The following is a 144,179-nucleotide window of genomic DNA, read 5'->3' as shown; positions in this document are numbered from 1 at the left end:
TTAGGGGGAAAAAATGCATCCGGGAGTTTCGTAGCATCTGACAAGAGCAGGGATGGTGCTTTGATGGGAAATGAGACAATAAAATTTAACAAAAAAGTTTATTTTTAATTTTTATGTATAGTACATTTCGTTTATTTTAAGCAGAATTTTTTTTTTCTCTCTTGCCCTGATATTCTGCAGGTCTGAGTGAATTGTTTGTACCTAAGTACCTCTTGTTTGATTAATTGGGCCATAATGTTTGTTTTACTTAAGTACTCGCCATTACCACATGTCAGTGATATTGTAAGTGGTTTTGTTAACGACACTTTCTTTCCTACTACGGTGTATTTTTATAATTTGTTACTGAATATTTAAGCTGAAAATTTTATAATTTTGATCTTGACCTTCAAAAGAAATAAACAAAAGTTTTTTTTAATTGTATTCAGATAACACTTCATTTATATTTATTGTTAAAAAATAATTTGTGAAATAAGTAGCAACTGTTAATACTACTATCAGTAACTATGGTTAGTTAGTATTGTATTTTTTACGGTGGTTTTTACCACTAAAGTAATACTAATAATATATTCATTTATTTAGCTTTTACCAAACTCGCTTCATATTCTCTAAATATTGTTTCTTGTGTTTTTGAAATAAGATATCTAATAGAAATGCCACAGGAAAAAAAATTACTACATTGTTGGTTTTTTGTTTCTATACTAAAGATAAAAATGATTACTGGCTGCTACTCGTAGAGGGTTAACAGTTCTGACACTTCGGAGCTTGTCATTCGTGTGGACATTTTGGAAATGAGTATAGGGCAAAACATGATTTGGAGATAGTTTTCTTTTGTTTTTCTTTTGTTTTTATTTTTGTCATTTTATATTTTTCTGCTCAAAAGAAAAGGACTGTTCTCGATATTCCGATTCCTTTCATTTCTTCTCAGCCTAAGTTCAGCACGAAACAAAAACAGTACAAATAAATAGTAATGAAAAACTTCAGATGCCACTTGTGGATCATTGAGGCAACTACAAAGATGTACGTTCCTTCTGATGATTAATTTAATTTGATGGTGCAGTAGTGTTTATGTTTATTTATGTTGTATATTTTATGATTTCAAAAAAAAAGTGGGTTTTTACACCAAAGTAATAAATGATTTATGTCTAAAACAGAAGATAATATATGCTTTTATTTTGTAGTGATTAAAATAAATATTATGGTGCTACGCATTATCTTGCAGTGATGATGTATTCAGGACTATGGTCATTAATTCCACAGTTCTTCAATTGTGATTCCAGTAGACTTTTATTCCTGTTTTCATTCTACTTCTATTTCCATTTTTTATTTCTTTGTAATTTTGAAATATCTCTTAAGTGTGGTGGGAGTTCATTATTTTTTAATTTTACAATTTTTTTTATATAACTTCTGAGTCATGCTAAAAAATATATGTACAGATGACTTAAGTTGTATTTAATTAGTTCCATTGTAAATTCAATGAATGTTGTTAGGCAAAATTTGGTCAGTTATTTTTAATAAAATGTTAGGCCAATACAGTTCAGAATCAAAAACCCGAAAGATTTGTTGTTCCGAAACACAACTTGTGAATCTTCAAAATTCCTTGTCAGGTTTGCAGATTCAACATTACTCTTTTAAAAATGCTGTGAACTTTGTCTCTTATCTTTCCATTTGTATTAACTCTTTTATATGTAACATAGATCTCAAAGAAATTACAATGTATTTTGTCAGTTCCCTTGCAGATTAATTTGGTTTTTTTAATCATAAAAATAAAAACTTTTTATAACTCCTACACATTTTGATTTTATTGCTTTTTTAAATTTTCTTGTGAACTTTGTCACAGTTATGAAGAAAATAATATGAGATAGGGGCAGGTTTGTGTATATGACGTTGCAGAAACATTTCTTTCATTGTCTAACTTGGCTGGACAAAAAAAATTATTTTTTTGTTTTAAAACAGCTTAAATTGAGTACTCCAAACATTACTCAAAAACAAAACAAAAAAACTTTTCAGTGTCTGTTCACCCCTATAATTTTCAATGTCGGTTTAAGATATTTCGATTCACTTATCTCAAGACTGCTTGGAAACATTTCTCAATTTGTGGTTGTAACTATCCAAGGGTACAATCTTTGATAATGGGGCATTGTTTTTGAATGATTGATGCAGAAAAAAACATTCAACTAAATTTATCAGTAAATACTCTATGGGATTGCATCATATATTATTATTTGTCCTTGATAGAATTGTTTTCGTACTGCAGCTCAGTTTGTTGATGTGTGAGCGAAAGGGCCATGTTGCTGCACTGACCACCTCTGTCTGCTATCCGCCATGCTTTATTACTCTGTTGGGGTGGGGGGTTGGGGGCATTGGTCACACACCCCACTGCTCTCCACACACTTATGCCCCTGCTATTCCCATCATCTATTCCTGCTCTCCGCTATTCCCATTCTCTTCTGTTCCAACCCACCCCCTCCTATTCCCACAATATGACAAAAAGTCAAAGGATGTTGGTTGAACAATTGCCAACACAGTACACTATGTATACAAAGTTTTACACTTTTCCCCCCCTTCCGTATTCTGTTATTTGATTTATCCAACCCTGTGTCCCCTTCCCCAAGATTTCACAAGTGCGAGCTACAGGATAATTGTCATTTATAACATTGGATTATTCTCTCTTGATGTGGTTTCTAGATTGCGCATGTTTTTTAAGGATCTTTCTCACAAACCACGTGTTTTTTTTTCCTTCGCTATTATATTGTCTGTGTTTTTTTTTTGTTTTTTTTTTTTTTTTAATTATTATTTGAACCTCTTGCATGTGATGGTCTGTCTCAGATATTTTTAACAGTTATAAACTAAGTGTAATATAATTAGTGTACAAAGTTATGCAGGTGATAATTATGAATACATTTTCACCTTTTTACAGCCATTTTACTACCCTTGGTTATCTCTTGAAAAAAAAATTTTGTGAGAGAAAGCAACAAATATAATAGAAAAATGCCTGTTTTTTCTGATGTTTTCTGCCTCAAATACGTAATTAAAAATTTTAATTAGCCTGTCATCATTACAAGTTTTAATTAACAACAAATTTTAGTTTACGAAAATTTCAAAATTTGAAATTATTTAGCAGAAATAATTGTGCATATTATGGTATTTATTTTAGTATCAAATTCATCTGTGGTATGCAGCCTACCATAGTTTTTTTTTAATGATTTACATAACTATGTTTATGTAGGATTGTGCAGATTGAAATTGAACTAAACCAGGGTTTATTATATTTGTGTATGTAAAGGAAGAACTAAATTTCATTTTACAGTTTATGTTTTAGTTACTAAAAACTGTTTTTGGAGGTAAAACGTGTCTTTTTCCTTAGGATTAAAAAAACACTCATTTTATTTAACGTTATAAAAAGACTGCAGAAAAACCCTATAAAGAAAAAATTTTCTCTTAACAAAATTTCCTGGTTGCCAAGTTAAAGAAATTAAGCACTTAACCTATTACTACATAGAATTTAATCCTTTAATAAATTTTCCCTGCTAATAAGGCTTAAGATTCTTGGTACCTACCTCTAGAAATTTCCTGACAGGGATTTTCTATATTCTACTCAGCTAATGAACCACATGTAGAAAACATTTAAATAGATTTCCAAAAACAGCACTAATATTTCTTTTGAAATTATTATTATTATTATTATTTTTTTTTTTTTTTTTTTTTCAGTTTTGAAATTGAATATTATGAATTTTAATGACACTTTATTTTAAAGAAGGTACTATTTCACTGAAGTGTTTCTTACATTCAAGAACACTAGTTGCATCGTACAGTTGGAATTCTCTTGTTTGACACATTTTATAATTGGGCATGGCATGGGTCAAGTCAAGTGTATCGTGTTAGGGTAGATACAGTTTTCTGGTTTTACATATCATTTTTCCGCAGTATTTCAACTGTGTGGTACAGAATTAAGGCATCTTAATCACAACTTTTTTTTCCATGCAATTATATTGTGTATAAATTTTTCTCTGGTGTTACCATTAAATCTATATTGGTGTCAGGTAATCCTGCTAAATCACAAGTCCCGTATCTGATACGGCCTTGTTCCCAGAAGTGCCCAATTTAAAAACTTTTTATCTATTAAATGTCCCCTTTTTATTTCAAATTTCCTGATAGTCAGTGTTGCTTTACAATCAAGTTTGCCCTAAATTTGAGGTGGTGTTACATTTCATACCTTGAGAGCAGCTTGCGAGAGAATCCCTCACTGTTCGATGGATGCCTAATACATTATAATTCTGCTTATCCGGACTGTACAGGACTGAACTGTGTCCGAATCGCCAATAGTCCTGATTGAAAAGAATTTGCCGTAACATTCATGTGTGTAGTACAAGTTTTGGATGGTTAAAACTATAAAAATAATGTTTATTTAATAATAAAAACAATCTACAGCTTATGTATACTTAAGTATTTAACTTACGAACTAATGTGGGTTTAATAAAACAAAATTTCTTTTTTATTAAATAAAAAATTATTCGTTGTACAGCAGAGTAGTAAATTCTTCCCCCCTCCCCCCCATTTTTTCTTCTTTTTCTTCCTCTCTTCCTAGTTTAACGGGATGACCGGATTAGCACCACTACTATTCTTTTGCTTTTTTGTGGGAATTTACCTAGATGTCCTCCAACTAAACTACATTTAGTTCTTTCACAAAATCTTTTATTGACTTTCCTTAAGATAATTTTGTTGTCGAAATTCAAAACATAATGTATTATTATTGTTATAAAATATTTTTACAGCCCAATTAGGTTGTAACATTCCCAGACTTTGAGCTCAGTTTGTCAAATTGCTTGCTTGCCAGTTAATGGGTGGCAGTATGTAGTGATAGGTCGATGGTCTTGTTAAGTGTACTCTTATGGTTTTCACTCTATTTTCATTCTTTTTTATGTTACACTATATTGCACACCAGTTTTGTACATTCACATTTAATGCTTACACAGTAAAAATAAATCTTTTCCGAAATCCCCTCTTCAATTATAAATATTACCATATTCCTCGGGTGCGAGACAAATTTTGTGTGTTCTTTAAAATTTCAAGGGAAAATGTCATAACTGAAATTTCTCAATATTTAGGGAGTTTTAAAAAGGTTCAGTAAAATAAAAATTAAATTCTAAACATATGAAATAGTAACATTTCCTTCAAAGCTAAAAGGTTTCAGTTTGTGTTATACATTTAATTGTCCATTAAAGTACTGCATATAAACGTTACAAAATTAACTTACGCATTTTATGTTTAGCTAGGCTTCCAAATAGTCAACAACATTATTAGTGTTTATGTAAATACAAAAAACAAATGGGCTAGAACATATTCCGCTACAGAGAAATCTTTTAGTAGCTCAAGGTAATATTCAGTTTCGCGGTTATGAGAGTTGATTTAAAATTTTAGCAAGTTGTGTCTATGGGAACAATTGGCTCTTTTAAATTGTTTCATTTTCTCCCGAGTAGAGTTATATGAAGAACTGTTAATAAAGTGAATAGCAGGAGTGAGACTTACAGTCTGCTGATATATTTACGCAAATACACAAGACACCTACCCAAACACCTGTTGTCTTCAGATAATGCCTGTCATGAATGACTGATAAATACAGTTTGCAAGAGTTGGTACTACAGGGGTGAGATCAGTGTTGTGTGGTTACCTCCCCCCCCCCTCCCCTCCTTTTAACACCTTTTCCAATTTACTTTCCTATTGGTTTGAAGCCTTTTTTTCTTAGCGCTGTATGTGTTGTAAATATATTTTTTTAAATGTTTTTATGTATGATTTAACTTGATGTGTTTCTATTCTTTGAAAAATTTAATATTTTTTATTGTTTTTGGTAGTCAATTTTTGGTGAAAACGCCGAATATTGAACTAGGAAAAGACGCTTTCAGGTTCCACGTCATGAATCTTGGCTATTTTTGGTGAAATTTTGTTCGAAAACATTTCTTCGAGTAAAGACGTTCTCACTTTTAAACTTTGTATATGACAGTGATCTAGTAAATTCATCCTCACCTTAAATAATGCTGTGATCGCTATTTTGTGGTATTCGTGAGGCAAGGATTGCAAGTTTAAACCCAACACCCCGGCATAACACACGTTTAGGTTCACTGGGTCGTACTCAGGCTGGTTGAAATCCCATTCGTGGAAGTCTGAAAGCCTCAGTGCATAACTATGCACCAGTTAAAAATTTGAAAATCAATAAAAGTTAAGTGTTAGTTTATTTTGTGAATGTTGTTTTATAGTCTTTAACAATGAAACAAAACTAAGTAGGAATTTTTTGAGGTTTATTATTTGCCTTTTCCAAACTAAGCATTTGTAGTGATCTTGTGTTTTCAAGTACAAATTTGTTTTTTTATCATAATTAGGTTTAAAATAATAGGTTTTCTCCTGCAGCAATGCTCTTTCATAGTTAACTATTTGTAATCTTGGGATACACATTTCCTTTAAGGGCTTCCTTTAGTTAGAGTGGTGTTTTTTTTTTCTTTCAATAAAAAATGGGCTATTCTAATTTTGGCATTTTGAGTCTAGGTTCAGTGGCCACTTTCAACTTGGTTATTCTTTATGTCTTAACTCTTTTCAGTTCTTTATCCTTGCTTTTAGACTCAAGCCAGTTGATGCAATCGTAGTGATACACGCAAAGGCAGTCTGGATTAGCATGATAATTTAGGAAAACATAATACAAGCCAATGTACGTACTTTCAGATAAAGCCCTTTATAGTGAACAACACATGTTAAAAATAGTAAAAGTTGAATCCAATTTTTCTTAAATTTGAACCTGGAATTGAAATCTTTAAAGTGTGCTATTAAGCTGAGATATCAAGAGTAAAGGATATAATAAAATGTTAGCAAAGACATAGAAATTTAAGTTTTATAAAATTATTCATCCCATTAAATAATTATATTTGAAATAAATAACAGCATGGTTCTTATATTTTTTTAGAGATGAAAAATTACTTATTGTGCCAATTTACTTTTTGTGCCAAAAATATTCCTTAATTTGCGAAACCATTGGTTTACAAAAATTTTAAATTCGAGGCACATTTAAAATCCAAAAATAATTGTAGGTTAAACTGTGTACAAATTACTGAGAAATGTGTTGGAATAATAAAGTTGAAAATTAGAGGGGAAAAATAATGCGCCTAAAGAGATTCAGTAAAGTTGATCATATAGCACATAATAATGATGTGTCAACAAAAATAGCTGTATATCTTTAATGAAATGGTATATTAGAGTGACTATATACCGTATGTCATCTGGATAAAATGTGATGATTTTTACCAAACCTGTTAAACCTAAAAATAAGAATTGCATTATAATCGCAAACTTGTCTTGCAGCTCGAAGATGTGAATTTACAGGGTTGGAAAAGCTTGGTTGAAATACCACACACTCTGCCTTGTAACTGCGTCAATTAAACCCCCTCTCGCCCTTCCTGGCGACCCATCATATATCACAGCATTCTTTGCTTTCTGACAAATGGCTTATGAACTACTGCCATAAAACTCTCTGCCTTATAATTGCTTCCTTCTAATTGCTGCTTGCTTTTTCAGTAAAGGCCTTGCAAATCATTATTCTGACAGACAGGCACCAGAAATGCTGCTAGACAATATGGCATAAATGTGCTGATTTAAATTATTTTTAATTTTGTATGTTTGAAATGTGATTTTTTTTTACACCGTAAAGTATTTTTCATAAACTCATAATAAACAGTTTCGGGTAGCATTATATTCAGAGTCGCAGTATTTTCAGGTAAACGGAGTATTAATATCTGGACGTGCATTTCGTGGGAGTACCACATGTTGCACCAGTGTTGCCTGACGCACACTCAAGAGATCCAGTGTGCTAAACAAATATGCCCGGAGTTTGTAGATGGTGGCAGATACACAGGTATTGTAACTAATGCATTCCCTGTAAACTACACAGGCACGATGTTGAAATCTTTCCGAAACGAACGATTCAAGAATTCAATTGAAGCATCAATAGTTTAGTTGTATCGACTCTTAACACGTGGTGAGTCATTCATCGTGCACCATCCCAGAAATTGTGAGCATCTGCTCAGTTTACAGTTCTGGTGCAATTGTGCCCACCGAGTTAAGCAATAATTTCACCCGAAATTATTGCATACAATTTTTTTTATATGTCCGAAATTAGCTCCATCTTTCTACGGTGCAAGGCGTCTTTAAATTTTCTATATAAGTATGTTTATTTTTCCGTGTATGTTTCAATGAATCTGTTCAGGTTATTATTCAAAGATCAGAGTCGGGCCAGCTTAGGTGGCCTACTGTGTTTTTAACATCTGTAAAAAGTTATGTGGTGTGTGCTCAAGGTTTAAACGGCTAAAAATAACACTATAATATAGAAATAAATTGTGCACGTGGAGTTCAGGTATCATAGAGGTGAAACTTCTTGCTTCTTAGGTATAGATAGACCTAAATTATTTTCATTTTCGATCAAACTATCCGCATAAAAATGAATGATAATTATCAACTCAATTGCACAAATCAATAACTCTTTCCGAAAAGAATAAATAAATTGTGGATTCTTTAAAAATACAATAAAGATACGGCAGTGCTAATCGTCAGCCGTAGTGAAAATTAAGTATTAAAACAAACAGCGTTACGAGAATTTCGTAGCATCACTGCTGCGTAATTTCTACCTCTCCCCTGCCGTCTCCCCATCCGGCCGTTACAACTAGCATATAGCATGCTACACTGCGTAACTATCCCTCCTCCTTGCCGTCTTCCCATTCGACCGCTAATGCATGCGTAGGAGTGGCGTCGCCGCTGACGCACTCTCCTCTACCAGTTCCCCCATTACGTACCGAACTATTCCCCTCATGTGATCTGAATTTTTGTAACGCTCAAGAATTGTTGCCCCCTCAGCAAAGAAGTTTTACTTTAAAAAAAAATTTGACAATAGTGTCCTTTCATTTGCACTTGCAATTTTTATCTCTATGTTGTGCATAGCAAAATAGAATACGTAGTTAAGACTAGAAAAAGTTGCACAAGCAAATTTCTGTTATTTTTAATTTTGAAAATGTGCTGAAAAGGACGAGGAATTATAAATTGGGTTTGCATCAATTGCTTATAAAAATTAGTTCTTCACATTTTTAAGTAATGGAACATTGCAGTTTTTTGTTGTTACTACACCGTGATATTACATGTTTTTAAAGGTTAAAGCATAGTTACAAAACCAAATGTTAATGTTAATCTAGTTGCATTGAATCTTGTATCTATGATACCTTTTTGGAACTTGTCGAAATTGTTTTATTTATTCTTATATTCGAAATATTTACTTAAGCCAAAATAAATTAAATGATTTACACTTGGTAACAGTCATAATAATTGCTTTAAAATATAAGAAAGGACTGACTTTATTTGGTATTAGTATACTTTTTTTTTTTCAATGTTTGTTTCATAAATTATGGTTCTCTACTAGTGAGGAAAGTGTCGTTTTTTCCCCCCCTTCAGATGTAAATATATACGAATGAATGGTTATGTGTCTTGTGTATACTATTTTTTGTACAGTGTTTTTTGTGCTGAAGAACTAATGTTTTGTTCTATTCTTATTTAATTCAGCAAAATAGTTAACTGTGTTCTTTGTTAATATCTCTTTTTTAACCGTAACTTGTGTGTTCAGTTTAGTAGTTGGTAGTTAGTGAGTGGCCGTTTCAAGAAGGCCGTTATATCGCCGTCCGCGGATTGTAGACTCTAACCGAATTAAGTAGCTCGCCGCGGTCATGTGGTTTGTTTTGTTTTCGGAGCCAACTGCCCTTGTGCCATGAAGATTCGGGACCATGCGTCACTTAAGACACGAACAACAGAGCAATTATATTTTACGTGCTGGCAATGAAGTGGGAATGCAGAATGTGTTATTTTTGTAGAAATCTTAGATTGATGGCAGCATGTGTTGACTGTCTCCAAAACAGTTGAGAAATAATGATGCAAATTTTGTTTGTGGAAAATTTTTTTTTTAATTCTGAACATTGTGACTTTGTGTGTTGGTGCAATGTGTTTCTTTTTTTTTTTTTGTCGAAAAAAAAATGTTTTCGTGTCTGGGAAAGTTAGTACTGGTATTTGATTCAGTGTTGCCATTTTTAACATTTCACAGTTTGCACATATGTAAATCAATTCTGTGCACCTAACGTGAGTGTTGTCTAAGGAATTTATATACTAATACAGTGTGTTTGCGTGTGCTTATTTAGTGTCTGGAAACTGGAGACTGTGTGAGTTAGGCTGACTGTTTTTGCATGTGGACCACTGCTAGTTTGTAAATAATAATTAAGTTGCCTTCAAAATGTGTAAGGGGATTATGCTCGGTCACAGACCGGCATTGAGGTGAAGAGACTTACTGATTGCAATGCAGCACAAATCCATTGTCTTTCTTAATTAATATAACAAGTTAATGTAGCAAACTATTTCCAAGAAGCATTCCCCTCCGCAGAAACAAAAAAAAAATTAAGTGCATTGACTTCATGTTGAAGTTGCCAACATAATAGAAGCTAGGAGGCAATCAGTTTAATAAAAAAAAATGTTAACCTTTTATTTTGTAAAAAAAAATTGAATTTTTCTACAAAAAAATATACCTTTTGTTTAGGTAGGAGTGAATACTATTGTTTTGTCACACTTCTGTAGCCATGCACACCAGTATCATGTACAAATTTTTAAGTGCATTCTTGTAATTACATGTTATGTAGCTTTCATTTTGGATTCACAGTGTCCTAGTTTGTTTATAGTTTCATCATTAATAAGAAAAAGAAAATTAAATAAGACTACAAAAACAAAAACATTACGGTTGGTATTTTTACAGGTAACTTTTCTCTTAAAAAAATTTATTGTTGCTGGTTGAATAAATAAACAATGTTAATTTTTGTGTGTGCAAGAGATGTAGTTATTGCATATTTTGTTACCTTCTCAAAACATTTATTATTGGCACTGGAAGCAATGTACGTAAGAGCCACCTGGGATTGTGCAAACAGATAAAGATGTTAGTTAGTAGCTATGGTTGTGTGGAAAATTAGTCCGAAATATTGTTTCACATGCTAGATATATTGTAAGTCCTTTATTTCGCCAGGGCAGAAATCTGTGGCAACCTTTGCCAGAAAAAGGTTCAAGAAGTTTTCATCAATATATATAAAATAGTAATGTTAGTTCGTTCAAAAATCCTAAATTTCCGAAATTTCGTAACTGATTGCTTTGAAATAACGTTGCATTTGAATACGCGTGTGTTCATCTACATATGTCACACCTGTGACAGGTAAAAAGATAAATAAAAAAAATATTTATAATTTAAAGTGTGTTCATCTTCTGTTTTGTAAAGATATAGATAAGATAGACATAGAGAGAGAGATGTTGAGAGAGTAAAAGAGAGATGTTGAGAGTTAGAGAGAGAGAGATGTTGAGAGTTAGAGAGAGAGATGTTGAGAGTTAGAGAGAGAGATGTTGAGAGTTAGAGAGAGATGTTGAGAGTTAGAGAGAGAGATGTTGAGAGTTAGAGAGAGAGATGTTGAGAGTTAGAGAGAGAGATGTTGAGAGTTAGAGAGAGAGATGTTTAAGAGTTAGAGAGAGATGTTTAGAGTTAGAGAGGGGGATATATAGAGGGCTAGAGTAAGGGATATACCGTATTTTATCGCACAATGGTCGCACGCGCGTAATCGTCGCAACCATATTTTAGGCTGTCAAAATTGGGATAAAAAAACTTCTCGCATAAACTTCGCATGATGTTTTTGGTCCCGCTAGTAGATGCCGAGCACTTTGTGTAGGTATCTTTTCCATATAAAACAATGTATTTTAAAGTAGAAATCTAATATTTATTCGGTCATTACCACTTACTTAATAAATTAACGGAAAAATACGAAGTTGTTTGACGTTTAAATTTTCTTATAAAGACATTTTTAAACGTTATTTCCTTTATCTGATTGTCTGCGTTGCCGCGGCGTACCGCTTATAAAAATGTAGCCAGTGCATCATTCATGTTTGGTTATGTTGCTTCCCGTATAGAGCGCGCGCACGTAGTCTAATATTGATATCTCGCCAAGTGCATACAACGCGCGTTCTCTGTCAGGTGTCGAGTTAACTACATTTGATAGCCCGCATTCTTTCGTGGTAAGTGTGTACTACGACACGTTAGTTCACGTCAGATTCAAGTGGCTTGTGTTCGCGTTAGAGTTTTGGTTTTTCTATTTAAAGGTGAAGAAAGGTTTTTGTTTAAGGAATTATTAATTAGAGGTGGGACGATACCGCATTTTCGATACTCTATTCTATATTGTTTTTTCAGTTCGATACTTTCGATACTCCAGGGAAAAATATTTTCCCATTAAGTAACAATTATTACAAATAACATAAGTTAGTGTTAAACTATATAAATTCCCTCTTTATTACAAAAATACAAACTGCAAACAACTTTAAAGACTTGAGTATAAAAATCAATATAAAAAATAGATGTGAAATACAAAATGAGAAACAGTGGCCTTACAAAATGTAATGAATTCCTTTCTTGGAGGGGGGGGGGGGGGGAAGCCACCAAGCCTAAATTAGAAATAAAAAAAAATTGGCTATTGTAAAAAGAAAATCAGAAATTTTTGCTTGTTTGTTTCATTTTACAAACAACTTTATGCAACAGAACGATTTTAAATAAAATTTTAACTTGAGAAACGTAAATTACAAAACAATCCGATCATAAGCAAACAATAACAAACGGGTATATTCAGTTCAAAGTTTAATGAATGCACAAAATATGAGATCCGTGCCTTGGTAAAGCGCGTGCACAATTTTCATAATCATTGCTAGTTTGCGCCACTAGTCTCGCTTGGTGCTGGCCATAGATGCTACTAGCGAAGTGCACAGTCTTCCTGATACTATCCATATCTATGGTGTGATAGTTATTTTCTTACGTTTGCTAAAGGCCCTGTCACACTGTCAAATTTTAGCTTCCAACACCTTCCAATATGTTGATTCCAATATCTTTGAGGGTTTGGACGTCACGTTAAACGTCACTATCGCAGCCATGTTTATTTGAGAGATTGAATGTCTAGAGTTTCCTTCAAATATTTTACGTATAGGACTGGTTCTAAAATATGTTGGATGTTGGATGGGATCAGCCAATCAGAGTTATCTCAAATAAAGTGGCCGCTTTTGTTTCCGTTTCCGAAGTGTTATAGTTTAATTTATCAGCAATGGTGAACACTACATGGGAAAGAAATGCAGTAATTGAACTAATACTATTTTATTTCCTGCTGGAATAATTGTTATTGTATATTTTCCTCCAATTGAACTGTATGTATGGAAGTGCAGGTTAATATATTTGACTAAAAAAAGTCACTGTAGTTTTGGAATATTATGGTCCTTAAAACAGAAAACATCTTGTATTCAACTTATGATCATTATTTGATTGCTATACCAGTTTTGCTTATGTTCAGGGTTTTTTGATACACTAAATTAAAACAGCAAGCATTGCGTACAACATGTGCCATCAGGAATGAGGTATCAACTAGGATATGCATTTCGGAACTTTTACCTACAAATCCAAATTAATAACATCTAAAATAAATTTTCAAATATATCAACTCAGAGACTTAATGTAACTAAAATTATTTTGGCTTACCCAATCAATCTTTCTTATAAGTTTTTGTTCATTTTATTTCACAATAGCTGCTACTCTGTAAGTATTGTCTGGAATTTTCTGGAATATAGCAACATAATTTCCTAACAATACATGGTACTGACCTATGTTAAAGCAGCATCTCTGAGTAAGCAAGTAGCTCTGGTGATTTGCAAGAAAGGTCTAGAAATATTAAAATTCTGCCTACTTATTCAATTATTCTTATTTAAGTTTTGAAAGTAATACCTACCATTTATCGTGAATGTAAATATTGGTGTAGCAGATCCTTGTCATTATACTTCCCAGGCTGTACGAAACAAGCATACCTGGTCTAATATCTCATTTAAAAAATTATTTTAAAGAGATAATGTGACTGAGGTGAAAGTTAGCTTAAAAGCTTAAGTTGAGGTTTGTAACAGTAAATACAAATAATTCAAAATAAAACAAAATTGCCAATTTCTAAACACAGGAAAAATTAACACTTTCACTTTAAAGTATAGGAACAATTTTGATGAAATACAAGCGAAGGTGTCCATACAACAGCAGCTATTTGGGTGAGAAAATAAGTGGGAATGAGAAGGGATATCCTACTTGCAGATTTACATTTAATTATATGTTTTATTCTTACTAAACATACCTTTAAATATTGTTTTTGAAGAGCACTATAAATTGCACCACAAATTTCAAGTACAAATTTTGAGATGGAGTTGTGTGGAATCCTTGTAGAGAACATAAGGGACTTAAATGATTCCCCTGTCGCCAAAAATCTTAATGTAACTGCCAGCCTCTGCTTTGCTGGTATAGACTGGCGCAAATGAGTATCCTTCTTTGCAGTGCGAGACTCCACAATTGAAATAAGAAGATCAAAACTTTTAGAATCCATTCTTAAATAGTTCTGAAATGAATCGGCATCTTCGTATCGAAGTTCATGACAAAAAGGGGTAAAACACCTTTTGTTTGCCGGGAAAGTATCCACTGTCTCGTCCACCATCTGCGTTTCCTTTTCTTAGATTTCTCTTATAGTTTACTGACACTTGCTACAATTGCAATTACAGCTACAGCTTTTGAAACACTTTGATGCTTACTTAATGTAGGCATTGCAAACACCTGGAAAACGTAAATTTTAAACTGTATATGATCACAATATACCGAAATTTTAATATAACCTACTTAAAAAAGCCCGCGTTCCTTGACCCAAAATTTGCTTTGATTCTAAATACTGTCATTTACAGTTCTCTACAGAATGTTTGGTCAAACGAACTCACTCAAAGAAATTTGATAGTGTGAAATGACTTCAAATATATTTTACAGTGCTCATCAAATAATATTGAATATAATATATTTGAAGATGTATTTCATCCAAAATCACCCTTCAAATTTTGTTTTCCAATATATTGGAGACAATATATTTGACAGTGTGACAGTGCCTTAAGGTAAACAATGAACGTTTTTTCAAAATATAAGCATTAAAACGTAGTTTATTAGGAGGAATGTAACAAAAAAATTTGTGCATTTTAGGACTTTTCCGCTTCGTAAAAAGTAAAAACGTATGAAACGGGAAATTAATGATTTTATAAGTATATGTTCCGGGAAAGTAAACCATTGTAAATATAGTACTTTCGGCGGGACCAAAATTAATCGGCGTATGACATGGGAAAATGTATGAAACGGGAACGTATCATCCAGGTTCTAGTGTAGTTGTACTTTGTACGATGGCGACTCAAAACTTAATTCAACACAAATGAACAAGCATTCCGGTATCGAAAAAATGTATTGAACTTACAGTTTCGATACTCTATACTTTGCGATACCGTCAAGTATCGGAGGTATCGAGGTATCAAAGTATCGAAAATCCCATCACTATTATTAATATAGATTGTTTTGCGTGCTCTAGTATACTCCACCTTTTTTAAAATAAACGTACTTTCCATGAACGGGTTTTGTTTTTATGAATAACTTTACCTAACAAAAATGTTTTCCTGCATATTCGTCGCACCCCTACTTTTCAAACTTGATTTTAGAATAAAATGTGCGACAATTATACGAGAAAACACGGTACATAATATATAGAGCTGTAGAGAGATAAAGACACGGAGATGGATTGGGATAAAGAGTGATATAGAGAGATAGAAATGTTTTGTATATTTGTACCTACTACAAACAGATTACAAAGAAATTGAAAGAGGCATAGCAACACATTACGGGTATTAGATAGTTTTTAACGAAACCCATGTTGGACAATTTAGTGAAATGGAGAGAAACGTAAGGTCGGAGCATATGCAGTACTGAAATGTGTGTGTCTATATATATATATATATATATATATATATATATATATATATATATATGACCCCATATTTAAGATAGTAAATCTTCTTTAAAACTTGAAACCAAAACTAATAAAAAGCTGGAAATGATAGAAATAACTAGGTTGTCAAATTTGCGTACTGCGGAAACAAGCAGTGAAAATCCAAGATTTTTGTGCCACGTGGTTCTCCATGCATGAGCACATAAAGTATAGGAGGCAAAAGCCCATGATGTTACCAGTGGCTACATGACTCTCTTGAGGTGTGCAGTGCGTGTTGTGTGTTAATGCCTTCATTGTGCGCCTGTAATTTTTCACTTCTAGTCATGAAATAATTTTTGGTCTACAAATTTTCCAAACGTTCACTTAAACTGTTTTTGCTGCCGAAATAACATCTTAAATGTTAAGGATTTATACTTTATATAAGTTTCCATCTCACGATAAATTGATTATTCTCTTTAGGCTGAGGGTTGCGAAAATATACTGGGATTTCATTATTCTGAACAAATATACAAGTGTTTGTACTGTTCACATTCAAGATAAGGATTTTGAACTGTAATTTTGGTTCCAGAGTTTCTTCATTAAAAATGAAGGTACTGATTGCATTAAATAACGCAGGTGTTCACAGCTAAAAACTGAAAGGCAAAACGGTCACAGAAATAAATACAAGAACTGCAAGTTCATTTGCAGGGGGGGGGATGTAAAATAAGTTCTTGGAGAGAGAGCTTGTTTTTTTCTCTTAGAAACTCAATTAGGTTCTTGCGAAATTATGGTGACAGTTTAATTTATTCTTTAACAAGCGCAGCAAGTAGTCAAGATTACACGTTAGTAAATTACAAGTTAACACCTGGCATTTATTTGTAATTTAATATACTATACTTCTGATGAAATAATTTTACCTTATAAAAATGAGGGAAAATCTATGAAAATAATTTAAACTTATAACAGGGTGTCTACCAACCCTGGAAAACCTGGAAAAATTAGAGAATTTTTGTTTGGTAGGTTGTAGTTTGCAATACATTTTTTTTGTTCCATTTTCTTTTATTTACCATCGGATTCGGAAGTGGTGTCAAATCACGGGATACAAATTGGTTCAAGCTGGTCTGTTATCCTGCTGACGTGACATGCTGCGGCATGTGCTTCCCGCGCTCGGATAGGACCAAGTTGTTTCAGCTTACTTAACATCAGTGTTCTTGGGGCATACCACATCTCAGTGTTTACTGCAAGCATTTTTGGGAGCTCTCTCCTCTGTTGACATTCGAAATATTCTTATCTGTATCTATGGATGGCCCCAACATAAACTGGGCGTTTTTGTTAGGTTTGAAAATACATATCACAGACACTTTTGGTGAAGATTCGCCATCATTGCTAGAAATTTTTAGCTGTGGCCTTCATACAGTCCATGGTGCTTTCAAAACTGGAATTTCTGCTACACAATGGGATGTTGTTAGTTTTTTAAGGCACAGTTACTATTTGTTTAAGCATGTACCTGCAAGGAGGGCAGATTACATTAGAATAACTGGATCAGAGCTTTTTCCCAAGAAATTTTGTGCAATAAGATGGAATACTGCAGTTGCTGAGCATGCCATGAAAATGTTACCCCACCTAAAGAAATTTGTTAGTGAAGTTTCTATTTCATCTGTCTCTTTCCATGTAGTGAAAAGTGCTCTTGAAGATAATCTTCTAGAAGTAAAATTGAAATTCTTCCACTCTTTGGCATCAGAGCTGGAATTGTTTCTTACAATGTTTCAAAGTGAAGCACCCATGGCATCTTTTCTCTATGATTCACTGGTAGACATTTTATCAGCTTTGGTAGGAAAGTTTTTGAAATCAGAGGTACTGAAGAGCTTTAGGGAGAAATGCAATGTATCTCGATTGGATGTAGATAACCAGGAAAATCTATTGACTGCTAACAATATCAAGTTGGGTTATGCAGTACGCCATGCCATCAAGAAAGAGAAAGCACCAGAAAAGTCTGTCCTGTTACTGAAAAATGATGTTAGGACTTGTCTAAAGGTTATGGTAAAAAAACTTCAAGATAAAGGCCCCTGAAGTACAAACTTACCAAGGGAATTTCCTGCTTATGTCCGTCTGTGGCTTTAAATTCGGATATGAGATAATAGCGTATGAAGTACAGTTTAGAATAATGTCTTCAAAACAGGTGGCTATCAGGACAAGAAGCTAATAACATTGAGTGATCGTATCAGTTGATATGTTCCTCGCAAGATTCTTAAGCACTGTACTCGTCTTTTTCTCGAGGCACATACAGTAGCTGCCAAAACAGGACTTCTAAAGTTTGTGAGGATGATGTTGGTACTTTCCCATGGAAATGCATCTTTGGAAAGAGGATTTTCAGTGAATTCTAATCTACTGACTGAAAACTTGCAGGAAGAAACACTGATTGCACAAAGACAAGTGTACGTACGACTTTGTTCAACTTTCTGGAGGTGTAGAACATGTTGATATCACTAAGTCCATGTTACAGTATGAAGAAATGCTAGTTGTATGTGTAAGGAAGCCCTGCAAACAAAACAAACAGAAAAGGAAGCTACAGACAAGAAGGCAGAAAAAAGAAGAGTTGAAGAGGAGATCAAGGCATTGCAGCTGAAGAAGGCTTGAGTGTTGGATTTGGCTCATTCTGAAGCAAGTGCAATAGACTCAAAAGTTGAGTCACTGCGAAATTGATGGGAGTTTCCTTTTACTAATGTTTTTGCAAAAGTAAGTGTGTAAAATCTTTGTAGCAGCTTGTTTTATTTGCCATCTATTGAGTCACTTTGGCCACGTCTGGAAGAAGGTAATTTTTTTACTAATTTAAGTGAATTGAAATACTTTGAAACCCGTTAATGCACCTACTGTTATGCAGTTTTTTTTTGTTTGTTTTTTCAGTTTTGTGGAATGTCATAATGGTGTTAAAGAAAACCTGGAAAAATTAAGTTTTAGACCGGGAAAACCTGGAAAAATCAGGGAATTTTATTTACTAGATCTGGTAGACACCCTGTTATAATGAGTAAGAATAATCTTGGAGCAAGAAGATACACTATGAGATAAGTATTGAATGTTACAAAAATATTTCTCTTTATTTGAGTGATGGTGGTAGGGGCTATGAAAATTAACAGAATTTTTTTTTTCTTTCCCCAGATATTGATATGCTGTACTGTAAATTTTATGAAGTGGAGAGGGGGGAATTAGACCTAGGAAACCATTTCCTTTCATGTGTCACCTTGGAATAGGCTATACATTCGTAAGCAAGTTTTTTGTTTTGTGGGCGAGTTTCTTACAGTTAGTATGCAGTTCAAAATGTGACCATTGTTTTATTTGGTGTGCCTCAGCAAAGGGGCCTTCTTTGGGCACACATTTGTAGGGCAATCTCGAAACCATACACAGATTGTGGTGCCTCCCACTTACCGTTCAGGTCAGACACCAAAATCCAAGCCTTAGGCTGTGTGTTTAAATTTAAAAAATTAAAAAGTTGTTTATCACCACCTATTGAGAGATACATTTATACACCTTAATTTGTGGATCACCTGTTTACTTACAACCTAAATGCCACTAGTCTGTCTGAACACGCGTTTCATCGTTTTCCAACCCATAGGTGGCCCCTCACCTGTCTTTGCAAATAAGAGCCTTTTAAGGGTATATTGGGAGTTGGCTTACATATAGATTTGAACTTTCCAGAACAAGTAAATTAAGACAGAACTGTTTTGGGATTACTCCCTCCCCCCCCCCCCCCCTTTAGATCGGGAAGGTTTAAGGGCTTCAGCTATGGCAAGAGGCTAGGGCTACCCATCCCAGAATAGTCACCACCTTCGCCCCTGTCTCACTCAACTAATCAGACAATTGGCTATGTTCTTAGCCCTTTGACCTTCTCAGCACGGCTGGCACCTACCCCAATATACCACATCACACTGGGACCCCTCAATCACCCAGTGAACCCGTGGTCCGGTGGAGGCCTATCCAACCTCTGCTAGCTGTTCAGGCTAACACCGGAGCCGTGTCGTCGCTCACTACGTCGACTCCGCATCGGGCTAGGGAGCCTTTGGAGCCTGCTCCAAGTGATCGGAGCTCCGCCCAAGCAGAATCCAGAGCCTAGAGGATACCTCAACGGGGAACCTTTCACTTTCATGGATTCTTACTGTACTACTACCAACTTGGCGTCTATGTGGCACGAGACCGTTCGCCAACAGGCTAGCCGACCGCCACTCTTCAGAGTCACTCCACTGGATGTCCTCGTCTCCTCGGACTACCCTCCGACCTGCCGTACCTCGGCCCGACAGGTTTACAGCCGATTGAGGCCTGGACGTGCCTGGACCCCTCTGGTGGCGACCGCAGGAAGCCCTGGCTAGGAATGACAGACCAACCGTGCGTATGCTGGAGGGCCTCGGGGTTACCTCGGTACCTCCTCCGACCACTGGACCAGGAGGAACGTATCACACCTAGTCGAGCGGTTTAAAACCCTATTTTTAGGCCCGGTCCCCCCAAAGATGCCGGCGCCATTCTCAGTCCTTACCATTACCATTGGCCTTAACCTCATTCACTATGCGAGGCCTTTGGGACCAGACACGGGGGCTCGGCAGTCGGACCCCCCAGAAAGGTTTCAAACGCATCTGCTGTTGCCCGCAGATTCAGCCAATTCACCATTTCTGATCCCATACATGCAATTGAGGATGCACTGCGGCAGGGTTACGCCCGGCATTGTCCTCTTCAGTTAAGGATAGGCAATGGCCAGTGGCTGAGGCAACCCATCCCAGCAGTCACCACTATTCACCACCAACAGCGGTGCCCACGTGGAGGCAGAGGATTGCCACTTGGTGCGGAGAGGCTATTATATTCGCATCCTTGGGCCCATTCCGTGAACCTGTTGGATCATGTCTCGGATACTAGAGCCGGCAACAGGGGACAATCACCTACCCCGCAGGGTCAGGTCCACTCCTAGACCGCCTCATTTCTCCCATTCTCATTTTGAGGTAATGTGGCACCTAGATGGTCCCCGTGACGTCAGAGGTCGGTTGGCACCACGCACCACAGCCAGAATCCAGGGCTCGGTCCTGCTATTATATACTACTTGACTGGTATTAAATTCACTTACTCTGAACATAAATCAACAAGAATTATCTTGGTATTAATGTAAAATATTCCAATATTTGCTTCCACTACGGCAAAAATAAACTTTTCTAAATGTGTATTTGCCCTGTTTTTACTGAAAAACAGAACTTGAAACTGGAATACCGGAAAATTTACTAAGAAGATTCAGCATTGTGAATTAACAAAGAACTACCTCTGTTTGAGATAAATTCCTCATTGATAAGTCCGTATATTTACTATATTTTCTAACACTGTATCGATTACATGAAATAAAAATGTTCTTAGCTAATTACTTAGATTAGGTGCAATAAAAAAGTATAAAAATAGACACAACCATAAAACTAAAAACAATTGTATAAAATTATTATGAAAAAGGATAAACAATTTTTAAAGCATCCGTGGTACGCGATACAATTTTTGATGTGATAACATAATAAATCGATGAACGCCGGCTGCACGCACGAAAAAGGATGACTCATTGTCCCGTTACGCTCATTGTACGTTTGCGCCGCATCTATCTTCCACTCGATTGGCCTATGAATCTACTATTATATTAAAATAGGTTAAGGCGGGCTTTTCAAAAGTAGCTTTTAAATTTAGTACTTTAACTAAACTATTTTTTATTAATTAATCTTTTGGTAACTTTTCCATTTTTCCGTTTTTACAAAATAATAAAGAAAAAGAAACATAGAAGAGAATTTAAAAAAATATTTAGACATTTTAATATCAAGTTGAACCGCCTAACCGACGTGCAAGGGAATATAATATTTTATGGAGCCAATTGAACATTCCAATTAAACAATCACTTTCATTCAAAAAGTTATAGTTAAGATAATCTGTTCGTTAAAGTAATAAACATATTTAAATTAATGAGTGCAAATAAAAGTAAATTTATCAATTAAATTGTAGATTTCATTTCACTCCTTTGTATCCATACAAAATAGTGATAATTCAATAAAAATGATTCAATTTTATTCATAAAAGTATGCAATCATTTCATCAATGTTTTGTTATGACGTCACGTTAAACTATCGTCCGTAAACCGACTTTACTGACAAACAATTTTTTAACAATGCCCTGGGCGTTGGCTTTATTCCGTTGCATGTTGTCATCCCATTACCAACCTTGACTAATTTAATTTCTCCTTTTTATCTCATTTTAATAAGGTTAAAGTTATTATTTTCTGGGTGTGGCTGCTTTGTGTTGATCTAAGGGTATTTAGTATGAAATTATTATTTTTCACATTTTAAATTATGGGTATTCTTGAAGTCGTTATATACGTCATAGTTTCAGGTTTATAAGATACGTGTTATTTTTTTTATTTATTTAATTTATTAAGCTGTACTACATTTTTTTCTTTATAATCCATTAAAAAATTATTGCTCTAATGATCACGTCTTTTGTACACCAACAAATTAAAACGGTTTCGACCGCAGTGGCAGGAATCGCAAGCTTCGAACAGACTCCCTGAATGTGACATAGGTAAAATCAGACGTCCCTAATTCGTCAATATCAGCGAGAATCCATCTATGGCGCGGTAGAACCTTTGGTCGTAGTCTGTAGACATTTCAGGAACCTGAATCCAGCGAATTCCGTGGAAACTGCAAAATCCTATAGGCAGGAACAGTCTCACCAGAGTCGGACTCGTGTAGACAGATAATTCACAAAACTAAAAATATGGTTTTCTTATAAAAATAAATACATTTTTATTCACATAAGAATAAAAAATAACACAGCGTGATAACAAATATTTTACAAACAGTTAAAAAATCATAATTTATAGTTTGCAAAATATTTTTCATTAAGACTAACCTGTAAAGTATAATGCATATTAAAATTTTACAATTGGTTCATTTCGGAATAAAACTATATTTTTTTTTTTTACTTAGAACAAGCTGGAATAAGAGTTTAAAGCATGGTTATTCGAACAATTAATCTTTATGCAAGTATTTGTTTCCAAGCAATGTAACTATAGTTATACTTTGATCTGACATCAGACGAAATATTGTTATTGTGTGTATTCTTTTATACCAGCAATCAAGCAGACTCGTTGTTGAGACAAAGGTTTGGGATTGGTTTATTAGCCAAGGTTTTAAGCCAAGTACTTCGGAAGGCACTGGACAACCATTGCAGAACCACCCGCTCTTGAAAAAAATATTCCGTCCGATCGTGTACTTTACGTGGGTCGTTATGCTTATTTGATAAGCATCATCATAAATCTATATTAAAAAAATAATAATTTCACTGGGAGGAGTAAACATGCACCACATAAACGTAAATGCAGACGGGTCGAGTTTATTGTTACAGTCGGCGTAAAACTTGAAGCCCCGGGGATAGTCTGGTCGGCACGAAAACGGCACACACCGAGTTTGTTTACATTCAACAGCCCGTGTGTTTACCTGGGGCTCGGAAAGTAGGGCGGTCTTCTTGAACTTGGCCCATTAGCAGCTTGCGACGTAAACAACGTCCAGAGCCTCTTTCCGAGGATACGATCTTAGAGAATTTTTAAAATCATTTAAGATGTTTTTAAACTTACTCCAGTGTTGTCGACTTTGGGAGTAAATGTGAGATTATTTAGTATACGTTGCACAATATCAAGTATTTAATTCCACTGATATATTTATGTTTGCTCCTGAAATTAAAGCTTAAATGCAGCTTAAAATAATGTTCAACTGCATTTTGCATATAAACAATAATTAATATTAATATTTTATATCTAAATAGCCTTTGCGAATTATTCTTTCCACGCCAACAAACTCGTAGAAACAGCTAGTATTACAATAACAATTTTAAAAAAGGAAAATATTAGACAAACTTTTTTTTAATTAGAAAAGAAAAAAAGAAAGAAAAAAAAGTAGTATCATTAAGTATCATGGCATAGCCAAATTCCTCATGGTCATTTTAACACTTTAAAAAAAAGTTAATTTACGAAATATTTAACGGAGAAATTACCTGAAATAAACGAAGAATTCTTTGTAATTTTGGATACCTGAATCTTTGTAAAAAAAAAATACGGAGTATTTCGACTCCCTAATCCCGTGGTCGCTGGAAACAGGGTAAACAGTCAAGTGAAAGGTAGAAGGGCGTTCTTGTCGTTGACTTAACAAGTTTTCGAATTGTTTTTGCGGTATACTAAGATTATTCTTGTGAATTCGTGTTTAATGCAAGTGTAATCATTACATTACATTAACGGAGATAACCGTAAATGAACGAAGATCCCTGGATAATTTGTAACCAGCCTTCTTCGAAAAATTAGGGTGAAAAATTTTAACATTGTACAGCAAATGATTGAAAGTGCAATTTGTTTTAGACGAAAAAACATCTTTATGCTGTAAAATTACTCTTCAAATTCAAAAGTAGATAGCTTGGAAAATCTAAACCTTTTATCATTCACGTTTACTAAATTTTTAATAAGGCCTATACATTACAAAATAAATTAAATAAGTCTTCTGCTGATTGCTATTTTAATTGCTTTTAATGTACAAAATTAGGGACGGTTAAAATATTGCGCCAACCGTTTTAGGTTCCACACTGTCATGAAACATAACTGCACTGTGTGGTGTAGATTATAGGCTATTAAGGGGCCCGTCCTACCATTGCTTTATCTATGTCAGTGAGGCAGGATGTTAAGAGCGACGCTCGCTGGTGATTCTAGCGCAATGTCGCCTCTAAGCGCAAGGCTGTGGACTGGCGCGCAGTCTTCTCGTCGTCCTTAGGTCAACTTTGCGACTAGAGCGGTAAACTGAACATTATATGGCGGAGAAATGTGTAATGTCGGTCCGTTCAATGCTCAACTGGTTGTTTTATCCCTCAAATTATTCAGTTAACGCCCGTTTTAAACATTTTCACTGTTATAAAAATACAATTTTAAAACTAAAATTGGAAACAGAAATAGTAAACCACCCTCAGCGTATTCTTAAATGTTTTTTTTATAAACACACCTTACTGGAATATCTTGTGCAGTTTTCAAATCGCGTGTTGTTTTTCCTGAATATCTTCACAGCCAAGGTGCTTGACTCTTCATAATACTTGTAAATCTTCATTCGTAAGGGCTAGGCTGTTCAGAACTATCACTTCCTGCCAATGGCGGATCCAAGAGGGGGGCACCAGGGGCAAGTGCCCCCCCCCCCCCCCCCCCCCCCCCCGAAAAACCAGTGGTCTGCTACATTAATATTGCTGACAAAAATGATTGTTTCTGAAACCAATAAAATATTTTAATGTAATTAATGAATTTCTTGTAGAATCATAAAATCTGGTGGTTGGATGTTATGTGTTGTGTGAGTAGATTAAATACAAATTTAGTAATTTTAAGACTTTTTCTCTGGCTATTCTGAAATCCTAGAGTGCCCCCTCCGAGGTGAACCTCTGGATCCGGCACTGCTTCCTGCGCAAGCGATTCTGTTTAGAATCCAGGCGGGGGTCACGCTTGGATGCGGTGAACCGATGTGATTTTCTCTTGGTCATCCCATTTCCCGCCACTGATGCGTTCCGTCAATCAGTGCTCATACCCACATCATTCTCATGGGTTGGATGGGACGACAGTTTTATTCCTCTCACTTGACCGCCGGCTTTTATGAGCATCGTCATCTCGAGTTTATTCACGGAGATCCTGAATGCGGTGGGAAACCAAACGTGGATTTTATATTCTCACCTTTCACGGTTAGAAAGGTGGTGGTGGGGGGGGGGGGGGTCGTTTGGAAATTAAAAAAAAGCATTAGAATGAAGTGGTTAACCAATGACGTGTAATCATCGAAACGACGTGAATTTATTCACCAACGTGCATTACACATAGTCGGTTTGAGACCATCCTGGAGTTAAATGAATCCGCCTCATTCATCGTGGCGCTAGAAACATAAGTAGATACGTCTCCAAACGCATGTGGAACCTCGGGTTCAATGTATATACAGTATATGACGACGCCTTGATGATAGTCCACCCGCTGGCCAAGCCCGCGCCTCGGGTTGCAGTGACTAATGGTGCAGGCAACATCGCACATGAGCCGTGAGGGGCGATAGAATTGTATCCCATTGGAAAGGGTACCTTTTAGGATTTTCTGTATAATGACGCAGCAGAAAATAAACTGGAAAGGTACCCTTCCCGATTTCTTGAAATGCATATTATTTTATGCTTTAAAATCCTGAAAGTTATCCCCTTAGTTAGGGTAGGTTAGGTAAGGTAAGGTAAGTATGATGCACCAACACAAACAATACACGGGATAAAAATTTTCCTCCGACCATATATATTCTGATTGAAGTAGAGTTTACACGCAGAACAAAAGACAAAAGAGAAGACGATTTAAAATGTCACGCTACATAGGCGGTTATTTTGCTAAGGTATTCTGTGGACACTCCCTACCAGCTCTACCTACTATGAAACTGAGGAACTTGGTGCTTGTATCGACACATTACTTGTCTTGCAGCCATTTTGGTATATGTTTCCAGAGGGGATAACTTTCAAGATTTTAAAGCGGGTAATAATATGCATTTTAAGAAATCGGAAAGGTTACCTTTCCAGTTTATTTTCTGCTGTGTCATTGTACAGAAAATCCTGAAAGGCACCCTTTCCGAGGGGATAACTTTCCAGTGCATATTTGCATTAAAACCGAAACATTTTAAGAAATCGGAAAAGGTACCTTTCCAGTTTCTACCCAGCTACACTCCCGCCACCAAAATTATGAAAGGTACTCTTTCCGAGGGGATACAATTCTATCGCCCCTCACGGCTCATGTGCGATGTTGCCTGCACCATTAGTCACTGCAACCCGAGGCGCGGGCTTGGCCAGCGGGTGGACTATCATCAAGGCGTCGTCATATACTGCATACATGGAACCCGAGGTTCCACATGCGTTTGGAGACGTATCTGCTTATGTTTCTAGCGCCACGATACATGAGGCGGTTTCACTTAACTCCAGGATGGTCTCAAACCTACTATGTGTAATGCACGTTGGTGAATAAATTCACGTCGTTTCGATGATTGCATGTGATTGGTTAACCACTTCATTATACTTTCTTTTTTTTTTTAATTTACAAACGGGCTCAGGATGGAAAATGTTGTGCCAAGAGTTCTGAAGTGCAGTCATGAGCGTGAAGCATATGTATATGCTCATAAATTCCACTTTGATACTCAAAGAATGCGTATCGACGGGGAAAAACTCGCGGGTTCATTTCGCGGTAGGTTAGAAACCAAACTCGATTAGATTCATTCTGCTTTAGTGATTGGACCAAAATTTACCCGAAAGAGTCTGAGCTAATGAAAAACCCTCAACAAAAAAAAAAGTATATAATACAAACCATCCCGGTCAAAAGATGTCATGAGTGAGCAGCCATTGAGCAGGTGTTTTTTTGTTCAAGTACTTATATGATCGCGGAGTTTATCCTAGAAGTCATTGAAAATGGGAATTTTTCAAGTCTCTAAGAATGCGTGAAAAAAAAATCGTAATTTTATCTATTCTTGGTCATGGGGGGGGGGGGGGGGTTGTGTGTTTGGGTTTCAACTTTCTTAAACGCTTAATTTGTAATCGGTTATTGTGATTTACAGTTTCTTCTCTATGTCTTCTGCAATTAGTGCCCTTACTTGTCCATTGTATAGAAATAACATTTTCATAGGGATATTTTTGGCTTTTATATTTCCGTATTTATAGAAAAAAAAGGTTATTAATATTTATAAAAGGCAGCGTGAATCGAATTTTCCTAAATTTATTTTAAGTACTTTGAGGTAAACATAAATCTAGTACATGTAGCCTATTATTATTAAATTAATTAGGATAAAATCATTTTAGGATATTTTGCAGTACAAACTGTTAAAATCTTTCATACATATAAGGCAGAAGAGATTTCAATGGTTTAGAAGTTCATCCTATTTTGATCATTAAAATAATTTTGATCTATAAATATTTACGTTTTTATCAATATATTGATAGTTTATCAATTATGCTTAAAAACCATGGCGGTTTTTTTATTTTAAATAAAGCTATTTTACAACGAAGAAATATTTGTATCAATGGTCAACAATTAAATATGTTAAAAAAGATAAATTTCCATTCAAGCTTTCTTTAAATACAATTATTTATTACATCAATCAGCTAGTACGCCAAGTCCCTTTGTCCCCTTTCATTTTTAAGGTTTTTTTTTCTTTCAAAAATATCAATTTTTAAATAAAAGTCTTGTGGTATAAAATAAATAGCTGACTTTTTATAAAGCTAAAGTAATAATTTTCCTTAATGTAAAACCATTGTAGCAAACTAGGTGTTTTGGTATATTAAATATAAGCTCTCAAAACGTATATAGATATTTTTTTTTTACTTTCCTCTTCAGTGTACTTAAGTGCATTATTACTTTATAATTTCATGTTCAAAGTTAGTTTAGTCAAAGATTTTTATATTAAATTATATCATTTTATAGAATCCTTAATGGGATTACAACAACTCTTAACACAAGTCAAAACTAAAATCATTTATGTAAAATTTAAATATTTACTATTATTAGTTAATGAAATTGTTAAAATACGGAATTTGGAAGGAAAAAAAATTATTTATTATTATGAGAATGTATATATCTACATCTAAACGTAAAATTCCATTTAGTATTTACCTTTATTTTTCTTCCTTGCAACTACCTCTCAAGACTTGTTTTACCAACATTTTGCAGTCTTTTTTGTATCTCACAAGCGTTGAGGATTCCATGGTGCGCAGATGCTATCAGCATCACTGACCTTACAAATTTTCCTCCTGCCTTCCTTATTCCACATCCAATTCACCTATAATTTACTGAAACTTTATGTAAGCCTAGCTGCATGGGATCTTGGATCACAGGTAGCCTAAGGAAAATTACCCAGTTATCATCGGCAACGTCTGTAAGTCGTCATCCGTGTAATCCATCCTCAAACGAGCTGAGTTTATAAATATTGCAAAAAAAAAAAACGCACGAGCGCTAATAACGCAAGTAAAAGAACGCGCATCAAAAAATCCCAACACGTCATCAACACCACGACATAAAGTTTAAAAATAATTCCTCTACATCTGTCTTCTTCTTTTTATAATACGGGTTTATAAAAAAAACCAATTACTCATTATTACTTTCATAAAAAAAAAGAACAGGTGATTTACTTTCCCCTTACGAAAGTTTAAACACATATATATATAAAAACAAAGGTTATGCATCAAATATAAAAATTATCATTGTCCTCGCACAGTTCGCAAAAAAAAAAACGCAAGGAATGTGAAAGTTGTGGCAATGCTTGCGTGGCGTTTATTGCGTCTTGCGTATTCTGTAACATGGTCGCGCTTCTTGCGATCTTCTGGTCGTGCGTGGTTAGCGAGGTCTCTCTCCGCAAGCGCCCCGCCCACCACGCCCCTCCCCAACCCTGGAGGGGGAAACAGAGAGAGAGAGAGAGAGAGAGAGAGAGAGAGAGAGAGAGAGAGAGAGTCTGCAGCCGGCCGCCCGGCAGTCAGAGCGCGCGACCTCCTGGTGCGCCATGTCGCCCGGATACCTGCTGCCTCTCCTCGCCGGCTGCCTCGCCAGCTACAACACGCCGCGCTGCTGCGACCCCGGCCACACGCTAGCGCTGCACGACGCCGACGGCTCTCTGCGGCCCCGCTGCCTCAACCTCACCGCCGACCACGAGGAGGGACCGGTGAACGCGTCCTGCCCGGCGGAGCAGCTCCGCGCAGTCCCTCCCGGGGTCGACGCCGAGTGCGCGGGCTCTGCCCTCGACGGGGCCCTCGTCGGCCTGGTCTGCGAGGCGAGGCACCCCCGCTGCTGCCGCGACGACGGCCGCTACGACCCGGACCGCCGCGCCTGCTCCAACGGCACCGGCGCGCCGCGGCCCCGGCGCTGCCCGGGAGCAATCGTGGACCACCTGGTGCCCGCCGCGGCGGTCCGGCTGCTCGCCGCCGGCGGGAACTCCTGCGTGGAGGCGACCACCCTGTCCGAGGACCTGCTGGTGGTGCGCCGCTGCGTGCCGCTCGCGCAGGCCTGCGCCGGCCGGCCGTGCCTCAGGAAGTGCTGCCCCGACGGCGAGTCCCTCGGCGAAGACGACCAGTGCGCCGCCTCGGACAGCTTCAGGCTGTCGCTCGTGCCGACCAGCTACGACGCGCGGCAAGTAGTCCTCGCTCCCGGCGGCAGCTTCGCCATGGCCTTCGGGCTGGACTGCCCCGAGGGAAAGTACGCCATCGACCCGTACTCGCAGGACCGCGCCGAGTTCACCCGCGCCGGGGAGATCCTCTACGAGGGGGAGACGCACGGCGTGGACTCGTACTGCGTGGAGGGCGACGCGCAGGGCGCCGTCGTGGTGGCGCTGTGCTTCCCGGAGCGAGGGTCCGCCGGCGACCCGAGCGCCGTGCCAATCTACATCACCGCCGGCCTCGTCGCGTCCAGCGCCTTCCTGCTCGCCACGCTGGCCACGTACGCCCTGCTGCCGCCGCTGCTGAACCTGCACGGCAAGACGCTGGTGTGCCACGTGGCGAGCCTGCTGGCCGCCTACGTGTGCCTCAGCACCACGCACCTGGGCCAGGAGGCCTTCTACAGGACGGGCTGGTGCGTGGCCGTGGGTGAGTACCCGCTCCACCCTGCACGTGACGCTCCACTCTGCACGTGACCGCTCCACTCTGCACTTCCCTCTGCACGTGTCCACGCCACTCTGCACGCGACCGCTCCACTCTGCACATGACCGCTCCACTCTGAGTGTGACCGCTCCACTCTGTGTGTGACCGCTCCACCCTGCACGTGACCGCTCCACTCTGCGTGTGACCATTCCACTCTGCATGTGACCGCTCACCATAACCGGTAGAATTTGCAGTATCATTTCGCGTGATGCTAGAACCCAAACATGTTTAACTTTATTTTGCTTCTGTGATTGGTTTAGATTTTATCAGAATGATTCTGATCCAAAAGGCCAATGAGTATGTGGCATTGGCCCGAGTATGTAGGGGATTGTGGATTCTATCCTAGAGGTCACTGAAACCGCCAATTTTACCATAGCTTAGCCATTCTCGCACTGGATGGCTTTTATTGGTGTGACGACGGTGGACATGCATCTGAAATAAACCCATGCAGCCACGAAACTCAGACACTGCTTTAAAGTTTTAATACACTGTTGGTCACGATTTGTTTTTATTTCGCGTAAAATGCATGTACCTGGTAATGGCTCAGTCACTTTGGAGAGAGGGGAAGAGGGCCTGGATCAATTCGCAGGTTCAGTGACCTCTGCGAAAGACTCCACAGTTTCCTGCATACTCGAGGGAAATTCCGTCGTTCATTGGCTGCCGACTCGTGAGACGCATGAACTGGGTTGCTGTTGATTTCATACTTCTTTGGTTGGTGGTTTATCTTCCAGATGAGGCTGAGCCAATAACAGATGTAACTTGAAGGTGTAAGATTTATAATTTTTAGCTTATCGCGTAATGAATTCGATTCATATTTCCGTTCTCCGCCTATAGTTGACCATGCGAAAAACATGGACTTGTTAATTTCAATCCGGCAACGCGCAGTGACTGCCCGTGAGCTTTGTTTATTGTCATCGCGAATGCATGAAGCACAGGAAATTGCAGCTGTTTGAACGTGAAGGTCAATCAGTGGGAATCATTGGAATGCGCGGAAACAGCACATCTTCGTTTTACATTGGCCGTTAACTATTGTTGCTTCAATCACATTTGGAATCAGTTTTTTTCACGGAAAGTCTGGTTATGTTACATAACTTTGGCGTGTTCTGATTCCGAAGGAGCAGTATTGATGAGCCAAAATTCAACGTCAGTTTGTGCGGTGGGATTCCAGGTGGCTTCAATGAATTGAAAAATTCGTCTGGATAATCAACAGCTTGATCTCTACTATAACTGTGTCCATGGATTTGTACTCTGTAATTGCACCAGAAATTTTCAGTTGAATGTTAATATGTATTCAATTGACGTCATCATTCTCTGGAGCCCAAGATAGCACGCTCGCAAAGCCAATCGTGATTCCTGATGTTCGGCAAAACTTTCTTTTCGAAATCTGCTATTGATGACTGAAGTTGGCGGAAGTTCGGTCCTGTGTTGTAGGATCAACCGGTAGTTTTCCGTCGCATTCATCCAAAAGTTGCTTCAGCAAATGTTTGTACAGAATCATCTCTAAGTAAATGCCCACGCTCATTGGTCGACAGTGTAATTTTCTTCATGTGTCGCCAGGGAGTTTAATTCTTCAGGCATTCGTTCAGCTCTTCTGCTGGTGTTGATATTGGAATGAGGATATTGTAAAAATATATGGTAAATTTACGTATTTGACATATAAGACTTTCAAAGATATTTAAGTTGCGTGTGATACAAAAACATTTCATGTTTATTGACAGATAATGTCCAAAGATAGTTTAGTTGCGTGTGATACAAATGTCATCTGCCAAAATTTTCAATTAGGCTTTGCTGATTCAGATAAGTTTTCGTTAATTCAAACGTAGATTGTGCATCTCACAGCAAAGCGCAGTTTAGAGGATCCATACGTATACTAAATTGCACGTAGTAAGTGGAACACTTTTCCTTTTAAAGCAGTTCTGTATGTTTTTGAATGTATCTATTTTAATACAGAGAAAATATCCGAATTCCTCGAAGTTTTCGTTTCTCAACACATACAACAGCGCACTTTTATTCCACTTAACTGGGAGAGGAACACAGACGCAAATTGTCTCCGTCTATACATTTATTTTCAGGAATGTTTCCTTGCAATATTTTCCACTGTTTTTTTTTTTCTTTTTCGTTTTGTTTTGCGTATCGTCTTGGTTCTTGGTATACGGCATTTTGGTTGGTGTAATTTCTTTAACGGAACTGAAGCCGCATGAAACGGAAATGTGTTACAACGGTGCTGCCATATGTGGCGGATGGCACAAATAAAAGTTCACAAATCCATAGAAAAAAATTAAAAATATTGTCTTTTTAATGAATTTGAACAAGTGGGCAGTATTTTAATAAAATCCCTTGTCGAAAATCAGGTTCAAAGCTGGGGTTTAGTATTTTTTCAAGTTCTTTTTCGCTTCTTTCGGAGCCCTTTTTATTATGACTTGATGTAAGTTTTTGGACATACGCCATTGCTAAGCTATTTTTCTGTAGATGAAAACTAAAAACTAAAATTCATTAAATAAATAAATAAAAATAGTACCCAAAAGACAAAAAACACAAATTAAGCAAAAATTACTGTTGTCAACAGGATATAGACACCACAAAATATTCCGTAACAGGAATATGGTCAACAAACAAAGAAAAACAAAGAAAAATGTACTAAGAGAACGAAAAAAACCTACAAATGATGACGACACAAAAATATTGAACCCAAAAAAAAATTCAGCACAACGGTTGACACGAGACAAAAACACGACAAAACGAAAAGACGAAACAAACACAATAGTTTTCCAAAGAAGAATAGAACGATAAAAACCCCCACAAATGATGACAGCACAAAAATATTGAACTCAAAAAAATTCAGCACAACAGTTGAAACGAAAAAAAAAACACGACAAAACTAAAAGACGAGACAAACACAATTGTTTTTTTCCAAAACAGAAACAAGCGACGTTTCGGGAACTGCCATCTGCTCCCGTCCTCAGGCAGAGACGCACTTTTCGCTCGGAAAATCAAATGATGCAATAGATGACGTAGCTGCTCTGGCAATTCTGGCGGAGGGTGCGGAAACTACGTGTGATTCGCTTCCAGAAATGTATATTGAAAACACAATAATTTGCGTATATTTATCACACTCGGCATTATTTCAAAGAACTCTTACGTTAACTTTTAGTGCTCGAGTTTCGTTTCACAAGAAGTGTATGTATTTGCAACGCGAGGACACGTGCATTTGCTCGTTATGTAGGCTACCGGGTTCAGAAATCACACACATGTGTATCTGGCGACTACTGAAAGACTCTCTCGCGTTTCTTCAGGCAGCAACTGTGGTCGAGCGGTAGCTACAAACTTCCTGAAGGACGCCGCAGTGTCAGCGGCCGCTCGGTGTTGTTCGAGTCCTGCGACAGGACCAGTGAACATGATCCATGGCGAGGCGCACTCCGAACGTGGCCTTGAAGTTTATTATTCATGTTTTGAAAAGACTTAGTTAAACCTGGCTTCACTGCATAACTAGGGGCAGGCATTTTTCGCGAATAAATCTGAACGCCTAATAAACTGCAACAAGGTATACCCACACCAGAGGTTTCATCCTTGTGATTGGCGGCCGTCTGGGAGAGAAGTAGTTGCCTTTTTTTGATCGAGCCACTCAGAACTTGTTTGCTCCCGCACTGAATTACGGTGATTGGTTGTTGAAACAATCGACATGCACTTGAAAGAAACTCACCCAATCGCGAAACACAGACGATGCTACAGTGACTTGATGTAAGTTTTTGGACATACGCCATTGCAAAAACTTTTTCTGTTGAAGAAAAAATAAAAAATAAAAAATAAAGAAATAAAAATACCCCAAAAAGACAAAACACATAATTAAGCAAAAAATTGCGGAATATTTTGTGGTGTTTATATCCTTGTTGACAACAGCATTTTTTTTTTGCTTTATTTTGTGTTTTGTCTTTTTTGGGTATTTTTATTTCTTTGTTTTTTAGTTTTTAGTTTTTCTTCAACAGAAAAAGTTTTTGCAAAGGCGTATGTCCCAAAACTTACATCAAGTCATGCACTCCATTGCACAAATCTTTCAAAGATGCTACAGTGTTTTGACTTATAACTAATCTCGGAATCTTTTCGCGAAATGTTAATGGCCCTATGCATAACGAACTGAAAAAAAAAACATTTCAAAGCAGTCATGAGGAATGCCGACAGAAGTGAAAACTTAAAACTATAAACAAACAGTTGTTATTTTTGGGTATCCAAATTAATTTTTAATAAAAATCAGATATTTCGCAATTTTTACGAAAAAAATATTATTACACAACAAATTTGTTTTATCACGTTGGTAAAATAACTCCTAAATTACTATAAAATACGCATTGCATAGTAATTGTAGGTATTAAAAAAATAAATAATTATGTTCTTAATTTTTAGTTTATATTGCTATAAAGACTCCGTATTCTTCGTTAATCAAACTATATATCTATATGAGAATATTAATATATGTTATACTCACTTTTTACTGCATACACACATTCGATTCACATATGCACAGCTCTGATGTACAGGGACTAAAGACGCGTAATATTAAGATATGTATTGGTATATGTCGTGTACATTACTTGTCGACCTGTGTTATGTGTACTGGCTGCGCGCGCACCACTGAGTATATGTATATATACACACATTCACAGCTGACGTTATGTGACCATGTCGATGATGACTTACATGAATTTACTCCTTATCCAAATCTTCCTATAGAAGTTTTCACTTCAAAAATTGTTTGTATGTTAATTTAAATTTTTTTACTTAAGTTAATTTTTGTCTAATTTTCTATATTAATCAGCTCTGGTGAGATGAAATTAATTTAATTTAGTAAATATTTTTAACCTTTTTACCTGAAAATAATAAAATATTTCTCAATTTTTTTTTTTTTTTAACATTTTGTTCTTTAGCCCCGAAGAAATGTATATGGTATGTAGTCTAACATGTAATTGACATATTGGTTAAAACTGTTTGAAAAGTTTGTTAATAGAGTTATTAATGTGGTCAGTACACTCGCCTACCACCAAAGCAGTCCATGCACAGCAGGACCTGGGTGCGTCCCAGGCCGAAGCCTGTACGCCTAGTCATCCTGGGATTAGCCCTGCATCGTGTGCTTTGTGCAAGGGATTGGCCGTGAAGCCGTGACTAGCTTCCCTATATTAAAACTATATAAAATTAAAACTTGGGCCGGGCAATACCTTGGCTCGGACATGCGGGTTGCGATAGGTTCATGCTTTAAGCGAGCAGGATAACAAAGGACGAAGAGGATGATGTTGAAGAATTGTTGGTCGGGGTAGGAAAATGTGGGGGTTGCGGGAACTTGGACGCGAGATCCGCTTCCATATTTTGAGGCATACGTGTGTCTGTGACAAAGGACGCAAGCACTCCTGGTGGTGGGAGGATACACTCACCACACACCGGACTCCTAGTGGTCTGACACAACCAAGTTCATCACTCGCCCGTGCAACTTCGTGGCTTCAATTAAAAAAATATAAATATTGAAAAAACTAATTTTGCAAGAGTACACACTTTTCCACTATTCTGAAATAGGTACTTTAAATGATGCTGATATAACCCATCCAACTAATAATTTGAGTAACAAGCCTCAGACAAGCGGGAAAACAACCTTCGTGGGAAAAAAATATATTTCTACGAGATTTTTAATATTTTACAACGATCTCACATATTAGTTATGTAACTGGCCTTACAAAATCAATTTTATTTTTTTAAATTTCTATCACATAGACGTTCAAAAACCTTTCCCCCCCAAACCCCTCCCCCCTACCCAAAAAAATAAAATGAATTTTTGTGATAATTTTATTTGCTCAACAAAACTGACGTACCCTCCATTTGTTTGTTTTATGGCAAAAATAATAATTAAGTTAATTTAAAATCTATATATACGGATATGCATTAACGTGGATTATTCTGGTGTGTGACTCATGTCGCTCGACTCTTAGGTTTCTCCTTCTTAGATCGTCTTCGCCTGGAGTACTGTCAACGCTCTATTCTCGTCTCTTCTCTCTTCGTCGTCTCTGCCAACACGCGATGTAAAGGCGATGCTAAGTGATACATAACACATATGTTCATTCAGTAAACACAGCAATTTCACAGCAGGCTGCGACATGTGTTTCTCTGAGCCAATCAAGTCATCGTTAAAGTTGCCAAAGTTTTTTCCAAAGCCCAGTTTTTTTTTTTTTCCTCCGTGTGTCAGTATTTACACACTCTAGTCGTTGCGTGACATCTGTGAGCGATTCTGTGCGCTGGAACAAAAAAAAAATATTATGTCACTATACAGACAGGATGATATCAATCATACTAAACAGATCCGAAAATATTGTTTTCGTCAGGACACTACTGGTGTATTCACGCCACTTAAACCTCGCCTTTTTAAGGAACGTAGGTACGCTAATAGAAACAAATTTCCCGTTATTTTATAAAATACTAGCTACAGTACCCGGCTTTGCCCGGGCTGAACACCGGGTGATATATTGTCCGCGAGTTACAGCAAGATGGATAGTGGTGGACATTAAGAAATGACACACAATTACTGTTTGTGTATCTGTGACCTATGGTTATCTGTTTACCCATGGCGATCGGTTGAAAGGTTTAGAAGTTGATGCGCTACAGCGCCATCTAGCGGCGAGTTACAAAAAAAATAGTTAGCATAAAAACCTTCTCCATGATAAAAACACTTCGATGTGCCAACTTTCATGGCGATCGGTCAAACGGTGTAAGAGTTTATCGACGTCATACATGCCAACATCCAATTATATATATTATTATATTTCGAAATTTTGGGGCTTTCTCTTTTGATTGCGTGGGGGGGGGGGGGGGGGTTGGATGTTCAGGACCTCGAATGGTTTGGAACACTCCATCTCGAAAGAATAGATATTTGAAGTTCCTGAAATTGTCGAAATTTTGAGGCTTTAACCACCTTGGGGGGGGGGGGGGGGAGATAAGGTTGAGGACCCCGAATGGCTCGGAAACACTCCAAATCAAAAGAGATATAAAGGAATATAAGAATGTAGGCATTTACTGTACTCCTATCTGCCATAATAGCAATATTGACAAATAGAAAGCTTATTACCTACCTATAAATAATTATCTAAATAAATTAATAAATAACCGTATGTTTAAGAATTTACGTACATACATAATATTATACTTCAAACTATACACACCAAAAAATACTAAGGATGTTTGTGAAACTATTTTTTATTTGTCATAATGTTTAAAAAATTTGTAGGATTTGTTTACATGTAAACCTGTGGTGGCAATATTCCGATTATCCAAAGGAGTATAGAAATTAATAGAGATATCACTCCCTGTACACACCACAAATCTTTGAATTAATAAAAAAAAAAACATAGTCTAAAATGAAACAAAAAGAATAAATAACAAATAATTTGACAAAAAAATGTATACAACTGGAATGACAATGTTAACATCCGCCTGAAATTTAATAGAAGTAGGTAGGTAAGAATATATATAAGCAATTAAATGAAATTAAAACATACATAAATAAAATTATCTCACACTCAACCAAACATAATGTTTAATATGAAATAAAGGAAGATGGCAATTACACGTAACTATTCTAATTAATAAAAAAATCAACTTTCCTGAAATAGTAAAATTCAAATTTTTCAACAATATATTACATAATTGTTAAATATTTCGGGTCTTCGGTCTCAGCAGCCCTAAGACTCTTGACGCTCAGCAGATAAATTATAAACACTAAACCAAACTCCTTGCAAATAAGTAGGTACTGTAAAAAAATAACAATATTGACAAATAGAAAATATTTATTAGTAGGCCCTAGCAACCTATGAATAAATTTCGAAGAAATTTATAAGTTTAAGAATTTATGTAGGGTACCTACATACTATTAAACTTGAAACTATCCACACAATAAAAACCTAAGAATGTTAGTGAAAATAATTTTTTTTTATTTGTCATAATACCTAAAATACTACGTGTGTTTCCAAAATGAAACAAAGTATAAATAATGACCAATTTGACAAAAATAAATTGTACAACTCGAATGACATTGAAAACATACACGTGAAATTTAAAAGAATTATGAGTGCCCTAAGTAGGGAGAAAAAAAAATATATAGAAGAAATTAAATAAAAAAATGGGTGCGTGTACTTAGGTACGCGCATGAGAAGTTATACTTCTTTGGCATCATTAAAAATTAGTTTTTAATTGCATGCAAAAATATTGCGTGGAGTCCCTCCGCGTGGAAGAAGTGAAACTTTGTAATGTGGAAATGAAAATAGGAAGGGGTAGAAATTGATTTTTAGTGAAATCATATTGTATCAAATCAAACTAAAAAAATAAAGGAAATAAATTTGTAACGATTCATAGATTGGTCTTCGAGAGAGAGAGAGAGAGAGAGAGACCTATAGAATGTCTATAAAACTAACTTTTTTATGAGAGCAGATTTTCATTAAATAAATCATGAAATCATTCAACGATAAAAGCTGTTTATTGAATTAAGCGGACGGGTTCGCCCCAAGGAGAAAATTGACGCGGCGAGACCTCGTGGACATAGAGAAATGACACACTCTCACTATTTATGTGTCTATGAAACATGATTTTTTTCTGCAATTTAAATTGTAATATACAAAAACGGTATTGAAAATTGAAACAAATATGGCGACACTACAAACTGTCAAGATCTTTATTTTTTTCTTACTCTCTACTTAGTTCCTTACAATAGAAAAACGTAACGTAATGGCTTGAAAGCTATTGCTCGGCAGACATAGAGGAATGACACTAACAGTTTGTATATCTATTACACACATTACATAAAATTAAGATATATTTTTTTAACCCGTTTAAAATTTATTTTTTAGACAAAAGATAGCCTAAGTCCATCCCCAGGATATAATCTATCTCCTTGCCAAATTTCATTACGATCCGTTCAGCCGTTCAGCCGGGAAATGGTAACAAACAAACAGACAAACAGACAGAGTTACTTTCGCATTTATAATATTAGTAAGGATTCCTTTGGAAACAAGTTGCCAAGATACAGTTTGTAACACTAGAAGAAAGATATTGTATATTTTTACAATACATGCCAATAGTTATTTTTATATATATGAAGTACGTTTTTCGAGATAATACTTAGAACGTTTTACGAAAATTGGCGCATAATTTTATATTTTAATCCATGTTTAATTCAAGCATTATTTTTTTTAAACCATGAAAAAGATAATCGAATATTCAACAATTTGATTTTATTCTGTTGTATCGTGCTTATTAATGTGCGCATTTAATGGAAAGCTATTTAGGGAAGCCCGGGTACGAATCTGAACCCATTATTACTGCGACAATAGTTTGTAGTGATACAGTTGTTTACATGTACATTTTGGTTCCATCCCGACCCTTCTCACTTTCCCGGACTTGGCTAATATATGTGAGCATCCAAGACTTGAAAGAGCATTAAAATCCGACTAGTCCTGTCGCTTTAGTTATCCGAGCATAGCCATGCAAATTTACGCTCAAATTTCTAACAGCACTTTTCAATGAGAGACAGAGTAGAATCCTAGCGCATATCAACCAACAAAATAAAAGCTGCTTAGTGGAGAAAATATTCTGAAAGTTATAAACGAGTAGTTTAGCTTAACATCTAGTTCACACCTAAGTCATTTAAAAAAAAAAAAGATGAAAGTTGATAACTTGCCAAAAGGCCATTGCCGGAATGCATGTGTGAAGAAAACGGGGGTTGGCGCATGGGAACGTCCATCACGTAAAACTTCCAAATAATCATAGTTGCAGGTAAATGAACCCGAGTTTTATGATGAGGTGACAGTAAATAACTAAATTTATTTTTCATAGAAACGTCAAAAAGGTAAAGTCATAAATGTGAGTGTAGTTTATCGTTATCCTTTTATTATTATTAAAATCATTTCTTTTGTAACAGATGCAATGTGAAAGGGTGAAAAATGTTTGTTGACTAAAAGAACCAATGTATCTGGCAAATTTAAATATTTTTACGTGATAACGTCTTATAAATCGATGAACGCCGGCTGCACGGACAAAACATTGTCATGTTCCGCCTGAGCCGAGCGTGCAATAACCGACCAACCACCGTGCGAGAAAATCTTCTATAATATGAAACAGGTTAAGGCGGGCTTTTTAAAAGCAGCAATTTAAAAAATTTCATATGACGTTATCACGTAAAATTATCGTCCGTAAACCGACTTTACAGACAACCCCCCCCCCCCCTTTTTTTTAGGTTTATTTGGGTTGAATTACATTATGATTTGGGTGTGGCTCTTGAGTTAGTAACATTTTAAGTAATATTTGAAATATACCTACGAATATATATAGTTTTAGTAAGGTTAGGAAAAAAAATTAGTTGTCTGTAAAGTCGGTTTACGGACGATAGTTTAACGTGACAACGTCATAACAAAATCATTGATGAAATGATTGCATACTTTTATGAATAAAATTGAATCATTGTTATTTTAATAATAAAAGAATAAATACTTGAAATTATACCAGTAATCAGATTTTTTAATTGCAAGAATAATTAACCTTTATTACCGAAATTGTTGTTGTAATAAGCAATGAAAACCACATTAACTTTTCACTTCACTTTATAAACAGTCGACGAAACAGTTCACGTGTAAATAATGTAAATTGTGTGCTGCCGCTGTCTTTCTTCTCCTCGGACGCATAGGCCAATCGAGTGGAAGAGAGATAGATGCGGCGCAAGCGTACATTGAGCGTAACGGGACAATGTGCGTAACGGGACACTTTTTCGTGCGTGCAGCCGGCGTTCATCGATTTATTAGACGTTGTCACGACATAAAAGAAATATAAATCTCATGCCTCCTTCTTCGGAGACCTCCAAGGCCGTGATCCGCGAGAGCTGAGAACGGCAGCTGTTATCTCCCGCCCCCTCGACTCCTCTGGAAGGTCAACTTGCAGACGCGCCTCGCCGCATTGACCCGCAACTGCCCGTCGCGTTCGTGCGTCCGTCAGTTCAACACTCCTCACTACAGTCACAGTAACAGTCCATTTCACATTATCTTGGAAAGATTTGTGCAATGGGAGTGCATGACTTGATGTAAGCTTTTGGACATACGCCATTGCTAGAGACCTGCAAAATTCGCGTATTCATTGACCTCTAGGATAGACTCCACAGTCATTTGAATACTCGCGGAAATAACACCTGTTCATTGGCTACTGACGCGTGAGACGTCTCAACTATAGGCTGTCCGTAATTCGGCACTTTCCTGGTTTAGTGTTTCCCATTGGCTCACAGTTCCCCGGAAAAAAATGTGGGCCAATCGCAGAAGTGGTACGATGGTATAGTTGTTTTGATGCTAGCCTATAGCGAAATGAATCCGCGAATTTTGCATGTCTCTAGCCATTGCTAAGCACATGTATGTCTGTAGAAGAAAACTACAAAAAAACACAAAAGACAAAAACACAAATTAATTGTTTCGTCTTTTATTTTTGTCGTGTTTTTGTCTCGTTTCAACTGTGCTGAATTTTTTTTGGGGTTCAATATTTTTGTGCTGTCATCATTCGTGGTTTTTTTTTCGTTCTGTTAGTCCATTTTTCTTTCTTTTTCTTCTTTGTTTATTGACCATATTCTTGTTATGGAATATTATGTGGTGATTATATCCTGTCAACAGAAATTTTTTACTTAATTTGTGTTTTTGTCTTTTGTGTTTTTTTGTAGTTTTCTTCTACAGACATACGTGTTCTTAGCAATGGCGTATGTCCAAAAGCTTACATCAAGTAATAGTCCATTTCATTGATGCCAACTGACGACAAGGCTTACGTGAAACTTCTGGAAAAATTTACACAAATTGAGAAGAAATTGGGAATAGTATCATATTGTATACGAAATTTTCATTTAACACAATGTTAATAGCTGTAGAAGGTTTAGATGCTTTTGAAGGAAGTCCACGTATTTTTGGTTATTTCACTGTTTCCTTAGAATCCACTCTGGGCTAAAAAACAGGCGATTAATAAAGAAATATACGTATAGACATGTATACGTATTAACATGTATACGTATTAACATGTAAATAAAGTTCTTATTATTAGTTAGTACAAAGTAAATTTCTTAAAATTTATCTATACAGTATGAACATTTTCATAAAAAATATAAATCAAACTATAGAACAACAATAAAGGGTTATAATAATTACTAATGGGTAAATCTTTTAACGATACATCTATTTATACATATTTACTGGAATAAAACAATGTCCTTCACAGAACACGAATGTTTTTCCAATATGTAGGTACTTGCTTGGGTGTCTTTTTGATACCGGCAAACAGTTTATGAATGTAATATTTTGTGTTTTATAAATTGTAATGCGTATAATTTATAACTTTCTAAAACTGCTTGGAGTTTCGTGTTTCAAACCAAACTGAGCGCCAGCGCACACTTACTTATCTCCCTGTGTGTTGCAGCTTACATGATGATCTTCTCGTTCATGGCTGCCTTCTCTTGGCTCAACGTCATGTGCTTCGACATATGGTGGACTTTCAGGTGAGTCTCCCTTATCTCGAGCTGTGCTTCTTTCACGCATTTGATCCCTACTAAGATCACAGATGTAAAAAGGTGTTGGTCTGTTTGTCCTTTTGACGTGACAACGTCTAGTAAATCGATGAACGCCGGCTGCACGCACGAATAAGTGTCCCGTTACGCACATTGTCCCGTTACGCTGTGTCCCTTTACGCTCATTGTACGCGTGTGCCCCATCTATCTCTCGTCCACTCGATTGGAACAACCATCGATTTGACTTTTTCGAGACACATTAAACATGAAACACTCCCATTCGTTTTCCAACTTTTCCTATCATCGTCCTATCCTTAACAGAATAACACAGATTTTAAGAAGTTAAATAGCAAACATGTATAAAAGTTATAGTTAAAATAATGTCTTCGTTAAAGTAATAAACATATTTGAATTAATGAGTGCAAATAAAAGTAAATTTATCAATTAAATTGTAGATTTCATTTCACTCATTATTTGTATCCATACAAAATAGTGATCATTCAATAAAAATGATTCAATTTTATTCATAAAAGTATGCAATCATTTCAGCGATGTTTTGTTATGACGTTGTCACGTTAAACTATCGGTCCGTAAACCGACTTTACAGACAACCAATTTGTTTTCTTTTCTCGGAGCGCTTTTTACTACTATATGGATAAACCTTCCGCTCGGCAAGCAGACCGCAGAGGTGGTTCATCGCCTCGCGCGGCCGGCTCCGTGAAGCGCGCTAAGCCACGCCTTGTTTGTATCGACTTCGTGATGCGGCGGATAAATAACACTGATGAGCAACGGCTTTGTTTCACCTCGGCCTTGCTCGGTGCGTGATCTACGTGATGTACGTTCCCGACGCACACCACCACCACTTGCTTTTCCCTGCGGCTCTCTCCGCCCGGCGCTATGTTGCAGTCCGGAGGGTGGCATGGCATCACGCGCACGGCACCACGCCCAAGTCAGGGGGTGTGGCAAGTGCAATGCTCACTCATTGGCGGATCCAGGGGAGAGGGGCACCAGGGGCAAGTATCCCCCCCCCTCCTCGAAAAACCAGTTGTCTGCTACATTAATATTGCCGACAAAAATTATTGTTTCTGAAACCAATAAAATATTTTAATATAATTAATGAATTTCTTGTAGAATCATAAAATCTGGTGGTTGGATGTTATCTGTAGTGTGAGTAGATTAAATACAAATTTAGTAATTTTAAGACATTTTTTCTCTGGATGTTCTGAAATCCTAGAGTGACCCCCTCCGAGGTGAACCTCTGGATCCGCCACTGTAGTTCACTGCACAGAAAGAAAATGTATGTACTTTTACAAAAAAAAAAAAAAAAAAAAGAAGGGGGGATTGTCTGTAAAGTCGGTTTCCGGACGATAATTTTACATGATAACGTCATAAGACAACATTAATGAAAAATTGCATGCTTTTTAATTTTCAGATATTATTTACTTTTTTTTGGAAATTTAATTTAAATAATTTGTTTAAATATAAACACGAACAATTAGTTATAGAAATAAACTGAAATCAAATTAATTTGAATAAATTGTTAATTTGAAATGACGAAATTGGACAAATAAATCAATTTTTTTTAAAATTGCTGCTTTTAAAAAGCCCGCCTATACCTGTTTGATATTATAGAAGATTTTCTCGCACGGTGGTTGGCCGGTTCTTGCACGTTCGGCTCAGGTGGAACGTGACAATGAGTCATGATTTTTCGTGCGCGCAGCCAACGTTCATCGATTTATAAGAAGTTATCACGTCAAGAAATCATTTGGAAAACACTAACATTACAAGAAATATATCGTAATTCTGTACAATACATGGCTATGGTAATTTTTGTATGTATGAAAAACTGTTTTTTTGAGATAATACGATTGGTGCATGCTTTTATACTTGAATTGACGATTTATTCAAGAATTTTTTTTTATCATGAAAAAGATAATAAAATATTTAATTATTTGACTTTATTTTCTTTCATTATGCTCTTCAATGTGCGCACTTAATACTGGATAGTTGTTCAGGGAACGGTTTACAAATAACTAACACTATTGGAGGCAATGTGTCAACACAAAGAATAAATTCCCGGTTAAAAATCCAGACCCAGTAACGGTAAAACGTTGGCATCGCATTCGAGAGGGTCCCGGGTTCGAATTCCGGGCCAGACATCTTTAGTTCAGTTTCCCTGAAGTTTTCAGATACCACTCCATTCTATTTATTTATTTATCGACTTATTTTACGTAGCGAAGTTAAGACGTCTGTTGGCTGTGGCCGATTAATGAGGTACATCTCTTTCCAGGTCACTATTTTGTATTTACTTTCCACAAGACGAAACTTTCTGACTTCCACAAGTCAGCTGAACCTTTATGAAATGAAAAATAAATCATTATATCGCTTACTTTTTGCATAATTACCACGCAAAGTTTCATTTTTTACATTTTAGTGCAGTACGGATAAGCAGAATGATGTAATTAAAAACTGGACATTTTTAAGGTTTAAAGCCAATTTTTCTGGCTACTTTGTAATATGGTTTCATTTCTATAGAAAAAATAATTTTTACTAGCCTTTCAATTACATTAGAATTTTTATGATGTTTAAAGGCTAAATAAAATTAACTTAATTATTCTGAAAGAAAATTAAATCATATCACGCACTTGCCATTAGAGCCATAAATATTCAGATATTTATTCAATTTGGCTCTTCTAATCCATACTGCAAAACAATGCTAAAATTTCAACTTTGCCAGAAAATTATGCAATAAGTATGCACTATGTATATATATTTTTAATTTTTTAATTTCAGCCACTCAAAAAGTCTACAAGTTTAACGGCGTGGAACGTACTTATAAAAAAACTAGACTTTCCAATTTAACACCCGAATTTCACTGAGTTGCATGGCGTGTACGTCCGTAATAAATTCGTATATATTTAAATATTCAGGCTCTTTTTACTTTCGCCAGTACACTCCACTTGTACGCACACAGGTACGTCATTATTAAAGTGCAAAATATTTGTCATAGTAAATTTACAACTATCAAGGAACTGTAAAGAAAACGATATATTTTGCAATTTAATGTGACAAAACTCCATTAATTTACATATGCTACGAAAGTGGTAAATATGGCCGCAGGTTCAATACTCCGCTAAGTCACTCAGAATGTTATAGGTAAGTAGAGACCGGAAAAATTCGCGGGTTCAATGACCTTCAGTATAGTCTCCAATATCCTCTACACACTCGGGAAAATGCCAACTGTTCATTGGCTGCTGACTTGTGAGTCGTCTCGACTGGGTGGTCTGTGATTCGACACTTCTATGAGTGAGGGTCTCTAATTGGCCCTTATTACTCCAGATTAACAGTGAACCAATGGGACAAGCAGCACTAAGGTATAATTATTTGAATTTTAGCATAACACGAAATGAATTCGCGAATTTTTCAGTTCTCTAGTTATAAGTGTTCACGTGAACAATTAACGATGGAGTAAAATTACTGAAATTTGTGGTTTATTGACTTAAGCCAATACAAATTACCCCAAATGAGAAGTTATAGTGATAAGATAAAAATTTTTAAATAATTTGCGAATTAATTTAGTTTGTTTTTTTCGGAAAATACATCTGAACCAAAATACACAAATATTGTTTCAATAGTTTTTGGACCTTGAGTAAATAACATTGTTTTGTTTTCAAAATTTTTACTTCTTAAATGAAATACCTGAAGTAAATAATGACTAGTTGCTGCAAATGGCTTTTACTTTGAACTTACAGGTATTTAGTATTTATTCATTTTTGTGAATCCATACAACAGTAATTTTAACGTCAATAGTTTGATATATTTTCTTTATAGGTGATATCTGCCTTAAAGTAGAAAACGTTTTAGCAACAAACAATAAAAAAATTGTTATGCATAAAAACTGCTAACAACAATAATATGGCGTCTTTTGATTCACGTTTCTCCCATTAAAAACAATAAAAATTATCTTTAATTTCTGGTTACAGCGTAAGGCTGAAAATTTTAAGAAGTTACGAACAAAATTCGTTAGTTTTTCAAGACAACGCTTTTCTGGGCTGTAATGACGTCATGCAAAGTGTTACGGCCTGGGAACATGTTGACAAAGCGATCTAAGTAAATGGGCGTTTCCAAGCCAAGGCAACAGGTGATTTCCGGGCGTAGAAATTACCACATGTTTGTATGTCGAGTATCGTTACCAAGATGAAGTAAGAGTAACTGATAGCCAATTCCTTATCGCGAAGCATGTGGTGTTTCTTACTTTCTCGTCACATTATCTTTGCCACTGTTGAAAACGTATTATCAAGTCACCGCCCACAAGGTTAAGTTTCGAACTCAGACTTTTTTCAATAATTAGTGCTCAATCTGTGCTAACTGGTGTCGTAGAAACGGAATTTGTGCTACGATGAACAAAAAGATAGGCCTATAAGCACATCATTGATTGGGTGCCAGGTTTACTTCAAGTTGGCGTCCACAAATGGAAGATATCAATCTTCGGGAATCGTTTTTATGTGACGAATTTGTGCTGTTCACAGCCAAAATTTCTACATCTGTATTAATTAAACTCACATAAACAACTCAAGTAAAAAAATTATCCTGCCTTATAAATTTTTTGAAATGTGGCCTCCATACGTAATTTTTATCTGGAAGCAGCATGTAAAAAAAAAATAGCCAGTCATGGGGACTGTCAACACAAGTGAAAACTTAAAAATTTGTTTTTAAATGTGTAATATGACATCATTTATATGTCAAATGTATGTAAGAAAATGATTTTGGTATTATATCAGTACGATGTCAGCATGATATAATTTATCCTTACATCATTTTTTAGTCACAACATATGTCAGTGGTATGTCAAAATTACGTAAAAATTCACTACCTAGCTATGACTTACCAGTGATGTAAGACCTAGGTCATGTATTCACGTGGTCAAATTAACATCACTTACTGCTATACTAGAGCATGTCGGTGATGCGAACTCACAAGATTTTACCCATCGAAAAAAGAGTCCAACACGCACATGATGCAGTCGAGTATATACAATGTATTAGTGTATATATGCGTGTACATGTACACAGGCCGGTGCGATTCGCCAGTCTGGCGCAACACGTCACTAGCATGTCGGTGACGCGAACCCATAAGTTTTGCCCCTACCAGAAATCGCTCAACGCGGCTAAAGATGTTTTCACTTCAAAATTTGGGTAGACTGTGTCGGTACACGGGTGCAAGTATTTAAAGTGAATTCGTCTTTACAGACAACCAATTTTTTTTAAAAACCTTTTAAATGTGATTTAAATAGTTCATTACTTTCTGTACCAAATCATTTTTAAATTGATTCAAACTTTTCAATGCGTGTGTAGTGGGTGAGCCACCTCGAATTGAACGTTCAAGAAACTTGCCTAGTAATCGTGGTGGCCTGTAAATATGCACAACCTTTTTATAATGGTGAATGCGTGAACGCTAACCCTACCTTTATAAACGTGCGACTCGAATTCACAAAGCCCCAGTTACAATTTATAAGTTTCAAAATCAATACTATGTTATTTGCACTAAATTTTTTGTATTAGTATTTCGATTTATAAGACATAGCCACGTCGAAAATATAATTTACATGCAGGACACTCACATACATATACACAGACACTCACTCTGCCTTATGAGTTTTATATTTGCTTGCATGTTCCACATGACTTTCAATAGTTCGATCATATTTACTTATCTCTTACTTTTTTGTAACATAAAGTCATGTCATGTCTTTGTATATTTTTTTATAAACTGTTGGGCGATGAACATTTCCCCAATACCCTTCTTCAGCAAAACTTTGATGCTTCAGAGAGAATAAGAATAATCGTACACTTTTGATAATTGTTTCCTGCAACACACCAATAAGATTTTTTGTTTCAGATTTCGTTTTGGAAAATAAATTAATGAAGAAATTATCATGAAATATATAATAATTCTACATAATATATAACATATATTAAATTGTATATATAATTAATAAGGGCAGGCATTTTTCGCGAATAAATCTGAACTCATATTAGACTGCAACTAGTTATACTCACACCAGCGGTTTCTACCTTGTGGTTGGCGGACGTCTGCGAGGGAAGTCGTTGCCTTGTTTGACCGAGCCACTCAGGACGCGTTAGCTTCCGCACTGACTCACTGTGATTGGTGTCGTAACAATCGATACTGACCTGAAAGAAACTCACCCAATCACGAGATACAGACGATGCTACAGTGATTTAACTTTCAGCTAATCTAGGAATCTCTTCGCGAAATATGCATGCCTCTAATAATTAATAATTAATTGAGCTTAATACCTCGTCAACATCGGGGTGATCAGAGACGTTGCAAAGTGATTAGATGCTAAATAATCAGTGAAGGAAAAAAAAATCTCTGGGGGAAACGGGAGCACTAAGAGAAAACCTAATGGCGTACGGCAACGTCCGTCACGTTTCTCACACTTGCTGAAAAAAAAATTTCATTTTCGACCTTGGATCACTTGGAGGCGAGAGAGCTGACCACTCGACTCCCGTGGCCTTCGACCGCCTGGTAGTCTCCGTCAAGTTCGTGAAAAAAAGGGGGGAATATATATATTTTTTCCTCACCTAACTAAAACTAAGTGTGTTGGGGAGGGTTCCGGGTTAGGGAGGGAGACTAAGTGCGTCTCAGGCCGAAGCCCATACGCTCTAATCATGCAGGGTGTTGGCCATGCAGGAGGGGGGTAGCATGCATCATGTGCTAGAAGGGGGATTGGCCAGCCACGGCAGCGATTGGCGCCATGACTAACTCCCCTCACTGACTATTATAGACTAAAAATAGATAAGTTGGGCCCAGGTAAAACCTGCATAGATACAGGGAAAACCCTGGGCTCTGACATACGGGATGCAAAAGTTTCATGCATTAATATCAAGCAGGATGCTAACAGGAAATCAGAAGGATGGATCTGGAAGAAGAGTTGGACAGAGAAGAAAAGAGTCTACCAATCACGAAACACAGACGATGCTACAATGTTTTTAACTTTCAACTAGTCTCGGGATCTTTTCGCGAAATATGCATGCCCCTAACTTTTAGAAATTGTGAAATACCTTTCCACGAAATGTATTCGCGAAAAAAAAAACAGGTGTTCCTAGAAATAAGGTATGTCCGCGCTAGCTATTGTTCCCTTGTGATTGGCGGCCGTCTGCGAGATAAGCCAATAGCCCCTGTTTGGCCAGGGCCATTCAGGACGCGTTTTCCGTCCGCACTGGACGGCTGTGATAGGTGTGGCTGGCAGCAGACATGCAGCCAACCACAGAACACAGTCATTACTGCAAAGTTTTTTGACGTGATAACGTTTTATAAATAGAGACCTGAAAAATTCGCGGGTTCATTTCGTGTTATGCTAAAATTCAAATAATTATACCTTAGTGCTGCTTCTGTCATTGGTTCACTGTTAACCTGGAGGACTAAGGGCCAATTAGAGTCCCTCACTGATAGAAGTGTCGAATCACAGACCACCCCCAGTCGAGACGACTCACAAGTCAGCGGCCAATGTACAGGTGGCATTTGCCCAAGTGTGTAGAGGATATAGGAGTCCCTATAGTCCCTATAGAACCCGCGAATTTATCCGGTCTCTTCTTATTAATTTATGGTCCTCATTCATACAGATAATCATACATTGATCTACTTTCCTACTGTTTGAGAGTGCGCAGAAAGTTACTTCAGATCGAGTAAGATGTTTGTGGAATTACTTCCTGACATTAATATATGTACCGCTCAAGGGCATATATACAGGGGTTTGCGAGAAGGGGTTGTATCAGCCCCTAAATGGAATTCAGCGTATGCTCTTGGTAATCACAGGGTCAAACACGACTAAATTACTATTGAAAATGTTTTGTGTTTTAACCAGTTATTTTTTTTTTTTTAATTTTTTTTTTCCTATCGTATCAATAAAATGATTACACACACAAAACTTTCTAAAGCATTACGACAGAGCTTTACATATTTGAGCCAGACAAACTTAAGGCCAGTTACAATTAAAACATTCATCATTTGGAAGAAATTAATCACAAGTTTCTTCGTGCCGGCCTTGTAGCTGAAAAATATAGTTTATTTTAAGGAGCAGATATTGAACTAAAGTTTCTTAATTATGATGACTGTGTACAATTTTGTTCTGAGGTACCGATATTTAAACCCATTTGCTGTTGTATTACTAGCGCATTGCCTTAAGGGCCCCGCCTCGTCAGGGGTGTGTGTGTGTGTCGGCGAGGCGGGATGATAAGCGCGACGCTCGCTGGTGCTTCTAGCGCGGTGTCTCCTCTGGACTGGCGCGCAGTCTTCTCGTCGTCACAGGACAACTGTGAGATCTGAGCGGTGACCGTGACATTACATGGCCAAGAAATGAAGATAAATGTGTAATGGAAGTCCCTCAAGTGCTATCAAGAATATTTACCGGTTGTTTTACGCCTAAAATTTACCCTGAAAACTTGCGTTTTAGCCATTATAACTCTTCTGAAAATACATTTTAAAAACTTAAAACCGAAATCGAAAGTACTTTTCGGCCGTCAGCGAACTCTTAAATAAGTAAGCAGACCCCAGTCGGATATGTTGAGTGGTTTTGAAATCGCGTTGTTTTTCCTGAAGCTCTGCACACCGTGTGTGTGCCCGGGTAGGCGGGGGCCTTTTAAGAGGGATTAGGCCTCGCCATCTTGCTATTTAAAATATTCTTATACCACTTGCAAGAAAGCTTCCGTGCTAAACATTTTGGTTTAACATTGCACAGGACGTAGTTTTGAAGTCAACACTTGTGAACTGGTGTGACTATCATGATGGTTGCAGTCGCCGGCGTGAAATAGTTTGCTGTTTTCTCGCGGCGCTTACACACTAGAGCCTGTTGGTAAATATGTAGTTTCAACAATGTATAGAAGGCCTGGAAGATTTGATTTATGTCTTGACATGCCAAAAATTGGAATAAATAATTAATCATTGGAATAATAGCAAAAAGTTGTAAGAATCCAATATGGCGGGGCCTAATCCCTCTTAAGGCGGGTCCACAAGAGGGAGCTACGGAGACAGACCCAGGCGTGCTCTTCCACAGGACGAGGCTTGTACGCGTGACCGCCGCCGGAGCTATATATAGCAAGGGCCGGGCGTGTTTACAATGCGCGTGACTACATTTCACTGCCGCAGCGCCGCTTCTCGGTGGCTCTCGTTGCCACAGCGCGACGGGACATTCGGCATTCCTTGCAGTCCTGACACACTGCCAAACCTCTCGCTTCCGGCGCCTTCCAAACAATACTGTTCGCAGGCTTGGCTTCTGGGTTGTAGCCGTGTCCTTGGCGAGTATTTCATCCGACGTTTCGGACGACATTGCAGTCGCCATCATCATGGAGCAGTTACCCACTCATGTCCTTGGCGATTAATTCACCGACGTTTCGGTCAAAATTGCAGTCGCCATCATCAGGGAGCAGTTACGCACTCGTGTCCTTGGTGAATAATTCACCGTCGTTTCGGTCGAAATTGCAGTCGCCATCATCACGGAGCAGTTACGCACTCGTGTCTTTGGCGAATAATTCACCGACATTTCGGTCGACATTGCAGTCGCTATCATCAGGGAGCTGTTACCACTCGTGTATTTGGCGATTAATTCACCGACGTTTCGGTCGACATTGCAGTCGCCATCATCAGGAAGCCGTTACCCACTCGAGTATTTGGCTATTAATTCCCCGACGTTTCGGTCGAAATTGCAATTGCCATCATCAGGGACCAGTTACCCACTCGTGTCCTAGGCTAATAATTCCCCGACGTTTCAGTAGAAATTGCAGTGACCATCATCATTGAGCATCATCAGTAGGTAACTGTTCCCTGATGATGGCGACTGCAATGTCGACCGAAACGTCGGGGAATGATTCTCCATGGACACGACTACAACCCAGAAGCCAAGCTGCCTTCCAATGAATTTGGTCGGACCATGTCCGAGGTAACGGTGACACCGGAAAACCGTCAGCAGCGCAGCCTCACTTTGTTCGAGAAGTTGGATGACTCGAGGTGCCATCATATATTTTGTTATTACGACAGGTTATATATTTTCTTGGAACGTTTAAATCTATACTATTCCATCTCAACGAATTTTATCACGGCAAAGGATAGATACATCGGAGAGTAAAGAGGTTATGAAGCTAAACTAATGTTCATATAAAAGTTGTCCGCAAAGCTACATCACACACGGAATTTTGGTTATTAAAATTTATCATCCTTACTGATATTTGTGCGCTTTTCCTCTAAATGTTTCCAGATATATCTTTGGTAGCTTTATGTTTCATCTCAAACATTTGGAACAGATATTTACTAATTTTAATAAAATAGCGGCAAAATGTCAAGCAAGTAATTCATACATATGATTGGGACCCTTTTAACAGCTGAAAAAAAAAAAAACGTTTAGTAGATATTTTGTGAGAAAAAAAATGTTAGCAACAACCATTCCAAGAAATATTTTGGAATAAATTTACTGAAAACCACGTTTATTATTATTTGTTAAAAAAAATCACGAGCGAGTTGCTTGCCAGAGATGTGCAACATTTAACTTCGGTAACGAGCGAATTCATTTATTCTCACGTTGCAAATACACGATTCCTTAAAATAATGTTGAACGTGATATATATATATATATATACACACACACACGCACACAAATTATGTATTCTACTACAATCCTTGATTTGAATCACACGTAGTTTCCGCGCCCGCCGCTGGAATTCGATGCCGCAACAGCTACATCGACTATAGAATGGGTCGTTACCACAACGCCGAAATACCACAACGCCGAACGTACAATAACGCCGAATACCATAACGCCGAATGCCAAATTGACCGCAACGCCGACAGCTAGAAAACTGCTGTGTACCACAACGCCGAAATACAGTAACGCCGAAAAATGTTGCTGCGGGGAGGAGCAAAATGAAAGTGCTAACCTTACCTAACCTAACCTTTGTGGCAGTCCTGCAATGACATTTTTCGGGGTTAATGTATTTCGGCGATGTGGTAATTCGGCGTTGTGGTACACAGCAGTTTTCCAACTGTCGGCGTTGTGGTCAATTTGGCATTTCGGCGTTATGGTTTTTGGCGTTATTGTACGTTCGGCGTTGTGGTATTTCGGCGTTGTGGTGCGTCCCCCTATAGAATCATTTCATTTTCTGACCGAAATTTAAAACCTATAGTAAAACGACTTTTATTAAAACGAAAAGACTTCGAAAAAAAACTTATCCCAGGCTTTGGACCTGATTTTAGACATGAAATTTTACTAAATGTTGCCCATCTTGTTTAAATTCACTTAAAAGTTAATATTATTAAGTTTACTTTTGGGTTTGTGAATTTAGTTCACGCCTCCCACCACAGATGGCAGCACCGTAATTAAAAATTTTCGTTCCATACGAGGTCTCTGTTCTTTCCACGAGATTACTCTTTCCAAGTGCCTTATACCGAGGGCTAATATATTACACATAAAAAAAATTTCTTGTCTGTAAAGTCGGTTTACGGACGATAGTTTATAACGTAACAACGTCAAAACAAAACATTGATGAAATGATTGCATAATTTTATGAATAAAATTGAATCATTTTTATTGAATTATCACTGTTTTGTATGGATGCAAAGAAGGAGTGAAATGAAATCTACAATTTAATTGATAAATTTACTTTTATTTGCACTCATTAATTCATATATGTTTATTACTTTAACAAACAGATTATTTGAACTATAACTTTTATACATGTTTGATATTTAACTTCTTCCAATCTGTGTTATTCTGTTAAGGATAGGACGATGATAGGAAAAGTAGGAAACGAATGGGAGTGTTTCAAGTTTAATGTGCCTCGAAAAAGTCAAATCGATGGTTGTTCCAATCGAGTGGAAGAGAGATAGATGCGGCGCAAGCGTACAATGAGCGTAACGGGACAAAGTGTAACGGGAAAATGTGCATAACGAGAAAATGAGTTATCCTTTTTCGTGCGTGCAGCCGGCGTTCATCAATTTATTAGATGTTGTCACGTCAAAAAATAAACTTCTTGTGTGAGACTGATCCCTAAGGGTTATTTAAACGGCTTTGATTTTGTTTACCTTTGGAAGGCTTCTTAATTCGTAACGCGAATTCGCCGTTGAAGCTGCAAAAGAAACGAATGTATTTGCTCGCTGGCTTCTAAAATAATGATGTTGCTGAGTTTAACGGTCGCTGCAGAATAGTTGAAAATGTCCGACGACTTTACCGCTCGAGTCGAACGATTTATTGGTTGATATCATCAGTAGCTCAACGAAACGTTCTATTAAAAAAAAATGGTAGCTGGTGAAATAGTTTGACTGTCGGACAACTACAGACACTGTGTGCCATTGCGAGAGACACAGCCCAATATTGACTGGTAAGGGCAGGCATTTTTCGCGAATAAATCTGAACTCCTATTAGACTGCAACTAGTTATACTCACACCAGCGGTTTCTACCTTGTGATTGACGCACGTCTGCGAGGGAAGTCGTTGCCTTGTTTGACCGAGCCACTCAGGACGTGTTTGCTTCCGCACTGAATCACTGTGATTGGTGTCGTAACAATCGATACTGACCTTAAAGAAACTCACCCAATCACGAGACACAGACAATGCTACAGTGTTTTAACTTTCAGCCAATTTCGGAATCTCTTCGCGAAATATGCATTACCATACTGATTTGTTCATTGTCTCTCGTTTCTGAAATCTGATATACATCCAAAACGTTTACTACGTACCCACGATTTCATTTTTCTTTAGCGTCTATAGTCGGAAGCAGCACCGTCTAAGTCACCCTTTAGCGAGCAGGAGCACTAGATATGCCTCCTCTCACCACGCACGGGTCTTAGAACACATTCCAACCTTTTCACACGCGGGTGACGTCACTACCTGGGATCATGTGATTTGCGAGAGCTCGCAGGAAATGGTGATTGCTATTTATTTTTTTAACGGGCAGGGGGGAATCACAAACCAAATAGACACAATTTGTTTCAATATTTTTTAAGTCTAACAATTTTAGAAAGTTATTATTTTGAAGATATATCTTTGTAAAAAATACTAATGCATCACTAGTTTTTTTTTTTACATAAATGACAGAAATATTGTTAAAAAAAAGTTGTCAATCTCCAAAAGTAATATTCAACAGTAAACGCCTATTACTTAATTGGAATATTTACTGTGTGGAATCTAGTCAGTTTTGACCTCAGGCATCGCATTACACATTTGAACTATGTTTTAACTACTAAACGTTTGAAATATTAGTTTATAAAACTGTAGACAAAATTGAATTTTTTTGGGTTCCTTTCTCACACATTTAATTTATAACCTTAATTTATACTATCAAAATTAGAACAAAAAAAATTATCAGAACTTACTTTACCAAATGATTGGTTTTTACTTTAATCCCACTTCATGTTATAAACACACATATTAATTCCTTGTCATAAAATTTGCACGGATATTGGAGATACGCACTGTCATGTCAAAACATGATTATTAAACTGAATTTGGTGTCCGGTGCTGACCGGTGTAATACTGGCATTCGGGCTGAACGCCTCAAGGGCGTATAAAAGGTTCCATTCACCCATCTTTCTTTCGTGGAACCGCTTGAGAAATGTTTTGTTAGCTCATTGACTTTACTTGGCACCTCTTCATTGGCTGCGTAATTCGTCCACTTGATCTTTTCTCTTCTTCTCTAGCACCAAAGTTCATAACTCTACAGAGACTCGTGTTCATTTATTGACGTGGCAACGTCTAATAAATCGATGAACGCCGGCTGCACGCACGAAAAAGTGTCCCGTTACGCGCATTTTCCCGTTACGCTGTGTTCCCGTTACACTCATTGTTCCGTTACGCTGTGTTCCGTTACGCTGTCGGCGAGTGCAGTAAATATAGATTATGTTACAATTGACTAAAAAAATATGGCGATTCATGTAATTGATGATAGATATTTGATTATACTTTATTTATATGAAAACTTGTTCATAATTATATTTAAAATTTATAGCTAAACGCCAGTTTTTAAAATTAATTACAAGTCATCTACACGTGAACTGTTTCGTCGAGTGAAGTGAAAAGTTAATGTGGTTTTCATTGCTTATTACAACAACAATTTCGGCAATAAAGGTTAATTATTCTTGCATTTTAAAAATCTGATTACTAGTATAATTTCAAGTATTTATTCTTTTATTATTAAAATAAAAATGATTCAATTTTATTCATAAAAGTATGCAATCATTTCATCAATGTTTTGTTATGACGTCACGTTAAACTATCGTCCGTAAACCGACTTTACAGACAACCAATTTTTTCTGGAAGCCCATGTCATTGTTTCATGGATTTTTTTATCTTCGAGAAATTATGTTTGCCAGCGAGAGTGAAGAAAACGAGATTTAACTTAATATCTCTTAAATTTTTTAAAGATATATAAGCTAATGGCTTTTGGTATTTTTTAATCTCCAATATTCTATTTACAACATGTGGTTTTCAAATTTTCAATTTATTTTCTAGGTTGAACAAATTAATTTTTTGACTTCCTGAGAAATTTTCGATCTAGATTGAAACATTTGGTTGTCTGATTTTAAATACCCACCACGTGACAATATCAAAAAGTCACCACAGATACGGTCTATTTATTTTAGTTTTATTTTCATATAATTGGGTATGCAAAAAAAATCTCTTTTAAGTTCTACATCTCATCTGTTTGGACAAAATCAAAAAGGTCAATTATTTTCAAAAATATTTCAGATATTTCTTCATGTTAATGTAAATAATTATTAAAAATAATTTATTTGTAAAATTGATAATTTTTTAAAGAGAAACAAGGCGCTAGTAATGCGACAGCAACTGGGTGAAAATATCGGTACTTCAGAACAAAATGATGGAAAGTCATGATTGGGAAACTTTACAGAATAGTTAAATATCTGCTCCTTAAAATAAACTATATTTTTCAGCAACAATGCCGGCACGAAGAATCTTGTGAATAATTTCTTCCAAATGGAGAATATTTTAATTGTAACTGACCTTACGTTTGTCTGGCTCAACGATGTAAAGCTTTAATATATCCTAAAACTCTCTCGCAATGCTTTAGAAAGTTTTGTGTGTGTAATTATTTTATTGATACGATAGGAAATAAACTTTTTTTTAAGTAATAACTGGTAAAAACACAAAAAATTTTCAATAATAATTTAGGCTCGTTTGACCCTGTGATTGTCAGGAGCATACACTGAATTAAATTTAGGGGCTTATACAACCCCCAAACTCCTGTATATATACCCTTGAGCGGTACATATATTTATGTCAGGAAGTAATTTCACAAACATCTTATCAGAGCTGAAGTTCTTTCTGCGCACTCCCAAACAGTAGGGAAGTAGATCAACGTATGATTATCTGTATGAATGAGGACCATAAATAAGACAACCGACCATACTTTCACGTGATAAGTGTTAGGTAACTCGTACGTCTCGCCTGTCTCTTGCACCAAACTTAGTTCGAGACTTAGAAGGCGCAAGTTTTGACAGCTTCGTTACGTCAGAGTTTTTGAAATAAACATTTCCGAAGTGTGAATTTATGATGTGTGCAATTTGAAGTCGGTATATCAGCATTACAATCAGGGTGCTTTAATTGGCCATTATTTTGTTCGGAATATTCTTTAAACCAGCACCGATTGAGCAGCTAGCGTTCAGAATTTTCAGGTGGATTTTGTAATGTGTTTATTCTGCGAAATCAATTTGAATTCAAAGTATATTTTTAAACAGTACCACCAAGTGTATTTATGTGTAACATCTTAGCTGTCGGTATACGGCATTTGGTGGTATTAATTTCGTGAATGAGCTGGAATTCAAGGAACGAAAATGTGCAACAACCACGGTGCTGCCTTTTTTGGAGAATGATGCGAACCAAAGTTCACAAAGCCAAAGGGTAACTCTAAAGTATCAACTCTTTAATGAATTTTAACAAGATAAACATTATTTTCAATGAAGTTCCTTCTCGAAAATCAGGTCCTAAGCCAGGGTATTATCGCAGCCGTTTCATTAAATAGTTTAAAATTTCGTAAACTTATCACGCTTTGCATTATTTTAAAGAATACTACGTTAAATTTTGTGCCCGAGTTTCTTACTTTAAGTGAATTTGTAAAATGAGATCACATGAATTTGTTCGTTACCGTGATTAGATGTTATACAACTCTTTCGAGCACTGAAAGATCGCTCACGTCTTTCTTAAAATTGCCGCTGAAAAATTATTTTAAAAAAATTTGAAAATTTCACTGTGTTATATATGCATTTTTATGTAATACTATTTACGTAAAAATTATGTTTACGTTCGATAATCCGAAAAAAAATCATTAATAGTGCTCGGTTGTGTTTCTGGACGAGCGGCATTCAAGAGTCTTCACTACTTGCTGTCACACCGACAAGAATTTCTGTTGCGTAAAATGAAACTGTACAAACTATTGGGCTAGTTGAAAAAAAGTGAGCTTGTCTCGCAGCACCATTGATGTGTAACATGTAACCTCTGTAACGAGCAAATTCATGTGTTCTCGTGTTGCAAAACATAACGTAGATTTTTTGACGTGACAACGTCTAATAAATCGATGAACGCCGGCTGCACGCACGAAAAAGTGTCCCGTTACGCAAAATTTTCCGTTACGCTGTGTCCCGTTAAGCTCATTGTACGCTTGCGCCGCATCTATCTCTCTTCCACTCGATTGGCCTATGCGTCCGAGGAGAAGAAAGACAGCGGCAGCACACAACTTAAATCTACACGTGAACTGTTTCGTCGACTGTTTATAAAGTGAGGTGAAAAGTTAATGTGGTTTTCATAGCTTATTACAACAACAATTTCGGCAATTAAGGTTAATTATTCTTGCATTTTAAAAATCTGATTACTAGTATAATTTGAAGTATTTATTCTTTTATTATTAAAATAAAAATGATTCAATTTTATTCATAAATCTATGCAATAATTTCATCAATGTTTTGTTATGACGTCACGTTAAACTATTGTCCGTAAACCAACTTTACAGACAATCATTTTTTCTTCTTATTTTGCTTTCTTGATTTTTTTTTCCGTAACACACAGTGCAAAACTGCAATGGCGTATGTCCAAAAAAATTGTATTACATCTCTGATGCTATATCTGAGAACTGTCAAATCTAAAACTAGTCACGTGAGACATACTATAGAAAGGATTGTGAGGGACTCGTGTTCATTTGTTGCGTATCGCGAACCCATCCCTAACAAGATACTTCCCCAATTGATCAAAGTGATGAAAAGAGGGGGTGGGGAGTAGAGCACACATTTAATCTTGGCTCAGTTCTTTCAACCCCCACCCCCCTCTTTTAAAACTTTTTAAATAATGCGGAGCGTGATAATTACACTTAAATTGAGTTTTCAACTAAATTTACAGACACGAATCACACGTAGCTACTGCACCCGCCGCTAGAATTCTTTGCAAGAGAAGCTACGTCTGCTATAGAATCATTCTATTTGCAGACAGAAGATTTAAACTATACAATGAAAGAAGCCACGATAAAAGCGAAAAATTCTTGTAAAATTACAAAGCCCTGGCTTTTTTCCTGATTTTCAACAAGTAATTTTATTAAAATTTTACCCCATTTTGTTAAAAGTTTATATAAAAGTTTACCTTTGGCTTTGTGAACTTTGGTTCGTGCCATCCACCACAGATGGCAACACCGTGGTTACGCATTTCCGTTCCGTGTGACTTCCGTTCCATTCACGAAATCACTCCCACCAAATGCAGTATACCGCGAGCTAAATCGTTACAATATCAAAAGACCGTATATCATGCGTTTAGTAAATTTTAAATTTTACTGTCCAAAATATGCAATGGCGTTCCCGAGAAGATTAGTTTGTTTACTCGGTCATGGAGAATGATTGCTAAGATTATAAACTGTTATTATAAAATAATTATTTAATGGTTTTACCTAAACATGTTGCGTTTTAAAATGTCCAGTAAAGATTCAAGACTACTTAAAACATATAAAAAAAATTTCTGTGCTTTTACAAAAGATACTTTTTGAAACCAGTTTGCCAAGAAATGGTTTTTAATACTACAATAAAGATATTGTGTCTTTGTACAACACATGAATGTAGTTATTTTTGTCTAAATGAAATATGTTTTCGAGATAATATTGATTATTTCTCATGAAAATTGCCCTATTTTCATATTATAATAGATGTTTATTCAAGCTTATATATGTTTTTAACTATGAAAAAGAATCGAATACTCAAAAAATTGACTTTATTTTGTTTTATTATACTTATTATTTGCGAAGTTAATGCTGGGAAGCAATTCAGGGAACGGTATAAAAATTATTATTCTAATTTTGGGAGGTACTGTGACAACGCAAAGTATAAATGCCCGGTTAAGAATCCGAATCATATTATTACTATTATTACTATTTGTAGTGATACAGTTTTCATGTAAATGTACACATTGACAAATATCTGTAATTTTACATGAATATTTCTGTTCGATTTACAGTGCACACTTAGATATGGCGCTCTGGTGATATCTACAAGATATTTCATCTCCTATCGCGACTTCTGTGTAGTTGTCCACAGTTAACTTTTGTCATTGCAGCTGATACTATCTCTTTATGGCGTTGGATGCTCTTTATCTTCTCAGCGTATACACAGGAAAAAGTAAATATTTTGTGTAATCTTGCTTGACCTCAGGTCTGAAGGTTGTATTAACCGTTCCAGGGCATTATTTTATTTTTTTGTTTGATACGGTTTTACTTGTAGATTTTTGACGTGACAATATCTAATAAATCGATGAACGCCGGCTGCACGCACGAAAAAGTGTCCCGTTACGCACATTGTCCCGTTACGCTAATTGTACGCTTGTGTCGCATCTATCTCTCTTCCACTCGATTGGCCTATGCATCTACTATTATATTAAATAGGTTAAGGCGGGCTTTTTAAAAGTATCTTTTAAATTTAGTACTTTAACTAAACTATCATTTCACCAATGTTTTGTTATGACGCTGTCACGTTAAACTGTCGTCCGTAAACCGACTTCACAGACAACCATTTTTTGAGTTGCCGAACTTCAATTAAATTAAAGATGTATATACATATTGCATATTTTTTTTGCATAATTAGCTGGTAAAAGTGAAATTGTTTTACGATTTTGTGCAGTATGTATAAGGAAGGAGAACCAAAGAATTAAAATAACTTAAAATATTTGTTTCTAAATACAGTGCTGGTGGCTATTGTGCGGTATGGTTTAAAATTATTTCAGAAAACCTTATTAATTTCACATAGTCTTTTAAAATCATACAAATTATGAGGATTTCGAACGGCCACAGCAACGCAAAGCAGATTATTAAATTGAATGATGTGTTTCCTCGCTGAACCTATGTTCTCTAGAATACTTCTATTTAGTTTCCTGTTCATTTCATTTTAGACTGAGCCACAGCGAAGCGTGGCCCGGGTTAGCTAGTATATTATATATTCCATAAATCTTTTTGATGTGTAAACATCTTAGCTCTCGGTGTACGGCATTTGGTAGGAGTAATATCGTGAAATGGAACGGAAGTCGCTTGTAATGGAAGTGTGTCACAAAAATAGCAGACCCACGTTCATCCTGCAGTTCATTGAACCCGCGAATTTTTCCGGTCCCTAATTATATCTCCTAACGTGTGAGTAAACTTTATAGTATTAACCGTTTAGTGAATTTTAACAAGATAAGTACAATTACGTGTTTAATTGAGGGCCAAAGCCAGGGTTTCATCGGAGCCGTTTCTAATAGTTAAAAAATTTCCTGTTGTTTCGAGTTGCTAATTGCTGTCTGCGTTTGGTGGTGGCAAGCAACTGTTACGATTCAGGATGCAAATTCTAGATGCGGGGGTAGGATGTATGTGTGATTCGCATCCAGAAATTTGGGTATTTGAAAAGCCACCTTTTTTTACTTACCATTTTTGTTCATGAGTTGACTGATTCCCAAGATTAGATGTTTACACATCACTGGCGAGTACTACTGAAAGACTCACATTTTTTTTTGACGTGACAACGTCTAATAAATCGATGAACGCCGGCTGCACGCACGAAAAAGTGTCCCGTAACGCACATTGTCCCACTACCGATGTTCCACTACAGATGTAATAAACTTCTGGCTTGTACTATAACTCTATCTTTGCTCAACAATGAGAATTTCACAAGCTAGCAGAATCTGTTTATGAATTTTTTGTATTTTTTTAATTTTAAATTTTTTATTAACTTATTTTTATTTATTAAATATTTTTTTCTGTATTTTTATTTCAAAGAAAAGTGTAATGGTTTTCTCCGTGTGCTCCCGATTATTCTTGTCAATACATTTGCTCCTGATTATTCTTGTCAATATTTTGATGGTTTTCTCCGTGTGCTCCCAATTATTCTTGTCATTACGTTTGCTCCTGAATATTATTTTTAAATAAATACACTACAGAAAACAATACTGTAGAAATTATGATTAAATTTAACGCCATATTTCCTACGATATACGTAGGAAGATTTAACTAAGTCCACGATGCCTCAACCAGATTATACTGACAAGAGTTCATGAAAGCACTGTTGTCAAAAGATAAGGATGTACTTTTGGCATACGCAATAAAATCCTTTATCTCGTTGTTCTAAGAAGAACCTCTGCTCTCGGTGTCTTATCACCGCACGTCTCTTGTTGACCAAATTGTTTAAGCTTCTGTCGCGGGGAACTTCTCAGAAGGTTGACAGTGTGTATAATTCGTGGAAGTGGCTTATAAAAGGTCATTGCCACGCCAAAGGCCCATTTCACAAAAATACATGATTGATACTAATAAGTTAAATTCTACAAGTCTTTAAAAATATGAAATTTATTTTCACAGGATTTTCAATTGATTTACTTTAAATCTATTTAAACACCTTTTTATTTTAAATTTCAGCTTACAAGTCTGTAGTTGTCAGATTACGTTCACTACTAATTTTTACCGAGCTTATAATTTGGGTAGGTTACAAGTACAAGATAACTTACAATTCTCATAAAATGATGTTGTGCTCCAATGTAAGAGCATTTTTAAAGTTTTTGTAGATACTAGAAAATATTTTATAAAAATTCACCCCACCAAAATTTTTAACAGTAATGTCAAATTAATTTGAGGTAAATTAGCAAAGTTAGTTAACAAGTGACAGCAAAATACTTCTGTCACTAATAAGTCTCTTCGATTTCAGAACATGTTATGAATTGAAAAAAAGTAGTATGCTCCAGTTTGACAAAATATTTTTCTAGTAAACACAAAACATTTTTTAGTGCTAAATTTACCCAAAAATTCAAATTGATAATGTGTTGCGTTTCCGTGCATTGTGGAATCGGCAAATCACAGGAAAAAAACAACGCATGTGCTTCCGTGATATGTCTCCGTGTTTCTTACGTTTCTGCATAGTTTTTGAACGTACCTTAGCCATGTTTATTTCAGCTGAAAGCACAATAGCGCGACGGTGGCGACGCGACATACGCGATGCGACACTGAAATACCGCGTTATTGTGTTCTTTCGGTTTATACTCACGCGAAAAAAATGTAAAAAATTGGTTGTCTGTAAAGTCGGTTTACGGACGATAGTTTAACGTGACAACGTCATACCAAGATATTGATGAAATGATTGCATACTTTTATGAATAAAATTGAATATTTTTTATTGAATTATCACTTTTTTGTATGGATACAAAGAAGGAGTGAAATAAAAGCTACAATTTAATTAATAAATTTACTTTTATTTGCTCTCATGAATTTAAATATGTTTATTACTTTAACGAAGAGATTATTTTAACTATAACTTTTATACCTGTTTGCTATTTAACTTCTTCCAATCTGTGTTATTCTGTTAAGGATAGGACGATGATAGGAAAAGTAGGAAACGATTGGGAGTGTTTCAAGTTTAATATGCCTCGAAAAAGTCAAATCGATGGTTGTTCCAATCGAGTGGAAGAGAGATAGATGCAGCGCAAGCGTACAATGAGCGCAACGGGACACAGCGTAACGGGACACTTTTTTGTGCGTGCAGCCGGCGTTCATCGATTTATTAGACGTTGTCACATCAAAAATTTATATCAAAATTTTCTTGCCGTTAGATACGCACCAAACATATACCTAACAAGCTCTTAATGTTTCGAAATTTTTCGTGTCTAACATCTTAGCTCCCTCAGTATACGGCATTCGGTAGAAGTGATTTCATGAAATGGATGGATGTCGCATGAAACGAAAATGTATAATCACGATGCTGCCATCTTTTATCGGATGGCGCGAACTTATGTTCACAAAGGCCAAGAAAAACTTAATAGTATCAACAGTTTAATGAATTTTAACAAGACGTGCAGTATTTTTATTCAATTCATTGTCGAAAATCAGGTCAAAGTCGGGGTTTGGTATTTATTTTTTTCAAATCTTATTCGCTTTTATTGGATCAGTTTCATTAAAGAACTGCAATTCAAATGATTCAATACTCGACGTAGCTGCTCCGGTAGCGAATTCTAGCGGTAAATGCGGAAACTACGTGAGATTCGCATCAAGAAATGTAGTTGAAACACTGTTTTTTTGTTGATATATCACACTCGGCATTATTTTAAAAAATACAAATTTAAATTTCGTGTTTGAGTTTCGTATTATATGTGTATTTGCAAACATGAGAACATATGGCTTTGTTCGTTCCTGAGGTTGAATGTTACAAATGTTTGGCGATGACTCAAAGGCACAATCTCAATTTTTTTGTCTAATCTGACTTCGGTAAAATCACTATGCTTAGATACCTTTGAATGGTTTCATAGATAAATTTAGTAACGAAATTATGACTTATTTACTAGACCAACCATCATTCTAAATATTAATATCTGTGACGGTCATTTATGTAATGTCGTAACAGTGATGCAATGCAAATAAAATGAATATTTGAAACCGGAAAGTCTTTTGTGGTGTGTCGCGTTGACGTCATAGATGTGGCGAACGTGATTGGTCAGGATATTATTCCTTTAAATAATTGTTACCATGGGGAAGATTGATTTAAATCATTATTTTAGACATATTTTAGTCACAGAGAAAAACCCAAGAATGGACAAAGAAAGATGAACACACAACTACATAGAAAACAAGCAAAATTCAGCCTTATTCAAATGTAATTTATTTATTAACTTATTCATGGACAAATTCAGTTCTTGGCTGATTTACAACTGGTACATAGCAACACAAGCAAAAAAAACGCTATGAATCTTTAATTAAATATAAGGTTAACTCTATACCAGGGGCGTATATCCTGAAGGGGGGGTACCCCCCTGGAATTAAGAAGCCCCTTACTTTGGGGGGGGGGGGGGGGGGGCAGTCTGATTTTGCTGAAGCGTGACTATGATGTATGTTGTATGTCAAAATATGTTTTATGAAAATCTTTCTGTCTTTGTATTTTGAAGTTTTCTGCATATTGCATGCATTTAGGCCCAACTTAATGCGCAGTACAAAACACACAAGCACTGTATACAAAGATGACTTGTCGGTTAACATCACATACACCCCTGGAAATTTCCGCCTTTGTGAATTCTCTTCATATGCACCCCTGCTCTATACTCATACAATAAAATTTAAACAAAACAAAAAAAAACACATGAAAAAAGTACAGTACAGAAATTTAACATTGCCTTTAATTCAACTGGTTTCGCAGTACCAAAGACGTACTTTTTTTTTCCTTTGAACGAGACAAGTTCAATATGTTTCAGCTCTCTCGTAAGAAGATTATTCCAAATTTTTAACGTGCTGCGTAGGCGAAAAGAGTGCTTGTAAACTGATGTATGAATTTTGGGTGCCTGGAACGAGTTCTTATTTCTCGTGTTTTGACGCGACGAGGAACGGAATTGAAGCTGAAGGAATTTGAATGAAATCGCAGCACAAACGAGTGCAACTGGAATGTCTTTGCGTCACAAAGTGCAACTGGCTACAGCGTGTATGTCAGTGGCGTAGCCTCCGCCAGGGGTAGGAAGTTTGAAAAGGGGGGGGGGTGTCCCCCGATGCGACGATTTCGCGTTTCTGAACCCTCCCACCTCCCTTCTTTAATCCAAGAGGGGACGCCATTTTCGATTCTGGCTAGGGGCGCCCGTCACCTTAGCTACGCCACTGGTGTATGTCCGAATTAATTATTTACATCGGACAATTGTTTAGTCTCTATATGCGACCGTCGCCTTCTCGTGACCCCAGGCTCAGTTCGTTGCGGTGATCGTGAGTCATGCATTGGGGTTCGCTCGAGCCTCAACTGCGACGGACTTAAAGCCAGGGCAGATAACAGCTCACGGGACGTGATAGCTGACGTATTGATCTTGTAAGCGTCACCACCTGTGCGCGTGTCGAAACATATGACGGGCTTGACAGCCTCTATCTGAATCCTTCTCCGTCGTGCGTACAAACAGTCTCTCTCTCTCTCTCTTTTCCATGCGCAAGCAAGCGTATCTGTAAAGCCAGGTTAGAGTGCGGTTAAAACCCACTGCGTCCGAACGGTATAGCCGTTAACCCTGATATCAGAGAAACATCCTTCTGCACTTAACAGTAACGTTTCACGATTCCTCGCTAAATATCGAAATAGATAAGCAAACAAACAAACACAGAACTCAAGATACGCAATTAGTCGATGAATATCGCTCATAGAGTTTTTTTTTTTTTTCACATTCATAACGTAATGAAATTTCAGCAGCAAACTGAAGCAGTGGCGGATACAGAAAAATCTCAAGGGAGTGGAGGGGGGGGGGGGGGGCGCAGGTCTACCTCTTCCACACACTCCTTTGTTACGTCACCTTGGTTGCTTGGATGCAGCCAGAGATCTTTTTCCAAGCTCTGTCCGTTTCATTTACGTCTCGCCCGAATATTTGCTGTTGTTGATGCATAATTGTGTGCTATATGTAGTTAAAATGGCCAATTGTGCAGTATACAAATGTCAAAATCACTACAGAAAAACTAAAGATTCTAGTCACATGCAAAGCTTAATAAAACTTTATTCAAACTGTTTCCAAGACATGAAGTCGTTAAAGGTAAGTGTATGAAAGTGTATTGTATAACATCGGCGGCCGGGTGCGCGGCCTCCCCTTGCCAAGAACCATGCTTGGTGCTGGGCTGCCCTGGTCAAGGGGGGGGGGGGGCGCCCCCTGCGCCCCCCCTATGAATCCGCCACTGAACTGAAGACGTAATCTATTATTATGTAATTCCTTTTTAAATCAATACTTTGTACCTACCCTATTTATAGTAATTGCGTGTGTCAATAATAATTTTTTTAATAAATATATACCATTGCAAGAATCATATCTAAGTTGTCTTTTCAAAAATACATATTTAATACTGAAACCCAATGAATTTATAGGGGAAATAATATGTAGACGACAGTAACTATCAACTCAAATATTTTAATAAACAATTTACTGTGCTGTAACGAAACCAAGAGTTTAAAATTAAGCCATAGCACATTTTAATGGCCTAGAAACTGTTGACCCATTGAATACGCAAAGCTTATTTGTAAGTGTTAAGAGTTAGTGTATTGATTTGAACTCTGGAAACCTAGTTAGGGATGTGTGTGTTGGTGAGGCGGGATGTTATGTGTGACGCTCATTGGTGCTTCTAATGCGGTATCGCCTCTAAGAGCATGGCTCTGAACTGGAGCAGCCTTCACTTCGTGAATATGGCAACTTTGAGATTTGAGCAGTAACCATTATATTGTACGGCAGAGAAATTAAGACAAAGGTGTAATGCAAGTCCCTTGAGTGCTTTTAAGAATCATTACCGGATGTTTCATGTTGAAAAATTACTCCAAATAAAAAAGCCGATTTTCCAAGTTTTTTTTTTTAGCCATTCCACATCAACTAAACTGAATTTCGGGCTAAGTGTAGGTGCTGTTACGCTGATGGAGTAGCCTATCTGCCGAGGGATCGGGCGAAGAAATGTTTGCCGGAAGAGGCACGTGATCTTAGAGTCTTTGCCGAAGGCGATAAGCGAGATGATTGATTCACACGGTCTTTGCAAGCACTTGTGTTTACTGCAGGCGTGTCTTAAAAGCAGCAGGAAACACCATCCTAAGGAAACGGTTTTTATTCGATAAGTTTTGACGTCATGGCGGTATGCAAAGAGGCTTTAGACGGGGACGCACCACAACGCCGAAATACCACAACGCCGAACGTACAATAACGCCGAAAGCCATAACGCCGAATGCCAAATTGACTACAACGCCGACAGCTAGAAAACTGCTGTGTACCTCAACGCCGAATTACCACAACGCCAAAATACATTAACGCCGAAAAATGTCATTGCGGACTGCAACAAAGGTTAGGTTAGGTAAGGTTAGGTAAGACTAGGTAAGGCTAGCCTAGGTTATGTTAGGTTAGGCTAGGTTAGGATAGGTACACAAATTCATTCAGTTGTTTTTCATTTTGCTCCAGAGCACCCCCCCCCCCCTCCCCGCAGCATCATTTTTCGGTGTTACTGTATTTCGGCGTTGTGGTACACAGGAGTTTTCTAGCTGTCGGCGTTGTAGTCAATTTGGCATTCGGTTTTATGGTTTTCGGCGTTATTGTACGTTCGGCGTTGTGGTAACGACCCTTGGGATTGAACTAACGGCCCTCGTCATACGAGCGTAGTGTGTTAGCAATAACTACAATCGAGGCCCCCTTGCATTTCCTTATCTGTATTCAAAATGTGTGTGTGTGCACTTGAAAAAAATTAGCCCTTAAGTTATACATTCGTCCATTTTGAATTATATCCAGTCCCCAGTAGAGCGGAAGATATAACTAAACAGCTGTCTGAAGATGCAAACTAAATAATATAGAAAAACAAATGTGGTTGGATTACCATTTATTATCTGAAGGAATATTTTATCCACTAGATTTGATGAACAAGAACAGCCGAGCACAGAATGCTGATGAAAGGGGCCAAAATGAAATGCGGGGAAGCAAACGTATAATGTCTGGAGCAATGCCAGTGAACGTAATTATTTTAATCTCGCCATAAATACAGTGCGGTGTTGCCATAAACCAAGAAATTTTTTTTGAAGGAAATGAAATCTCTAACCAGACTGGAAATTATATTATACTGAAAAACAACAGGGAATCTTTGCATCTGTTGAACCAGGTAATAAAAAAACGTTCTACGGCTCAGACTTTTACCCGGAAAGCTGTTTTTAAGAGTTCATAAGTCTTTGAAGCTTAGGCCTGTTTAGAAGTTCGAAAAAAAAATTGGCACAAATTCGTTGTTTAATTTTTTTCATCCGTATTTTTTGTTTACGAAATTAGTAATCGCTGAGAACTGAAAACATTTCTTCATTCACCAAGATGCCATTTTTCATTTAACAACGATATCGCTGTGATATTGTCAGAACGTGTCAAGGGAAAAAAAATCTGAGTGGGTAGTATCGCTACACTACCGTAATTGTTTTTTTTTTCTTTCGGGAATACGTCTCTAGTGGACCATGATATATTATTTAAGAAGAATGAAATGAAACTCACTGGCTAATATTAAAATGATATTTACATTTATTAAGTGTAAGTAAATATTTTCTTATATAGGTACAGAAAATTGAAAATGGTATAAGGAATTGTAAGAAGCCTTTTTCTTTAATAAACCATCACTAGCTGCAATACCCGGCGTTGCCCGGCTGAACACATGGTGTATTTAGTAATTGTCTTCTTAATTTGAATGTCAAGTGTGAAAATTAATTTATATCACTTTCAGATCCCGACAGACGTTGTTCTGCCAGTTTATAGTTATTTACCTGGTCTGTATGTAATTTAGACTTTATAAAGCAATATAGAAAAAAGCTGAAAAATAAGAGATTACTAATATTGAAAAGATTCCATTATCTTGCTAATGCTCGGCCTGCATTGCAATGCCTCATTCAGGTTTGTTTTGTAATATGTTTGAACTAGTTCCACATATACAAATCATCTATCCATCTCTCTATATATATTTATCTCTATCTACATCTATATACATCTATATATCTCTCTATCTCTATCTCTTTATATCTACATATATACTTCCCACTATCTCTATATCTTCTATATATAAGTCTCTATATAGCTCTATACATCTATAGGTATATCTCTTTATCTAACCCATTTCATTCTCTATACCTCGCTCTATCTCAACTTATATCTCCGTCTCTATCTCACTCTATATATATATCACTCTATCTGTGTCTCTTTTATATTTAAATAGATTGTGTCATGCGTGTGCACTTATACAACAAAAACAGACGAAGTGCCGCTATATAAAATGAAATAAACACATTTTTTGACACGATTCGTGCTCCAACTATTGAAAAATATTTATACCGTCTCAGAAACCTTCACGGGCATGCGCATAACAAATCACCAAAATTTCATCGCAATCGGAAGAATGGTATAGGAACGCATACGGCACAAACAAACGAAAATTAAAGACATGACAAACGCATCAAACGATGGTGCGTTTAAAATTCAAGGCAAGTCTATCTATTGACGAAGTTAAGAACAAAAATTGTTATTAGCGCCTTTATTTTGCTAGCCGCTGCGAGCTCCACTAAGCGGACTGGTCTCACAAAGGAGAAAAATATTAATTTGCCAGACCTTACTATGTGTATGATCGTGTGTCAGACATAGAGAAATGACACTCACTCACTATTTGTATGTCTATGACCAATGATTCTTTCTGTTATAAAATGAAATTATCAATTTTTCACTCCCTTAGGGATGGAATTTCATATTAATATGTATCCTATGTGTTATTCTGATGTATAAGCTATATTATTGTAAAGTTTCATTAAAATCCATTCATTAGTTTTTACGTGAAAGAGTAACAAACATCCATCCATACTTACAAACTTTCGCGTTTATAATATTACTAGCTGACCCGGCAGACTTCGTACTGCCTAATTAAATTGCAATGAAGTCCTGTCAAAATGATTTGTAATGTGACATTTTTTTTGTTCCTACATATTTTATAGTCGGGGCAAAAAATTCTCCTGAACAGAACCGTCACCCTGGTGATAGGGTGTTGTGAATAAGAAAAATAATTAAATAAAACATATAAATAAAAAGATAAATAAAAAATAAGTAATCTCTTTATTGTTAATCATGTGAAACATAATAATTTTTATTTTCATTGTAGTGCATGATTAGATCGGTAATTAGCTTGGTTTGTTGCATTTCGGGTTATTCTACATAAATTGATTCGTCTAATAGGAGGCATATCTATATTATAGATTATTTTGTCACATGCAATAATTAGCGATCATAGGTAAATGAACACTGCACAAAACACTATATAGGTAAGAATTTGTTTCGTGTATAAGTTGACAAAAGCAAACTCATTAGGGTAGGTAACCTTAAATCCAAGAAAAAAAAACACTGACAGTTGTTGTTTCAACTTTTTTTTAATTTTATATGACTTGGAGTCAAATCCTTCAAGCCGTATTTAAAATAGGGAAATGAAATAAACTTATGAAATACCTTTGGTAAAGCTGGTTTTGTTTGACTGATGTAATGACTTGAAAACTGATGCATTTTAAAGTAAAACAAATGAAATAATATCGTGAAGCCGACCAAATTGAACTATTCGATTTCGGTTTAATTTTTGTTTTGTTTATCTGTGCTCCAACGCACACTGTTTTGATAGATATGATTGAACTTTGTACAGAGGTAATAAAGTGCAAATTGACTCTTTGACGTTAGGAACATACCTACATTGTTTAAACAACAATGAGTGCTCGTTTTAGTTAGAAAAAGTTTGTATGGAAAAAAGAAAAGGGCTGGTTTTAGGGTTTTTCCGGCAATTATTCGAATTTTTCTCGCCGTAAAAAGCATCTTTTAACTTCAAAAAACATTAAAAAAAAAAAAAAATGGCCAAATTGGTCCAGGCGTTGTTGAGTTATGCGCTTACCAACACATTTTGCGATTCATTTTTATATTCAAGGTCCCATAGAGGCGCGTCATCAACGGGAAAACTACACGCCAGTTCGGTGCGTAGCGCGTAGGGGTGAATAGGCATGTGATGCTCCAGACAATGTCGTCCTTAGCGTCTCCACGGCACCCGTAAGTGGCTTTGAATCGGAAAACCAACTACGAGAATGTGATATTAGAATTATATTTGTGTGTACATTTGGCCCCAATTTGTACGTATTTAACTCTTACAAGAAGAAAAAAAACGCGACTTTGTAATTCTCTTCGGGATGAGACTCGATTTATTATTATTGTTATCATTATTATTATTATTATTATTATTATTATTATTATTATTATTATTATTATTATACTTATATGGTGTTCACCCTTTAAAATAATAAAGATCTCTGGTCAGCAAATTCCGAGAAAAAACCTTTAAATTTAAAGGTACTGCATTACCATAAAGTTACATTATTGCCAGTAGCGTAGCTGTCTAGATGGCGATGTACTTACTTGCCAGCCGTTTGCTAGGTTTCGATTCTTATTGGGGCACTCATTTTTTAGATTAAATATTTTAAAATAAATATGCCTTTAAACATATAACTAATTTAAATACAAACAATTTCATTTACTAAAACAATTTAATTTTTATTTTAGATATAATTTGATATATAAAGTACAGTAGTAATTAGAAATCACAAGAATAAAATAATTAATATGATATTAGTTATACAGTCCTTAAATTAATTAAACGTTAGACCTTGTTAATAAAGTTTATTAAAATATTTTGTTTAAAACAACTAGAACCTCTATGATAATTATCATAAAAACATAAGCAACACAAACATATTTTTACATCTTGCGCAATTAATATAAGGTTTATGTTTACATGCACAACGTTGTTGAAAGAGATATTTTAAAAAACATACTTCAATGATTCAAGAATAAACTGGCCGTTTGTTCAGAGTTTGCAGAGAAAAAAATGATCAAACTGAAGAAAAATTTAATACAACAGTGGGGTAAGCAAAATAAGTACCCCATTATCCTATTAAATAAAAAAAACTATAGTAACTTTTATAAGCGTAATTGTGCAGGCCAGGTCAAAACCGGTTTTAACCGATATTTTGTAACAGTTTAAACTGAATATTTTAAAATTTTTAATTATATATCAATGAGAAGAGTCATCATAATTTTTATTAATAACTATATTCATATCCATTATTATTTTATATTTGAACGATTGAAGTATTACTGTAACTTAAATAGCCAATAATATAAAAAAAATTAAATAAATTTAAATTAATCTTAATATATATAAATCCAGTGTCCTGATGTTTGTTTCAGTGAACTCCTCACCATGTCAACCGATTTCGATGAAAATTGGCATTTATGTGTAATTTTTTCCAACTTGAGAAATAGGATAGTTTTTATTTCGATTGATGGTCTTAATAATTTATAATTAATAATAAACTGATTATCAATGTTGATTGGTGTTTAAGCCCGGGAAACAGTGGGTACTTCGTCTCCATGACAACGTTGCGTGTATTGTTGTATTAAGTTTTTGTCAAAATTAATTAATTTTAATTTAATTTTATTTATTATAACTGTAAATAAGAGATTTGGTCTCATTTTCCCCCCATTAATACAACCGTGCGAAGCCGGGTCGGGCAGCTAGTAATATATTTAAACGGTATAATGGCAAGTTTTGTTTAAACTCGGCAAGAACGCAGCGGAAAATTCACAGCTTAGCGTTATTCGGGAGAGTCAGCCATATGTTGGTGTTAAGAGTGCTCTAAAGATACACACAGATATTTCAGAGAAACCACACTCGTCGCTTTCAGGTGATGCCACTTGGCTGAATAGAGATCGCACAACAGCTCCCTAGCGGCGAAAAATTGTACTACGAGTAGGTGCATGATACGCAACATTACGATTCCGGTTATTTTTGGACCCCCCCCCCCCCCTCGTAAAATGTGTCATATTGGAAACTATTAGCCTGTTGAACGTTCGTCATTAAAATAAAATCTTCATTTGTTAAATGACATATCTTTTCATTCTTGTCTCTGGCTCGCAAGGGACCTATGTATCTTTCTGTCGCCTATTGTGTGTTTCTGTGTTGGGTCTTCTACATACTTTGTACGACGAGGCGTATATTGGAGTCTATTAGGAACAGTCTCTAAGGAATAAAGGTTCGCTATAGCTATTGATGACGTTGTGACAGTATGTATCTCAACCTTCGAATATGACACATATTTCAAATAGTGTTTTAGTGCCGATTAAACGCTACATCCCACCTATGTATCAGTTTCTTGTATGAAACGAAATAGAGGTTAGCTATGTAATTTAACCATAAAACTTATGAAATAGTTATCAACTTTTAGAAGCATGGATCTTTCTTAACACTGTTGAGCATGCTAAGGGGCATAATCTATTAACACTTAAGTTAAACGTGAACAATATTTGTGGTTAGTAACGGTTAATGTAATTGTTTTTAAGTGTAAACATTTTAGCTCCCGTTATACGGCACTTGGTAAGAGAAATTTTGTAAAAAATGTAAAGGAAGTGAATGAACGGAAATGTGACACAAATATGGCAGACCCACGTGTAGCAACATACGCCCGTATGTCTTTTTAAAAATATTAAAGTACTTAAAAACGTTTTTTTTGCCAAATGAAACCTTATGATAGTGAAACTACCCTGGAATAATTTTGTAAACTACAATAGTTACAGTAAAAATTAATCACAAGTTTTAAAATACCAAATAAAATTGGCATTAAAGGGTTTTAATTAATATTCTCCTTTAATCTGTCTAAGGGGTTTAGTAACGTAGCGGTAGAGAGCGCGCTTCAAGGTTTTTTAAATTTTCCTTCTAATGAAATCATTTTACTGTTGTTTTCTACCTATGTTATAACTTTAATCAAACAAGTGTAAATTTTGACAAAAGAGCACAGAGTGCTGGCGTGTCAATATGTAGTGTAACAAAACCATCTAAAGTGTACTCTTAATGTAAAAAAAAAACTCTTCAATTGAAATAGAATTGTATGCTCGAGGGGCGTGGTTCAATTCTCGTAAATGATAATACTTTTTTTGTAATAATATTATTACGTAATAATTAGAGACCGGAAAAATTCGCGGGTTCAATGAACTTCAGTATAGACTCCAATATCCTCTACACACTCGGGCAAATGCCAACTGTTCATTGGCCGCTGACTTGTGAGTCGTCTCGACTGGGTGGCCTGTGATTCGACACTGCTATGAGTGAGGGACTCTAATTGGATCTCAGTCCTCCAGATTAACAGTGAACCAATGGCACAAGCAGCACTAAGGTAAAATTATTTGAATTTTAGCATAACACGAAATGAATTCGCGAATTTTTCAGTACTCTAGTAATAATATGGAATCAGCTCAATAAGGTTCAGGTTTGTTCGTAGGAAATATTTACAGACTGATTTGTCGTTTCTTGAAAATTAAATACACAAACATATACTTACTTTTATAATATGTATTTTAAAATATTAATATTTTATTAATGCCATAGAAGTACAGCTTTTAACGTGTGCAGAAATTTTACATGTTAACTGATTAATGCATTTTAACTAGATGAGTATTTCAATATAATATTTCTGGTTGAAATCAAGTCCAAATCTGGGCTTTGGAATTTTTTTTTAATATTGAATTTTGAATCAGCTCAGTTACGTTATGGTTTGTTTAAGGCGGTATTTACATACTGATTTATGTCTTTTGACATAAATAAAATATACATACATATACTTAGATGTTTCGGATAAATTCTGTTTAAATGTTACAATTAGACAACTTTAAGTTTAAAAATTACCTAACAGATATCGACACGTTCTCAATGCCTTAGAGAACCAACAAAATGTTAAATATCTTTGACGCCATGTTGGTCCGAACACAATTTTTTGACTAAAAAAATTGTAGGTATTTTTATAAGTTGCTCTTGCATTTTGTTGTGGCCATTAAAGTTTACAAAATGTATTCCAAGATAGTTTCACTACCATAAAATTTACGTCGGACACCAATACGCCTAGTTCATCTCCTAATGTTCGCGAAACATGCACGGATACATGTTGTCACTCATGGGTTCGGGAAGCCTTCTTTTCACAGACGAGAGACCCAAACGCCCGATCGCGCATCTTCGGTTTTTTTTGTTCATTGTAAAAGGTTAGGTTAGCTACATTATAAATACTTTAAAACATTGTGGACGGTTGATTTGGTTAGGATAGCTACATCAAATATACTGTGAAATCATGTAAACGGTTTCCTAGCCCTGGATAGCTACCTATTAAAAAGTTATTTGCTAAGCAATCATAAAATGATTTTACAGTATTTTTAATGTAGCTATACTTACCTAATATAACCAACCATCCACAATGTTTTAAAGTATTTATAATGTACCTAACCTATCCTAATCGACCGCAAAATTTAATGCCACACCGGTTTATACAATGAGATAGAACGAAAAAAAAGCGAGCATGAACTTCGGGGAACTTCGGATGTGGCTCTCTCGTCTGTGAAATGAAGGTTTCCCCATGGGTTCGCCATATTGACGACTTTGGCTCGTGGCTACAGCAGTTTCTGCATGCATGTGAACTGGACTTTCAACCTGTCAAATTTGCGTTGTGTAATGCGCGCTTATTTTATTGCACTTTTGGTGCTTATTAAAATTGCACCCTCAAAGCTCCTAAATAAATATAACCTTAAAAAACACAGGCAATGATAATTCCGGTCTAGGGAGAAATATCACATGTTAAGTGTTGATGCATTTAAAAACCACGCATTTGGTACTCCTGTTGTTCGGCTAGCCCTGAGAAATCAATAGTACCATCTTGTTAAACAGAATTATAGTTAGGATTTAAAATTTGGAACTTTTTTTACCGTCCATCCCTAAAATGAATACTTTACATATATTTATCACGCTCGGCATTATTTTCAAGAATTATACTTTAAATTTGGTATCCGAGATTCGAAGTATAAGTTTATTTGCAACATGAGAACACATGAATTTGCAGGTTACTAAGAATCACTCGTGAGTATTGAAAGACTCACTCACATACTTTTGTAAGTTATGGTTTCGTGTTTGCTCCGGCAATGCAAACACGTTTACTAACACTGGTTACGCAGAATTTTGTAATGCATATTTAATTTATTGTGTGTGAAAAAAATAACCAAAAACATAGTTTTAACAAGAAAGTATTATAATATATGCACATATTTAAGTTAACAGTGAAAAAAAATGGTTGTCTGTAAAGTCGGTTTACGGACGATAGTTTAACGTGACAACGTCATAACAAAACATTGATGAAATGATTGCTTTCTTTTATGAATAAAATTGAATCATTTTTATTGAATTATCACAATTTTGTATGGATACAAAGAAGTAGTGAAATGAAATCTACAATTTAATTGATAAATTTACTTTTATTTGCACTCATTAATTCAAATATGTTTATTACTTTAACGAAGAGATAATTTTAACTATAACTTTTATACATGTTTGCTATTTAACTTCTTCCAATCTGTGTTATTCTGTTAAGGATAGGACGATGATAGGAAAAGTAGGAAACGAATGGGAGTGTTTCAAGTTTAATGTGCCTCGAAAAAGTCAAATCGATGGTTGTTCCAATCGAGTGGAAGAGAAATAGATGCGACGCAAGCGTACAATTTGCGTAACGGGACAATGTGCGTAACGGGACAATGAGTCATCCTTTTTCGTGCGTGCAGCCGGCATTCATCGATTTATTAGACGTTTTCATGTCAAAAAAATTGTTTTAGACAAAATGCTGTATTCAACAGACACATTAACTATTCAGATGTTGCTTGCCCTTTGAAGTCATCTATTCATAACCGTGGCTCACACGTTTCCGGGCCATAACGAAACACACTCCGTATGTTGGTTCGTAATCGTGGAATGCATGCAGTGCGTGTTTCGGAAGTGCATGGGAAAATACTGCATGTCTCTGCGAGTGTTCATAATATGTAGGGATCAGTATTCGTGGTGCATATGGATATGTTGTTAAGATTTGGAACAATGTAGTTCGTCATGCATGGTTTGTGCAGAGTAACAAACTGGAGCATACGTTGAGATTAAAAAAATATTTTAAATTTCTAATTTAATTAATTGTGTTTTTGCCGCCGTAACCCAAACGGCAACTGCAATCGTAATCATGGGCTCAATCAATGCTTCATAAAGAAATAGGCCTTGTTTGACTGTACAATTTTTTTTTCGTCTGGTAATGTTTGGGTATGAAGCTTTGTATGGTTAGACTTAATTTTCACTTATAATATGGCCTTACTACAATATATTTCGGTCTAAATACAATACTAAGAATTCAAAAATATCCTTATGATGAGTTTTGATGTAAAACAAAATTATTTGTGTTCATGCATTTCTGTAGCAGGGTTTCTTAGCCTAAAATCGGTTTCTTCATATAAAACTCAGTTTGAAATCTGGGAGTATGTAAGGTTATAGGATCTACAGAGAAACATATTATCATCGCTACAGTTTTACACTTAGTGAAGTGTTGGCATAGGGAAGTTGGGAATATAATTTAATGTTAAACAATACTTGGCTCACTATACTGCCCTGTGGCACTCCATATTTTAATTTTTTGAAGTCGGATTATGCTTCCTATGCTATGAATTAAAATGATCACTGGCATAAATGATATCCAATTAATTCAACGTAGCAACCAGGGAAGATAGTTTGATAATATTTGTAATTAATTCTGGGGTAAAATACACTGTCAAGTGGTTTACTGACATCGAAGAAAAACGTGACTACACGAAGTCATTCCAGTTAAAGACAGCAGTAATAGCTAATGTTCGAGGGCAAGAAAATATTTTCTCAACCGTTCCGGAGACCTAGAGTAATTTTCTAAAGAACGGTGACGTACTGGGAAATACAATTCAACCCAACCCCATTCTTTTTGCCTAGCTACAAGTTTAACTGCAAGTACTTCCGCAATGAAGATTTAGTGGCTACAACTGGCGCTTTTAACTTTGTGTTGTAACGACTTGGCCCCTTTTCCTCTCTCTTGACTAAAGTGGTCTATACAAAGCTCTCACAAAAAAAAAAGCTGTATAGTCTATGCCAAGTTACTTGTCTAAAACTTGAACGTTAATAGATCTAGGGACAATAGTCTGCGTATAATTTTGTCACTGTTTTTCTGTGAACAGTGTTTGCAGACGGTATCCACACCAAACTTAGAAACACATTACTTAGAACAGTCATAACTTAGAATTCTCAATTTTTTACATAACTTAGAACCATCATAAGTAAGAACAATAATAAATATTACATGGAACAATTCGTAGGTTTAATGACCTCCAGGATGGACTTCACAATATCCTGCACACTCAGGTGAATGCTCGCTGTTCACTGGCTGCTGACTCGTTGAACGTTCGAACAATGATTAGCAGTTGATTCGATAATTCTTTTGCTAATGGTTTATCATTCACTGAGAGTCCTCCAAATAAATTATGAGCCAATGTATAAGTGTTTTCAATTCAGCTTAACGCGAAATGAATTCGGGAAATTTTCGGCCTCTGATCATAACTTAGAAACACGTATAAATTAGAAACTTATAACATCGAAACACGTGAATTCATAATGTCGTAACTTAAAAACTAATATCTTAAAACTATCTTTATTTAGAAACACGTAACTTAGAATCATACAACACTGAACTAGACAGCGTAGAAACGTCGTTATTTAGAAATACGCAACTAAGAACGATCATTACTTAGAATCACACAACTTAGAAACACATAACTAAGAAATACACCTCGCCAAACCACAGGAATCAGTCTCGCCTTAACTTAGACACACGAAAATCCAAACAGGCATGACTTACAAAATTCTATCTTTTGTGTTTATAAGTTATGTGTTTTTAAATTGTGTTTTTTTTTTTTAATTTTGACAGTCCCCTATGTAAACTACTTCAATTGGTTGTCAGAGTTCGTAAACCAATATTATGTTTAGCTTTTCATTTTAGATTTAGGAAATGGGTTCCACAGAAGTCTGTATAGTTTTATACATGTTCCATGCCATAGTATTTAAAGTGTTTGATAAACTGTGGCAATTGAAACACAAATGTTTATGTAGAAACCTGCTGTAAATTCCTGTCAGCCCATACTACAGCTCATTGTGGTCCTGTGAAGTTGATTTAATAAATGTTATTTATTTAATTTATTTCCGTCCTGTATTATTTCGAACAAAATTCATTCGACATGGAGATACACGCAGGACTTCTATCCTTGAACCGAATTGTGGAACTGAAAGGCCACTGATATCATCAAAGACTTACCAGTATGCAGAATCTTCTTCTTGTTAGTGAAAACGTATTATAGATCTGGACAGCGTTGAACTGCATTTACTAAAATACATTAGACTAATATTTATTAGTAATATCAATTACATTTTAGGTTGAACTTACTATTTATAATCATTATTTAAAAAGATAATAATTAATTTACATTTTAAGATATAATTTATTTTTCTAACAACTTAATACATATATTTTAATCTATATTCGTTAATTTATAGCTATAAATAATTGAAATTAAATCACCACAGCGAATAAGGCTATAGGTTTTCTAACTAAAAGTATGTCTCAAATGGTCAAAGCATTTTTTCTTCTATTTCTATGTATCTAACTTTTGGTACGTTTCCTTTGACACTATCCACAAAAACATCTTACTTTGTTATTTTTTTTCACTCAATAGGCCTACTATATTTTAGGGTAGATTTACTGTATAACTAAAGAGAAAATACTTACATTACATTTTTAGGAGTTAAAATTTTTTTTTTCTAATGTGTGTGATTTTACCTGAAAATAACTTCCAAGTAAGAAATACTCAATACGAAAGAAAACAACTTCCTTGTGCTTGTAGGTGCAAGAGTTTTGATTCGTGAAGACGTTTCACATTTTCTTTAGCTCGGCACCACACACCATGATTTATTGTAGGTATTTTCATTACGTTATGTTTTTTTTTTACCTGGGAATATGTTTTACGTTTTATAAATAACAATTGCATTTACTGTTCCGTAGCACATTTTTTACACCAGATATGTGTTGTCCGTTAATTGCTATTTGTGAAAAATCAGACAAATATTTATATATAAATTTTTATTGCCCTACAAATTGAGTCGTAGTTACACAGTCACTAGAATTTCATTTTACAGGTTTACATATTTGGGTAGCGCATCTAAGAATTTCTTCCGTAATATTGTTTTCGAAATATTTCTCCACAAATAGGTATTGAAGAGTTAAAAATCAAAACGGACTAACTGTCAAAACCCCGAGGTTTACCATTATTCTATCAAATATCACTAGTCGTGACGCTTCCTACATTTTGATGGAAATAGGTACAACAGCGATTAAGATTTGGCAAAGGTTTCCTTTAGGTTATCAGTAGTAAATTGGTTGTAGCTAGAGACCGGAAAAATTCGCGGATTCCTTTCGCGATAGGCTAGAATCCAAAAACGTTTGCCTTCTTACCGCATCAGTGATTGGGCCACAGTTTATCTGAATGATACTCGGCCAATGAAAAACCTTTAACAAAAGAAGTATCGAATCACTAGAGTCCCAGTTAACAGGTATCACGAGTCAGTAGCCAATGAGCAGATGTAATTTTCCCGCGTGCGTAGAGGATCATGGAGTCTATCCTACAGGTAATTGAAATCGCGAATTTTTCCGGTCTCTAACCATCATGTCTAAGCAATGTGCAGCTTTGAGACGGCCTGAGTGTGTTTTCAGCGGGCTGTGTCCACCAGAAGCGGTGTTAAGCATACCGAGTGTTCTTAAGTGCGTCAGCAGCGTAACGAAAAAAAAATGTAGCGCTGTAGATGCGCTTCACCAAATCGCTTGTCCGAGGTAGTTTTACCTTTCCACACTCCCCCAATCGAGTGACACGACACACTACAAAATATTTGGAACTTAACGTTGCACTCCAATGATTCGTCACCTCGACTGTAAAATAAGCTTTTCTCGGAAAATAATCGAAACGGCGTTGGTTCCGGAAGTATCAATGGAAGCACGACACTTCCGGGCAGTAGCGGCCTCATGGGAGACCGTGTATGGTCACGAGACGTTAATTTAAGATTCTACACAACACAACATCAACATCGAATTCAGTGTTACCAACTCCGGTTTTAGCAAGAAGAAGAAGAATAAATCCCGGAAATCGGTTATATATATATCGATTATGTGAACTGGTATGAAGATCCTTCTAGAACATTCTAGAATCATATATATTGTTAAATTAAACCAGATAATAGGAGGGGCAATAGGAGGGAAGGGCGGGAGAGAAAATGATTAAAAATAAACGTTTGGAACTAATTTTATGTGTTTGGTCAATGTTCTGCCACCTTACACTTTCAGCATAGGTTTTACCCCTTTGTTTGAATTTAATATGCAGGTTAGGCCCCATCTGGGCAAGTGTTTACCTTGTGGAAGGGAACAAGATTTGATGCTTGCAGAGGGAGTTGGGACTCTGATGGGGTCCGGCCTCACATGGGAGGTGCAACGGAGGTGATGGACCAATCACAATCCACTCTTTTTCCAAACAGCCCCTAGAGCTGACAAATTGTGGAGATAACAAACAAGGCTGCCCACAAGGAAAGCGTATGGCACAAAGTGAGCAATTTCGAAAAATGTTTCAGGGGGGAGGGGGGAGTTTCAAACACTTGGGAGGAATAAGAGAAAAAAAAATATCGAAATCTCTAAAATGTTTATAAGTTGACATTAATTGTTCAGAGTGTCAAAATTTCGCTTAATATTTTAGGCTTATATTTGATTAAAAACACGATTTTTATAAACTTATTTTCAAAACATTTCCGGTTTAGGACCTCGCTGGACGCTATCAAATTCAATGTCCTAGGTAAGTATCTTTTGGGGAGGGGAAGATAGTTGGTTCAAGACAAATAACCTACTTCGTAGCTTTGATAATGGAATCGGCACATGCTAAAAGGACCTCAGTCCAAGAAACCCAGTTTTGAGGAAAACGAATCAATCTGTCTCCAAGCAACTCTTTTAGATTACGTTAAGAATTTCCCTAGCTAATATTAGATAACCCGCGCGTGTGACTCATTCCCTTTTAGCATAGATAGTTGAAGTTATCCTATAACTTGCGACTTTCATGCAAACTCAAGTCATTTAAATTCTGTACGGTATGTAAACATTTAAGCAACTTAGAATTGTTCAGGATACTTCATTTACATTGTGTGCAAAGCAGAAGCCATGTACAGTTATTATAAAAACCTAATATTTAATTTTAAAATTTAAAAAAGTGATAATTTTTTTAGAATTTTTTTTCATTATAATATAAAAATTCAAAGCTTTCTTTACAAAACTATGTATGTTACGTTTGTTTACCTACAATGATATTCATGGGAGAAATAATTTCCCTGGTGGCTGCAAAACTATGTATCTTAGACTTAAGTAATTTTCCCATTTTATTGTGACCAATGCCGTTTTGACGTGATAACGTCTTATAAATCGATGAACGCCGGCTGCACGCACGAAAAATTGTCACGTTCCGCCTGAGCCGAACGTGCGAGATCCGGCCAACCACCAAGCGAGAAAATCTTCTATAATATCAAACAGGTTAAGGCGGGCTTTTTAACTAATTGTTCGTGATTATATTTAAACAAATTATTTAAATTAAATTTGCAAAAATCTGTAAATAATATTTGGAAATTAAAAAGTATGCAATTTTTCATCAATTTTTTCTTATGACGTTATCACGTAAAATTATCGTCCGTAAACCGACTTTACAGACAACCACATTTTTTGAAGTGAAACTTCTAATGCAACTTCCAACAAGGTTGCGTTAAACGTTCAACGCTCCTGGGGAGGGGGAATAGAAAGAGACAGAGCGAGAGTGAATGCGTGGCACTCGAACGCATGCGCGTAGTATACCTGTTACAGGCCAGCGCGACCGTTAGCAACGAGTAGCGTCCAATATTCCAAGCACATGCGCGTGGTATTCTTGATATGCGGCGAAGTAAACAGTGTGAGCGTCGTGAAAACCAAAGTGGGAACTACCATTCATGCTGTTTTTGCAAGAAATATTGAAAAAATAGAACAAAAAATATTTCGTATCTTACTTAAGTTATCATAATCCCATTGTAAATGTTATAGATTTGGATATTTCTCCACTGTAAAATGATAATTAAAAGATGCTATCAATTGTGACTTGTAAGCAATGTTAATAAAGTTTGTCTTAAAGAAACAATATGATTTCACTAAAAATCAATTTATACCCCTTCCTATTTTCATTTCCACATTACGAAGTTTCACTTCTTCCGCGCGAGGGACTCCACGCACTATTTTTTTTAGCATGTGCTGATTCATCGAGTTGGAAGATGTCAAAAAGGGGTGTTGAAATACCTTTTAAGGGGCTGTTATTTTTTTTTCGGAATTTTGGACTTGCTGGGAGGTATGCCGTGAAACCAAACATCTCCCGAGGCGTGAAGCTGCTGCTATCGAGAGCTGCAGCAGGCAGCTGCGGCTTCTCAGCGCTGCGACATCGCGGCGACAGAGGCGACGAGGCGCGAAGGCTGGGGAAACAAACACACCAGCGCGCCCCGCGGGTATTCCTGGAACCTCTGAGGACACTCTCCCCCTCCTCCCCCCCCCCCCCCCAAAACCACCAACCGTGGGGATCGGATAAGGGCGCCCCCAAGACCGGAGCGACCGATAACACGAGCTACCAAACTAAAAAAAACCTCTTTTTTTTTTTTTTTTTTTTTTTTAAGTCCAGGCTTTCGCACGCCATGTGTTGAAATTTTTTTTATGTGTGTGTTGACATCTTAGCTCTCGGCATGCGGCATTTGGTGGGAGTAATGGCACGGAAGTCAAGGAACGGTTTATGTGTAACAACCACGGTGCTGCCATCTGTGGCGGATGACGTGAACAAAAGTTCACAAAGCCAAAGGGAAACATTCTAGTATTAACTGTTTAAAGAATTTAAAGAAGTTGGGCAGTATTTTAATAAAAGTCACAGTCTGAAATCAGGTACAAGGCCGGGGTGTAGAATTTTTTCAAATTTTTTTTTTCGCTTTTGAATTTTTGGTCTGCTAATGGAATTATTCGAAAGTCAACGGAGGTCCTCTAACAGCGAATTCTAGTGGTTGGTGCGGTAACTACGTGTGATTCGGGTCGAGAAATGTAGTTTAAGAAAATACGCATTTGGCATGTATATAAAACACACAAGGCAGTAGTTTAGAGAATTCTACGTGGAACGTCGTGTTTCTAGTTTGGTATTATAAGTGTATTTGCTACATGAGATCACACGAATCTGCCTGTTACCGAGGTTCGATATTACACATTACTGCCGAGTATTAAAATACATTTTTTTTTTGTTGTCTGTGACGCGTAACTTGTCTCAAATTGGATCAGTTCTCAAAAGCAGAAACACTTGTGCCTGTTTCATGACTGTCACTCTCACAAAGCATGTGAATACCGTCATCTACACAAAGTTTGTGAACACTGTCATCTACGTGACGTTTTTGACAATCACTGTTTGGCAGAGTAACCGTGGTAGAAGTATATACATAGATTATTGGTAATACTTTTTGAGAACTGTTAAATATCAGACAAGGTGTTCGCCCTAGACCTTATTTCGCTTACTACAGATTATAGATTAGAAATATTTAGCTTGTTACGCAGGTTGGTACTGCGTAACGAGGAAACTCGCCCCTGCGGGCTAGTGGGATACCACCCGCCATACACTGCACGGACTCGGCGCGCGAATTTCAATTGATGCGCGTTGGATAGCAGATCCTCGGGTCCACTCGTGCCGAATCGCCTTTGATCGGAGCACGTGGACGTGGTCGGAAGTTTCCGAGCCGCGTTTCCGATTCAGGATGTCCAGAATATTCCTCGCTGTTTTAGTATGGAGCGCAGCGAGTATATAAGCAGGCTGCTAGCACGAGTTCCACAGAGTCTTCTCTCAACCGGCTGCGTGAATAATGCGGTGACCACGACCCGCACCTTCGATCATCGACGCCGAAAGGCTGCCCGCTGAGGTCTTCAAGCTGCGCATGGATGCCGAAAAAGGCGGTAAGAGAGGCCGCAAATTATACAAGTCAGTTACGGACTTGGTAATAATTCAGTGGTAGCCCAGTAACAATTTGCAAGTTGGCACGGGACTTCGGAAGTAAAAAGTATGTGTCGGACTTTGCAGTAAAATGACCAAGGGGAACATAGAAAATTCCGCCGAGGGTCATGAAGTGGTTTGCGACTAGGAGCATAACAGAGTTCTGCTCAGCAATACTTTAAAAAAATATATATTTTCTCGTTCTATTAATACGGTGAAAATAAAAGGTGTTACTACTTGATTAAAACATTAAGGGCGTAGTGCAGTGGCATTAGCGGGACTACCAGTCGTGGCGTTTAAGACTACCAATGAACATAAACAAGGAGGTAAAATTTTAATGAAAAACTGTTTTAAAATAATTTCAAGCAACAGCATGTTAGGTGATTTGTCTCCAATTTTCTGCACTAGTATAGTGTTCGTTTTATTACCAAATAGTGTGAATTAAGAGCCGGCGAAAATGTGCAAGTATCAGGGAATCAGCACGGCGGCAGAGGTAGAATAAAGAAATTCGCTCCGTCGATGTTTCCGGTCCGACTGGGGTGATCAGGTCAAGGATCAACGGAAATAAAAAACACTTGCCGCTATCACTAAAACGACACTGAAGATTTTAGCCAATTTTATTTGGGGAGAAGTGTTGAAATTTAAATTGTGTTAGAAATATCTCGTTCCTAAGTCTCTGGTACTGTTAAAACAATGTCTAATTTTGATCTGTAATTGAAGGTTTAAGTATTTTGTATTAAAAATAATTTGTAATTATAACTAAAAGAAAAGGGTCCAGTTAGAATTATTTATTGAGGAATAATTCGTGTGGTTATGAGAAAATGTTTAAAAAGTAGTGAATGGTACGTAATTTTGTATAAGTTTATTTCAGGTGTTTTGTTGGTAATCGCTGGAACATGAATTGTAGCAGTAATGTGTAACAGCCAACATAATAAGAAAATTTATATTAATGTATGAGGATTATAGGTGTTTGTATAATGTGTGAATAAATCTCTGTACATGCCGTACTAAATATGTGTTATACATTGCTCTGTGTTTCCTTAAGCTCTTGTTGCCATTCTAATTTCCAACGACTAGGTAACAAGCTAATGTGATTACATAAGCGTTTTTGTATGTGTAACACAGCGGTGTGAATCTAGGAAATGAACTTTTTTTTTTTTGCGTGTAACCACTAAGAAGTAAATAATACAATACATTTGAATTGAGGGGATTTTATTACATAAAAAAAACAAATGGTAGATAACAATTAGCTCACATATAACTAAAATTTGGCTACAGAAGTTAGAACTATTAGTTACGTAGTGGGAACCTCCAAGAATTTGACTTAGATAAATATATGATGAAATGAAAACACAATAAAAGAACATGGCAGGTGAAGGAATGTTTTTTTTATATTATACAATGTTCTGAACAATTTAGTGAATTAAATAAACCCTTCTAAAAATTGGTTGTCTATAAAGTCGGTTTACGGACGATAGTTTAACGTGACAACGCCATAAAAAAACATTGATGAAATGATTGCATTACTTTATGAATAAAATTGAATCATTTTTATTGAAATATCACAATTTTTTTATGGATACAAAGAAGGAGTGAAATGAAATCTACAATTAAATTGATAAATTTACTTTTATGTGCACTCATTAATTCAAATATTTTTATTACTTTAACGAAGAGATAATTTTAACTATAACTTTTATACATGTTTGCTATTTGACTTCTTCCATTCCAATCTGTGTTATTCTGTTAAGGATAGGACGATGATAGGAAAAGTAGGAAACAAATGGGAGTGTTTCAAGTTTAATGTGCCTCGAAAAAGTCAAATCGATGGTTGTTCCAATCGAGTGGAAGAGAGATATATGCGGCGCAAGCGTACAATGAGCGTAACGGGACAGTGAGTCATCCTTTTTTCGTGCGTGCTGCCGGCGTTTATCGATGTATTAGACGTTGTCACGTCAAAAAGTCTTAAGGATGTGTCTTGAAGTCCGAGCCAAACGAGGCCCAAATCTGTAACCTTGAGTGCCCCTCCCCCCCTAACTGGGTACATACACTGTTAGAAATTACAGTACATTTACTAACTTTTCAACGCAGAATATATCTCAAATAAGCGAACAGTCTTCGTAATTTCATATAACTTATTGTTCGCAGAAACGCCATATATTGACTTCCGAATTGTAAGTTTAGTTCTAAAAAGAGGTAAACACACCCACCGACAAAATAAGAGTGTTCTTACTGTAGCCTTAACCAGTTTTTTTTTACGTTTTGTTAGTACTATACCAAGAATATTATTTTGGATTCATGTTAAAAGTGGACTCAGTGAAACGAATAAAATCGTAAATTTACGAAGATCTGTAGATAATTTGTAGCCAACGTCATTTGTAAATTCAAGGTGAAAATTTTTAACAGTGTACATGGTGTGCAGATCTTCAGAAGAAACCGCAATCTTTGAAAATGCTTGAGACACCCGGGTGGAGTCTGTTTACGAAAAACACTCGAGAATAAACTGAAGGCGGATGAGTTGTTCTTCTGTTTCCGTGTTTTATTTTTAAACTGTATTTAAAAAAAAAAGTGAAAAATGCTAAAAATGCGTGTTTTCAGAGTAATTTTTTAGACACAAAACTCCAGGTACAGATGTTAGAAAGCCCTCAAGGGGCTGGTATTACACCTTTATTTTTCACTAGCTGCCCGACCCGGCTTCGCACGACTATACTAATGGAAAAAAAAAATCAAGCCACATCTCCCATTTACAGTAATGGTAAATAAAAAAACCTCAGTGATAATTTATTACAATGCTGTATAATGTACCGGAGAGAAAATTAATAGCACCGATGGTTTCCCGACTCGTGCACGCAACGTACAAATGATGTACCCGTACTTCGCTACGGCAGTCTACAGGCAGATCACTCTTGCGCTGCTCATTATACATGCCCCTCCTTGTGGGTACGCCACTGCCGCGCGATGCCCGTTGCCATGGAGACGCAGAAGGCATGAACAATGCAAAATCCTGTTCTCATGCAGACAAAGTATCCACTGTTGCCTGGTTTTAACCACCCATGGGATCTAATTTTCGGAAAATGTCATCCTGCGTAACATAAGAAACATTACTGTGAAGTTTCAAGTCTGTAAAATATATATAATTGAAAAAAAAGGGCAATTTTTGATATTTAAAGTACCCGCAATATTTCAACGGTGATGAGGACTGCACTAACGATGAAATAGTCGTTGCCATAGAGACGAATGAAGCATCAACCAAGTAAAAGCCGTTGCCATGGTGATTTCCTACCAAAAACTGGAAATTTTGATGTATTACGCCCCCGAAACTCCCCTTGGGTTCGGATTTCCGCAGAATCCGTTCTTAGTAAGCGTTTACATCACAAAATGAATAACTATGCTAAATTTCAAGTCAATCGGGTGTATAGTTTTAGAGATCTCGTGATGCATGAGTCAGTGAGTGGTATTTCGCTTATATATATATCCCCTTGGGGGTAGAATTAATCAAAATCCTTTCTTAGCGGATGCCTACGTCATAACATATACCTGCATTCCAAATTTCAGCCCGATACGTCCAGTGGTTTGGGCTGTGCGTTGATAGATAACTATGTCAGTCAGTCAGTCACCTTTGAGTTATATATATTTAGATTTATCCGCCTTTTATTTGAATGGTTATTGCTCCAATTTCGTGGTTGCCATATTCACGATAAGAAGACTGCGCGTCAGTCCACAGCATTGCACTTAGAGGCGATAACTGTACTAGAAGCACCAGCGAGTGTCGCACTTATCATCCCACCTCATTAATAGAGACCGGAAAAATTCGCGGGTTCATTTCGCGTTATGCTAGAATCCAAACACAGGTATCTTCATATTACTTCTGTTATTGGCTCACAGTTTATCTGAAGGACTTCCAGCCAATGTAAAACCTTCAACCATAGAAGTATAGAATCGGAAGCATCCCCAGTTGACAGGTCTCACAAGTCAGTGGCCAATGAGCAGGTGGTATTTACCCGGGTATGTAGGGGATTGTGGAGTCTATCCTAGAGGTCAATGAAACCGCGAATTTTTCCGGTCCCTGCTCATCAACATAAATACAACTATTACTATACGGGCCACTTAATGTGTGAGTCATGTCAACAATCAGTGCTTTCACGTGCCCACAAACATTAGTGTATATCCTTAGCACGTATGCCAATGAGGACGCTAGCTTATTAATAAGAATTTATTACTAGGGACAGGAAATTTTCGCGAAAAAATCTGAACACCTACTTGACTGCAAAAAGGTATACCCACACCAGCGGTTTCATATTGTGATTGGCGGCAGTCTGCGAGAGATGTCGTTGCCTTGTTTGCACGAGCCACTAAGGACGAGTTTGCTTCCGCACTGAATTAACGTGATTGGTTGTTGTAACAATCGACATGCACCTCAAAGTAACTCACCCAATCACGAAACACATACGATGCTACAGTGTTTTAACTTCCAGCTACTCTCGGGATCTTTTAGCGAAATTTGCATGGCCCTACTTATTACATAAAAAATACTTGCAAAAAACCCTCTATTTACGTTATTGATGCGTGCTGAAATTTTTTTTGGTATACTATTACGCATATTCGGAAACATTCGATGTTTCAGAATAAAAATAAATTCAAGAGAAAATTAAAAGTAACCCCAGGATAAATTTTTTTTCAAGTTAAGGTTTAACGGTTTTTGAAATTAATAATTTCTACATTTACACGAAAATGTGTTAAATGTAACTTTTTACCAGGTAACTAATTTTCTCACAGGGAAAATACTAAGCGTGTAAATTAAAAATCACAGACGGATACATAAGTACCATTTATTGTGTCATAATTTATAGCATTAATTTGGATCTATGTAATTTAGGAAACAATTTAATTCGAAATTATTGAGATGGACCAGGAATATTAGTTCTATATGGAATGCTATTCCAGTGTCTCACTTTCTGGTAGATATTAATCTAGTATTTATCAACTATTTTAATTTTTTCACATGCCTTTCAACCATTTTTCTTTACTTTAGTTCTAAATACACGAGAACAAGAAGAGTTTCAACAATTAAATGTTGTTTCAATTCATATTTTGTAACTGTGTATACATCTCGCAAGTGTTAAATATATCTTGTATGAAATACAATATGGGACATTGTTTAATTTTTTTCATGCAATGTGTGAATCACATAGAGCTCTTAATTAAGTTTATTTTCCTTTTTACTACCCTGAAAATTATATGTTTAAAAGAAAACCCAATCGAAAATTAATGTTGGTAAACAGTTCTGACTGCATTGACCTCCAGGATAGACTCTACAGTCATCTGATTATTTAGGCATATCTCCTCATTTGCTTCTGACTCTTGAGACGTCTCGAGTGGATAGTTTTGTGATGAGATACTCCTTTGGTTGAGATTTTCTTATTAGCCCGCTTTTTCTCCACATCAACACGTGGCATCAGAAGAAGAGTACAGGTAAGATTATTTGAATTTCAGCCAAACTCGATATGAATACAAGAATTCAAACGTTTTCTAGTTATAACCCTGTATTCTATATCGTGTTTCCTGATCACATCTAGGAATCACATATTTTTAAGGAGTGTGGTGTTTGATATCACTAAATTGTTTTTGATAGCGAGGTAATTGGAGACAGAAACATACTAATAGTCAGGAATGCTGAGGAAGGAAGGAGTGTTGAGCTACAGTAATACACAATCCCCGTATTTGCCTCGACAGAGTTTTCGGAAAACCATGATGCCCGGTTAAGGGATCTGAACCCAAATCCTCAGAAATGTGAGTTTTACCAGAGTAACCTTACCATTAGCCCCCATTTAAAGCCGTGTAATTGCACGCAAGTAAGGAAAATTTCCAGCTGTTTCTCCCTTGTTATTAGCGGCTGGCTTCAAGGGCCACACACGCGTTTGCTTCTGCATTGAATGGCTGTGATTGGGTCAAATAAACTCCACCAATCACTAGAATTTAAAGACACTGCTAGTCCAAAAATCGTTTTGCAAAAATTTTCACGTCCCTTGTTATATTGAATCTCATTATATTAAGAGTCTGGAAGAGTTTTGGTGACCTAAGTGTTGTTGGTACTACGTATTAGCGCCATTGCAGCTACAGATTTGGCGGTTTTTAAGTGCCGCCAATCTACAACTAAAATTTTTGCGACAAATCATAAAATAAAACACTTTATTTAAAATCAAAACTCTTTCAATATTGTACAGTATTTTTAATGTTGCTATACTAACCTAACCAACCGTCCTCCACAATAATTTAAATTATTTTTAATGGAGCTAATCTTATCTAAACCACCGTTTATAGCTAACATTACAAAACATATGAATGGACGCAACCATCGCCATTTTTTTTAAACGTTCTTGTATATGGAGAATCACAGGATATGCAAACCTAACATCCACAACAGTCCATTTGAGGCTGCGTTTGTGCATGTTCGGTATAAATATTACAAATTTGTTGTATCGTGAGAATGTCAAAAATTGATTTTTCTAAGTGTAACACTTGCTGCTTCCATGGAAGCGACGCACAATCCGAGCGCAGAAAACATCCCGTGTCCCTGGTCCATTGTGCGGCCAGAGCTGCCCTGCGGTCGACCAGAAATCGGGAAGAAGTCGGTCACAGAGCTTCAGCCGGCGGCGAAACAAACAACACGAGAGAACCCTCCCCAAACAAACTGTGGTCGGAGAGGTGCCATAGTTCACGTTTACAGGAACGCTTGTTTTTTAGGGCGAAATAAAAGAGGTTCCAACAACCCACCATTTACCCACCTCGATCCCATTCCACATTCAAATAAATCTTCATGAAAGAGTGGTTTAAATAACTCCGTTCATCTTGATCAATTATACAAATACTTATCCTATTCATCTTGATTAAAATAGATCGTTACGTATTCCAATTTATTTTGATAAGAGAGATAGTTACGCATTCCAATTCATCTTGATCAGGGGGAAACGTTCCATATACCCATTTATCTTAATAAGGGAGCTCGTAACATAAACAAATTCATCTTGTACAGAGAAATCTTTACGTATCCCAATTCACGTTATGTATCCCAGTTCATCTCAATCATGGAAACCGTTACGTATCCTTGTTCATGTTCGTCAGGGTACTCATAACATGTTCCAACTCATCTTGATCAGAGGGGGATCTTACATATCCGAACTAATCTTTTTCAAGTATAAAGTTACATAAACCCATTTATTTTGGTCCGAGGTATCATTAAAATTTCCAAATTCATCTTGATCAAGGAAATTGTTACATAGCACAATCATTCTTCATCATTAATAGCGACTCGAATCATTTTTCATGTTGATAAGGAAGATTGTTACAAATAGAAATTAATATTGATTAGAGTGATCATTACATCACATCACTAATTTTGATCAGGGAAACCATTACTTATCCCTAATAAATTTGATCAGTTGAATCGTTACATGTCCCATTTCATCTTAAAAGAGGGATTAAGGCGCTGCGATTGTGGTCATAAGACGTGACCCTAGAATTTCAAACATAGATAAATTTCTTATTTACTTTTTTTAATGAGCATTTCGGTGCAACTTTTTGACGTGACAACGTCTAATATATCGATGAACGCCGGCTGCACGCACGAAAAAATGTCCCGTAACGCACATTGTCCCACTACTATGTGTCCCGTTAAACTCATTGTACGCTTGCGCCGCATCTATCTCTTCCACTCGATTGGAATAACCATAGATTTGACTTGTCAATCATGTTTTCGTCGTTTGAATTATTTATATTATGTAGTTTAACGATAGTCCACCGATTTTCAGCACAATCGATACGGTTATTTAAAAGTATGTTGAATTTTCAAATACGTTTTTGTACAAACAATGGTGTTTTACAGTTACACATAATAATTCAAATTAAACCCGGGATATTTTGCACAATGTTTTAAAAAATATTGTAACACATTATAAATAAGTTTGGTGTATTAGGGATGCGTATTTGTTATAAAATCGTATTATAAAAACGAAATAATATAATTCCCCTACGGTGCTGTCATCTACGGTGACGGGCGTGAACCGAACGAATCGCGCAATCTAGCCACTTCCGCGACAACAGGCACTCGTTAATACATATTTGCCTTTGTTTATCGTGAGGGGCGTTATTACTAATGAATTATAAATAAAATTTCGTGCCCGTGGCCACAATTTCATATCATTTTGAGCACTGGAAGACATAAAAACGTAAAATGTTCTCGACGAATTTTAATCTCGGCCCCAGCGCACCACGAGCGTCTGGGTTGGAGATTAAAGCCGAAATTCTTTCTTAAACTTACTAATACTTATTTTATTAACTGCAAGGACATTTTTATTAAATTCTACGTTTAATTTCACGACGAACAAACTTCGTCGTTAAATGTGTAATTGCGAAAAAGTGTAAAACATTCTCGACGATCTTGAAGTTAAATAGCAAACATGTATAAAAGTTATAGTTAAAATAATCTCTTCGTTAAAGTAATAAACATATTTGAATTAATGATTGCAAATAAAAGTAAATTTATCAATTAAGTTGTAGATTTCATTTCACTCCTTCTTTGTATCCATACAAAATAGTGATAATTAAATAAAAATGATCCAATTTTATTCATAAAAGTATGCAATCATTTCATCAATGTTTTGTTATGACGTTGTCACGTTAAACTATCGTCCGTAAACCGACTTCACGGACAACCAATTTTTTTTTCTTAGTTCACTAACCAGTTATTGAAAATGGTGGAAACAAGGCATGGCAAAAGCAGGAGCGTAGAAACCGGGGGGGACAGGGGGGACGTGTCCCCCTGAACTTTTTGGGTGGAGGGGAATGTCCCCCCCAAATTTCTAGACTGTGATATTTTTATTTTATAATATTATTCTGCCCAACTATATTTGTACTTTCTTCACTCATCAAATTTTATCTTGAGGAAACAATAATAATTTTAACATAGATGTATCCAATGGTTGGATACAAAAACTGCTTAAAAAGCGCTATTTTGCACTTTTAAAATAAAAATTTATAAACACAGCTACGCCAATGGGCAAAAGCCGGGAATACAATTTATTATATGTACGTTGGTTGAACCTAGAAGTCAAAAAGTAGTGACTTTGGGCTACAAGGGCCTACGCTATATTAATTTTTGCAATGAGTTTCCTCGTTTAACTAACCTGTGCGTGTTCTTTGAGTAACGTACTCGCATCGCACATTCCCTTTGGGAAACCAAAGAGTTTCGCCTGTCCATTCCGAGGCCGCGTTCGTGCAAGTTCGGTTTCTTTTGCCCCTCGGGTTTTTTCTTTCTCTGTTCACCTGAAAGAAAAACGTCAAGTAGTATTTGAATATAAATTCCACACATAGCATATGTGGTGTATTTGTTTAGATGTTTTGGGTTGATTGGTTAAATCATTAGTAATTCTGAAAGAAAACCCATTTTCTGAAAAATAAAATCCATAAATTTTATTAGTTTCCCATTTTTACGAGTTGTTAGCTTAGGTGTAACTATTACACATTTGTGATGTCGTGAGAATGGTCGGTAGGTTAAGTTACCTAAATTTTATTAGTTTCAACATTGTGCACGGTTATTTTTATGTTAGCTACATTAAAATACTTTAAAAACAGTGGATGGTTGTGTAGGCGTAAATTTATGTTGTGCTTAAAAAGCGCAGTAGATACAGTTTCGATGAGAAATTTCCCTGATTGTTGTCACCGCCCTACTGTTTTCTTGATAGGTACTAGCTGCAACCTGAGCTCATAGTTCTCCAGAGATCCCAGCGTAGCCGAGGCTGTGTACAAAAATAGAGGAATGTTTTAATAACAGTACGTTACAGCTGGGGACAAGACTGTTTTGTACCCTCATTTGTTTCCCATTTCAAGTGAATACTGAACAGGCGCTACCGATATTGCACGAGCAAGCGGTGACTTTCGGTGAACTTCGGAACAGTGGAATGGTGTGAACCTTAAATGCTCCCATACATCACCAGTCCAAACAGACATTTCGGACTTATCAGCAGGAACTGCCATGCATGTGTGCAAGGGCGGTGACCTTATCAGTCGGAACAGATGTACTGACAACTTGATAGCTTTCCATCCAATCAGACTGTTGACTCGAGAGCTCTCATTCCAAACTTATCTGGTGTAGGGGCTACCCTGATCAACTCTAAACGGTCAGTCCAAGCAATTAATGTCTAGGTAAAAGTTTATTTCTTTTTTGCTTCATAAATGTCTATATCATATTGCTTTATCTGTTTTTATCTTTTTTTAGTATTTTTAAATTTTTATTCAGTAGGTAAAGAACTAGACCACAAAACATTTATGAGATGAATATCATTAAACTTATAACTTGCAGTAAATATTTGAGTTAGGTAGAATAATGATTGTAAACAACAAGTTTCACCTAGAGGTATGTAAGTTACAAGGTTCCCAGAGACATTCTAATATAAGCAATGCATTTGGCAGAAGTCAGATAGCAATTGACTGGTCAGACAGTCCAGCCAACTGGAAGAGAAGAGGCCACTGATTGGCCAGCAGCGCCAATCAATTGGCGAAGCCTTTTTCCCATTGGCTAATCTACCTAGCCAACCAAAAGAATAGAACCCGCTCACTGGCACACAGCTGCAGCCAATCAGGAAACAAATACTTCTCAGACGAAAGTATTTATAGGAAAGAAGACTGACAATACGCTCAGAAGGAGACTGTTTCTTTTTATGTTATCGTCTGCAATGTCAAGAAAAACGGTCATGAACTCTTCACATTGGACACTGCAAAATTCCATAAACTAAGAAAACCTCAGACACTGGCCATACAAGCCTGAGATTCTTGTGTATCATAAAATTTTGGGGTCTCTACTTGAAGATTCATAATCCACAATAAGAACTAACCATTTTAATAACCAGCCCTAAGAAGTAATGCTAGATCTACACGCTTTTGATTTGCCTAGCCATCAAAAATCACAACCCTGGATATGTAGCAAATCTAACAATTGCATACAGAGCAGTTGGTCAGTATATTAAACTATACTTCCAGCACGTACGTAAAAATGGTAAAATAACGAATTATATCTGTTTGATTAAATTTGTTTGAATGACTTTTCAGTACGTACCTAAATATATGGTTTCCTAATTTTTACTTCTCCTGTAAGAATAGATCGATTGAAATTTTTGATATGTTTATCTTATCTTCTAATTAGAATATGTGTCTAATGATGGTGTATTTCTAGCACTATAAGTGACTAAAACTTGACTTACGTTATGTGACTAAAGGAAAAAAAATAGGAACAGAGACACACCATCTTGGTTTCGTCAGATATAAGTCAATTAATATTTAATATCAATCGTTTTTAAAAGTTGTGTTTTGTTTAAGCAAAATTAATGTTTCTGGGACTCTATGAATTTAATAATGACGAGCTGTTAATAGTTTATTCTCTGAAGTCAGTGGAAATATCTTACTAGTTTCTGTATTGAATACACCAGTAATGCATTGCCTGTAATGTTATTTTAAAATATTTAAGTGTGTGATTTATGGTTTTCGAAAGAAAATATTCAGTTTTAAACGGTAAAAAATTGCTATGTCATATAATCTATTTAAAAAAATATATTTCATATTTAAGTCCATAACTCTCCCTCTTAATATATTGTCACGTGCACCTAGCCGGTGCCACCGCCATTTCTGTCACGATCCACCTTCAGAGGGGGGGGCGAGAATCGTAGCTCTTTACATAGAAACAACTCGCTTGGCATCAACTAGTCTTAACTTCATAAAATACTTTACTGTACCTAGGATCATAGGTTCGTCATCCCGTACAGGATGTCTGGTGAGAGCTGAACTAAGGAGATTTTGCAAAATAACATAATACTTAATTAAAATTATTTTATTCTTAAAGTCAAATACTCAACATCATTTTAAAGAACATTTAAATAGCGGGATTACAATTTAAAACAATAATCTCTTTACTTCCTTAACGATTGAACGACCTTACAAGAGAGAGAATGAGAGAACTTCACTAAACACTTCCCTAGTCCTTCCGAATACCTCAAATCATAATTAATACTTAAAATTAAAACAAAGATAAGTCCATACTCACATTTTCCGAAAAGCCTTTCTTGATCGATTACTTTAAAAAAATAACGTAGGGGCCTCTCCTGCCCTTGAAATCCCGAACGAACATTACATTTTAAAAACTATGACGCGTGACCCCTGACGAGGGCCATAGCCTCCGCCCGAAAGCTTGACGACTACATTATGACCTAACTTAAATTAAACGACTCGTGGCCTCTGGCGTCGACCATAGCTTCCGCCCGAAAGCTTGAATTCCTACATCACGAACGAACTAACAACTCGTGACCACAGGTGAGACGCATAGCCTCCGCCTGAGTGAGCCTGAATTCCTACATCACGAACGAACTAACAACTCGTGACCACAGGTGAGACGCATAGCCTCCGCCTGAGTGAGCCCCGAGTCACCACTCACTTGCGCTTAAATTCGCGCGCCCTGCCGCGCCTACCATAACAAAAGCTCGTTATTGAAGTCAAATTTACTAAACAACTAACTAGAACATCTGGGAAGACTACCCCCCCTCTACCCCAATGTGCAGGCCACACCGCGCGGCTTGTTACGACAGCGCGCCCCAGTAACTGCGGCCCGTGGCTGCGCCAGCGCGCGGCCAAACAAACAAACAAAATTCTGCAAGCCCGCAGCGCGCCGCGCCGGCCCCGTGCCCCAATTACATGGTCACGCCACTTGCGCTGACGAGTGAACAGAGCAGCCAGCCCAGAGTCCCGTCAGTAAAGTCCCTAAATTTGATTTCAACAACCCTGCAAAATTTCAACCCGCGACATAACCCTCCCCTCACAGAGCTCGAGCCCCATCGAGCTACCTCAAAATTACAAATTGTCTTTTTCCATTAAACCATAACTATAAATTCCTCATTTCACAAAAATAATAATTTTCTTAGTTCCTTGCTGTCTGAACATACATCTAGATTCTGCATAAGATTTATTTTAAAACAACAAGTATTCATAAAATTAAATGTAAAACTTTTATCTGGTTTGTTCTCACAGGAACCTTCAGAGGCTCGAGTTCTCAATTCTAAAAAAAATTGTTCTGTTAGTGAAGCTCTCTTTACAAATTAAATTACTGTTCTTAGTTTCTCAGTATTCGTTAAACAATGTGCAAATTCTTGATAATTATTATTATTTTTTTTTTCAGTTTCCGTTTATTACCATACTTCTTTCGTTCTTCAAAAAAAATTAAGTGTCCTTACAGTGTTTCAATTAATTAAACTCTTATCTCGTGAAGGTTGGTGCAACTCCTCGAAGTCAGTGTTGTCGAGAAGAGTAGCTCCCTGGGCTGGCCATCAGCAAACACCACTCAACTCCAACAGCTACTGGACTGGCTTCCAGGGCAGCTCACAACTTCTCCCCACATCTGCTTCGGAGTTGTGCCATCCTCATCACGAACAGATTACAATTCTGAAACATCATCAACAGGCATTACCATCACGCCTGACAAATACAAAACTAACTACTAAACTGCAATCGATGGGCAAGGATGCAAACACACAAAAAAATAAAATTAATTAATTCAACTGCTAACATAAAGTATCCCACCCTTAGCATAATCTAATCAGGCAAATAATTTGATAGGAAAAACTTAAGGAAGGGAAACATGACCTCCAATGATTTTCCCTAACTCTTGAGTCTTGATCTTCTCTATACAGCAAATAGTCCCCACGAAGTAACTGGGTTGAAGGTCACTTCACATGACCCACCCATAACCTCTTCTACTCTTCTTTTCTTCTGGGGGCAACCACAATGCCCACCAATCTCTCTCCATGGTGCCGAACCAGCTATCCCATGAGAGTAAACAACGTAGTCAATAGAAGCGCAGAGGGGAAACACCAATCTCTGGCTTGTCGAGTCATAAAACTGCTTTATCTTCTTCTTCTTCTGAGTAAAAATATCTGACTAACCTTGCTTCTATTCTTCCAAACAGTAAAAGTTCATCAGGTATCTTCATGAAAGAAACATTCTAACTAATAATTCTTCATTTTTCTTCTTCTTTATTTCTGTTAGTTGTAATAGAAGGCCATGTTAGGGAGGTTATAGGGAAAAAGAGTGGCCAATTCCCACCCCATCACCCACCTAGATCATGACTAATTAACTTTTAAACTTTCTATTTCAAACAAATAAAAAAAAAAAACATTTTTTTTTATTCAAACTTTTAAACTATAATTACTTTTACTTCATAACCTCAAAAGCTAATCAATAATTCTAAATGAAATTGTGATTTACTGCATCCTTGTTCCATCCGATCTGTTTGTTTATAACCTTTCTTGTAAAGTATAAAATTTTCAAACATTACTAATTCAAAAAAAAATTAAATTCTGGTGTCCTTTGAGTTACAATTAACTTTACTATTTCTTAGCTTGAAATAATTTAAGTTTTCAGAACTATTTCATTGTCTAATTCACAACACTTAAAAATCAACTCAAAACAACAAATCATCAAAATCAATAAGATCATCTGACCTACCTATCAGTACGGTGAACTTGAACTGTTCGTACACATTTATAATAAGCTATTGTATTTAAATTCCAACCTAAATAAGGTTTAAAAAAAACTACTAATCCCTCTGTAAATTAAGAAAATTAACTTTAAAAATTAAACTTAAGGTATTAGTTCTTTTTGACAGCTACCACAACTCACTAGTTCCATTACATTACTATAACCTAAAAAGTTCTGTAAATAATGTTTATAACAAAAAAAACTCCAGTTACTGTCTTCCATAAAAAAAAATAAAACTTTACATGACCTTATTAATCTCCACTTGTAAGTCCATGGCTGCCAGCTTTCTCTTCTCTTGAATCTTCAGTCTTGGCTCTTGTTTCAGTGATCTTGTATCTTGTCTCTCGAACTCTTGTCATCTTGTAAACTGGACTGCTGCTCAGCTCATCTTAAGGAATCTGTAACAGTTTCAAAAATACATGTTAATTTAAATTACATAATTCCTGTTCTTTGGTCCTAAAAAAAATTGTATTATTAGTACACATTACCCTGAAACAACATTATTATTCATTGTTTATTACTTAAAAAAAATGCTTTACCATAAAATCCTTTTTTGTTCTTTTCATTAGGCCTATTTATTTTCCTTCTTCTTAATTAAATTCTGCTTCAAATGTTAATCCTAACTTAAGACCTACCATCTATTTATTATTCATTACCTACATTATTTATGTTACCCTAAAATTCCCATAAGTTTCTAATACTTCCTATCAAAGACATTCTCTCTAAAAAAAAATTTACTTGTGACTCTTAACTTAACAAACTTAAAAAAAACTTTTACACTAGACTTAACTTATTATTCATTCTTAGTTACTAAATTTCTATATGTAAACTTTAGTACTTACAAACAAAAACTGCCTATTTCTCTCTACCTCTTAATCTCTTTCAATTATTACAATAATAATGTTACCTTGCATCTTTAAACTTTCTTCTTTTCAATTAAATTAGACATCTCATAACAATAAAAATTCTGCCTATACTCTTCTTATGGGTGTACAAACCAACAACAAAATTTCAAATTCTCAAGTTTCCTTATATTTAAATTATGCAATGCACATAACCTCTGTGGTGCCTGTACCCTTTTAGGCCTACCACCTTCTCCTCTCACAGCATGACAACTCTTATTCCTCGGGGTCTGTATTCACTGTTACAAATCAAATATCTCAAAAAAATTAAAAACAAATTTATTATTTTAAGAAAACAAAAATTTACATTGAATTTACTATGGAGCCTGGAAATCTTAATGTCTCACAGCAGCTAACATGACTAAATCCCATGGAACCCCAGGTTTACATAACCTGTGCCCAAAAATTTAAGCATACCAGGCTTTCTCTGCACTGGTTTTACAGCATCACACACTATTTAGGGCCCCTGATCTGCCATCAGTCCCAAGGAGTTTTCCCACAACCCCTCTCTACACAAGCGCCTACCGCATTCCTCTCAATTGGCTATCGGTTTTACGGCATTCTTTTGGGATCCGACCATCAAGTTAGGGCTAATCGAACACTAAACCTCCATACTTCCAAACTAATGTAAATCAATTAAATTTTCTCTGTAAATTCTAAAAATCAAAAAAAATTATTCCAACATGCCAAAGAAACTTCCAAAAAAAATTCATAATCTTATCTTCAAACCATTAAAATAAAAATAAATAGATTACTCTGTTTTCTCCTTAATAACTGTAAACTGTCAACAAATATCATGTCGTAAATTTTAACTATGCTTACTGACTCTTAATCAAAAAATCTCATTTGTCCTAATTAATAAACAACCGATTTCCTTAAAATCTCACTGTATCTCTCACACTCAAACTTCACTGGCTGAATATCTCAATAAATTCAAAAACAATTATCTAAACTCTTAAAGAAACTCCTCCCCAATTATTCAAATTACTTCACCTTATTTTATTTCATTACTTAAAACACCTTACTCAAAAAAAATTAATTAATTATCTAGCTATCTTCCATTATTATTTATTTACCGAACAAAACTTTCTCCTAAATTAATTTAGTAAAATTCAATTTCACATTAGGCAGGTACACTAACTCTCTACAGCAATGTTTCTCATTTCCCTCCTTCCTAACTGAATCCAATCTTACTTAACCTCCAGGGAATTTACCTCACAAAATAACCAAAAATTTCACTGTAGTGCCTATCTGCTATAGGCCCACTACACAACAAGGGATTCTAACCCCACCAACAAACTTCATTGAAATGGTACCCTATCCCATACAGGATAGCCACTTCGGTACTACCATGGGGAACTCCTGCCCCAAACTACTCACAACTCTCAGGATTCTCCTGACCCTTAATTCCGTAGTCAGCCCATCTCCTATGGTCTGCGCTACAATTCCCTTTCTTCCCAGGGACACAACGCCTCACCTTAGGGTCCCTCGCCCTAATGAAAACATTAATTTTGTCTCTCTGTTCTTTTGGAGTAAATTCCCTCTACACACAAAATCTAGCCTTCCCAGTTTTCTTAATGCTTATCGATTTTATAGTGTACCTCCTTAATAATGTTTACAAATCCCAAAAAAATATTTTTAAAACCGAGGTAGAATTTAACTAACAAAAACATAAACAACTTACAACGAAACACTTCTAGCCTATACATCATACACTTCTTAAAATAAATTACTTACATACTGAAAGTTCCTCTTCTTCTAAAACACACTTAAATTTAAATTTATTTAACCAATAGTCTATTTTCTTATCGCTAAGTTACCGTACAGCTGATCAAAACAAGGTCACGGCCGTCCACGTCTCCGTATGAGCCCGTGACGTCACCGAATTCCATCAGGTGCGCCAACCCTCGCTTGCGGTTCCTCCGTTCTCCGCTAGGTCTCAGCACCTCCCCGTCACGTGTTCACTCTGCCACGTCCACTGACGTGTCGTTCTGAAACAACTCTCAACATTTTTCTAATTAAAACAAAACATCACTATAAATTCTATAACTCTCTTTTACATAAACTCTCGTTTTCTCTTTAATTCCTTTCTAACGTTTATCCTTCCCTCGACTGATTTAATTCGTACGTCTCGTCTCCTACGCGCACGAAAACAAAACAAACTTCTCTTGAAAATAATTCCTATTTACGACAAAAAACTTTATTTTAAATTATAATTCTCTTAACCTACAATCTTAAAATGAACTTCAATTAAATTAAACCACTTGCATTATCTCTAATAAGCATTTAACTTATAACGTATTCTCCTCACGTAATAATCCCCGATATAAATCTACAATAAATTCAACGACTTAAAACAACTTATCACTATAAACTTTATCCTTACAAGTATCCTCAAATAAACATCTGTTACGTCAAAAAAAAAAACTCAAAGACTTCCTCCACTTAGATTAAATTCCGTAATCCTCTCCTCAAGTAAACTCTTAATAACCTGCTATCAGAAGCTGAAACTAACTTAATAATAAACATAAAAATCTACCTCTCTCTCTCTCCAGAAATAGAACCTATCCGGCGAACTCTACCATTTCTGTCACGTGCACCTAGCCGGTGCCACCGCCATTTCTGTCACGATCCACCTTCAGAGGGGGGGGCGAGAATCGTAGCTCTTTACATAGAAACAACTCGCTTGGCATCAACTAGTCTTAACTTCATAAAATACTTTACTGTACCTAGGATCATAGGTTCGTCATCCCGTACAGGATGTCTGGTGAGAGCTGAACTAAGGAGATTTTGCAAAATAACATAATACTTAATTAAAATTATTTTATTCTTAAAGTCAAATACTCAACATCATTTTAAAGAACATTTAAATAGCGGGATTACAATTTAAAACAATAATCTCTTTACTTCCTTAACGATTGAACGACCTTACAAGAGAGAGAATGAGAGAACTTCACTAAACACTTCCCTAGTCCTTCCGAATACCTCAAATCATAATTAATACTTAAAATTAAAACAAAGATAAGTCCATACTCACATTTTCCGAAAAGCCTTTCTTGATCGATTACTTTAAAAAAATAACGTAGGGGCCTCTCCTGCCCTTGAAATCCCGAACGAACATTACATTTTAAAAACTATGACGCGTGACCCCTGACGAGGGCCATAGCCTCCGCCCGAAAGCTTGACGACTACATTATGACCTAACTTAAATTAAACGACTCGTGGCCTCTGGCGTCGACCATAGCTTCCGCCCGAAAGCTTGAATTCCTACATCACGAACGAACTAACAACTCGTGACCACAGGTGAGACGCATAGCCTCCGCCTGAGTGAGCCCTGAGTCACCAATCACTTGCGCTTAAATTCGCGCGCCCTGCCGCGCCTACCATAACAAAAGCTCGTTATTGAAGTCAAATTTACTAAACAACTAACTAGAACATCTGGGAAGACTACCCCCCCTCTACCCCAATGTGCAGGCCACACCGCGCGGCTTGTTACGACAGCGCGCCCCAGTAACTGCGGCCCGTGGCTGCGCCAGCGCGCGGCCAAACAAACAAACAAAATTCTGCAAGCCCGCAGCGCGCCGCGCCGGCCCCGTGCCCCAATTACATGGTCACGCCACTTGCGCTGACGAGTGAACAGAGCAGCCAGCCCAGAGTCCCGTCAGTAAAGTCCCTAAATTTGATTTCAACAACCCTGCAAAATTTCAACCCGCGACAATATAAAACATTGACGTAACAATGTGTCGCTAAAACCTTAACGTACAGTACGTAAAATGATGGTGTATTGACAGGACTATGAATGCCTAAACATTCACGTCAGTATTTGCCTGACAATAGTATATTCCTAGAACTATATATGGCTAACATTCGCATGCAGTACTTGCCTAAGGATAGTGCATTTTCACGACTAAGAGTGGCTTAATATTCACGTGCAATGATTGCCTACTGATAGAGTATTATAGGACCTGAACCTATTATAGGCCTAAACATTCATGTGCACTACTTGGTTCTTAATAGTGTTTTATAAGAAAAAAAATTGTGGCTACAAATTCACGTGCCGAACATGCCTGTCGATAATGTATTATTGACACTATTTGTGGCTAAACATATAAGTGAAGTACTTGACAATTGATAGTGTATTACCAGGACTATATGTGGTTAAATGTTCACGTGCAGTATTTGCCAATACATATTATATTATATTACCATTGATAGTGTATCACCAGGACTATGTGTGGTTAGATATTCACGTGCAGTATTTGCCAGATCATACTATATTACCTGGACTATGTATGGCTAGAGGTTCACGTGCAGTATAAGGAGGGGCTGAATTGCATCCCCTTGGAATGTGTGCCTTTTATACTTTTGGTGGCGGTAGTGTAGCTGGGTAGAAACTGGACAGGTACCCTTTATGGTTCACTAACACAGACAATACATGGGATAAGAATTTTCCTCCGATCACATATTCTGATCGAAGGACACTCCCTACCAGCGCTACCTAGTATGAAACTGAGGAACTAGGTGCTTGTATCGACATATTACTTGTCTGGCAGCCATTTTGGGATATTTTCCAGAGGGGATAACTTTCAGGATTTTAAAGCCGAAAATAATATGCATTTTAAGAAATCGTAAAGGGTACCTCTCCAGTTTATTTTCAGCTGCGTCATTATACAGAATATTCTGAAAGGCACCCTTTCCGAGGGGATACCTTTCCAGTGCATATTTGCCTTAAAACTAAAATATTTTAAGAAATCGGAAAGAGATACTTTTAGTCAGTTTTCTGTTCAAATTTTGTATTCGAAGATTTAGTTATTAATTCAGTTTTGTTTTCTCGCAGCTTATCTACAGTTCTAACTTGTATGTTTCTAGGATATTGTTGTGACGAAAATACCGCACAGATAATCTGGCCTACATTGTTTTATTCACTGAACTGCATACTTTTTAAAAACATATTTCGGTAATTTGTGTACAAACAGTAGGGGCAGGAAATTTTCGCGAAAAAAAAATCTGAACGCCTATACTAGACTGCAACAAGGTATATCCACACCAGCTGGTTTCTTCCTTGTGATCGGCGGCCGTCTGCGAGAGAAGTCGTCGCCTTGTTTGCACCGAGCCACTAAGGACGAGTTTGCTTCCGCACTGAATTACTGTGATTGGTTTTTTTTAACAAACTCGGCACGCACCTCAAAGAAACCCGTCCAATCACGAAACACAGACGATGCTACATTTTTTTTTAACTTCCAGCTACTCTCGGGATCTTTTGAGGAAATTAACATGGCCCTAACAAACAGTATTTCGGCCACTTACCCAGCTACACCACCGCCACCAAAAGTTTGAAAGGTACCCTTGCCAAAGGGGATTCGATTCTATCGCCCCCAGTACAGTGGCGTAGCCAGGATTTGTGTATGGGGGGTGTTAAGAAGCATGCCCCCCCCCCTCCCCCACGTATTAAAGCGGGGGGTCCGGGGGTCCTCCCCCGGGAAAAATTTGGATTTTAAGGTGTAAAATAGTGATATTTTAGCAGATTTCGGTACTTAAATTTAAATATTGTAATGGTAAAATTTTTATTAATTTTAATATGAAATTTGTTTGAGTGATGAATAAGAAATTAATTAAATATTTGGTGCTAAGGGGGGGGGGGGTTAACCCCTAACCCCCCCTCCCTGGCTACGCCCCTGCCCCAGTATAATGCCAGGTGAACGTGCAGGCTAGTGGACTGCTCACTGCGGGCGGAGCAGTGTCTGACCGGACCGCTGTGTGCAGTGCCGTGCGCTGCCTGACCCAGGGCAGCCGGCAGAGGCGTGAGAGGCGCCGCTTCCTCTGGTACAGCGCCTACTCGTGGTCGCTGGCCACGCTGGTGGCGCTGCTCAGCTTCGCCGGGGACTCCGCCGGGGACCTGCTGCCGCAGCAGATACGCCCCCTCATCGGCGACGACACCTGCTTCTACAGCCGTGAGTGGTCCCTCAACTGTCCGCGCTGCCTACAACTCGCGTAGTTTCGGTTCCCTGCCACCTTTGAATATATATACTGTATAGAAGTCGCGAGTGGATAGGATTTACTCTACGTTTTTCAGAAGCGTACGATGAGCAGCTTGGGAACTTCACCGCTGCAGTGCGCTGCCGTAACGCCCTGTATCGTCTTAGTTGTTATTTACACGTTGGAGCGCAGCACTGTCGCCCGCTGTCATTCCCCCGCACCCCTCATCCATCATTCACTGCAGCTCAACGTCGTTCAACGGGAGGGGGAAGGGGTGTTTGAAGAGTTCAACACTTGTCCGCTAGGGACCACCACAAGTCGATGCCCTAAGGATGGTGGCGATTGCGGCGGTGAATTAACCAGCTACCTCAAAACCGTATTAGAAATTTTAACCTGGGCTGGCGACTTCTATACAGTATATATATTCAAAGCTACCACGTTCGTGCAACTTCGGATTCCTCTCAAAAAATTGAAATTAAAAAAAATATATCGAAGGGTTAGGTTAGGTTAGGTCAGTCACGACATGCTTGTTTTCCATTGGAAACTTCTGATTTAGCGGCTGAAGTGGCGTCGATACCAAAACGCGAAACCTTCGGAAATTCTTCGGGAATTTTCTTGCAGGGAACCGAAACTACGCGAGTTGTAGGCTTTCCTGCCGTAAAACGCTTTCGCGTGCACGCGTCCACAGTGGCAGGCAATTAAAAAGGGAAGCCTGAGATGTAGGTACATCGAGTTCTGTCCCTGCCCGGAACACGCCCGAATATTCACCTTCGGCCAATCTCGGGTTTATTTATATATATTTATATTTCTCTGTTTATTTTAATGTAGCTATACTAACCTAACTAACCGTCCACAGTGGCGTAGCAAGCGGGTGGCAGGGATGGCCCCCGCCAGGGGCGCCTGTGCAGGGGAGGGGGGGGGGGGGGCGGTGCTGCGACGGTTTCGCGTTACTGAACGCCATTTTCAAGTCTGGCCAGGGGCGCCAGTCACTTTAGCTACGCCACTGACCGTCCATAGTGTTTTAAAGTGTTTTAATGTAGCTAACCTAACCGACCACTTTTAATAGTTGTATTCATTTTTCCTGCGCAAAAATAAAACAAATCCCGAGGTTGGCCGAATGTGAATTTTTTTGGGGGGGTGTTTCGGGCAGGGACAGAACTTGATGGACATCTTAGGCTTCTCAATTAAACAGGGGGTTGTCTGTAAAGTCGGTTCACGGATGATAATTTTACGTGATAACGTCATAAGAAAACATTGATGAAAAATTGCATACTATTTAATTTTTAAATTATTATTTTACAGTATTTGCAAATTTATTTTAAATAATTTGTTCAAATGTAGACACGAAAAATTAGTTTAAAAAGCCCACCTTAACCTGTTTGATATTATAGAATATTTTCTCGCACGCTGGTTGGCCGGTTCTTGCACGCTCGGCTCAGGCGGAAAGTGACAATGAGTCATGCTTTTTCGTGCGTGCAGCCGGTGTTCATCGATTTATAAGACGTTATCACGTCAAAAAAAACGAATGATAACGAATCCGGGGGATACAGTTTGGTGTTGCAGCTACATATCTATCATCTCCATCCGAAATTTAATTACACCACTGTATAGCTAAATGATCAAATAATTCGTTACGCTAAGTGAGGACTGTGACGCATCGCGCGCGGTGGAGGGGGGAAGCGCCGCCATTTTGAGGTCATTTCGCTGCGTTTCAAAATTTAAATTTAGTACAACTTTTGACATGGAGAAGCTACGACGTTCGTTTGAGTTTCAATCGTCAGCTCTCGTCGATTTCATGTATAAAACATTAGTGTAAAATAGTTACAGTGAATATATATGGTGTTAAAATAAAGAAATAGCGTATTTTATATTTTGTATAGAAAATATTACCTGTTACGTACACGTATTCACGTACAACACACGGCCGTGTCCATGACACAGCCACACCCCATTTTTTTTTTGCTTGTCTACTCAGTACATGTTCTAACACTTCACTAAACAGAAATAGCTTTTAATACAGTATGTCCATAAAAGAATTTCCCAGTTATAAATTTTAATATTAACAACTGTAAGCGTTGTAGAATGTTGTTCCAAAGTTAAAGAGTAACTTAAAACAGTTTTGGATAAACGCATGCGCGAGTACTGCTTCGTTGTTTTCTCACTCGCAGCGCCACCTACGCTAAATGGCGACTCCTGATCGCTAAGCGTTTTGTGTTATGCAATTTGCTGAGAGTGAATCTGTAATTTCAAATTCAACGTGCGTTTCGTTTAAAGTTTAATTGTAATCTCTAATGTGGCAAAAAAAAAAAAAAACCATCCGCCGGTGGTATAGGGAATTCGAAACGACAGAGCTCTTTTTTTTTCTGGCCTCCACGTTCACCTGACATAACACCATGCGTTTTTTTTTGGGTTGGGGTTTTACAAAAGATCGTGTCTACGTTCCACCGCTGCCTAATGATTTGCCAGATATTGAGACACAGAATTGAAGAGGCCATTGCTGCCATTACTCTGGACATGTTAACCAAAGGTAGGGAAGAATTGGACTTTAGATTGGATATGTGCCATACAACTAAAGGTACACATATTTAACATTTGTAAGAAAAATTAGGTTGGTTTACCTTCAGTGTGACGTATAATAGTCTTAATTAAACTCCTATATCTAATATACATTGAAACTGGGAAATTCTTTATGGACACACTGTACTACAAGAAAAATATTGTAACTTTGTACAACACATGGCTATGGTTATCTGTGCGTATAAGAAATACGTGCACATAAAGTTATATTTTATTATTGTTTTTAAACCACTGAAAATATAATCGAATATTTGATAATTTGTCTCTATTTTGTTTTATTGTGCTTATTAATGTGCGCGGTTAATACTGCAAAGCTTTCAAAGGAACGGTTTACAAATAACTTTAACTATTGGAGGTACTGGGACAACACAAAGCATAAATGCCCGGGTAATAATATGGATACAGTATTAATGCTAACACTATTTTGTAGTAATTCAGTTGTTTCATTTCTAATGTACAAATTTACAAAATACAGTGAGTGGGTCTTACAAATTTTATGCCAATAATCCATTTTACCATAATTTAGTTAGTTTAGTTAAATAATTATTAGATTTTTCACCCAAACTATTAGTTTTATAGATAATATAGAAATGCATTACGCAGTTCACACTGTTATACTCCTTTACCTCAGAATTAAATGATTTTAACGCACAACTATGCAACCCTACAGAAGAGTAACGATGACTCTTAAATTGGCACTGTATTTACAGTCAACCTCTTTATGCGTATGCCCACAAAAAAAAAAGTTGTGATTGATTTAATTCAAATAGGAGACTTTTTACAACAAAGGTAATTACATAATACTGTAACTGGATATGACTATGTAGCTAACCAATGCTTGGCGTTAGGTTATTGTAACTCGTTAAAAGGATTTAGGAAAAAAAATGTTTTAGTGAGTTAAGATATTGTTGTTGAATTGAAAACTAACTAAAAAAATATTTAACATTTTAACCAAACTATTAAATTATGATGTACACATAAGTAGATTTACAAGAAAATAATTTGGCAAAAGTTCATCGAATAACTTCTTTCTAGAATTGAACATTTTATTTATTTTTGAAAATTTACCTAATCTTCGTCGACGAGTAACTAGCATAAAATGTCGATTATGAAACTATGCTATTATGCTTTGCTGTAAATCATAAATAGACCCGTAAACTCGTACGATAACGATATATCTCGTACTTACTGGAAACCTTCCTCCCAAGGGAAATGCAGCAGCGACTCGAAAAAAACCTTCGATTCATTATAACCGAAGTTTTCTTCCTCCGCTGATATTTTATTTCCATTAATTAGTTTCTTTGCTCTAGTTAAAGTTAAATCAATGTTAGATTAATTCTGTTGCATAAAAAATAAGTCCTCATCAGAGATGTGTAACATGTGACCTCGATAACGAGCAAATTCATGTGTTTTCATTTGCAAATACGCTTATAATATGAAACTTGGACACGAAATTTAACATAGAATTGTTTAAATTATAAACGAAAATTGTGTTTTCAACTATATTTCTTTTTGCGAATCATACGTCGTTTCTCTCGACTATCAAATAATTCAATGAAACGGCTCCAGACAACGAAAAAAAAAAAAAAAAATTGAAAAAAAAAACTAAACCTAAGCTCTATACCTGATTTTTGACAAGTAATTTTATTAAAATACTGCCATTCTCGTTAAAATTCATTAAACAGTTAATACTATAAAGTTTTCCTTTGACGTTGCGAACTTTGGTTCGTGCCATCCGCCACAGATGGCAGCACCGTGGTTACACATTTCCGTTCCATGCGACTACCTTTCCATTCACGAAAGCACTCTTACCAAAAGCAGCGTAAGGAAAGCTGAGTTGTTACACATCAATAAAATCTCTCGCTAAGTTCTTTATTAAATATTTTAATAAGATGGTAGGATTTCGCACGTCAATATGACCTGCAACTGAAATGAAAGGCAGCGACTTTTAACATACTTTAAAATTCATTAAAAAAATTGGTTGTCTGTAAAGTCGGTTTACGGACGATAGTTTAACGTGACAACGTCATAACAAAACATTGATGAAACGATTCCATACTTTTGTGAATAAAATTGAATCATTTTTATTGAATTATCACTATTTTGTATGGATACAAAGAAGGAGTGAAATGAAATCTACAATTTAATTGATAAATTTACTTTTATTTGCACTCATTAATTCAAATATGTTTATTACTTTAACGAACAGATTATTTTAACTATAACTTTTATACATGTTTGATATTTAACTTCTTCCAATCTGTGTTATTCTGTTAAGGATAGGACGATGATAGGAATAGTAGGAAACAAATGGGAGTGTTTCAAGTTTAATGTGCCTCGAAAAAAGACAAATCGAAAGTTATTCCAATCGAGTGGAAGAGAGATAGATGCGGCGCAAGCGTAAAATGAGCGTAACAGGACACAGCGTAACGGGAATGTGCGTAACGGTACACTTTTTCGTGCGTGCAGCCGGCGTTCATCTATTTATTAGACGTTGTCACGTCAATGAAAAAGAGCTGTTGTAACTCTGTAACGTGATAGAAGTGAGACTTCTTTGGTAATTCAATCCCCGACTCGCAAGGCGTAAAACGGCAAAAAGATAGAAAAAGAGAGATAGAATACCATTTTCTAATACTGATTAATTAACAATAAATACTACACACTGTTGAAATATTCACATCATATAGAAAAAAAACTGTGCGTGTTACTGTTTCTTCAAACAATTTTGCCATTTGGAACACGCCTAATCTCTGGATGAAATATGAAATTCATAACAGTTTGGTGTTATCTATGCGGGAAATGCAAGGACTCCTTCAACAGCACACTCTACGCTGCTGGTTGAACAAGGAAGAACGCGAGCGCGCTAGTAGCAAAAAAAAAAAAAAATTCAAGGCATTCACAGCTGATTGTATAGGATACCTATATCTATTTTTCTTAAACAAGCACATGCGTACAGTCTCTGTCTTATTCTATAATTCATCTATCTCTCCCGGACGGGGGATGAACCATCGCACGCGGAGGAGAACAAAAACGAGCCTAGCAACGTATATAGCATAGTGATCTCTTTTTTTATCTCTTTAGCCAATAACCTATTATCTGTCCTTTTCGTGTTAGAAACATAATATAATAATAATAATTATTTATTTCCCATTTTTTACACTTTGTTAACAATATTCACTTAATTAACCAGGAAATTTAGCACTCACGAAAGCAAGCTTGTATGTGAGTGCATCTAGTCACTTCAAATTACATGTGGTAGTTTTGCGATTGTAAACATTTGTAAATGTTTAATAACTGAGAAATAAATATATAAAATATAACCTAAGAAACTTTACATTAGTTTCACAACAATTTTTTCACGAAAACGTTGCATCAAAATTTGGCCTTGAAATCGCGTCCAAAGAAGTTTCACTTCAAAAATTGATTTTTTTTTATAAAAATGCTGATCGTGATTTTTTTTTAACAAAGTGAGCTGTGTTGACTTGAGACGTGCCTGTGATGGATCGGGGCTCAGTGAATCTCGGCGCTCCACAAACACCTCGTGCGACCGGAAGAAGAGTTGCTTGTGTGTTCTGCAGGTCTGTGATCGCCTCCTGCGGCCGGCTGGAGCTCATCCCAGGGAACTTGTTTGACGTGTAGGCCCCTCCCCCTCTTCAGATTCCCGACCAATCTCCTGCCGCGGCGTGGGCGCACCCGGAACAAACTCTTCTTCCTTCAGCACCATCGGTGTTCCAGTATCAACTTCAGATGTAGCACCCATATTGCCATTAAAAAAAACCGGGTACATTTCCCCACCGTAATCCGACCTCGGAAACACTCAAAATGAAAAAAGAATATATTTATGACGATTTCAAAATTTATGAGGCATTACGTCCCTCCTTCCCCCCCCCCCCCCCCCTGAGGGGAAGAAAGTCGAACCCCTTTCACGTTTTCCACCATAACTCGATCTCGGAAACACTCTTAATCGAAAAGAAATATACTTTTAAAATTTCCAAAACTTAGAGGAATTACGGGCCCCCCTTTTGCAGGGCACATTTCCCACTATATCCCTACCTTTTGGATCGGAAACACTACAAATCTAAAAAGCTTTTAGTTTTAAAATTTTCAGAATTGTGGGTCTTTAGCGCCCTCCCTGGAGTAACAGTCGACCCCGGGGCAAACCCCACCAGGCCTCGACCTCATGGATACACATAAAGCATGGTTATTACTCATGGCTTGAAATTATTGTTTTTTTGACTCTATAATCCCCCCCCTCCCCGCCAATTGTCAGAGGTTCTTTATATTTATGCAAAATTTCAACACATTTGGACATCGAAAAATGGGTTAAAATTGAATTGAAATATATTACAGGGTAATTATAAAGTCCGTGAAACATTTCAAAAAAATCGGTACAGTGAAATGGCTAAGAATTATGTAACAAATTATATACCACGTGAAAGAAAAACTCTTAAAATTTTTTTTTCACTAGTTATAAATGTTCTGTGTGTTCATCTTGCGTCACACGACACACATCTAATCGATAGTCCAATTCTGCCCATACACGACCCAGAATATCAGGAGTGATGGTAAGAGCAGCTGCTACGATGCGGTGTCTCAATTCGTCAATGTTTTGTGGTAGAGGTGGAACATAAACACTATCCTTGATGTATCCCCACAAGAAAAAATCGCAAGGTGTCAAGTCCGGTGATCGTGGTGGCCACGGGAGTAGCACTTGGTCAGCGGCCGCCCCACGGCCTATCCAGCGATATGGCAACGTCTCATTCAGATAATCTCGTACCACATTGTGGTAATGAGGTGGAGCACCATCTCGTTGGAAGATGAAGTCCCTGCTATCAGCTTCAAGTTGTGGCATAAGCCACAATTGCAGCATGTCGAGGTAGGCGATACCAGTGACAGTTCTCTCAGCGAAGAAGGGGCCATAAACTGTCTTGTTTGACATGGCACAGAACACGTTAACTTTTGGCGAATCTCGGACGTGTTCGAGAGTTGCATGTGGATTCTCTGTCCCCCATATGCGTGTGTTGTTGTGTCGGTTGACTCTTCCTGAGAGATGAAATGTGGCTTCATCACTGAAGATTAATTTGCTTGCAAGGTCATCGTCTTCAAGACGGTTCTGCATGGCAATGCAGAACTGCAGTTGGAGCAATTTGTCATCGTGGCTGATGGCTTGCAGAAGCTGCAATTTGTACGGCTTCACTCTTAATCCCTTACGAAGAAATTTCCATGCTGTTGGCTGAGGGATGTTCAATTCTGCACTAGCCCGATAAGTTGACTTCTTGGGACTCCGCACCATCACGTCCCGTACACAATCCACTGTCTGTTGTGACACGCCTGGCCGACCCGACCGTTTTGGGTCGCACAAACAGCTGTCTTCCTCGAATTTCTTGTACCACTTCATTATGCTATTGTAAACTGGTGGTGTTTTGTTAAACTTGCCACGGAAAGCTCTTTGGACACTCACTACCGATTCGCTACAGGCGTATTCAAGCTCACAAAAGGCTTGCTGTGCCTGTTTCGCAGCCATTTTCAGCAACTACATGCACTAGCGCTCCTGTCGGTTGTTTTTTAAAATAGCTTTTTGGCGCTACATTCAAAAAAACTTTGAGAGTTGTTATTTCACGCGGTATATAATTTGTTACGTTATTCTTTTCCATTTCGCTGTACTGATTTTATGAAATGTTTCACGTAGTACTTTATAATTACCCTATTACATAGTCCATTCATACATAATACAGATGAAGCTAAAAAAAGGCGTTTTAAACAGGTTAATTTTATATTAGAAACCTTGGTTCATATTGATATTTTTTATGTATAAAATGGAATGAATAACAATTCGTTTTCATTAGTGAATTAAAACAATGACCTATTTTAATCACAAAAACTAAGTTGGAAAGGTTCACATTAAAACCTAAAAAGGGTTTTTTTTTTTTTAATATTTTCATTTTGTGAAAAGTGAAGAAAAAAACAGCAAATATATTTATTTTTAGCGGAACTGCATTCGAAAAGAAGGAAAGCACTTTGAGCAGTTAATCTATAAACAGGAAAGTAAATTTTAATGCAATTTTTTTTTGGCATTTTAAATAAATAATTTGATTTAATATTTTCGAGAATTAACACTTTTTTATGTGAAAATTTATTTTTTGGTTTTGCCGATAAAAATAATAGTTTTATTTACTGTTTGTTTAAATATATTTTATTTTCAAAACTTAAAATGATAAGGACTGTGATGGTATCGAGGACAAAACTCCATAGTTCTTCGTATACTCTTGAAAATGTCACCCATTCATAAGCCACTTTCGTGTGTGACGTCTCAACGTAGCAGCCTGTGGCTTGATACAGCTTTGGTTGAGAGTTTCTCATTAGCATTGAGACCTCCAGATGAGTTTTGAGCCAATAACGCAAATAAATCTAAGAAAAACTATTTTAATTTTAGCCTATTGTTAAATAAATCCGTAAATTTTCAGGTCTTCATAAATTTATTTCCTAAGGAAAAAAATATATATATTTTTCCTAATTTCATCTGTGAAAATGATACACGAAACTATTACATTTGAGGCAAAATTTTTTTTACATTAAATCATTTTCAATGGGCATAGATAAATGTTTCAAGCCAAAATATGTTACCTGTAAATACGTATTGTTGGTATAAATATAAAAGAAACATTAAGAAAAATGTCACTATAAATTACCTTTATCTTCTTTATTATTATTGGTTATATTATGTTAGGTTTATTTAACCAAAACATCATTTTGCTTTGATAAATTTCTGCTACAAAGAAAATGATTTTAAATTTAATATAATGGACATATTCGGAATATCTCAAGGATATCTTGCAGCTGTGAGATAGCCTACCGACGTAAAAATTGACATCTCTCAGAATCAGTAACGGTGGTTGCCATTTCCCGAACTACCACTTGCTTGATTAAAAGGGGAATGGGGGTGAATGTTTTGAAAAAAAAAATTGTAAAAAGTTATTAAAACATACAGTACTTTATTATATTACTTTTATTGACACTGACACCCTGACGTAAGGACCTGCCAAAGTAGCTGTTGGAGACGTGGCTTCTTACAAAGTTTAAATTAAAAGTTAAAGAACTCACTTTACATCACCCATAATAACACACTGATAGTATACAAATATTTACCCAACTTGTCACAACCTGTGTCCACCACTGTTTAAGGTAACAAGCGCCGGACAAGCACATGAATTTGTTTACGAAAGCTGTTGACATATCAAACAATGACAGAAAGATACCTAGATCACTGGTGGTACTTTAGAGAACCCTCAGGTGACGGGAAAAACCATGGAGCGCGTGGAGTAAAGGCCGTGTCACGCTGTCAAATATTTTTCTCAAATATATTTGACAATGGAGTTGGAGGGCAAGTATTGGACGTAAAATAGCTTCCCATTTTCTCCATCAAACATATTTGGACATCAAATATGTTTAGAATCATGTCACGGTATCAAAGTATATATTAGTTTTGAGCCTTCGTAAACTTTTCAATTTTTCTTCTTCTCAAATTTGAAATTAAATAATGAAACACAATGCTGGACTGATTTTTAAAACTTGTTATTATGTTTGTGCAATGAAAAAAATTTTTAACGTGAAAAAAAATGTATAACACATTAATATTCGTTACATAATGAAATTAATTTTTAGAGATTTTTTTTAAGTTTTGTTTTAGTTATAAAACTTTTTTAACCTCCTTAATCGCCCATGTGGTCTTGGCCATTTTTAAGAATCGTTGAGACGGAAGCAGATGCCAACTAGATTTTGATTGGCCGATCACATGTGACATTTACGGTGACGTCATGTGACGTTGTAATACATTCTCCATTGTAAAATACACTGTTCGACCATTTTCCAAATGCACGGCCGAGTGAACAACTGTGGAGGTGTGTTTCATGTATTGCAAATGAAAACAAATACGCCACATCGCTTCGTTACTGCTAACATATCGGCCCATTTGAAATTGAGTGACATCATCGTTTGAATTTTCGGCAGAAACTCCGGACACAGCCATGTCACTACCTTCGTTCACGTACTTGCAAATGTACTTAATTTTATATATATGTATAGTATTAATAGTATATACTTCACAGTATATCTATGTGTGTGTTGTGTATTTATTTATCACTACATAGTATAAAACAAAGTCGCTTCCCGCTGTTTGTCTGTCCCTATGCATGCTTAGATCTTTAAAAATACGCAACGGATTTTGATGCGGTTTTTTAATAGATAGAGTGATTCAAGAGGAAGGTTTATATGTATAATACATGCATAATATAGTAGAAAAACACTGATAATTTTAGAGGTTTCTAATGTGATGTCGTAAATAAACATATTTTTTTTGCGCTTTCATTGCAAACATAATATCAAGATAATGTACTTAAGTATTGTACACCTTAAAAAGGTCTACAAAAAAGTCCGCGATGTTATATGTCTATCTCTTAGGGATAACCCACAATAACCATTTTTTATCCTTTATTTTTTACGAGAAATAATGTGGTACCGGAGAAGATGTATTGATTCCCCGAATTCCTCTGATACCATCGGATTTACCGTTCCAATTGAAACGCCTACAATTTCCGGTAAAGATATCTTTTACAATGACCATTAATAAATCGCAGGGTCAAACTTTCAACGTTGCAGGCTTATAATTGAGCGTTGAGTGTTTTTCACGTGGCCAATTATGTGTCGCTCTTTCAAGAGTAACCTCTAAAGAAAACATGTTTGTATTGTCTGATGACAAAATAGCTGTGAACGTTATATATAAAGACATGCTGTAGTATAATTAGTAGGGACCGGAAAAATTCGCGATTTCGACGGCCTTCAGGATAGACTGCACATTCCCCTGTACACTCGGGCAAATAACGCCAGTTTATTGGCTGCTGACTTTTAAGTCGTCTCAGCTGGTTTGTCTGTGATTCGATCCTTCTTTGGTTGGAGATTTATTATTGGTTGAGATTCGTCCAGAGGAACAGTAAGCAAATAGCAAAATCATCTAAAAAGTATATGTATTTGACTTGTAGCCTATCGCCGAATGAATCCGCGAATTTTTCCGGTCTCTAATAATTAGTATCAGCATTGCACCCGTGCGAAGCCGGGGCGGGTCGCTAGTTTATTTATGTGTTGTTGTTAATATTTGGGGGTATTCTACGAATTGTTGTTATTACATTGAAAAATTAAAATAGATTTGCTTATTGAGAATATTATAAAGATACTGGAGGGCGTTGGAAGCGGGAAGCCTTCTTTACACAGACGAGAGAGCCAAACGCCCGATCGTGCATCTTCGGAGTTTTTTTTTGTTCATTGTAAATTAATATGGCGGTGTTGATAAAAGGATACTAATGGTCAATAAGGTTAGGTTAGCTACATTATAAATACTTTAAAACATTGTGGACGGTTGATTTGGTTAGGATAGCTACATTAAAGATACGGAAAAAAAGCTTGAACTTCGGGGAACTTGGGGTTTTGGCTCTCTCGTCTGTGAAAAGATGGCTTCCCGTTGGAAGCAGGGCCTGAAGGTGTTCGCGCGCCGGGTGGTTGGCCTCCGCAGACAGGACGCACAGCCAGAAAGTGTTCTTCGAGCTGCCGGTGGCGGTGCTCACTGTCGCCAACATCGTCTTCTTCCTGCTGACGGCGCGCAACTGCTACAAGGTGAAGGCCGAGCTGCAGCGACTCCAGAGCAAGGAGGGCGAGCGAGGCAAGCGCCGCTTCGAGGCCAACAGGAACAAGTGAGCAACGAACACAGCTGGTCCGTGACAGAGTGTCTCTGCTTCGATGGCATACTGTAGCAGTTTCATTTAGACCATGTACAACAAACCATAGGTACATCAAATTGCGAATACAGGTTGTCCATGACAGAGTGTCTCTGCTTCGATGGCATACTGTAGCAGTTTAATTTAGACCATGTACAACAAACCATACACCAAATTGCGAATACAAAAGTTGTCCATGACAGAGTGTCTCTGCTTGAATGGCATACTATAGCAGTTTCATTTAGACCATGTACAACAAACCATACATCAAATTGCGAATACAAAAGTTGTCCATGACAGAGTGTCTCTGCTTGAATGGCATACTATAGCAGTTTCATTTAGACCATGTACAACAAACCATACATCAAATTGCGAATACAAAAGTTGTCCATGACAGAGTGTCTCTGCTTGAATGGCATACTATAGCAGTTTCATTTAGACTATGTACAACAAACCATACATCAAATTGCGAATACAGGTTGTCTATGACAGAGTGTCTCTGCTTCGACGGCATACCGTAGCAGTTTCATTTAGACCATGTACAACAAACCATACATCAAATTGCGAATACAAAAGTTGTCCATGACAGAGTGTCTCTGCTTGAATGGCATACTATAGCAGTTTCATTTAGACCATGTACAACAAACCATACATCAAATTGCGAATACAAAAGTTGTCCATGACATAGTGTCTCTGCTTGAATGGCATACTATAGCAGTTTCATTTAGACCATGTACAACAAACCATACATCAAATTGCGAATACAAAAGTTGTCCATGACAGAGTGTCTCTGCTTGATAGGCATACTATAGCAGTTTCATTTAGACCATGTACAACAAACCATACATCAAATTGCGAATACAAAAGTTGTCCATGACAGAGTGTCTCTGCTTGAATGGCATACTATAGCAGTTTCATTTAGACTATGTACAACAAACCATACATCAAATTGCGAATACAGGTTGTCTATGACAGAGTGTCTCTGCTTCGACGGCATACCGTAGCAGTTTCATTTAGACCATGTACAACAAACCATACATCAAATTGCGAATACAAAAGTTGTCCATGACAGAGTGTCTCTGCTTGAATGGCATACTATAGCAGTTTCATTTAGACCATGTACAACAAACTATACATAAAATTGCGAATACAAAAGTTGTCCATGACAGAGTGTCTCTGCTTGAATGGCATACTATAGCAGTTTCATTTAGACTATGTACAACAAACCATACATCAAATTGCGAATACAGGTTGTCCATGACAAAGTGTCTCTGCTTCAACTGCATACTATAGCAGTTTCATTTAGACTATGTATAACAAACCATACATCATATTGCGAATACAGGTTGTCCATGACAGAGTGTCTCTGCTTCAACTGCATACTATAGCAGTTTCATTTAGACTATGTATAACAAACCATACATCATATTGCGAATACAGGTTGTCCATGACATAGTGTCTCTGCTTGAACGGCATACAATAGCAGTTTCATTTAGACTATGTATAACAAACCATACATCATATTGCGAATACAGGTTGTCCATGACAGAGTGTCTCTGCTTCGATGGCATACTATAGCAGTTTCATTTAGACTATGTACAACAAACCATACACCCAATTGCGAATACAGGTTGTCCATGACAGAGTGTCTCTGCTTCGACGGCATACTATTACAGTTTCATTTAGAATAAGTACAACACAAACCATACATCAAATTGCGAATACAGGTTGTCCATGACAGAGTGTCTCTGCTTCAACGGCATACTAGAGCAGTTTCATTTAGACCATATACAACAAAACAAACATCAAAATGCGGAAACAGGTTGTCCATGACAGAGCGTCTCTGCTTCAACGGCATACTATTACAGTTTCATTTAGACCATGTTCAACAAACCATACATCAAATTGCGAATACAGGTTGTCAATGACAGAGTGTCTCTGTTTTAATGGCATACTATAGCAGTTTCATTTAGACCATGTACAACAAACCATACATCAAATTGCGAATACAGGTTTTCCATGACAGAGTGTCTCTGATTGAACGGAATACTAGAGCAGTTTCATTTAGACCATGTACAACAAATCCATACATCAAATTGCGAACACAGGTTGTCCATGACAGAATGTCTCTGCTTCAATGGCATACTATAGCAGTTTCATTTAGACCATGTACAACAAACCGTACATCAAATTGCAAATACAGGTTGTCTATGACAGAGTGTCTCTGCTTTAATGGCATACTATAGCAGTTTCATTTAGACCATGTACAACAAATCCATACATCAAATTGCGAATACAGGTTGTCCATGACAGAGCGTCTCTGCTTCAACGGCATACTATAACAGTTTCATTTAGACCATGTACAACAAACCATACATCAAATTGCGAATACAGGTTTTCCATGACAGAGTGTCTCTGCTTTAATGGCATACTATAGCAGTTTCATTTAGATCATGTACAACAAATCCATACATCAAATTTCGAACACAGGTTGTCCATGACAGAATGTCTCTGCTTTAATGGCATACTATAGCAGTTTCATTTAGACCATGTACAACAAACCGTACATCAAATTGCGAATACAGGTTGTCCATGACAGAGTGTCTCTGATTGAACGGCATACTATAGCAGTTTCATTCAGACTATGTACAACAAACCTTTGAAGGAAAACTAATCTAGCTTCTTTACAAATATTCAACATGTGAACCTTAAGTTACACGGCACACATCCGACCTGGAGTCAAATTTTGCCCACACTTTGGTTAACACGTCCGGAGCAATGGAAGCAATAGCCTCTTCAATTCTGTGTCTCAACTCTGGCAAATCATCAGTTAGCGAAGAAATAAAATAGCTTAAGTTTATGTCAGTTGAACTTGGAGGTCAGCGAATAAGAGCTCTGTCGTCTCGACCGTTACGACCAATCCAACGGTCAGGGACTTGGACGTTCAACCAGTCTCGTGAAAAGAGATTCCAATTGGCGAGGGGACTCCATCATGTTGCCAAATAACGTTTACAGGTTCACACCCTCCACTAATAATGGATAGAGCCATTATTTCGCTCTGCAAGCGAGAAAAAAAAACAGTATTCGCCATGTGCTTTGCTGAAACTGTTTTGAGTTACTCTTTAATTGTGACCTTGAACCAACATACTACAACTATTTAGTTTTATAACTGCGAATTGAATTTTTTGCGAATTTTGTGAATCTAGTGTTTTAAATTTTTTGGAATTATTCTTGCAACGAGGATGATTATTCTTTTTACTTATGCAATTGATAATTAGCACGTTCTGCCATAGAGAAATCTCTAAGAATGGACAAAAAGAGATAAGTATGTCAACGAAATCAAGCTCAAATCAGCGTATGTAAAATATAAAGAGAGCACAGACAATTTCGGGAAAGGACTTAAAACGATATCGTTTTGTTCCTCTGTCTGTTGTTTGTTCGTATTTAAATTTTTTTTTTAAAACAGTCTCATCGTTGGCAGTGCTACAAAATTGTTGAGAGTAATTTCTCCCACGAATACTTTATGTGGTCTTTATATTTTCAATTGACTTTTGCAGATTTTGGCTTTCTTCCTGTGAGTTTGTGTTTTCGTATTTCTTTGTCCGTTTTTCGGATTTTTTCTATGACATATAGTAGAATCTAGAGATAGTTATTTGTAGCAATCAAACATTTATTTAGAGAAGACAATAAGTTATATATTATAATTCGACAGAGACAATTTTGTAAAATTAAACTCCAGAGAATTTATTTTGGCCTAAAAATGTTGGGTCTTTCAGTTTATATATATCAAAGTTATGCTATGATTACAAAATACATTTTAATATGTCGTTTCGTAGTATTTTAGAAAACGTAATGACTTAATAATTTTACAGCAACAACAATTCTATCACTTTGCCTTTAAAGTAATTTGGCTAATAAAAAACTTTATTTTATTAATTATTTGTGACTAAAATTATGACTATACAGATTTTGATTCACCAAATTACTTTAGAATCAAATTTATAGGCATTTTGTTTCTTAAAAACTAATTTAGTAAATTCAATCTACTAAGGTACCATGGAACCATATCTTAAAATTTGATTTGTACATAGCATAACAATGAGAGATATTAAAGAAATAACCCATCTCTTGTTTCAAATTTCTAAATTTTCTGTCGATTAATATTAAATTTTTTTTCATTGAATCATAGTTTTTATTTTATTGATTTCCTTGAATTTGATATGCTTAACTGCTTTAAATAGTTTTTTCTTCTGAAATTCATTAGTTTTTTTATATAAATCAATTTTCAGGTACGACTACACTGTGTGTGTCAACAGACACTTTGTAATGTTCCTTGGAAACCTCTCAATGTGTGTGTGATCATAGCCTTAACGAAGGTCAATTTTCAATATGAATAGATGCAACCAAGATGGCGTTCTTTAGTTTTTAATTTTGTTATATTGAGTTCAGTTTGTAAAATGATGTTACATGGAAAATATAATTGGGAGAAAAAATGAAATTTAAAAGTATTAGATTTTTACGTGATAACGTCTTATAAATCGATGAACGCCGGCTGCACGCACGAAAAAGCATGAAGCAAGTTCTGCCTGAGCCGAGCGTGCAATAACCAGCCAAACACCGTGCGAGAAAATCTTCTCTTCTATCAAAAAGGTTAAGGCGGACTTTTTAACTAATTGTTCGTGATTATATTTCAACAGGTTATTTAATTTAATTTTGCAAAAACCCTGTAAATAATATTTGAAAATTAAAAAGTATTCAATTTTTCATCAATAGAGACCGGAAAAATTCACGAATTCATTTCGCGATAGGCTAAAATACAAATAGTTGTACCTCAGTCAGTGCTGCCTCTGCTATTGGCTCACAACTCACCTGGATGACTCTGGGCCAATGAGAAACACCCGACCAAAGCTTTATCGAATCACAGGCTGCTACGTTGGGACGTCTCACAAGACAGCAGCCAATGAGTGGGTGACATTTGACAGATTGTACGTAGAACTATGGAGTTCATCCTGCAGGTAATTGAATCCGCGAATTTTTCCGGTCCCTATTCATCAATGTTTTCTAATGACGTTATCACGTAAAATTATCGTCCGTAAACCGACTTTACAGATAATCCCCTTTTTTTGTTATAATCATGACTGTGTGTGTTTCAGGATGATCACTACGGCAAAGCTGTTCGTGGTTATGGGAGTCACGTGGGTGTTGGAATTCACCGCGAGCCTGTGTTCTACAGGAAACAAGTTCTGGATCCCGGCAGACATTGCCAACTCGTTGCAGGTAGAGTTCATGAAACCATGTTTAGATCGAGCCTATCCCAGACGGCCAGACTTTAACTGTGTCACTTCTTGAAACATTAACAATGTTCGCAGGCTTTCACGGCCATTGTACGAAGTAGCTTGGCACCTGGGTTGTAGCCGCGTCCTTGGCGAATAATTCATCCGACTTTTCGGTCGACATTGCAGTCGCCATCATCAGGGGGTAGTTTACCTACTGAAGTTCTTACCAGTTGTCCTGCCTCTACATACTCTCGCCTGAGGGGGAGGTGCTTCCTGATTGGCTGCAGCTGTGGGCCAATCAGAGCCTTCCTTTCTTCTGGTTGGCTGGGCTGTTTTGCCTATCAGGGGCGATTTGTCTGATGTTGTATGTGGAGCTATGTTGTGAGGATTTCTAAAGAGTGGGTTCCATATTTTGCTTAATTTGTAGCCATCTTCTCTAGTAAAGTTTGCTGGGTGTTTTAATATTTCTATTGATTCTCGAATGTATCTTTCCTTGTATTGTCGGATGTGGGATATGGTGTGGAATTGGTCGAAATCAATGCTGTGTCTTGTTTCCATGGAGTATTCTGCTACATCTGATCGTGGATTTTCATGTTTGTTGTCACTGATTGGCCTGATTGTAGGCTCTGATTGGCCCACAGCTGCAGCCAATCAGGAAGCACCTTCCTCTTAGGTGAGAGTATATAAAGGCAGGATAACTAGAGACCGGAAAAATTCGCGGGTTCATTGACCTTCAGGATATACTCCAATATCCTCTGCACACTCGGGCAAATGCCAACTGTTCATTGGCTGCTGACTTGTGAGTCGTCTCGACTGGGTGGTCTGTGATTCGACACTTCTATGAGTGAGGGTCTCTAATTGGCCCTTAGTCCTCCAGATTAACAGAGAACCAATGACAGAAACAGCACTAAGGTATAATTATTTAAATTTTAGCATGACACGAAATGAACCCGCTAATTTTTCAGGTCTCTAAGGATAACTTGTAAGAATCTCAGTAGGTAACTGCTCCCTGATGATGGCGACTGCAATGTCGACCGAAAAGTCGGTGAATTATTCGCCGAGGACACGGCTACAACCCAGAAGCCAAGCTGCTTCATTTCTTGAAACGGTCTAAGGCGGGCACAAACAAGTTAAATAAGATAGATTCGGAAATTAAATTATCATCGATGATACAAATGATCATATTATAAAATTAGGAGAAGTACAAGTTTATTATAGTTTTGGTTTCCTTTGTGTTCATTATCATTTGCAGTGATGTAAGCGTAACGTTCCAATGTTTGAAGCCATATTGTTTTTCACATGTTAATGCATTTTTTAAAACTTTTTAAATGTATGATACATTTTTTCACTGCATGTAATTAGAAGGGTTTGCAACACGTGTTTTAAGGTAATAAAGAAACATATTGCTTATTAAAAACTATTTATTTGTTGCCTTTGAACGTATTAAAGCTTATTTCGTAAGTGTTTCCCTACTTTGGACAATTTCCTTTTCAAATTTTTAGGATATTCACACTCATATTACGGAATGTGTAGGTTAGTCATAGCATATATTTCAGGACCTATTAATGATTACCGTTACATTGCTTTATAGACTTGGACTGCAAAGGTTTTTGTTAGAAATAATATCAAGCGCTATCTCAGCTTAATTTTCTTACTTCAGTGGCATTATAATAACAAGTGTTCAAAATTAATGCATTAGCTTTCCCTTTAATTAAACTGAAATGGTATTTGATAGGTTGACCAGGTATGTTTTAGTTTCATATATTTATATTATCATCTTTATTGAGCAGTTAGTGTATTATGCTCATAGAGCCGTATTTAAGTACATTTGTTAAGTGTTAACGGAAGATCAAATCAAGACGCCAGGAATCATGCACAACATTAGAATCATTGAATGTGAAACCTATTATTGTTTTTGCTCGCTAAGTGGATGCTCTATTTCGGAATTAAATAATGTATGAATTCTTTCTAATGATTTCACTTTATTCAGAGAATATGTAGACACTGAAACGCAGATTGACTTACAAGGCTAGCATACAAGATATTAAAAATATTTTATTAATAAACATAAAATAATCTTTAAAATGTATAAATATTTAATCGTATTATTGTTAGCTGATCAGCTTAAAGTGCTTTAAAAATTTTGTAAATTTGTATTAATAAACTACATTATTAACATTCTACATTTTAAATTTTGGAAATTGGAGAAGTAAATTATTTTTTCAGATAGTCAAAACGTGTATATATGATTTCAGTTTTTACCCTTTTTTTTAATACTTGTTAGTAATTTGTTTATTTAGGTTGCATTGTATGTGATGTTTGTTTTAATATTTTCAGCTTTAATTATAATCTCAACTCATCCAATATGGTTTGAAGAGACCCAAAAAATTCTCAGGTTCAGTAAGGGAGTGGCGGTCATGCATAAGTGCAGAGATTCTACGTGAATCTGCTTTGTGTCCAGCTAACGATCGAAATTTGAAAGGATTGCAAGATTTAACTTGGGCTTAATTAACATATAGTGTGTTGAATGATGAAGTGGTAATAATGGAGTAGCGATGGAATGTTTTGGTGGAGGGAAACGGGAGTACCTCGAGGAAACCCACAGCAACGACCGCTACGTTTCCTACTCGATACAATTCTTTTTTTTGAAATCAAAATCATACATTGAAAGGAACCAGGTCCCGCGTGTTATTAAAATCATGACTCGATACTCTTTACTTTTCAGTGTAGTAATAACTCCCCATGTTTTACATACAACAGGTAGCTTAAATGTTTTCGTATATATGCCAGTACCAATATAGATTTTAAATAATCAAAGACAATTTTTATAACACCTATCAGGACCCAACAGGCATTTATTACAATATCTCAAAACAAATTCCTAATCTTTTTTCTTTATATATTTTACTATCTTGCGAGTTTTTTTTTTTTTTTGTTTGGGGGAAGGCGGGTTTCACGTGTGTGTTTTTTGCAGGAGATATTAACCCTGGTATGTCCTTCGTCTTGAGTCCCTAGTTTATCGGCTGTTTCACTTCTCCTCCTGTACCACACGAGCACATAACATACATAGTCTCCGCATGCTGATGATCGATACGTCTGCCCCTTGGCGTGAGAAATGGCGGCTCCAATAAATGCCATTTTCTTCCCTGTTCGTTCTGACTTTCGACGACACTTTAGCCTCATCGACCTGTAACTGCTTACAAAAAAAAATACCCTCAGAAATTGTGTCGTAATTCAAAAGACGTATTCGGAAGGCCTTAGAGGTGGTGAAAAAAAACTCATCAACACGTAAGTCAGGTGTCGTTATAGATTGGTTGAGGGTCTCACTGACATTCCTGGAGACTCAAAATGCAGAAAAAATGGGTTCGTGTACTTAGGTACGCGCGTGAGAAGTTATACTTCTTTGGCATCATTTAAAATAGTTTTTAATTGCATGCAAAAATATTGCGTGGAGTCCCTCCGCGCGGAAGAAGTGAAACTTCGTAATGTGGAAATGAAAATAGGAAGGGGTAGAAATTGATTTTTAGTGAAATCATATTGTATCAAATCAAACTAAAAAAATAAAGAAAATAAATTTGTAACGATTCATAGATTGATTTTCAGAGAGAAAGACACCTATTAAATGTCTATAAAACTAACTTTTTTATGAGAGCAGATTTTCATGAAATAAATCATAAAACCATTCAACGATAAAAGCTGTTTATTTAACCAAGCGGACGGGTTCGCCCCAAGGAGAAAATTGATGCGGCGAGACATCGTGGACATAGAGAAATTACACACACTCACTATTTATGTGTCTATGAAACATGATTTTTTTCTGCAATTTAAATTGTAATATACAAAAAATGTATTGAAAATTGAAACAATTGTGGCGAAGCTACAAACTGTCAGGATATTTTTTTTTCTTACTCTCTACTCAGTTCCTTACAATAGCATTCACTCTCGCTCTCACTCTTTCTATTCCCCCTCCCCAGGAGCGTTAAACGTTTAACGCAACCTTGTTGGCAGTCGCATTAGAAGTATAACTTCAACAAGCATTTTTCACCAGTTTTCCGAGAATTGTTGGATTAGGGGATCATTACATCCATTACATTATGTCTACTGCTGTGTAAAAAATTGTTTTGATATGATGATAAGCATAGTCATTTTATTGTTATAAAACCACACACACATATATATATATATACAAGTTTTTGAACCAACCAAAATTATCTACCCAAAATTATCTACCCAAAATTATCTACCCAAAATTATCTACCCAAAATTCTCTTTGACTCTTTATAAAGGGACTTCAGTTCCCGAAACGTCACAACTGTTATTTTTAGAAAGCCTACTTGTTTTCGTCTGTGCTGTCATCATTGTGGCGTCCTGAATAAATATTTTGTCACATTGTTGGTTTCGCCTGTATGTCTCTGTGTTGTTTTGTGGTCCAATTTGTTGGTCTAGTACCATCGTTGGGTTCTTCTATTTGTCGTCGTCTTGTCCAATGTATTTGTTTGCCATTATTTACTGTTGCTACTGCCTCATCGTTGTTTGCCGTCTGTGCTGTAATATGTTTTTGACTGATTCCTTACCCGGAACCTATGTACGTTGTTTTAATTAATGTTTGATTAAAATAAACATCTAGTTTAGTTTCTTTTGTTGCTGTTTCTTTATTTCTTATAATTTTTAATTATTATAAATAATTTCTGTTAGAAAATACAGCTTTTAAAATTGGTCTTCAAATTAATTAGTTTTGGAGAGCAAAAAATTATTATTTTTAAAAATTCTAAAAATATTTATTATGTAAAAGTTTAAATTTTTTAAACTAAATATGGTAAAAGCTTTCTAATTCTTAAAACCTATTCTTGAGATTATATAAAAATTACAACCAAATTTCTTATACATTGACACAATGTTTTCTTATAAAATAATTATTTCATTATATTTTTTCCATTAAAATGTATATTGCAGTTATATTTGCTATATTTGCATAGGTTTTAAATTATTTACATCACCAAATTGTGGCTTGTTTTCTGTGTTTTTGCATATGTATAGTTTTTTTTGTGAGTTATTGTTGTTTCATACTACGTACAGTGCAAACAAGAGTGGCGTATGTCCAGAACAACATCTTGGACCTGTAACAGATCACGGACTTGGCCGGAGGGGATCCGGACCCCTCCCTTCCAGGAGCTAAAAGAAAAGAAACACAATCAAAGACAGAATTAGAAAATCAAAGCAACTCAGCTACACAAGTTTACAGCGAGATTATTTTACAAAAATTATTGCAAGCCTTAGCGGGTTTCAATGATGCGTTTCTTTCACATTATATCCTGATACGCCTTATACACAGCAATCTATATTTAATGACGATTTGCATTTTTACTTGTTTTCAGTGATATCTGCAATAATAATTGACATAAGAACAAAATACAAAACTATATACATGTTCAGTGTGCTTTTATCAATCCAAATCATTACTTAAATTACTATGCGTGAAAGTTGTGACAGTCAATAATTATTTTAAAATTCAACTATGGAGAAAACTTGCCCATAAGAATTACACAATGGATTGCGGGATTGCGACGTGAGACCGTGTTACAGGGAGTGTTCATCTTCTGCATATTCGTGCTGAAGAGGAAGGTGCTGAGGAGCCTGGGGCAGAGGCTACCTTCATGATGGCTTGTACAGAGCTGTTCCATGACACCGTGTTCACAGGGAGTGTTCATCTTCTGCATATTCGTGCTGAAGAGGAAGGTGCTGAGGAGCCTGGGGCAGAGGCTACCTTCATGCTGGCTTGTACAGAGCTGTTCCATGACACCGTGTTCACAGGGAGTGTTCATCTTCTGCATATTCGTGCTGAAGAGGAAGGTGCTGAGGAGCCTGGGGCAGAGGCTACCTTCATGCTGGCTTGTACAGAGCTGTTCCATGACACCGTGTTCACAGGGAGTGTTCATCTTCTGCATATTCGTGCTGAAGAGGAAGGTGCTGAGGAGCCTGGGGCAGAGGCTACCTTCATGCTGGCTTGTACAGAGCTGTTCCATGACACCGTGTTCACAGGGAGTGATCATCTTCTGCATATTCGTGCTGAAGAGGAAGGTGCTGAGGAGCCTGGGGCAGAGGCTACCTTCATGCTGGCTTGTACAGAGCTGTTCCATGACACCGTGTTCACAGGGAGTGTTCATCTTCTGCATATTCGTGCTGAAGAGGAAGGTGCTGAGGAGCCTGGGGCAGAGGCTACCTTCATGCTGGCTTGTACAGAGCTGTTCCATGACACCGTGTTCACAGGGAGTGTTCATCTTCTGCATATTCGTGCTGAAGAGGAAGGTGCTGAGGAGCCTGGGGCAGAGGCTACCTTCATGCTGGCTTGTACAGAGCTGTTCCATGACACCGTGTTCACAGGGAGTGTTCATCTTCTGCATATTCGTGCTGAAGAGGAAGGTGCTGAGGAGCCTGGGGCAGAGGCTACCTTCATGCTGGCTTGTACAGAGCTGTTCCATGACACCGTGTTCACAGGGAGTGTTCATCTTCTGCATATTCGTGCTGAAGAGGAAGGTGCTGAGGAGCCTGGGGCAGAGGCTACCTTCATGCTGGCTTGTACAGAGCTGTTCCATGACACCGTGTTCACAGGGAGTGTTCATCTTCTGCATATTCGTGCTGAAGAGGAAGGTGCTGAGGAGCCTGGGGCAGAGGCTACCTTCATGCTGGCTTGTACAGAGCTGTTCCATGACACCGTGTTCACAGGGAGTGTTCATCTTCTGCATATTCGTGCTGAAGAGGAAGGTGCTGAGGAGCCTGGGGCAGAGGCTGCCTTCATGATGGCTTGTACAGAACTGTTCCGTGACACCGTGTTCACAGGGAGTGTTCATCTTCTGCATATTCGTGCTGAAGAGGAAGGTGCTGAGGAGCCTGGGGCAGAGGCTACCTTCATGCTGGCTTGTACAGAGCTGTTCCATGACACCGTGTTCACAGGGAGTGTTCATCTTCTGCATATTCGTGCTGAAGAGGAAGGTGCTGAGGAGCCTGGGGCAGAGGCTGCCTTCATGATGGCTTGTACAGAGCTGTTCCGTGACACCGTGTTCACAGGGAGTGTTCATCTTCTGCATATTCGTGCTGAAGAGGAAGGTGCTGAGGAGCCTGGGGCAGAGGCTACCTTCATGCTGGCTTGTACAGAGCTGTTCCATGACACCGTGTTCACAGGGAGTGTTCATCTTCTGCATATTCGTGCTGAAGAGGAAGGTGCTGAGGAGCCTGGGGCAGAGGCTACCTTCATGCTGGCTTGTACAGAACTGTTCCGTGACACCGTGTTCACAGGGAGTGATCATCTTCTGCATATTCGTGCTGAAGAGGAAGGTGCTGAGGAGCCTGGGGCAGAGGCTACCTTCATGCTGGCTTGTACAGAGCTGTTCCATGACACCGTGTTCACAGGGAGTGTTCATCTTCTGCATATTCGTGCTGAAGAGGAAGGTGCTGAGGAGCCTGGGGCAGAGGCTGCCTTCATGATGGCTTGTACAGAACTGTTCCGTGACACCGTGTTCACAGGGAGTGATCATCTTCTGCATATTCGTGCTGAAGAGGAAGGTGCTGAGGAGCCTGGGGCAGAGGCTACCTTCATGCTGGCTTGTACAGAGCTGTTCCATGACACCGTGTTCACAGGGAGTGTTCATCTTCTGCATATTCGTTCTGAAGAGGAAGGTGCTGAGGAGCCTGGGGCAGAGGCTACCTTCATGCTGGCTTGTACAGAGCTGTTCCATGACACCGTGTTCACAGGGAGTGTTCATCTTCTGCATATTCGTGCTGAAGAGGAAGGTGCTGAGGAGCCTGGGGCAGAGGCTGCCTTCATGATGGCTTGTACAGAGCTGTTCCGTGACACCGTGTTCACAGGGAGTGTTCATCTTCTGCATATTCGTGCTGAAGAGGAAGGTGCTGAGGAGCCTGGGGCAGAGGCTACCTTCATGCTGGCTTGTACAGAGCTGTTCCATGACACCGTGTTCACAGGGAGTGTTCATCTTCTGCATATTCGTGCTGAAGAGGAAGGTGCTGAGGAGCCTGGGGCAGAGGCTACCTTCATGCTGGCTTGTACAGAGCTGTTCCATGACACCGTGTTCACAGGGAGTGTTCATCTTCTGCATATTCGTGCTGAAGAGGAAGGTGCTGAGGAGCCTGGGGCAGAGGCTACCTTCATGCTGGCTAGTACAGAGCTGTTCCATGACACCGTGTTCACAGGGAGTGTTCATCTTCTGCATATTCGTGCTGAAGAGGAAGGTGCTGAGGAGCCTGGGGCAGAGGCTACCTTCATGCTGGCTTGTACAGAGCTGTTCCATGACACCGTGTTCACAGGGAGTGTTCATCTTCTGCATATTCGTGCTGAAGAGGAAGGTGCTGAGGAGCCTGGGGCAGAGGCTACCTTCATGCTGGCTTGTACAGAGCTGTTCCATGACACCGTGTTCACAGGGAGTGTTCATCTTCTGCATATTCGTGCTGAAGAGGAAGGTGCTGAGGAGCCTGGGGCAGAGGCTACCTTCATGCTGGCTTGTACAGAGCTGTTCCATGACACCGTGTTCACAGGGAGTGTTCATCTTCTGCATATTCGTGCTGAAGAGGAAGGTGCTGAGGAGCCTGGGGCAGAGGCTACCTTCATGCTGGCTTCTACAGAGCTGTTCCATGACACCGTGTTCACAGGGAGTGTTCATCTTCTGCATATTCGTGCTGAAGAGGAAGGTGCTGAGGAGCCTGGGGCAGAGGCTACCTTCATGCTGGCTTGTACAGAGCTGTTCCATGACACCGTGTTCACAGGGAGTGTTCATCTTCTGCATATTCGTGCTGAAGAGGAAGGTGCTGAGGAGCCTGGGGCAGAGGCTGCCTTCATGATGGCTTGTACAGAGCTGTTCCGTGACACCGTGTTCACAGGGAGTGTTCATCTTCTGCATATTCGTGCTGAAGAGGAAGGTGCTGAGGAGCCTGGGGCAGAGGCTACCTTCATGCTGGCTTGTACAGAGCTGTTCCATGACACCGTGTTCACAGGGAGTGTTCATCTTCTGCATATTCGTGCTGAAGAGGAAGGTGCTGAGGAGCCTGGGGCAGAGGCTACCTTCATGCTGGCTTGTACAGAGCTGTTCCATGACACCGTGTTCACAGGGAGTGTTCATCTTCTGCATATTCGTGCTGAAGAGGAAGGTGCTGAGGAGCCTGGGGCAGAGGCTACCTTCATGCTGGCTTGTACAGAGCTGTTCCATGACACCGTGTTCGCAGGGAGTGTTCATCTTCTGCATATTCGTGCTGAAGAGGAAGGTGCTGAGGAGCCTGGGGCAGAGGCTACCTTCATGCTGGCTTGTACAGAGCTGTTCCATGACACCGTGTTCACAGGGAGTGTTCATCTTCTGCATATTCGTGCTGAAGAGGAAGGTGCTGAGGAGCCTGGGGCAGAGGCTACCTTCATGCTGGCTTGTACAGAGCTGTTCCATGACACGGTGTTCGCAGGGAGTGTTCATCTTCTGCATATTCGTGCTGAAGAGGAAGGTGCTGAGGAGCCTGGGGCAGAGGCTACCTTCATGCTGGCTTGTACAGAGCTGTTCCATGACACCGTGTTCACAGGGAGTGTTCATCTTCTGCATATTCGTGCTGAAGAGGAAGGTGCTGAGGAGCCTGGGGCAGAGGCTACCTTCATGCTGGCTTGTACAGAGCTGTTCCATGACACCGTGTTCACAGGGAGTGTTCATCTTCTGCATATTCGTGCTGAAGAGGAAGGTGCTGAGGAGCCTGGGGCAGAGGCTACCTTCATGCTGGCTTGTACAGAGCTGTTCCATGACACCGTGTTCACAGGGAGTGTTCATCTTCTGCATATTCGTGCTGAAGAGGAAGGTGCTGAGGAGCCTGGGGCAGAGGCTACCTTCATGCTGGCTTGTACAGAGCTGTTCCATGACACCGTGTTCACAGGGAGTGTTCATCTTCTGCATATTCGTGCTGAAGAGGAAGGTGCTGAGGAGCCTGGGGCAGAGGCTACCTTCATGCTGGCTTGTACAGAGCTGTTCCATGACACCGTGTTCACAGGGAGTGTTCATCTTCTGCATATTCGTGCTGAAGAGGAAGGTGCTGAGGAGCCTGGGGCAGAGGCTACCTTCATGCTGGCTTGTACAGAGCTGTTCCATGACACCGTGTTCACAGGGAGTGTTCATCTTCTGCATATTCGTGCTGAAGAGGAAGGTGCTGAGGAGCCTGGGGCAGAGGCTACCTTCATGCTGGCTTGTACAGAGCTGTTCCATGACACCGTGTTCACAGGGAGTGTTCATCTTCTGCATATTCGTGCTGAAGAGGAAGGTGCTGAGGAGCCTGGGGCAGAGGCTACCTTCATGCTGGCTTGTACAGAGCTGTTCCATGACACCGTGTTCACAGGGAGTGTTCATCTTCTGCATATTCGTGCTGAAGAGGAAGGTGCTGAGGAGCCTGGGGCAGAGGCTGCCTTCATGATGGCTTGTACAGAGCTGTTCCGTGACACCGTGTTCACAGGGAGTGTTCATCTTCTGCATATTCGTGCTGAAGAGGAAGGTGCTGAGGAGCCTGGGGCAGAGGCTACCTTCATGCTGGCTTGTACAGAGCTGTTCCATGACACCGTGTTCACAGGGAGTGTTCATCTTCTGCATATTCGTGCTGAAGAGGAAGGTGCTGAGGAGCCTGGGGCAGAGGCTACCTTCATGCTGGCTTGTACAGAGCTGTTCCATGACACCGTGTTCACAGGGAGTGTTCATCTTCTGCATATTCGTGCTGAAGAGGAAGGTGCTGAGGAGCCTGGGGCAGAGGCTACCTTCATGCTGGCTTGTACAGAGCTGTTCCATGACACCGTGTTCACAGGGAGTGTTCATCTTCTGCATATTCGTGCTGAAGAGGAAGGTGCTGAGGAGCCTGGGGCAGAGGCTACCTTCATGCTGGCTTGTACAGAGCTGTTCCATGACACCGTGTTCACAGGGAGTGTTCATCTTCTGCATATTCGTGCTGAAGAGGAAGGTGCTGAGGAGCCTGGGGCAGAGGCTACCTTCATGCTGGCTTGTACAGAGCTGTTCCATGACACCGTGTTCACAGGGAGTGTTCATCTTCTGCATATTCGTGCTGAAGAGGAAGGTGCTGAGGAGCCTGGGGCAGAGGCTACCTTCATGCTGGCTTGTACAGAGCTGTTCCATGACACCGTGTTCACAGGGAGTGTTCATCTTCTGCATATTCGTGCTGAAGAGGAAGGTGCTGAGGAGCCTGGGGCAGAGGCTACCTTCATGCTGGCTTGTACAGAGCTGTTCCATGACACCGTGTTCACAGGGAGTGTTCATCTTCTGCATATTCGTGCTGAAGAGGAAGGTGCTGAGGAGCCTGGGGCAGAGGCTACCTTCATGCTGGCTTGTACAGAGCTGTTCCATGACACCGTGTTCACAGGGAGTGTTCATCTTCTGCATATTCGTGCTGAAGAGGAAGGTGCTGAGGAGCCTGGGGCAGAGGCTACCTTCATGCTGGCTTGTACAGAGCTGTTCCATGACACCGTGTTCACAGGGAGTGTTCATCTTCTGCATATTCGTGCTGAAGAGGAAGGTGCTGAGGAGCCTGGGGCAGAGGCTGCCTTCATGATGGCTTGTACAGAGCTGTTCCGTGACACCGTGTTCACAGGGAGTGTTCATCTTCTGCATATTCGTGCTGAAGAGGAAGGTGCTGAGGAGCCTGGGGCAGAGGCTACCTTCATGCTGGCTTGTACAGAGCTGTTCCATGACACCGTGTTCACAGGGAGTGTTCATCTTCTGCATATTCGTGCTGAAGAGGAAGGTGCTGAGGAGCCTGGGGCAGAGGCTACCTTTATGCTGGCTTGTACAGTGCTGTTCCATGACACCGTGTTCACAGGGAGTGTTCATCTTCTGCATATTCGTGCTGAAGAGGAAGGTGCTGAGGAGCCTGGGGCAGAGGCTACCTTCATGCTGGCTTGTACAGAGCTGTTCCATGACACCGTGTTCACAGGGAGTGTTCATCTTCTGCATATTCGTGCTGAAGAGGAAGGTGCTGAGGAGCCTGGGGCAGAGGCTACCTTCATGCTGGCTTGTACAGAGCTGTTCCATGACACCGTGTACACAGGGAGTGTTCATCTTCTGCATATTCGTGCTGAAGAGGAAGGTGCTGAGGAGCCTGGGGCAGAGGCTACCTTCATGCTGGCTTGTACAGAGCTGTTCCATGACACCGTGTTACAGGGAGTGTTCATCTTCTGCATATTCGTGCTGAAGAGGAAGGTGCTGAGGAGCCTGGGGCAGAGGCTACCTTCATGCTGGCTTGTACAGAGCTGTTCCATGACACCGTGTTCACAGGGAGTGTTCATCTTCTGCATATTCGTGCTGAAGAGGAAGGTGCTGAGGAGCCTGGGGCAGAGGCTACCTTCATGCTGGCTTGTACAGAGCTGTTCCATGACACCGTGTTCACAGGGAGTGTTCATCTTCTGCATATTCGTGCTGAAGAGGAAGGTGCTGAGGAGCCTGGGGCAGAGGCTACCTTCATGCTGGCTTGTACAGAGCTGTTCCATGACACCGTGTTCACAGGGAGTGTTCATCTTCTGCATATTCGTGCTGAAGAGGAAGGTGCTGAGGAGCCTGGGGCAGAGGCTACCTTCATGCTGGCTTGTACAGAGCTGTTCCATGACACCGTGTTCACAGGGAGTGTTCATCTTCTGCATATTCGTGCTGAAGAGGAAGGTGCTGAGGAGCCTGGGGCAGAGGCTACCTTCATGCTGGCTTGTACAGAGCTGTTCCATGACACCGTGTTCACAGGGAGTGTTCATCTTCTGCATATTCGTGCTGAAGAGGAAGGTGCTGAGGAGCCTGGGGCAGAGGCTACCTTCATGCTGGCTTGTACAGAGCTGTTCCATGACACCGTGTTCACAGGGAGTGTTCATCTTCTGCATATTCGTGCTGAAGAGGAAGGTGCTGAGGAGCCTGGGGCAGAGGCTACCTTCATGCTGGCTTGTACAGAGCTGTTCCATGACACCGTGTTCACAGGGAGTGTTCATCTTCTGCATATTCGTGCTGAAGAGGAAGGTGCTGAGGAGCCTGGGGCAGAGGCTGCCTTCATGATGGCTTGTACAGAGCTGTTCCGTGACACCGTGTTCACAGGGAGTGTTCATCTTCTGCATATTCGTGCTGAAGAGGAAGGTGCTGAGGAGCCTGGGGCAGAGGCTACCTTCATGCTGGCTTGTACAGAGCTGTTCCATGACACCGTGTTCACAGGGAGTGTTCATCTTCTGCATATTCGTGCTGAAGAGGAAGGTGCTGAGGAGCCTGGGGCAGAGGCTACCTTCATGCTGGCTTGTACAGAGCTGTTCCATGACACCGTGTTCACAGGGAGTGTTCATCTTCTGCATATTCGTGCTGAAGAGGAAGGTGCTGAGGAGCCTGGGGCAGAGGCTACCTTCATGCTGGCTTGTACAGAGCTGTTCCATGACACCGTGTTCACAGGGAGTGTTCATCTTCTGCATATTCGTGCTGAAGAGGAAGGTGCTGAGGAGCCTGGGGCAGAGGCTACCTTCATGCTGGCTTGTACAGAGCTGTTCCATGACACCGTGTTCACAGGGAGTGTTCATCTTCTGCATATTCGTGCTGAAGAGGAAGGTGCTGAGGAGCCTGGGGCAGAGGCTACCTTCATGCTGGCTTGTACAGAGCTGTTCCATGACACCGTGTTACAGGGAGTGTTCATCTTCTGCATATTCGTGCTGAAGAGGAAGGTGCTGAGGAGCCTGGGGCAGAGGCTACCTTCATGCTGGCTTGTACAGAGCTGTTCCATGACACCGTGTTCACAGGGAGTGTTCATCTTCTGCATATTCGTGCTGAAGAGGAAGGTGCTGAGGAGCCTGGGGCAGAGGCTACCTTCATGCTGGCTTGTACAGAGCTGTTCCATGACACCGTGTTACAGGGAGTGTTCATCTTCTGCATATTCGTGCTGAAGAGGAAGGTGCTGAGGAGCCTGGGGCAGAGGCTACCTTCATGCTGGCTTGTACAGAGCTGTTCCATGACACCGTGTTCACTGGGAGTGTTCATCTTCTGCATATTCGTGCTGAAGAGGAAGGTGCTGAGGAGCCTGGGGCAGAGGCTACCTTCATGCTGGCTTGTACAGAGCTGTTCCATGACACCGTGTTCGCAGGGAGTGTTCATCTTCTGCATATTCGTGCTGAAGAGGAAGGTGCTGAGGAGCCTGGGGCAGAGGCTACCTTCATGCTGGCTTGTACAGAGCTGTTCCATGACACCGTGTTCACAGTGAGTGTTCATCTTCTGCATATTCGTGCTGAAGAGGAAGGTGCTGAGGAGCCTGGGGCAGAGGCTACCTTCATGCTGGCTTGTACAGAGCTGTTCCATGACACCGTGTTCACAGGGAGTGTTCATCTTCTGCATATTCGTGCTGAAGAGGAAGGTGCTGAGGAGCCTGGGGCAGAGGCTACCTTCATGCTGGCTTGTACAGAGCTGTTCCATGACACCGTGTTCGCAGGGAGTGTTCATCTTCTGCATATTCGTGCTGAAGAGGAAGGTGCTGAGGAGCCTGGGGCAGAGGCTGCGGCTGAAGGCCTGCCTGCGGGGGAACAGCTCAGCCGAAGACGGCGCCGTCCGCCCCGGCGAGCCAGGATACGAGCTCTGGCGCATGCGCAAGATCTCCAGCAACTCCACGCTCTACACCAACTCCACCATCATGCAGCCCGGCAGCTGCGGCAGCCACAGGGCCAAGTGAACCTCTCTATCTTCTTTTGGTGCATCGGCATGGATCTTCGGTTGATCACGTGTATGTCGTAGCTTCGGGAAAATCGCCGAAGCGACCTCGAAGGAAGTAATCTTTCGCTAATTGTTCTTCGTCGTGAAGTAACCCTCATTCTCTCTTGGGTTTTGGTGCATTTGTGGGCAGGCCCTGATTTGCAAACTAGCTAACCGGAGTGCGGGTAAACAATTAAGGAACGGGAAATATAAGTTTTTTTTTTTTCACGTAAGGTAATTATTCGACTTTCTAAAATACATGTAAATTTAATACTTTCCTTTGCAGTGTGCTTAAAAATATTATATTTTAAACCAAATACTTAGGAAATAGATTTAAACGTTATTTAAAAATCTTTTTTTTTATTACAGTAGTTATAACAGCGTATAAAACTGCAACAACTATTTATTAAATTTAATAAGAAAAAAATAATCAGTTAATGTTTTTGATAACAAGCATTAGTATTTATTTGCATAACGTGCTATTTAAAAAATTTATGATAATTAAGCTTGAATTTATAATATACGTGAAATCAGGGCCGGCTTCATCTTATCCCATCTCATCCATTCTGGTTTGCTGAGTCCAAAAGATATCATGGGTTCTATCAGGGGGGTCATCATTCCTCATTACTAAATGTGAACAACGTGAAGCTGCTTATTTTTTTTTAGCCATGTTTGCAGGACACCAAAAAACGTTGGTGAATTGAAGGGATTTCATTGTGGAAACAGTTCTGAAGAACTGTATTTTATGGACAACAATCATGGATAGAGGCATACACTTTTTAGCTAAAAGATTTAGAGACTATCTGAGAATTAAAACAGTACATCATCGTCTGTTTTTTTTATTTTTGGGATTGATCGTGTATTTTTAAGATATAATTTTGACTGTTTTGTACACGAATCACAGCCATTCAGTTTAGAAGCAAAGGCATCCTGAATGGCATGGCACTTCCAAATGGTTATCAATTACGAGAAAGTAACCGCTGGAACATGTTTTATATTATTACAATATTTTATAGCATTTTTTATAGTTACAAATATTTATTAAAACATAAAAAAAGGCTGACCACGACGCGGACAATCCAGGTAGGATGAACTGCTGTAAACTTAAAGCTGCTGAGGTGTTATGTCACAACCTCACTTGTGTACTAATATTTCTGTGCTTGTTTCGTAAAAGGGGGTTAAGTCCAAAATCATAGTTTTGAGACAATCGCGATTGAAAATTATCAGGTTTCTTGAAGTCAGTATTTTTAGCTTTATTAACTGCTTTAGAAATTTGGAAACTCATTAATTGTTTTAAAATAATGTCTCTAATCTCCCTTATCAATTTTAAAACTAAATAATTCCATATATATATATATATATATATATATATATATATGACTTAACCCCCTTTACTCAACCAGCAGATATTTGTTCTTGCTTAAATCGTTGTATTTTTTCTATTTATTTTCGTAAATCTCTCCGCTTTTTCCCACATTTTAAAATGGAACTGGCTGTTTAGGCGCGTATTCTTTCCTTATAAGTATTTGCGATGTTTGGTACATTATGGACAGAGCTCGAGTGGTTCCGTCGCTCGTGCCTTGCGAGTGGAAGGTCGGCAGCCTACATCGCCTCGCCGCAAGGGCTTAACTGCACACTCCACCTCCGAGCCTGTGTGCATGGAATACCGGCTCCAATCGTGCATTTGTGATATCAGGCTATGTTATATTTGTAATCAGTGAAGCTTAATTAATACGTTATTTGTCTGCAGACATATTTGTTATTTTTTAATTGAAAAAATATAGCTACTAATGTTTTTCAATTAAATTACCTTTAAGATTTAATATTTTATCCCTTACTAAAGTAACGTAAGTTCTAATTTTATGCCTATATTATATAAAAAACTATACATGAAATTAATATATGTCATTCTTTACTACAGCATATATAAAACAATTACTGTACCTTTATATTGGTAGTCTTAATTCACGGCATAAACATGAATTCGTTTATCCTTTTACTCGTGTTTGCTTATTGTAATCTAATGAGCGTTCACATTTTTTCGTGAAAGATACATGTTCCTACTTTTGGATATTATAATACATATGCCCGACATGCGTTGCTATTATTCTTTAATTTGTTTTTGTATATACAAAACACGCTTCATTATCTAACTCTTTATATATATATATATGTCCCTCTATAATTCTCGTTATATTTATATATATAAATCTATCTAAATCTCAATATCTCTCAGTATACATTTTCAAAACTCCATCCATATCTCTTCATATCACTCTATTACTCTCTATATCTCTCTGTGTGTCTATGTTTCTATATACATATCACTCCATCTCCTTATCTGTATCTCTCTACATATTTCTATATATCTGTATATATATCCCTCACTCTATTTCTCTCTATCTCTCTACACCTCTTAAAACTCTCTAAATCTCTATCACTCTATGTCCATATCCTCTTGACTAGATTTTAATGGCCTGCAGTGCTGTGTTTTCTGTAGCTTTGGTATATGGTAGTTTGCTAGTGGAAGCTTTCTAGTCTTGAATTACCTGATTGTGAATCAAATCATCAGTTGCTTTTCATTCCATTGGTTTAGAACACATTGGGAGCTTGCAGAAACAGCTGTCTCTTTTATTTGACATCGAAAAACATACAAGTGCTGGCAGCTTGACGTATCCAGCGAATCAGCTGAATTTACAGGTTTATTCTGATTGGAGACGTTGTTGATGGCAGCTATCTCAGGACACCCCGCGCTACACTGTTATCATTTGTGCATTCATGCTTCTAGGGGATACAAAATGTCGATCTTGTAGATTACCCAAGCAGTCAGAGCTTATGGTTGTTTCAACGTCGTCGTTCAGGGATAATTCCAGGAAATCTTCAACGCAACTAACCATTAACCGCGATGGGAAATTAGGTGGTGATAATGAGCAGTTGGATTCTTATTTTCTGAAAGACATGCTTGTTTCCCGAGACTGAAATTATTTTTTAAGGCTTTGAGTAGCGTGCTTTTGAGACTAAGGAAGAATTGTTAAAATGTGTAGACTGAAAATAACTTTTTTTTTTTACATTTCATTTTTAAGTGGTTTTTGCAACATACCTCATGTAGAGTACTCAGCTCGAGCTTAGTAAATTTGAAGTTTATGATTTTAACTTTTGTTTAAAAAAAATTAATTTAAGTTTGCAAAATTGTGTTG

At 37.6% G+C, this 144,179-nt stretch overlaps 2 protein-coding genes across 5 annotated transcripts in view; both read left to right on the top strand.

Moving 5' to 3' along the window:
• LOC134538802 (transcription factor Dp-1) overlaps positions 1–11,573 on the top strand; it is a 174,717-nt gene extending 163,144 nt beyond the window's left edge. For 3 of the 4 annotated variants that reach the window (XM_063380303.1, XM_063380301.1, XM_063380300.1), the window contains exon 11: positions 1–11,573. This exon is cut by the window's left edge and continues 553 nt beyond it. The gene's annotated coding sequence lies outside the window, so the exon portion shown is untranslated. The other variant, XM_063380302.1, reaches the window with a different exon arrangement.
• A 17,891-nt stretch (positions 11,574–29,464) lies between these two features.
• On the top strand, positions 29,465–141,249 carry LOC134538778 (G-protein coupled receptor Mth2-like). The gene is made up of 6 exons (XM_063380270.1): positions 29,465–30,539; positions 43,053–43,131; positions 108,424–108,611; positions 120,776–120,953; positions 126,131–126,254; positions 140,726–141,249. Exons 1-6 carry the CDS (start codon positions 29,465–29,467, stop codon positions 140,960–140,962), a joined length of 1,881 nt encoding a protein of 626 aa, XP_063236340.1. The 3' UTR covers positions 140,963–141,249.
• Positions 141,250–144,179: the final 2,930 nt, after the last annotated feature.

Source organism: Bacillus rossius, chromosome 14 (assembly GCF_032445375.1).
Source record: "Bacillus rossius redtenbacheri isolate Brsri chromosome 14, Brsri_v3, whole genome shotgun sequence".
Classification (NCBI taxonomy): domain Eukaryota; kingdom Metazoa; phylum Arthropoda; class Insecta; order Phasmatodea; family Bacillidae; genus Bacillus; species Bacillus rossius.
The sequence above is the reverse complement of the archived record's forward strand: the minus strand, read 5'-3'. Positions and strand labels throughout refer to the sequence as shown.

Bases quoted from the DNA above. Each gene is read 5' to 3' on its own strand.
- LOC134538778 (XM_063380270.1), top strand. From the start codon at position 29,465: ATGTCGCCCGGATACCTGCTGCCTCTCCTCGCCGGCTGCCTCGCCAGC. The intron at 30,540-43,052 runs GTGAGTACCCGC...TGTGTGTTGCAG, and splicing joins GGGCTGGTGCGTGGCCGTGG to CTTACATGATGATCTTCTCG. The intron at 43,132-108,423 runs GTGAGTCTCCCT...CGCTGTGTGCAG, and splicing joins GACATATGGTGGACTTTCAG to TGCCGTGCGCTGCCTGACCC.